Here is a 143,178-nt window from a genome sequence, read left to right as displayed (position 1 = left end):
CCTTGCTAAGGACCTGCCCAGGGACAGCCCCTACAGCTTTAGCATTAGTAATACTTGTGACATCGGTGGTGAGGTTTGTGAGCCTCAGGTGAGCAATCCAGCAAGACACTACCTAGCCCAGATTTCTGTGTGGGTCTGTTCTTCAGTTAATCACCTGTAGGCAGCAGAGTTTTACTGGAAAATGGAAGAGTCTTTAGAGGTTCTTATCAAAAACATCTGCTGACAGATGGGGTACAGATCTGTTATCTGGAAATATTGCAGCTTTCAGTAAATCTGATTTCAAAAAATTGTCATACCAGAAACTTTCTGGAGTAATTATGCATCTTCTTTAGAAGTCGTCATCTGTATGTTGAACTCCTTTGTGGCTCTTTCCGCTATTCTGTACACGGGGAATAGATATTCCGATCTAACGGGCTGCTTTATCAGTTACTTTGGATTTAGTATGTAAGCTTAGTTTGCCTCATCTACACAGCTGAATTCATAACGTAAGCAATTCATTTTACAATATAGCAACATAGGGCGCTCTGGTCCATTCAATGGATGTATAAATATCTCAGCATCTCGTATTAGAGATGATATATGTTTGGATGGCCATACCTGGAACCTGGTCTTGAAGTTACGAGCAAGCCAATTAGCCAAACTTACATAGTGTGGGAGTTCGGGATTTTCAAAAGCCAAATCTGACACCACAAAGGAGTTGAGGATATTGTGTTGTTAACTTCTGAAACACCTTGGAAACAAGCCTTAGACAGCAGCCACTTGGGGTAGGGGTAAAAAACATCCTCCTGCCTGCAACAGCAGACAAACATCCCTGTTTAACCAAAGTGCTTAGGGAAAAGAAAGCAACTCCAGACAAAATATCTTTTAAGAGGCTTTAAAGTCCATTTTATGTATGCTTGCAGTTAGGAGGAATAGTTATGAATGTGAAGTGATTAGCAAACATCCATATCCATTAAGTATTAAGGCAAAAGGCAGACCAAAACAACTGTCAAAACTTTGCTGCCTTTGTTGCTTTATATTATGTTATTTGAGCTAGATAATAATTTGCCAAAACTCAATCTTAGATCTTGAAATTAGCATATGGTAGGGAAACAAGAGTGAAAAGCAAAATGTTTATGCCCAGCTTTATATGCAGAGAAGGCTTTGTCTGATCAGAGCAGAGAGGTTGCAAAATGTAAACATAGTAATTAAGGCACTCATTCTAATTGCAGGCAGTTAATTGTACTGTATACTGCCTAATTGAACCACTCTCTGAACTACAAGCCCTACATTATTATAGCCTCCTGGCAGATCACTGGAGTTTACTTGGGGAGAGGTGTTAATCCCCTCACCTGTTCATTAGTCTGACTGTTAGGGATCCCCTACTTCCACATCACCTTTTTCATTATCATTCAGCTCTAACCGCTATCCTCTTCAGTATGAGAATAACTTAGAGAGTTAAAGAATGGTGTTGATGGGGTTAAGGAGACAGATGTGAAATGGGATTTGCGGAAGCATGTTTTATAGTGTTGAAAGGAATGGTGCTGTATTTTCCTTTTTCTGAGCAGTTTTATACATTACATAGCACTAAAATGAAAAATACTTGAAGAGAAAGGCCCCCAGCTAGTTAAGGTTATAAATTAATTTCTTCCAAAATCAGTTTTGATACTTCCTGAAAGTGGAAACAATTCAAAGGAGTAACATTGCTTTATAACAATAATACATTAGCAAAGGCTTCCCTGCCCAGTAAGTGCTGGCATTCTATCATACATACAGCACACCAGTCCCAGCATTGCAACTGAAACAGAGTAGCGTACCTATAACACGTATTTTGGTACAATGACCAAAAAACACTTTTGAAAAGTTCACAATCCTCTTGCTCCGGTCCCAAGACAGATGGGGTCTGCTGCCCAAGAGATTGTCTTCCCAAAGACAAGGAGGGCGGGTATGGGAGAAAAAAAATAAAAAAATCACCCTGGTTGTGAGAAATGCACTTGTATTCACTATCCTGAAGTCTAAAGACATGGAAATGCCAACCCTGCTCCAGCGCAGCAACCAGCAGCTGCAGCCTTGCTGCTGTCATCTCCCGAGGTCACCGCTTCAGGCACAGTCTGCTCATGGCCTGAGCAGCCTCTGAGGCATCATCGTGCTTGACAGGGGATTCTCCAGCTGGGTCAGGGAAAAAACAGAGCTGCCATAGATTCTGCTTGGGCACAGGCTCAACAAGATGCCTTCCCCAAGCTTTTACCCTTAGGCTGGTACCTGAGGTGTTTTCTGTGTTATTGAATCCTCTGAGTATTAAATAACTACACTTTGCTAAACCATTCCCAAGACTCAGTCCTGACAACTGTGGACCGGGTTTGTAGCTCAAAGACTTTCTTATCTGTTCTGTGTTTTGGCTTTCAAGCTGCAGCTGCATTCACCCTCTAACAAAGATGAATTAGCTGCCAAATTCAGGCCAAGACCAGCTCCACAACACATTTGTTGGTCTTGGGTTTGAGGCAGACCAACAAATACCTGCTTCCTGCTCCGCATAAATTCACATACAGTAGAGAGGTGTCCTTATTCTTCCATTTTCACTTAATCATTTAGATTATTAATTGTGAGAGTCCACATTTATTAACTATTTCACATGCACTAAATACATGGGGACACCATGGCAACATCCACTGTCCAAGCTGCAGCAGAATCCCCGCTGTGTTCATCGATGCTAAAAAGAAGCGAAGCAGCAGCAGGGACACTCAGGCTCTTAAAGTGAGTTTTATCAGCCTAACAGGCACTATTAAACAGCGATATTAAACATTTATTCCCTTATAAAATTGTAATTACCACAATCCCTGTATACAGAGAACTAATTTTGAAGACAGCAGCACCAAGGAAGAGCTACAATACGTAGATTACTGGTTTTATGTCTTTCCTTCACGGTAGTCAACTCCTGAATAGCAAGTATTTGGCTAACCTTTTACTAAAGGCTCGTGTAATATCTTCTAAGTTTAGAGCACCAATAGTTCAGCAGGCTGTCTCTCACTACAGATGATGCTTTTACAGGGGATTACATTCTTGAAAGAATAAGGTCAGAATAAAAGGTAAGGCAATAGCAGAGTGCTGTGGCTACGACAGCGGAACAGGCAAACAGGCCATTCGCTAAAGCCTACCACCAGCATAGCAAGAGCACCGCAGCCAAGTCTTCTGGGCCCAAATGTCGCAAAGCCTTCCCTAGCCTGAAACAACCACCACAGAAGAAAAGAACACTCCTCCCATTTCTATTACAGTTTTGGGTGTCCTAGGATCTCAACATGTAGGACTGGAGCGCTCAAGTCGTATCACACACACACAAACTGGATCCTAAAGCTTTATTGGAAGGTTTCTGCTTCATTTTGGTGTTAAATTGGTAACAGCCATCCACGAAAACTGGGCAGTGAGCAACTGGCAACTCTGTGTGGTTGTAGGCATTTGAGATTGGCAACACTGACAGCTATCCTGTATTTGAGGGCACTGGATCCCTTCCGATGGAACATTCATGCTCTAGCTTGCTAAGCTGTTCCAATAACTGGGCAAAAGAAGTACAGGAACTGTTGATTAGCCACATCTCAACTAACGAGCTCCCATTTCCATCACCCCATCTCACACATCTCTCTGCAGTGGTGCAGTATCAGAGGGACAACACAGAATTCATGTTGCTCAGACCCAAATCTACTCACCTTTTGTTTAGAAAAATCCTGTTTTCCACAGAAAAGCACACTCAGAAAAGATCTTTTCCTTCCAAATGTGCTTATTTTTTTGCAGTTAAAATTTGATGCATTTCACATCACATTTATTGATTTGCTTACACCCCCATTCTCAGTTCTAGCAACTCTTCAGTAACTTATATTCACCGTGTTTAACTGACCTTTAGTCCTGGCGGGGCAGATATTCAAATCACAGGAGAACAGACTCATAAACTAAAAACCATATTCACCTGGGGTATGCTTACACTGTTATCAGCCATACTTTCAGGGCTCTGCCAAAATTTAGAAGCCTTCAAGCCAACAGCGTTATTGAGAATTAGAATTTGTTTTAAAAAATCAACACTGGAGATAATGAAGGTTCCATCAGAGAGTAGTTCAGACATTTGTCTCCCTTTTGGAATTAGATAAAGCACTCTCCCTGCTGAATCTGAAGTGGGAATGTAGATAATTCATGAAATTACACGCTTGGTTCATCTTAATCACTGTTCAGCTCCAAATCTCCTGAAAGAATATTTACCTGTAGAAGCAGATTAGCTCTTGCTGTGTTATCTGAGGGCAGCATATGCTTTGAATTAGATTTTCAAATATTATCTCCCCACTTGTTCGCTTTGTTATATTTTCCAATTGAGAATTTCTCATGAAGTAGAAGATTTTCGACAGGTTGCAAACTAAAATTAAATGCAACGTTAGGCCTTTTTCTTTCTTCGTTCAACATAAAGCCCTCCTCCTATCATTACAACAGATAATAAGATTCTATTTACCACTCTCTTAATCAGAAATAAATTTTCGTACTGAAATTGTATTGCAGAATGAGGAAATAATCTGTAATTAAAAATAAAGCAATGACCATTATTTTATATCTGCGGTGTACGTATTCAGAATTATTCACAATGAAGCCAATTAAAATGTCAAATACTTCTGCTGAACTGATTCTTGATCTGCTATAAAAATGTAATCTGGAGACCGCTACTCAGAAAGACTGGATTCTTTTTGATGTTTAATACTTTGCGTCTTACCACTTCATTGCTGGGAGGTGCCCCAATGTGCAAAGAATCAGCTCTGGAGCGGCCCCCAGCACATTCCAAAGCCAAAGACATGATTCTCTTTTTTAACAGCTTCTGTGCTGGCAAAACTCCATCAGCTGCTTCTACTTTGGCCTTAAGAGAGCAAATGGGCAATGAAATTTTGGCGACAAATTTGTCAGGCTAGCGAGTGCACACTTCATCACAGAGCAGAGGATGGACTGGTTGAATGGACTGGATGGACTGGTTCAGCGTTCATTCTGCAGATGAGCGAGATGACGGGTAATTTTCGAGATGATGCCGCGTACCACAAGGTGTCACTCATATACCACTCACTGTCCCCGGAAGCCACTGCAGAACGAGTCACCTCTTCAGAGCAAGTCCAAATTTTGACAAAGAGCAGTTTTTTAAGGAAGGGTGGTCCAGAACATGACGCATAGGATCGCTGTTTTACTCAGTGGCAACAACAGACACCCCAATGCCTTCTGAACTAACTCTGGCACAAAAACTTTTACTGCTGTCAGAAGTATGCTAAACTTCGTCAAATCCCCACACCAAAACCCTCTCAAAACAATATTGAGAGATTTCAGTGCAGCTGACCACTGTTACTATTGGTTGAAAAGAAGAAAAACCACCTTGTAGAAACATAGAAACCTGAGCTTTGAAAAAAACCTTCTACAAAAGCTTTGCACATCCAACAACCATTACGATGCAAATAAACACAAATACACATACAAGGAAAGTGCTACACTGCATTGCTTCCTTTCAAGTAGCCTCTGCTAAGAAAATTTGATTTGCCTCTCCAAAGCATGCTAGCAGGATATATTAAGACTGTACAGTTTGCACTAATGGATGAAAACTGGTGAAGCTGCCTAGCTGTTCTTCGAGAGGAAAAACCTCTGACAGCTGATCTATGCCAATTACAAGACAGTTCTACATCCCCAGAAGTCTACCAAGGAGATATTTTAAATCAAGATAGTTTGGGCAATCACACAGGCAGGAAGCTCAGGCAAACGGAGAAATTCTCTTACAATTTTAGCACAAACAGGCTTTAAGGCCCCCTGCCTGGTTTTGTCCAGAGCTTCTACCAGCCGGGAGCAGGGGCAGCACTCCTTTATTGCCTTTGGTGCTTCTGTGCAATTGCTTTCTACCACAGCCTCCTCTCTGCCTTAGTGCTCTTACAGCATGCTTTAGAAACACTAGACACCAACTTCATCAGGTAGCAGAGTGCATTAAACTCTGATTAGAGACTGTCTTCTCCTTCCCTTGAAGACAAAGAATCCTCATGTAAGTGGCACTTGCTCTGTTCAGCTGCCTGGGGTTTTCAGCAAGCACTGCCCAGGGGATGTTTAGAGCATGAAGCCTTTGACAAGCCTCTATTTGAGCACGTAGCACAATGCCAGCTTTGTCCGACTGAACAGGCTTGCCTTTCTTCCTGCATATAAATATGACCGCAGGACTCTGCGCCTCCCAGGAAAAGCAGAGGCCTCGAACACTGGGCTGGAGTGGAAAACCAGAAAGAAGCCCTGTTATGTGCTGGCAGAACAATGGGGAAGGGGTGGAGCAACAGCCATGTGAACATCAAATAAAGAGCAACCTCTCCTCTACAATACGCCCCACTTCCTGCTGCACAGACGCAAGACGCACGAGCTCTGGGAGGAAACTCTGCCTAGCTAGTGGAAGTAACACTCTCAAGCCCTCCTAACGCCCACTGAACTCTAAAGGAGGGCAGGACTGAGCCCCGAGGTCCGAGTGCTCAGCGGAGTGCTTTAGCACATAACCCAACGTCTGTGGAACAGACACTGGAAATCAAAGCGGCTGGGGTCTAAGCCAGAGGGCTTACACAGACAAAAATCTCCTGCTCTGTAAAAAATGGAAATTAGCTCTCTTCCACAGCCTCATGAAGGGCACCAGGAGCCTAAGGAAAAAACATGCTGCATGAAGTCCTCAGTACCCGACACCCTACTTGCATGGGTCATCACCTGCCTTCCACAGAAATGCAGGTTCATACTACAATACATATTAGAGACAGAATTGGCTGGTGGTATCAGCCTACAGCTTTTACTTTAAAAGAAAGAGACACCAAAGATCTATACGCAAATAAAAACACTAAGTAGTGCACGCTGCAATCACTGGAATCAGTTTCTTGTACACATTGCAGCTTTTGCGCACTCAGCATCACAGCCCTCCTGTAGTTTTCATGTAACATGAAAATCATGAAAGATCCTTTCCTTTTAGTTACAGTAAACACCATTAGCACTAGAAGCTTATCAGAACCCTTGCTCCTTAGATGGGCATGAACAAACAAACACACATACTCCCTGTGTCTTCCTACCCAACCTTTTAGGCAAATTGTTCTTAGAGCCCAAGAACAGCAGATCTGGCTGGAACGTGATTTCGCCGCAACAGGACAGGTCCTGTTTCCATACTGGTCATAACCAGCTTTTTGTTTACTTGTGTAAGTCAGGGGTTATAAAAAAAGCACTTATCTCTTCAAGCCATCATTGTTAAAGAAAATTCATTCAAGAACTGACGCAGTTACAAAGTGTTTAAAAAGTAAACAAGAGCAAGTATGTCCAGCCATCTCTTCCCTGGAATTTAGCTGTAAAACTTGTTTTCAGACTGATTTAGCTCTTTTAACAAGAAGAGCATTCTTAGAAACAAGTCATGAGTGAGAGCACTTGTGAGCAGGACTAGCATTTGCGTTGCGCTATATCTAGTTAGGTATTATGACAGCGGAGAAAAGTCTTCCCCCCAGAAGAGGTAGAAACTGCCCTTCCAGCAAGCCTTCAGTGAAGTTTTTTCAATTTGCTCCTGCCTGAGGACTCTTGAAACTAGGTTTTGTTTTGAAGAGGCAAAATTCTCACTCACCTCCTCGTCTTTAGAAGGTGCATTTTTAGCAAAGCATACATGTCACATAGAAAGTATGTAAGGCATAAAGGGGAGCTTGTAGCTGGCATGAATCATGATTTTCATAAATGAAACTTAAAACAGTTTGACAATTGCTCCAAGTCAGTTTTGAAGGAAATGGAAGCCTCCAGTATCAAGATTTTAAATAGAATCAAACTTTTGAGACACACAGATCAAGAGACAGCTACTACCAGACACCTGATACTACACTGGATAGAATGCTATAAAAAACAAATTAGGCAGGGGACTTGTTCCCCACTGCTTAACTGCAATAATCAGCAAGAAAAGTCAGTGATTTACTCGTGAAATTCCTTAGGGGAGAGTGAGAGCTTTCCAAAGGTCATGGTCCTGGACTCCGCGTCACCCAGCAATAAAGAGCTGTGTCGTGTGCTGTAAAATGGCACATCGGTAATATATACCTTGTCTCCAAACCATATTTACTGAGATGCTGGTAAAAGCAAGAATAATCAGACAGGCCTCACAGATAGTGCCTGAGGCAGCGGGAACCGCCTTGTACAAGAAAGGGGTAGGGTGGCAATGCACAGCAGACTGAAGAGTCCCTTGTTAGTAGCTAAGCTGAAAAGCCAGCCTCAGTCTCAGTACCCCTGCCCTTTGGCGGGGTGGGGGGGGTGTACCAGCTAGTCGTAAACCTACTACGCAGTGACAGGCTAGAGGTTCTGTGTAACACAGAAAGCTGGGAAGCAGCACAATTTGCCCACGTGCCATTCAGTAAGCCAAAGACAACTGACAGGGTTCTGGTGTAGAAGAACAGGGCTTAAGACTCCCGCATAAAAGGTCCACCTAAGACTACACATTTTTAGAAAGATCCTGCTATCAGTATTATTAGGGCTGCAAGGCCACAGATTCATCACTGAAATGATCTTTCCTCACATGCATTTATTTCAGGAAGATGCATGCAAGACTCCCAGGTTGTAGCTGGACAACAAACATAATCCAATTTCATCATTTTCCATGGTGAGACTGGGTATTCCAGATTCATTATGTGCACTTATGCTACTGGTCTCACAGACTCTTTAATTTTCCTTGCCAAATACTTGGCAGATTAGCAGAGGTACCAAGTTATCAACCAGATACCAATAGCTAGAATCTTTGCCCAGAAAGACAGATATAAAGGACAAGTCCTCTTCTCTTCTTGAGCTTCTCTGACCTCAATAAAATCAATACACTGACAAGGACATTTCTGCTGTTAAAGGACAAATCTTAGTTCAGTTACGTAAATCCAATGGACAGCTAGAAAAATCCTCTCTGTACACGCTGTATTTTAAATACACACCCGTCCTAAGACTGAGTCTGCACCGAATTCCTTACCCTTGTGTCTGAAGTTGGGTCCCATCTGATGAATCTGGAGATGCTGTTTAGCACCCTGGCTGCGTTATAGCAAGCCTTAAAAACCAATTAGCACTTGTTTGCTGTGGTATAAGAGAGAATATTCTAAGTGCTGCTGATCTAGTTGTACTTAACTTATAGTGATTGAAATTTTAAACACCAAGAGCAACAAAACAGCTTTGTTCTGACTTTGAACAACAAGCCAGGTGAATGCAGGCAATGCTTCAAATGCAACATAGTAATCTACAAAGAGCAATAGTATAAAGAAGCTTCAACAATCCTTCTCATTTTGGAAGTCCATAGAGAGTTGAATGCATACAATAACAGAACTAGCACATCAAATCCCTTCTGCTAAGTCACCCAGTCCCTTCATCATAGACCTACTCACGTGAGACCTACTGAGAATTCGGGCTGGAGCATCTCTTAAGCAAGGGGAATGGATTTTTATGCTTTAGACAGAAAGTCAGAGCAATCGCACTGAGTACATGGGAGAGTAAAAATCTGCTTTGTATCTCAGAATAGTTACATGTGAAGTCCTGGTTTAAACCTGCAACCCATGGGTCTTATGAGTCTGATGTATGATAGCATGTTTCCGATCATTCTCCAGATCTCCTGCCCCTTTTTCACATCAGCACCAGAGTCCATTCTCCCAACAGGAATCTCTGTCACAGGGTACAGCAGTCCTCCATAGACTAATAAGCAACTACAACTCCCCAAGAAAAAGCCACCTCCCTCAAGTGTTTGCTTTGCGACCTGGCTCCCTGTGGAGCAATATTTTAACTATCGTTTTTCTCTCCCACTCCCCTGACTTCTATTGTTGGCCTAGCACTGGATTTAGCAAGCTTCAGGATTAAGTTGCTCTTGTTAACAGATCTTCCTGTTCACACTCTTTCTTCACCAGTACTTCAGCATTCCTTTGCAGTTAAAGCAGGACTCAGATATGTCAAGGAGTGCAGGGACACGGGCTCACAGACAGAGCTATTGTGAGATGACGCTCTGAGGCATACATGTCTGAAGCTGTTCCCATTTACTCCTCACTCACAGAGTTTTCAAGTGGTGCTTCAATTCCATATTTGCATTGCTCTTTCTAACACCATATAGCTAGAAAGTCTAGATACCACATCACACACTTATGTAGAGCCAGTGCACTTCTCAGCCCTTAATGTGCTCTCCAGTAAGTCTGAAAATAATGCTGCCTTTTTGTTCTCAAGTAACTTGTTCAAGGTCAATGAGGAAAGCCTAAAGGAAAGACTCTTGCATTGCAGTCACACTGCTCTCCCTCTCCTCACCCTGAATCTGTACAGAAAAGCAATAGGCTCTCATTCATTCTGGATATTGTTCTGAGCATAACACAGTAACTCTAACGCTGAAGCACAATGGAAGGGATAAGAAAGGGGTGAAGCTTGCAGGCTACATTTCCCAACCCTGACCTGAAGGCACAAATTGCAACACAAACAATAGTTTCAAGACAATATTCATATAGCAGGCATGTAAACACTCTTTAAATTAACATGCTCGTGAAAGCTGCTGCAAACTTGCTCTAATGCTATCTATTATGAGTACAGAAAGCCTGATGTAGTTCTCTATTTCCATGTTTCTTGCCCAGCCTAAATCCTTGGCCCATGCTCCAACGGGCTGTTAAAATGATAAAATTTCACTGATACACACACAGACACACAAGAAAAACAGTATTGTTGAGAGCAGATTTAAGCTGACATCTCCCACATTACAAAAGCAGAACTACAATAGTACACTTAGTAGACTGGGTAGTGGTTTTTTGTTTGTTTGTTTGTTTTTAACAGTGCTTCTTTTAGATTGTATTGAAGTTGAAAATTTTTTTTCATTACTAATTATTTTTAAACAAAAAGGAGGGAAAAAAGCTAATGCTCCAAAGGTTTTCAGCAGTGAAATACTCTGTGTGGTTCAGAGCACATCCTGATCTATCATGCAATTAACTTAGTTAGGATCTTTGCCATCCTCCTTGGAAATTGATGAAAAAGTAATTAACAATGGATGCTCACTTACAGCTGCTAAATGCTGCCAGGATGACTGACAGCCTGCAAAGAATGGAAGTGCTTCTGCATACAGAGCAGCAACATGAACAGAGCCTACCGCTTGGCAAGCACAAAAACTTGTGCCTTACAGGTGATAAAAGCCATCCTGCTTGGTAGCCTACCTGATCTCTGACCGTGGCTGAGACCACTAAGGCAGGAGCCAGCAAGTTATTCATAGTTCTCATTTTCGCAGTGTGTGAATCTAGACCCTGCCTGAGATTCGCAGACTCAATACCTGCAGAGGTATCAAACATTAATGCTGCCCTGGCCCAGCCCAGGTTTGGGCTGGTAATCCAAGCCAGCCATTTGCAGGAATGAAAAAGACACTCACTGCTCCTATCTGTACCATATTCACAACTCGTGGCAGGGCAGGCAGAACCGCTAACAGCACCTTCATCACAAACTCCAGAGAAGGAGAAAGGCAAGGTAAAGATTTCAACACTGTCAACTAAGTGCCCAAGTCAAAAGAGCAGGTAACAGAGCCTTCCAGCTACGCTAGGACAGCACTGCCTGGCTACAGCCTAAATCCAGGACACCCAAATCAGGTGTCAGGGATTTTTTTTTTCCCCCTTCTTTTGTAATTAGCATTAAATTAACTACCTTTAACCAACCACCTCCCCTTCACCTAATTTGGAGAGCTAGAATATTGACATCTAAAGGATTGACTGATATAACTCCTGGCGCTAGGGAGTTCAGCTATTCTCTGCCTTACCAAAATGAGATTCGGCAGTGAAAATGAAACGTAAGCTCTCCCGCAGTCATATATTTGCAACAGGATGTACTCCTCCATTAAGTCTTCTTACTCTTTTTTTCACCACTTTTTCACTTCCCGTCTTCAAGATTGAGAATGTTAAATGTAAACAAAGAATTATACCATGACTTTCTGTGAGTCAGACTTAGATTTCTACCAGGAGCATGAAACCAGCATAGGCATTGGGGTGACTGAACTTCCCAGCGAGTTTCTTAAGAAAACATCTCCCTATTTTATTTTGATAAAACCTGTCTTCCTAATTATGTAAAACATAAAGGAAGTCTAACTGCAAAATAGCAACCCTTTCAGATTCAGGATTGCCAAAGTAAATAAATTTGAAGAGGGTATACAGTCAGCAAGACGTGCTTTCCCGGGATTGGAAAAAAGCCCTGAGCCATTTTGCCCAGGAGTAACTGTGCTTCATAAAGTAGGGCCCACACAAAGACACCACCCAGCTGGAGAGAGATTCAAAACCAAAAGGAAGTCCAAACGAAGCAGTGCATTTGGAAGAAGAGTGACATCACCCAGCAGCAATTTGCTTGATGCCACCCAGCAGCAACACATTACAGAAGAGCATTCACCAATTATGCTTTCCCTGCTCTCTCCACACTCCCTCACCCTACAAAACGCGGGTGCAGACACAAGAGATTGTACGGAAAGCACAGCTAAACGCAAGAGAAACGGGCGTTTAAATTCTGCTGCCGTTTCTTTTAGTGGGGAAAAAAAAAAGGGTAGTGCAAGTACTCCAACCCAAAACCATTTTTGTCCGCATGGATTCGAGAGCTGCTTTACAGCTCACTGAAAGCAGCAGGCAGCCTTGCTTCACCTCAGTGGGACAAGCCATTAAAAACAGCCAGCCAGCCACAGAGCGAAGCCACGGAGGAACTGAGGCACGCCACAGACCGGAGCTGCCTGCCACGCCTAGGGCTGTCTAGACTTCGCAGCCACGCTCCGGAGCCGCTTGTGGTTCACCCAAGAGCCGAGGAAGGCTCCAGGCCAGCTCAGGCCGAGGGCAGGCGGGCAGGCTGGATCCACATGGCTAAACCAACCTCACAGATAAAGGGAGCGACACAGAGGTGGTTTCACAGCCCCTGGCAAGTTACCACAATCTCTCCTCGTGCTCTTTGCAGCCTCCCAAGGTATCTCCCGCCACTCCCCAGCCTCGCAGGCGACTCAGCCGCCCTCGGCGGGGATGAGGCCAGGCCGCAGAACAGCCCACCGCCCCTCTCAGACCCCCAACCCGCCCCAGCGACGACGCGGAGGCACGAGCCGAGTGCCCCGAGCAGTTTTACCTGACCCGCTCCACAAACCGGCCTGTGCTGCCTGGGGAGCCCTGGGCTGCCTGGAGCCCTCACAGGGCCCGGCTGCACCTGAGGGCTCTGCCCCCACCCAAAAGGCGCTAACAGGCCCAGCTGGGGTCACACCTGCAGCACCCACAGCACGCCCCTCAAGAACTCGGGCTGCAGGTACCAAAGTGAGCCGCGAGCCCCTTCAGAGTCCCTCACGCTCTCAGGACTGCGGCATTTGTGCGGTTTTTTTGAAGACTGCTCCCAGAGCGCCAATTCCGGTGATTCTCAAGGCCCGCTTTGCTCAGCGGCAGGTTGCAGAGCAGCAGAGCCCTGAGCCGAGCGAGCAGCGCGGGATTTGTGGTCAAGCAATCTTTAATGCCTCTGAGACAAGGAGAAGCCTTGGCATACGGCACTGAACAGCACTTGCAGCCTGCTAAAGCTCTGCTGCGCTGCCTGAAAAAGCCACACATGTCAGACAGGCAGTGGAACATGGAGCACTCAGACTGTGCTTAGGTGAGTATGGGATGTTCAGCATCCCAGATCCTCCTCTGCTTGGCCTTCTGCGGGTAGGAGGGGCTGTTCCACAGCTTGGGAAGCTCCACTTCTGTGCCCGAGCTGTCCCACAGTTTGGGAAGCTCCGCTTCTGTACCCACGTTGTGGAAATCTGCACATAGGACACTCCAAACTCTTCAAGACTCAGATTAGCCTGTGCAAACTCAATAGAAAAGCCAGAGCTATTTTTCTGGTTCATCTTGCTTAGGGATCTAAAAGATGATAACCCAAAATGTAAGGAAAAAAACCAAAAAAAAACTATGCCCCCCACCCAAAAAAGAAAACACCTCCTCAACTACAAAATTCGGAAGAGTCTGATGAAGTTAGTGTCATGGAAACAGTACTTAAAAACACCTACAGGAAGACCAGTACTTGGCTTGTGACACCAGCCACTGGACTTAAGGAACACAAACCATACCAAGAAATCAGGGCATCATCAATGTCAAGTTACGAGGTTTAATCTCATACCAAATTGCAGTGTGCAACACCATATTCCATCTAGATAATTGTCTTTATCACTCCAGCAATAGAAACATAACTATCTGGCCTAAGTAAAATCTCACCCTCCCCTGCTTTAACTGGCTCTTTAGTTAAGATACAGACCATAAACTCTCATCAAATGAGTATCCGGTTCAAGTAATACTTAACCTTCACTGGTGCTCTTTGCGTTTTGTCAGGTATTTGACCACTAGAATTGCAGGTTCAACCTACTCCTGCGAGAATGAAGATATGTTTTACTTCATTCAGTTGATGGCGCATATATACAAATTGATTATCGCAATTTGTATCGATGTTCCATAACTGAAAGCTGTTACTGAGCTTTCGTCTGTTTAGTTTGTCAGCACAAGCAACAGAGAAAGCTAAGTCAGCGTGGCTGCTAAAGGCTTAGTGAGAGAGCGGACTGCCGTAGAGCATGCTTTTTCTCAGCTGCTTGGATTCAAAGCACAACATTAAACTAATCATACCTACTGCCTTTTTGACTTCTACTGAATGTGAAGAAGGTTCTCAATGGTTTATTTTCATAGCTATGTGAAGTATTATGATATGGAGAGTCAGGGCTGTACACATGTAGCTCTCATTAGACAGATATGTAAAACTGTGCATTAGCTCCCGCCAGCTCTCTGAGCCAGCAGGACAGAAGCCAACACTGATTCAGGAATTGTTTACCCACAGAGCTAATAAGAAGCCATGCCTCTCCGATGGATGTGTTAGCATGGGCATACTTCCACACTATCAAGGCAACAGGGGTTTTGGAGGAGGAGTTGTTCAAATCCTGCTAATAGCAGCAAAGCTACTGAAGGACTGCTTGCACCTAACTATGTAAACTTGCCCTTACCAGATAAGGTTGTGCTAAAAATAGTTCTGTGGTGATGGGGTCCCAAGACCTGAAGAATCTTCTGTCTCCTCCGTAATTTCTGCACTGCAAAGACTGATTTGTGGTTTGCTTCTAATTTTAAAGATCATGGTCCAGCCAACACCACTGAAATATGACTGACTGCCAGTTTTGTCTTTTCTAGAACTTTTTTTTCTGTTTTGCCAGCTATGATGTATGCTCAGTTTTTACACAGAAAGGGGTGGTGGTGATGGGGAAAGCAAATCCCACCCTTATTCTTGAATGCAGTAGACATGATGCAGTTCTGCTTGGGAGGGCAGCAGCAATGTCAACCAAATTACCAAATGTCCCAGTTCCGGAGGCCTGGGACATGGTCAGTTATGTGCTAGGAAGTGAATTGCCAAACTCATTTCACAGCAGTCAGACTGCAGAAACTTGCAGTCAGTAATGATTTGGGCTTGCTGTGAATTGGCAGCAGATGATGCTGAAAAGCATTTTTCCCTCATTGTAACGTATCTAATCGCAAGTGCCCTCAGTCAAGTAAGGTCCTGAACCTTACCATTTACGGCTCATTTCTCAATACATTATAAACTAGCAGTCCATGATGTAATAAAGCTGCATGCAAACAAGATGCCTCCCTATAGTTAACTTACTCCTAAATCGTTATCTTCAGCACAATTACTGCTAAAAACATTTCTGTAGCTGTTTTAAGCTGCCAAAAATAGTCTGAGCAGCGTTTAAAATTAACTTCATTTTTTGTGTGTGTGTATATACATATTTAAAATGAACTCTTTTTGCAGGTCTCCTTTTTCCTTACCCCCACTGAAAGTTTCAGAGTTCATAAGTAAGTCTAGGAATTCTTCATATCCCAAGGAGCACATACAAACATTGGTGCCACCGCCTGTCCTTTGTAGGTTGTATCTTGGGGGCCTGCAGTGTGAACACAACGGAGACAACAGAGAGAAAGCAGCGGAATGAGATTTAAGTTTGTGAGAAAAGATCATGCTCTAGGAAAGAACAGTTACACATTGGTATTTAAAGGGGAGTAGTTGCCATCAGAAAATCACTGGAGTTTGACAGGCACTGACATCAAGTTACAGTAATTTGATGAGCTGATGGACTATACTGCAGCATTGTGGAGATTTTTAGGAAGCTGAGTGCTCCACCCCAAATGACTGCATTCCTGTGGGGACTGGGATGGTGAAGCAGAAGAGAACATTACAATTTGATGGATGTAAAGTTGCAACAAAACAGATGACTTATGAACAACACTCATTACAAAATCAGTACGGTACATCTAAAACCTAATCCTTTCTATATGAGTCCTGTTACGGAATACAGCAAACTTAATAGTAAAGACCTAATCATTTAGAGCAAGTACCTCTGAGCAGCATCACATCTTATTGAAACTATCATTTTAAAACACTTTTAACACTTTACTAAGGGACATAAATCACCAGGCTCTGAAACAGGAAGTGCAGTGATCTGAATACTGTTGCTTCCAATCAGTTAGCAAAAAAAATACATAAAGGCTATTAAAATGATAAACATTATATAATTTTTTTTTTCTCACCAGGGAGCATTAAAAATAAATGATGAAAATGCAAAGCAGCCTTTAGACATTTCAGCAAACCTCATCATGTTGGTAGCAAGAGCAACGTAAGCACACTTCAGATATCGACTATATCTTAAGTGCACTCTCTCAAACGACTTAAATGACAACCAAATTAATTCTGAGTGCAAGCAGGTACAACTTTTGTTTGTTTGTTTTTAAAATCAAAGTTACTATCACACCATTGTAGGCACTAGCTTGGCACAGCATAGCTACACTTTCCTGCTAAGCTCAGCCGTTTGTAGCAGACAGCATTTCCGTGCAGTCACGCACAGCTGAATCTCTCCACCCAATTATCTACAAAGCCCAAGTAGATGAGAGAGCCGTAAGTTTTTGTATCAACTTAGGTATTCTTTCCTACTATTCCATTCTTCTATAGTTTAACATCTTTCAGCCTTCAGATATTACTGTCGGGAAGTTACAGACTTGGGCCTGTAATCCCAGGTAGATTTCCAAGCAACGTTCCCAAGCAGCTTTTGATGGAGGCAGGGGAGATACAATGGAGAAAAAAAAATGCAGAGAAAGACCCAAGAGTCAACTTCAGAACACAGTTTCTGTGAACTTTGATTAATGCCTAGGGGAAGGTAGGTTGAACCTAAGTCACTGTATTTGCACAAAGCTTTATCACTTCATGTGGGAAACTTCATGCCATTTCATGCGGCAAAGTACTTTAGAGTGTCTGTATGCAGTATCATTTCTGTTTCATTCTTTATGCATATGACACCAGCCTTCTGGAGGGCCTATAACTGGATAACAGATTTCAGTGCAACAGAAGGTTTTAGACTTACAATTTTAAGAAATGTTTGATACAGTCTTCCATCAACAATGCACTCACCTTCAGATGGTGTCATATGGATAAGGGGGATAGCTATCGGGTGTGCAAAATACAGTCTCAAATTTTTCCTTGTTGTCGTACATCCACTTAGAGCTCTCCCCAGTTCACTTACTGCCAATTTCCCCTACTGAATTCAGTCGGCTGACTAATGGCAAGGACACTTAGCACTTCCTCTTCGGAAAGGCTGTTGTATTTTGGTGTGCATGGTGGTCAGAGTCCATTTAACTGAGAAATCCACTTTTAAGTCTTCCTCTCCCAGGGGGATAATTTTCCAGGTCACTTTCTCTTTGTATGCAACACTGTCACCTTGGCTTTGACAACAAAGTTCATTAGACTTTCTACAGTGCATGCACAGTAGGCATTAAAGCATTTGCCTTATCCTTCCTCATCAGCATACTTCACTAAAAGCAGCACCTTTCTCATACATCAGGCTACTTCAGCTAGTTTTGAGAGGGAGAAGAGCATTGCCGAACTTAAGTATTAGCATTTCAGTACATATGGCTCAGCATCCCCATTTTCTTTGGCTCAGCTCTCCTTATTATGGATTGTTTTGGCAACTGGAGTTAAGAACACAAGATACATTTGTAAGGAAGAAGTCCAACAAGAGTACCAAATTCCCAGGGAGGGAAGGGAAAGGAGAAAAAGAACACACTTCTTTAACTTAATCAGAGATCAGATGGGGGAAGATACCCAAACCCAAGACCATAATCTTCACCTCAGTCTTTAAGAAATTATCCCGATTACCTCAACTTCTGGTACATTTGGCACTGTTTAGCAGCCTCCTCTTTCAGAGTTTTCTTGCTACTCCTGCTGTCTTCTTTGAGTGAGAGTTAAGTAAGCATACACTAATGTAAAAATTCTGTCATTTACTAAAGCTACGTTCTCTGCTAAAGAGATACTTTCACGCCACTACAGGTAAGGCCATTATGGGTGGCTTTTGCTGTATGGTTAGAAGGTGTGAAGACACAGTCTGCAGAACAGCAGCCTGGCTATGCTACTGTAGAACTGGACAGGATCATTCAGACTTTAACTTCAGTTCTGGTGGAGATAACATGCCATATGAGCTGAAATAATGATCTACTTTGGGTGCTAATTTTGCTCCCTTCATTCTGTGCTTGAAGAGGAAACACATGAATGACCTTCACAGTCATTAAAAAAGCTCAAATATGTTTATTTTGGCACAATTTAAAAATATACAAATACATTAAATATTAGGGTTCAGTAAAGCCGATTTTTTAAAATATATATAGGTATGTATTACTATATTGAAGGGAGATGGAAACCAAAACACCACATTATATATTTAATTTGACAGTGCAAACAAATGAGAAAGTGTTTAGACCAGGAGTCCACTGTGTCAGACTGCAATAACAAAAGCTGAACAGTTCCTGAAACACAAAAGAATAGTAAAAATATCTGCTGCATTTAAAAGTGTTTGCTGGGGGGAAGAGTATGGGAAGGGGAAGAGAGATGTTACCATTGAGAAAAACTTGACTGCACAGAAGTTAGAGCATTAGACACTTGACATTAAACTAAGTTACAATACACACTTGAGGATAAGAGGTTCAGACAGAACAATGACATGAATGAGCCTTCAATAATTTATGTGTAGAAAGAATACATTAGCAACCAAGCAATACAAGAACGCACTATCATTGACAGATTCACAAGCAGAAACTCCCTGCTTTCAAAGGTGCAGTTTCTTGGCATTATTTGCATAGTTACTCCTTTTCCTTAATGGTCAGGAAAATACTCAGCAACTAAGTTCAAGAAAAACCTATGACCTCCAGACATAATTTCTACAAGGGGAAAAAAAAAAAAAATCACAGCAGCACAAAGATAAAAAGACATCAAAACAACAGAAACAAAACTGCCACCTCCTATACTTGGAACACAGGAAGTAAAAGCACATTTCATATTTAAAGCTGAAGGGTCTCAAAGTGGCATTGTCTGCTGTCTTTACTTTTGTCCAGTAGAACAAAAATTTTATTTACTGTTGTTATAGAAAGACAATCTTAAGTTTCTCCATACAGCAATTCAGGCGCATTTTGGCACGGGGGGCTCTTCACGATTTGTTCTTTATCCCCAATCTTTGCCCTAGCTTGTTTGGATGCTACAAGAGATCTCATTACCTTGTAATTACTTTTATCTCTCTCCTTACCACTGCACTGAAGCTTACATAAACCCAGGTCTATTCAAGAAGATAAATATATCTCCTCCCATCCCAGTTCTCATCTTTTAGCTTTGAATAAGCTTTTAACCACAAAGAAAAGGGAATCTGGATCACAAGGTTTGGACTCTCCATATGGGTGTCATGTCAGCTCAAGACAGTTCTGCTCACATTTTCCTGAAAAAGAGAACTGACTGTTCCAGTTTATGTTCATGCCAGTGGATGCTGATGAAGAGCTTCCAAGTAATTTATTTTAGGAGCGTAGACCCATAATGGAGTCCCAGCTAAACCAAAACAGGCAATAGCAACACAGGTAGGTGGGAACGCACAAGCTGCATAGCTATAATCTCACATATGGTGACAGTGACACTTCAACCAATTTAGCAACCTCAGGTTTTTCACTTATTTCCCAGTCACCCACTCTTATGCTCATACCACTGTGCCCATTATGCTGATGTATGTGTTCACATGGCAACAGAGTCAACCATGCCAGGAAAAGAAATTGGTGAAGGATAACCTAGCCAAAAAAAAGCTATTTTACAGCTACTTTAATTTCCTGATCAAGTGACTACTCAGCCACACAGCTGGCGTAAGATGGGCAAGAACAAGCATCTGAGAGTGGGGGCTGTTTAGGCTGGCACTTTCAACACGGAAATAACTTGTTGAGCTCTGTCATGAGGTGCTGGCCTGCAAATGCCAGGCATGTTAATGAAGGGCTTGACCAAAGAAACCCCTTATTGCATTGGCAGAAATTCACCTGACATCTCCAGTTCACCTCAATACTCTCTGACATGTCTAACGAATGCATAGCTACCCTGCAGGAATTTTGGTTTCCCTTCAACTGCTGTGTTAAGGGAGGGAAGCTAGTGGAGACAGTCTTTGCAGGACAGACATAGCAGCCTTTCAGTTACAAAGCCATAGCAAACGGCTCTTTATCCAAGGACTGAGCTGAAGCCAATTGGAAAAGCTTCCCAACAAATTCCTGCACTTGGGATTGGACCCATACTGACCACAGCCTTCAAAAGCACCAAGAACAACGGTATCTGGATAGTGGATCTGTATTCACAGTTAAAACCCAGGGTCAGCTAAGTTGTGGGCTGAAGAGGATGCTCCAGGAGGCATCATTTTTTGCTTCAGAAGGATACTGCATGTTAAGTATTGTTATATTGTCCTACAATGTTAAAGCAGTGGCACTTAGTGTTAGCATTTACAAGTGGGTCCTTCAAACAAGTCCACATACTTGAGTAATCGCAGTATTTTGTGTTGGCCTGCAGCACTGAGACATTCAGCTCTGGGGACACAGAACACATCACAACACAGGAAGAAGAACTTGCCAAAACTGAAAGTGTACCAAAGAAAGGCAGAGTCTTTACAGATTTTAAACACAGCATCTGTAGGAGACAAATAAAACCACAGAGCTGGAATAGTGCATTTCAAGATCACCAAAGCAGTTCACCGAACTGGATGTAGCCTGCCATCAGTATCTTTGTGTTAGTTCATTTCTCTGTTCACATTTGGCACAAACCCTTTGACACAGTAATTTGGCTTCCATTTAGGTCAGCTGCTTGCGATGTTTTCCTGGCACTTCAGTGGATTCAGAAAAAGATTCTTCGACACTGTGTACACTTACAAAGTCCTCAGTCAAGAATGAAGGCTAAACATTGCTGACCCTGGTTTCGGAAGAAGAGATCATAGCAGCAGATGCAGACGTCACTAGTGACCGTTCTCGTCTGACATATCGTGGCTTCCGAACTGAAATGGTGGGCACAGAAACATCATTAGCACCTGCTGTATAAGCATGCACACCTTTGTCATTAATTCATAACACCACATGCCATCTAACAATTCCTGAGTGACCAAAGTAATTCTGGACCTTAAAAAAATAAAAAGCAAAGCCAAAACGCAAAATACCCTACATGGAGCAGATACAGCAAAAGTCCATGAATAAACTTTTTAAACAAGCTTCTAATGGCCTACTCTAAATAAGGTGCTCATTACAAACTGGCATTTCCATTATTTGTAAGTGTTTGCAGGACATGTACCTTTCCATTTTCAGCCCTAACAAAAACCCCCACAATTGTACTTTCTTTTTAACCAAACATATAAATTAAGGTAAGGAAACTAATGCTTTTCACAAGCAGCACTGGCTGTCAGTTTAACAGCCAGACCCAGACTAAGTTTGGAACACACGTAAAAAAGATGTTTAAAAGTTAAAGACTGCATTAATAAAAATTAAAATTTAATTATACCATCTTGATTTAAAAGGCCTATGCATACATGATAAGTGAGACCAGAAATTTCACTGAGCTCAGAAGGCCACTATTTCTTAAGTTTTTAGAAGACTTGGTCTGTCTCACTTTTAAGTTAGCATAAGTTCTGTCATTGGCTTGAAAGCACATGGATCAAGCATAGAGACAAGGTATTTGACTGTATTACTGTGGCCAAATAAGTCCACTTTCCTAGCCACTCTAAATTAATTTCATGTATAGATATTAAATTTTCTATCATTTGCAAAATATATCCTTTAACTACCTATTTCTTTCTGAACTTTGTTACACGGTCACAGACACTTAGAAGAATGCCTCGATTTGATTAGATATAATCCATTGCCCTTTTAAATATGAAATATCTAAATACGACTCCCAAAATATATGCTTTATTAGGCTCTCACTGGCTCATTAATAATATAAGAATAGCATGTACTATTTCCTTGAAGTGGCACAAATTTAAAGGCCCATCAAAAAGCAAGTTTTTGCTCTTTGATTACTCAGATCTGGTCTAAAACAGCAGATTAGAGTATAAAATTCTCAGTAATATTTATAGGCTGAAATTATGAAAAATTGGGGAGGAAAATTGAGACAAGCTGATTAGATTAAATCTTCCCTAAGAAATAAATTTCTGCCCGAGTTTCACAGGTATTAAAAACCCACCTTGCCAAAAAGAGCCAACCTACAAGCACACCACATACACACAAAATGGTATATTCCAAACAGTCTGTGTTATTTGTTTCAAGAAGCTGATGAGCTTCAAGTCATCAAGTCTGAAAATGAGCCAACCTGACATTGTCAAGAAGATTCCAATCCTGAAAATAGGTCCCAGACTGAATAATTTATTTTTAAGCACTTACAAAAATATATCACGTCTACTGGTAAGACTTCTCTATTAGGATAGAGAAGTCGAAAATCTATTTTAGGAGCTGTCAAAGATCTATTTTAACATAGAAGTACTCCATCAATACTGTATGCCTACATTAATTAAAGCAATAAATCCTATCAAAAAGGTCTACTAGACAGATTTCATTGGATTTCTGTCCCCTCAACAGATTCCACAGTTCTATACAAGGCTTTACAGGTAATTGTTTTGACTTGCTATGTGTTCTTAGCATATCCACTTTGAGATAGTTTGCCTGCTTTTCAATAACGAGATGCATAAAAGGGAAGCCAACAGGTAAATTATTTGTAGCAGCATGGCCCAGGGAACGGTTCCTCACCTGAAGAAGCTGGGGGAGGTATCATGGATGCCTGCATAACAGAAGAACGATCATGTCAAACAAAGCACTTTTTGTCTTCACAGTCTTTCTTTAAAAAACACAGGAACATTTTAAGGTTCCAGTAACATTTACTGTGTGCATAGCCTTTCTTGGAGAAAGTCAGTCAATAGAATCCGTATGGTCAGTATTCATCTTTCACCTTTTTTCCCAGTTTGGACAAAGAACCCCAAAATCTCTTTTAATTTTATTTCACTCTCTCATACATCAGATTAAGTAACTCCCTAATGAATTGATAAAACTTCAAGTTATTGTTTACTTTATGTTTTATGCTTGCTTGTTCCTATTGGAAGGACAGAATTTACTTACTGTTTCACTAGGCTGGAGAACAGATGCTAAAAGAGAGAAAGAGAGAGACTAACCATCATTAATCTAGAATGCTAGAACTGCTAGTTTTCTAAAAATACATGCGTGCAACAGAATAGTTCTATTGATAAAAAATAGTTTTGTCACAAAGACTACCAAAACAGATCAGAACATTCAGAAATCCCATTGGTAGAATACATTGTCTGTAGGACTCTCTTCAAGATTAAAGGGTTGCAAAGGTCTCCAAGAATGACTTATTTTGCTTTCAAAGAAGGTAGCCACAGCAGTATCTCTTTAATATGAAGAAGCTTCAATAGGAAAAATGGCACTTTGAGACAACTACCAGAAAAAGGCAGTAGAAATAGAAAACAATTGAGCAGTGAAAGATGCAACCCTTTTATACAAGAGGTTGCTGCCTTTATTGGCCACATGATAATCATCATGCAGACAGAACGAAAGCTAACACGATAATGAGCCAGAGAAACGTTTCTAATGCTTCTGCTTCAAGGAGGACATCAGTGCTTTAGCCTGCAGGACCAGACTGAACTATCAGTACAAAATGTGGAAGTCAGACCAGTTTCACTGAAGCCTCAACAGAGGCCTGGTGTCCTACCAGCTTAGAAATGTCATAGCACAACAGCTCCCCTTAAAAACTGAAGGAGAATCTTGTACTAATTAAATCCATTTGAAGACACATGCAAAAGCAACCTAGAGGTTTCAATATGGCCGTTGTGATTAGGCTACTAGCAGGTCCTGTGGCACTGATCAATTTAGACCTTAGGTAGCTACTGTTGTATACTTTTCCAGTCTCTGTGCTATTATTTCATGTAAATGTGATGTTCCATGAAGTTACTATGACTACATACAACATTCTTAGCCAAACAACAGAATTGTATTGCTCTACCCACCCTCTTTTTCTCTTTTTAAGCTTAATTCTATTGACAGTCTAGCTTGAGCTTCATCCTGTTAGACATGAATGAAAATAACAGAAGGTCTATTTGTTTAGCAGACCTAACCAGTAAACAGCTTGCTTTCAACAGAAGGAGCTCTAACACAGCAAATGCTGTGCTAGAGGTTGTCATGGGAATCATTCAAAGTGACTGCATAGAAGGGGCGAGACAGAGTCATAGATCAGCCTCAGTTTCATGCAAAATACTGGGCAAAATGGAGACATCACCTTTCACATTTTGCTCACTGCCTCCCAGAAACTGAAGACCAATAAAAGCTGGACATATAGAACAACTTCACAGAAACTGAAGCATCTGAAAGAGCCAGATGTCTACATAAAGTCTTGGTGCCCTATGGCTAAGTGCATCCCAGGTGTTCTTTCCCTAGCTTTTCTGGAATCACTTTGGCATGAAGTCAGATCACTGCATTTTAGTTACATGGCTTAATTTCTCAGTAACAGGAATGGCAGAAATAAAGAAGAAATTTCATCATAAAAAGAAAAGCTAAGGGGTGTTTGCTTTAAAAAAATAAAAATCAGGCAGTTGGCTCTTCCAAGCCTCAGTAAATCCTGCATTTAGAGGGCAAACACAGTTGAACGAGTAGTGCAATAATGAGGAACCTAAAATTCCATTCCCTTTCTCCTGCTGCTGACACATCCACGGTAAGTACACTGTCCTTTAGCATTGCAGTTTCCTTCTCTCTAAACCAAGAATAAACAACAACTGCTTTTTGTAAGCCTTTATAAATGTCTGGCATTTTATGTAGTGAAATAAACAAGTATTATTAAGTTCTATAAAAACGCCCTCTGTGCAAAAAGCACTGGTTGATTTCTTTTCCATCTTTTTTTCCTTTTTGAAATCAGATACCTCATAGTCAGTGACCACTAATGTCAAGTATTGTACTCTGGCAAATCTTTGAAAGCTACAAAAAACAACAGCTGGGTTAGTGAGAGATACTGTGTAACATGCACCTAAGCACACTTAGGCTGAAAACAAACATCCTCTGCACTGCCATGAAAACATGATACTGTAACCACATAGCAAGGGAAAAATTTTCATTAGTTTGCATTGTTTTGGATGATCAAAAGAGATAGCAGTAGCTACATTAAGTTAGAACACTCACATGAAGAAATTTAAAGGGTTTTTAAATTAAGAAACTGAGCAAAGGCCAAAACTTCAGAGATTAAATACACAGTTAGAGGTATTTTACCTTTGTTTCTTCTGTAGAAAACATTAGGAAGTTTATTGGCACGTTTGAGGTAGAAGAAAGAAGCAACAGACAGAATCAGGAATAAACTGATGAAAAACGTCCCTAAGATGAGAGAGGCTGCCACTTCTGGGCCCCCTGTTCAAAAAAAGAAATTATAAAAAGAGAGAGAGAAAGAGAAAAAGACTTATTCACTAAAAATCTCTTCTAATAGAAGGGTTAAACAAAAGATAAAGACCAACTTCCTGATATTCATAGGAGAAAAAAAGTGGGTTTTTTTAATATACAGACCTCGCTGAAACATTTGCAAAGATCTTTCAATACTCATTTTGTTATATGAACAACTTCCCCAACCCCACCTGCCAAATGTCAGAAAAGCCTCTAGTCTCTATTTTCCTAAGACAGCCACAAATTTTTAATCCATCATTCCATTTCTTTTATGTAACTTTCAAAACCAGTGCTGGGAGGCACTCAACATTAATATTGTTCTTTTACTCCTTAAATGAAGTCTCCTAAAGACAGAACATGTCACCAGACAATATACCACTGGTACAGTACACCCAGTATTATGTTTTCCACAAGTGACTGATATAGAAACCATTCCAAGGAGGCAGACATTAGCAAAAGGTGCCCTCCCTCACCTCTACTCCGCTTTCTCTGCCCCAAAAAATGCCCTGCATATTTATCCTGCTGTTTTATTTAAGATTATGATCCCAAAGAGCAAGTGTTTTAAGAAAAGTTGTTTATGATCTTGTTGCAGACAAACTAGGACAACAGATCTATCTGACAAGCTCTGCTTGAGAAGTCCACATTCTAAAGAGCAAAGATACTTCAAGTCAAGTATACAACACATGACAAGACAAATGTTAGAAAGGGATCAGCTGCACCCAAGTTTGACATGACTGTTTAGCTTTCCTTTTTAAGAGCACTGATGATAAGCACTCACCCTGTAACACTAAATCACTTCATTTGGCATCCTATCTCTTGCTGAAGTGTGCAATGCTGCTATCTAAATATTCTCAGTTTGTATTATTCTTAGCAGCATCAAACAAGTATTTTTAGGAGATTAAACAGAAATGACTGGTCAGCAGTGATCAACCTATAGAAAGGCTAACCAAGATGTAACAGATGTGTAACATGTTGCCTCACCTCTAAAAACCAAAACTCTTGCAGCATAAGGTTCAAAACTCAAGTTATGGGTTTTCATAAATAACCAGCTCAACCTGAGTATACCAGAAAAATCACTTCAAGATCACTAGGACAAGGTGAAAGAACCATTCAGTAAAACAGTGACCTCAAAGTTCGACTCTAAGACTTATAAAAGGTTCTTGTTGAGAACAAGCCAGAAAAAGTAATGGCTACTACATTTAGAATAAAACCTATGCTACAGAAAAACATATTTTACAACTTGTTTCAAATGCCATGTCATGAAGTGGGTGGTATGCAGTGAATAATCACAAAGCCTGCACTCAATAGCAATTTTGATTTACTCACCTATGTTCTGTACAAAAGGAGTTACGGTGCTTATATTCATTTGGAAATTCATTCCTCTGATACCAGCTGTAATCAAAAGGAACTTTTTAAAGTAAAATGTGACAAAAAAATACAGATTTGTTGAAAATCTTAGTAAAAGGCTATTATACTTCTCACTAATTATTTGAAGTTGCATAAGAATCCTGATTTCTCCCATGAAAATTCATTCTTTATATCACTTTTAAGAATTTCAAAAAAAGGAAGCAAACAAGCATCATCATAGTTTGTACAAAAAGAAAATAATTCACTGGTGCATTTACCCGAAACTTAGATCAAGTTTCTTATCTCTTTCATTAAAAAAATTTACAAGGAATTGAATGGTTCTCACCTCTCAAACAAAGCACACGTACAAAATTAATCCAGCCTTCTTAATATAGATTTTTCAAGGAACTCAAGTACAGTCTGAGCTATTTTGTGCTCTGGAGAAGTCCCTAGCAAATGCCGCCTTCTTACAGCAAAGATTAAAGCAGCTGCAAAATTCAGTATTCACTGAATGTTTGATACAGGTCCTACCCTGAAGGTAATAATTTTGACGTTTAGGACTTCTTTTTATTTTAAGAACTTACATTCATCAGAATGATTATTTTTTTCAATGCTGAATGTGGTTTTGCAGATTAGTTACTCTAATACCTAACAAGATTTCAATATTCCCCCCCCCATCCTAGATTCTGGAATGGTTCCACAGCACTCTGCACAGCTTCTGCAGACTAGATTTCAAAGTTTCCATAGGTATTGTTGCATGTTCAAAAGCTCAAAGTTATATTAGGACTTTGGAGAAGGCCGAAGTTTTACAAGGGAGGGAAAAAATCTGCAACATCTGATGCCTTCTTGAACAGTCTTTGCTGGACCATGTACGCAAGAAGAGATCTCAGTACCAAAACACACCCGTCAAAATAAAGGGATGGTAAATGACTCACTATTTCTGCATTCAGTCAGATTGTAAACAGATGAAACAGGAAGGGTCTCATTTTTGCATTTAATGCAGCTGCTACTACCATCCTCATTCCATCGTCTGTAACAACCTGCATAAGAGTAAGATGTACAGAGGTTTGAAAACAACAAAAGCAACAACTGAGGATATTTCCTAGTCTTCAGAAAGAGGCAGAGGCAACAGAAATTCCCTCAGTTTGGTGTACTGGTTACAAATGTCTCCTGCTTCCTATTATATCACACAAGTTAAGAGGTTTCATTTCAAAGTGTTTATTCCGGAAAAGATATAACCTTTCAAGGGCCAAAAAGGAGAAAGACTTACAAGCAAACAACTCCCAGAGGGCAATTTCAACACAGCTCCATTCACTGCTTCACATGTTTTGGTTTTGAGAAAAATAGGAAGTGTCTAACAACCTGTAACTACCCTCAACAATACTAAAAAAGAAGCAGTATTTTACTGTTTATTTTCAGCGGTCATACACTGTTGAAACAAAATTTAATGCCATTTTAATATATAGTATTGAAAATAGAAATAGGCAGGCACAAAGATGCTAAGAACCAGAAAGACTGTACTTGGATGAAAAAAAGATTCTGGTGTCCCTATAGTCAATCACTTGCAGCATGGCAAGCTAAAAATACGAATACTGCCATAATATAGTCTTTTTCCCATGCCTCAGTCCTCTCAAGTATTGTACTATTTGTTTCACTTCAAGAAGAACTCGAGCCTGTTTAAACTATTCTGTGACAGATGGTGAGTGTTTTATATCAGTCATCCTACCATGCAGGCTGGAAACTGATTAAACTTTCATCTTGGCCTATGTCTTCGATGTTCAAATCTCTCAATTTATGTTTAAATGCACATACTGCTGTGTCTTTGTTAGGAAAAAAATTTTAGGGCACATCTTCAATAACATCTTCATTTAATACAATAAAGCTGTGGTGGTTTCACTTGAGGCTTAGACTTGAGACATGAAGATTAGAAGGATATTCCTACTAGATCATATTACAGTCTACACTTAAAGAAAAAAACTTACTGTGCTGGATACAATCCAGTTCTATAGAGCCTTGAGCCAAACTGGTATCAATTATCCCATAAAGCAAACCATTAGTAAGGTGCTGATTTGGAAACAGCTCTGCTGCTACTTTCTCCTTAGAGAGAAGCAGCACGTTTGATGCCCACAGTAATAAATTACATCTGACATTTAATCTAAACACAAACAGACCCAATGTAAGAGCAAAGACTTTCTACAGTAATAGGAAGGAAGCATCAAAGCACTTATCTGACACCAAAGATATTGGTAGATTATAAGTTCACAATAATATTTAAGAGAACGCAATCCCCTAATTTGGAGATAATTGTTTATACCATATCTAAGATCATTTAGAAGCAGAAATGAATGCATTAAATGAAGCAACAGTTCGAGAAGCTAATGAAGCAGTGAAAATAGATAAGCTTAAAATGCTTTAACAACTCTCACAAGGAAATGACTGAACCCAGAAGTGGACCCCAATTTTTAAGTCACTAATTCTCTTGTTACTGTGGGCTCTGAAGCCATTTTCCTGCTTTTACTCTCCGATTTTAAATAAAATGGCATTAAAAAAGACTACCCTTTTGCTACTGCTGGAGAGTGACAAAAGAAGTTTTTAACTCCATTTAGAAGAAAACGACTCTACGTATATGGCACAAGGAAGAATGAGGCATCCTGTGCTAACAAGACAATATTGAAATTATTCTTAATGCTCCCTTAGACACGCATTACAGCATTTTTGCTTTTTATGCTCATTATATGGGCTTTTAGGGCTTTTAAGCATTTACAATAGCTCTTACATAATCCAACTGCACACTAAATAAAAAAAGATAAAGAATAACTTTATTAATAGCTGTCTATTCTCCTTACCATGCAGAACAATATTTATGAGTCATAAGCAGCATTACCTTGTGTATCTAGAGGAAGAAAGACTTCAACATGTACATGCACTAACTATTTTGTTTTCACTCCCCAATTAATCAGGCACTGTGTTTTGGTGTTAACTGCCAAAAACAATCTGGAATTTTATTAAATAATGACACACTATACCTGGACTGCACTGGTTGGTTACTGGACAGGAACTGTTTGAATCCAACATATCCACACAGCATTCTGTTTCTGAAACCTAAGAAAAGAAATTACATTTCACACAGTCCTTAAGTTTACTAAAATGCTTCAACAAAAAAAAAATCTAGAGAGAACATAGAGGAATAAGCACTAACTGCAGTTAAAACTTCCCGTAACTTTTTCTTTTTGCATTTAGCAACCTTACAAGGCCAGAGCGAGCTAGATACACCATCAACCTGATTTTGACCCAGAAGCTGCTACCCAAACTAACACTTTGAGAACAAATGCAAACTCTACTGTTGACATTGGACAAAGCCTCAAAAAACTGCTTTAGAAATATACTTGCTAAATTCTTCAGTGAAGCACAGTTCAGAGGGGAAGTTATCCTTCCCACAGCACCACATAAATGCCCTAACAGATTTGCTCAGAAATATTATTGGCAAAATGACTGGCAAAACCTACTTTTCACTGAATGGCCATATTGCAAGTGATGATAACATCTACATTCAGCAGAGCAACCCAGCAGAACTACAAAAGCTTCTTCCTTCAACATTAATATTAAAGAATAACTTCACATATCCTGAAGGCACATAGTTTATTTTTATTTGCTTATATAAAAGACAGTTTCAAAATTATTTACAAATTACAACAAGCTGTGACATAAGCTTAGGGATAAATAGTTGTTAGAAACTTGGTGGTTCTTTTCATAGGTATTAGTAACATCCCGTATACACTTGGGCATATCCGGTCTCTGAATCTGTACAAGAAAAATAAGTCACAAAAATCCCATGCCTTTTAAAGTTTTGCAGGTACATTCCCCTAAAGAATATAGCAAGTCAAATCAGTCTTAAAAAGGGATGAAGTGCTCTTGGTCAAAAGTAACAAGACCTGATCTATATTTAGCCATAGAAGTAACTTAAATATACCTAACATGTAACAGCCAGTATTCTTCTGCTTATCCGCAAATGCCATCAAATCCAGGGGTAACAAAGCTCAAAGCTATCAGAAGCAACGGTTGGGACTGTCAAAACTGAAATTAGTAGGCTGACTTCACACTGTTAGTGCATCATGGGGAGGTAGGCTACAGTAAAGAACCAGAAGATCTATAGATAACATGCTTAAGACCAGCTTCTTAAACAGTTTTGTTGGTCGAACTCTCCCGCAAGCAGAATTTTCTACTCTGACCTTTTTCTGTGACTTGAAGCAGTGTTTGCTTCAGAGCTTCTCAGTCATTTGAAAAGTTAACTTTTGGGTATCCATGTTTTGGATTGTTTGTTGTTAAACTGCCAAGGAGCTTGAAAAGTGGTTTTTTGATCATCAGGGTGCTTTTTCCACATAGTGTGAGGCATTACCAGTTGCATCCCTGCTAGCCTACAAGCACATGACTAGGAAGAATTCAATGCTTTAATAGGCAATCAGCCATCAGAGCAAATTGACCCACTGCAAAAGTTTCAGTTAATGACTGCTAACAGTATAGGTCATTTCTGTTTAATTAGAAAGCCTTCTATAAACTGCAGTGTGAGAGGAAAATAATCTGATCCTTCTGGTTTTACAGCGCCTAGCATGACAAAAAACATGAAGTACCTACCGAACTTTCAGTAGATTTGCTGGCAACTTCTGCTACAAGTCTAGTTAAGAGAAGGACATATGGCACCTCCATGCCCAGGAAAGACACAGGTCTAAATAAGAACAGGGAAAGAAATTAGAATGTCTTATTAATGTCAGACAAGTTATGCTTTCCCTTTGTTAAGGAATTTTGCCAACACATTCCTTTTATTTGAATGCAAAGGCCTTTAAATTAAATATGCCAGGGGGAATGACTTACCTTGGTTCAAGACACAAATTTGAGACATTCAGAATTTTCCCTCCAGCTGCAGAGGGGCAGGTTTCTGGCTATGGCAGACGGTCGTTGCTAAGAAACAAGAAGCCTTATCAGTCTGCTCCAAACTGGGCCACGCAGAGACTATTCTACACCCAGGATCTAAAAATCAATGTGATTGCAATAGAACTGTTACCGCCTGGCTCCACCACTGATAAGCCTCCCCACAGTTACAGGCTCCTCTGGCTGCAGCATTGAACTGTGATGGATTTGTATCAGGACAGAGAGCACACACCACTTTGAAAAGGCAATACTGCAATTAATTTCTCCCATGACAGCACAGTCATGAAGCATTAATGAAGCCTGTCTGTTAATAAGTAGTATTTCTCAATTGCCTGAGAACAGACCTTCTCAACGTGGAACAGAATATTGCTGACAGTCTGCTACAAGCCTTGCTTTTTTCCCCCCTCTGCTTTTGCCATATAACTCCGCATATAACCTAAAGAAGGTCCACATTTCTTACATTAAATTGTTTGGATAAACTAAAAGGTGCTACGTCATGCTTGATCTGCGTTGTTCAGACACTCCCTATGTCAATGTTATAATACCCGCTTATTCTCTAGTCAATATAATGTTGGAAGCCACATCCAGTTCTCAGAACTACTGTACCTGCAGCCTGGTAGCTTTAGGAAAACATAGTCTTTCATATTATAAACAAAACATGGGGACAGACAAGGCCCTCTAACCAGAGGTTAATAAGAGGAAAGCATCTGAAAGCAAGCTTTCAACTGCAGGGGAAAACTTGACTCATTTCACAAACTGAAATTTGTTACTATTTTTGTTAAATGAAAATCCAATGGATGAGTTTTAAATTACTGCAAAATATGTATCATGACCCTTGGAAAGTTGTTTTTCTGAAGAACAAAATCATTGAGCAGTTCCTATGATTAATTTCTGTTCAGTTTTTTAAATCACTTGCACATAGCCTGTTGCCTCAACTTCAAAATAAGATTAGTTCAGCTTGGTGGGAAAACTTGTTATTATCCCCTGCTATCAGCTGAGAGCTCCAAGATTAAGGACTGAAAATCCTGAAAAAACAAACTGCAGTCTTACCACTACAACTAATTTCTACAGTTAGCAAGGATTGTGGCAGAGCAGGAAAAGCTTGCACTGTCATGATACCTTCCAATTTAAGCATAACAATGGATGTCAGGTCTGTCAGCGTCAAGCTGCAGCATCCACGATTTCATCAGTTCACATTTACATACACGTAAATAAAATGACACCTATACTAAAATGAAAAGCAAACAGTCAATATAAGCGCACTATGCATCCGATGCTAGCTGACAAAGGCCAAGACAGTGCCTGATTAGCCTTGCTGTTGGCAATGTAGATTATAGGAACTGAGGAATGTAAAGAGCAAGGAGCCTTTGTACAGACAGAGATTCTCCAGAATGAGATACTAAGAGCTGGTTAGCTTTGGGAATGGTTATCACCACCACATCCTGGAGTGAAAATAAAGATGGATTATGACAGTTTACAGAACTGCTGGAAAGTGATGGCACTGCCAAAAACAGCAAGGAAAATTTAGCTTTGGGAATTTTACACAAGGATGGAAAGATACATTTCTAATCTACAGCTAAGCTCATAAATTGCTGACTAAAAAGTTTTAATTTTATTTTCCAACAATACTCAAGGTGACAAGATACCTCAAATGCAAACACCTGTTTTAACAAAAAGGTGAAGTCATCTCAGAAGAAAGGAGACAACCTTTCTAGAGTGCAGTACTTACCCCCAAAAGCCAAGAAGACCTAACTTACAGCTTTGATGGTAACAGTTTCTTCTCGAGCACATTTGAGCAGAACAGAAGCTATTTACAACTCAGTAAATGATTGCTGATGTAGGCATTGCACTTAACCTAGTTTGACAGAGAGCTTTCCACTTGTGTATGACAGTGTAAGAATACTTCTATAAGTGCTATGAATAATTCTGTTTTGGATCACATTGGGCATAACTTTAATTTGCACATTTAACCTTTTAAAAACAGGTTTTTTTCCTTTTATACCTTTCTATTGCAGTAAAAGTTGAGTAACACAACTTCAGGATTTTTCAAGGCAGTCCAGCAGAGTCTATGTTAAAACAATCCTCAGAGTGTGCGTATGGATGGGTGTATTTTAAACAAATACATACAGAGAGTTTGCCTTATTAGCTATCAGTTTTCTAGAGCCTGTCTTCAGAAATGAGATTTTTTTTTTTTGGTGGGTTTTTTGATGTTGTGTGTTTTTTTTCTTTTTTTTTTTTTTTTTTCCCCCCCAGGTTGGACTCGATGATCTTACAGGTCTTTTCCAACCGTACTGATTCTGTGATTCTGTGATTCTTGGTTGAGAAAGACTTCCTCTAGGGAAAATAGTTAAGAGTTTGTAAAGACATTTGCTGATAAATTCTTCATCATTTCGGATGCTAGGCACAGATTTTTGTCAACACCTAATTATTATAATAGCTGTAAATACTAAGAAAAGGCAGATGAAAAAGGCATTTGTTTAAACAAGTATATTCTTGTTAGCTAGAAAAATACTGATTTTTCAGGAACAAGTCATACTAAACAAGAACACTTTTGTGAAATTAGCCGCTTCTAAGTGCCCAATCCTGCTCTTTGTGAATGCAAATAGCTATACAGCATAAGCTCAGTATTGGTTGTATTTCCATTCCCGAAATAAATGAAGATACTAAACAACAATACTGTTGCATTTATGGACAGATATTTGTTCACAGCCACTAGTGATTCTAACAAACTAGAACATCTGCCCTGCAGCTGTTCCAGTAGAAATAGAACACGAGATGTATTTGCACTCAAATCATCAGCCAATATTTTTTATTTCTGTGAGACAATATCTAAGCTATATACACACACACATATTTGTTGTTTGGTTGTTTTTTGTTTGAACCAGTTTTAATTGCAGGAGAAGGAAAAGAGAGATGAACAACCTGCTTTAAAACTTCCAAACATATTATGTTATATTTACTCTATTTACTTTCTACTCCAGGTCCCAGAACCACTTCTTTACATCCTGCTGGATTCTCTATCAGCCAGTAAAAATTAGAAGCCTATTAACATAATATATAAATAACCTCTGTCTGAATGAGGCAGAAATTCAAGCCATGAAGGTAACACTAGATATCTGCCTTTTTTTTTTTTTAGGGCAATGCCCATGAAATATACCAGACAGACTTATTCTTTATACATAATAATATGAAAAACTTATATAGTGTTTCTAAAGTCTGGTTGTGCCACACCTCAGCAAGGTTGGAAAGAGCTTGTGACTTGTAAGTCAAAGAATAAATGAAGTGCAGAACTCCCAAACGAGACAGCAACTTCAAGTAGGGACTTGCACTGTTAATTGGTCTCCCTGTACAAAACCACAGAAGTAACACAACTCATTTTACTGCTTCCCAGCCACAAGTCAATCATAACCATTCTATTGCCAACCCGAACAATATTTGACACCATAATTTTAATTTTAGAAAGGAAAAAGCCCTAGAGCCTCCAAGACATTCAGTATACATGAATACTAACCATGCTTCTGAATGAGGTAGCTGAAGTTTTAGTTTTTAAATTAAGTAAATGAATTTTATCGGGATCAGACACCCACAGCAAAACCATTTACAAGCCCATGGAATATGTTTCATCTTTGGCAGAGTTTTCTCTTTGGATTATGGAAAAAAAGATTATGTCATGCACAAACTGGAGCCCAAATTAGAAAGTATTTATGCTTGAGATGCCAACACGGTTTTGAGAACACAGACGTTTTAATTAAGTATTTCACACCAGAGTTCCACATTTGAAACAAATCTTAAATCACTGTCAAGTGGATCTCAAGTGCCACAATACACATAAGCTAAACACATCAAGATTCACTAAGTGAATCCTTCCTCTTGTTGCTTTTAAAAAAGAACGCAAACAATTCATGAACACTAAGCACTAGAAGACTTTTTCCTCCCGCTCCAGGAAGCAAGTGTTCTCTAATTCAACTTTATGTCTACATTTTCCATACATATAGCTGTGTATCGATTATTTCTGTTGTATTATCAGTATCTTTTCTTGCGTGAAGGGTTGCTGGAGCATTGTTTGAGCAAGGTAGTTTTTTCAGGTACATGGAAAAAGACGTCAGTAAAAAGAAACAATGCTTAAATTTCAGGTGGTTTTATAATTCACTCAGCAGATCAGAATTTGAAACTATATCACACTCATTCTGCTGCCAAAGGCTTCTTAATTCTGACGTGGCCTTGAATTAGTCATGATAAAACAGAAGAGTCAAAATGCAGTCTCACAAACAACAGACTTGTGAAGGCCTGAACTCTCACTTACCAGCTCCTTCAGAGGTATGCACTAGAACACTGCATCTTCCTTAGATAACACTGAATGCTTGTGGTATGTGGTTTACTGCTAATTTCTCATTGACGCTGCAACTGTTTCACAATAAACCTGCACAGTAGAAGAACAGATATGGGTTGTGCTTGGAACAATCCTTTATAAATTAAAGCTGAAGGAGGACTTGTTTTTCCAGCTTTCTTAACATGCACCCATGAAAAGAACTACTATCCCTACTCTTACATCAAAATGATTATGTAATAGGCCAGCAACCAACAATTAAAAAAACACGCCTTCAAGACAATGAAGATACCTACTTCAAGTTAGGCTTTGCTTCAAAAGTAGTTACATACCTGGAACGTGCCTAGAGCAAACACTAGATAACACCAACATTTGCTGTTGTTCAGTCAACAAAAATTTGGCAGTAACACATTCTGCTGTTACAACAGTCGCTGCAGCCTTGAAAACTGAGAGCAGAAGTGAACTCTGGTGCAATCTGGTTGCCAATAGCGGAGCTATACCTTACAGGGAAAGATGCTTTGGAAGCGGAACATATGCACGGCCTGTTTAGGGTTTTCCCCCCCGATCAGTGCAACAAAAATCTGTGTTACGGAGGTACACATTTGCTTGAAGTTTATCCAGAAAAAAAACAAAAAACAAAATACCACCAAACACCCACAACCCTAAGAAATCTCAAATTGCCAAAAACTGTAGTAAACTGAGTTAGTGTATTAGGAAAAAAAGTATCCAGAGTTTTACTGGACCACGAGAAAGAGATGATTCGTTTCCAAATGCGTCTCAAGAATACCGCACTTCAACGCAAAGCCTATCAGGAACCAAGAAGCCCTGAAAAAGCTGGGCAAGGAGGAGGAAGGAGTGGCGACTCATCCCCGCCTTTACCCTACATGGCAAACCACCGCCGCTGCTCCCTCCCCGCCCGCGGCCGGCCCCGGCGGGGAGCTCGGGGGCTCTGCCCGCGGGAACGCGCCCGCTCTGTGCTCCCGCCGGCTGCGCCGCTCGGTAAACGCATTTCTGCCGCCGCTGCCGGCCCCCGGGACACCGCTCCGGGGCCGGCCCCAACACCCCTCCCCACGCCGCCGCCTTCACCGGCAGCGGGACACCGCGGGGGGGTGCGGGGGGGGCTCTGGGCCGCGGCTGGCAGACCGCTCCCCGCCCGGCGGCGCTGGCAGGGCCCGCTGCTGCCTGCGGCCGCGCCGAAAGCTGCGGCGGCACCCTCAGCAGCCCGCCTCACCTGCCCGGCGGCGCCTCCCACGCCCCGAACAATGGGGCAACGCCCGGGGGCTCGCCGCCCTCCCTGGGGCTCGCCGCCCTCCTTCCCTCCCGCCGCCACGCAGCCCTCCACCGCCGGAGGGGCCGGGCCGCCCTCCCCCGCCGCCTCCTTACCTGAGGAAGCAACCTCCGGCAGCACCGGCGGCAGGTTCCCTTTCGTACCCCCCGCCCTCAGGCGGCGCCCTGCCCGCTCCTTCCCACGGCGTCCTGGGAGTTGTAGTTCCCCCTCTGCCGGCCGGCACGCAGGTTCCCGGAACGGTCTGTTCGCTCGGAACTACAAGTCCCAGCAGCCTCCACGCCGCGCCCTACCTGCGCCCTCCTCCCCGCAGGTAAATCCCCTCCCTCAGCCCGTTCCCGGACCGTCTTCGCCAGCGCCGCTCTCCTGCGCGCGGTGCCTCCTGGGAAAGGGAGTCCCGCGTCCGGAGACAGGCCGAGCGACAGGCGGGCCCCGGCACTGCGACTCCCAGTGTGCCTCGCGCGGGCGCGGCCATTTTAGGCGTTGCTTGGCGACGCAGACGCCCCGGGAGGGAGGGAGAACGAAGCCGCAGGTAGGCGGGCGGGAGGCGAAGGCCGGTTCACCCCTCCCTCGAGTCTTCTGCCAGGTGGGGGCTATCATGGTGAAAGGCCGCACCTCGAATGCTGTGTTCAGTTTTGGGCCCCTCGCTCCAAGAAGGATATTGAGGTGCTGGAGCGTGTCCAGAGAAGGGCAACGGAGCTGGTGAGGGGTCTGGAGCACAAGTCTGATGAGGAGCAGCTGAGGGAGCTGGGGGTGTTCAGTCTGGAGAAGAGGGGGCTGAGGGGAGACCTCATCGCTCTCTCCAACTGCCTGAAAGGGGGTTGTGGGGAGGGGGGTGTTGGTCTCTTCTCCCAAGGGACAAGCGACAGAATGAGAGGGAATGGCCTCAAGTTGCGCCAGGGGAGGTTCAGGCTGGATATTAGGAAAAATGTCTTTCCTGAGAGAGTGGTGAAGCACTGGAAGAGGCTGCCCAGGGAGGTGGTGGAGTCACCATCCCTGGAGGGGTTCAAGGAATGTGTGGCCGTGGCACTGCGGGACATGGTTTAGTGAGCATGGTGGGGTTGGGTTGGTGGTTGGACTTGATGGTCTTACAGGTCTTTTCCAACCTTAGTGATTCTGTGATTAAATATGTCATTAAAAAAGTGTCAAGATAGGGGACACAAGGAGGCTAAGGCACATCCGAACTCCTCCCAAGCCTTTACACCTTACACAAGTCCTTTGATATCACCTGCTTTGCACCATCCTGACAGCAGCCTCCTGACAAGTGCCGGGATTTCAGAAAAAGAAAGGAAGCCTTGAGAAATGCAGGGTGATGCTCGTGTCCAACAGGGTGACACCCACCGCAGAGCTGCTCACCTGAGCACACTCCGATACCATCACATCTCAGCCCAATTAACAACTGCTGCTGAAATGTGGCAGAAAGGGCAGGATCTCTTGGCAAAACTAAGACTTGAAACGGGAGGCAAGATAAAAGCTGCACTTCTGATTTGAAATCTGCGCTTTTGTGCAACAGAAGTTACCTAGCTCTTGAAGAGGAGAATTAAAATTTGTTCCAAGTTCGAGATGGCAGTACATTTTGTTACAAGTTTAGAATATGAAGTTTATAGACATTGCCAAACATCATTTGGGTAAAGACAGCAATTCTAGAGAATGTGGGTTTTTTTTAATAAAAGATTTTGACATATTTAAAATCTTTGAAAGTTGCTCTCTCCTGGACCACATATAGAAACATTTGTTTTCCAGCAAGGAAGAAACGACCTAGTTGAGTGTAATAAAGAATAAAAATATTTACCAAGAAAATTCCTGTCCAGTTTTACTGAATATTTATATAACTGTGCAGCTGAAAACTAAGTGCAGCTCTTTACAAATTTCCTAATCTGGATACCTCAGAAGAACTGCAATTTACCATCATTTTTTAGGTGCGATGTTTCAGAGCAGAACCTGAAACCTCAGAGAAAGACAAGTGCACTACTTATTCTCAAGACTGAGGAAGTCAGCAGGAAAAAGCTTTCACTGAACGTTTCATACAGCAGCCCTAGAGTTTCTCCCACAAAGTGTGGATATATGGTATAATTCAGTACACTTTGCTAAAGAGAGACGAAAATGGGGAAAGTGGGGGGACAGACTGGTTTGCTTTCTGCTCTTTGTGTGTAGCACCCAATGATGCACAGAATGAAGCTTCTGATAAATATACAGAGTAGCTGAAGTGCTGAAACTGCAAGCAAATTATCACTGGTTTCGTCTGCGGCTGCACAGAACTTTCAGAGATGCATAATTCACACATTAGCAGAACAGTTAAAACTACTCTCAAATACCTTTGGATTCAGTGAGTTACTGGATGCAAAAACACACGTAAAATTATACTATGACAAAGTGTTTTGACTTAAAAGCACTACTTCATCTCAATATCAAATTCGTCCTTATCTCTTCAAAGATTAAGCCTTCTGCCTTTTATTCTGTTCACTAGCTATAAAACTCACAATGACTTCATAGCCAGGAAAAACATTTCTCACCTTCTTTTCTTAGCTGTGCATTGTGGTTTGCATTACTTCGTAAATGTGTCACTTAAATTTGTTCTGCAGCTTCATAAGCTTTTTGTGATCCCTTCCCACCCCAGCCTTCTATCAGCATTTCACAAAATAGGACACCTGGCTGAATACATAGTGCGACAGTGTGATTGGAATTTTTCTTGCCTAACGGATTCAATGCATGTAAGAGGCTGTGATTTAAGTCCTATGAATAGTTTTGTAGTTGGCACCCAAACTTATTACATTTCTCCATAACCAGTTACGCTATAAAACTCGGTGTCTTTCTCTGCAACATGCCTGTGCAGGGCAAGATATGCTACTTTCAAATTTATAGGTGGAGGAAGGAAAGGTAGAAATTCTGAGTTTTGAATTTAGGGTCAACAAACATCTTCATTTACGAGGCAGAAAAAAGTTCTGCACATGGACCAAGCATAGCTAGTTTTTTTTGTTTGGGTTTTTTTTTTAATAATTCAGAGGGCAGCACTGCTGTGAAATAAAATTGCTGGAAAAGAATTGTAAATGCTGGCAAAAAAATGAATACACTAAGTATCTGTCTTTCTGACTGGTCCCATAGTTATTGCCACTGCAGCACTAAAACTAAAGTGCAGACCTTCAAAACTAGGTTGCTGCTTACAAGCACATATTTTACCAGAACAAAAGAGTGAGTAAATGAATGGGACATACGGTTCAAACAGCTTTTTGCAGTGACCTTTCCAATCCGAGGGTGGGGGAAAAGTGGGAGATTATGGAAAGTTTCATTGTGTGAAAGTGCGAGCTACTGTGACGCTTAACTACAACCAGGTAACATGATTAATAAAATCTTTTTCAAATGTGTCTACTATACCTCAATAGTGCTTTTAAAATAATTCTTACTGTATTGAATTATTCCATTCAGCTCTGTTTGTTAAGGTTTTTGCACACAACATGTCCAGGCATCTCTTCAAAGTGATGTTGGCAGCTGTAACTTTGCAGTGGTTTTAACTGTTACATATTGTTTTGAGTGCTTGGCAGAAAAGGTGTCAAAATTAACATTCCTTTACTACACAGAATTACAAATTGCTTCAAAATAAACAAAACAACTATTATTGGATGTTACTTAACGGAAAGATCTAATCTATCAACTCTATTGTCAGGCTGTGAGATAGGAAAACAAAATGTTCTTTTAGATCAAAATATCTATTTTCTCTGCAGGGTATTTCCAGTATATCTGTGCAATATGTAGGCACCTCCAGAAGTTTGTATAGCTGGGAGGAAACCGCACTGTTTCTGCTGTGTTTAGGAGGTACTTCAGCATCCTGCAAGTTTAAGTCTAGCCTTGCTTTTGCAGTGGTTATATTAATTAGATTTCTGTACTCAGAAATCTAACTTCCTGACTTGTCTCTTTCTGCGCACAACTGGCACTAAAGTGTTCTGTCATTTAGACTTCCTGATTTGTGGCTTTTAACAATTGGTTGAGGCAGTTACCAAGATTTCCCTTAAGAGACAAAGCGAAAACACTCTCACTTTGTATGTTACACAGCAGCTCTGAAACAAAGCAGAAAATGCAGTGCACAGTTATTGAGGCAATGATTTTCTTCAGAGAGATTTCTGTTCTATGCCACAGCTGCTGTTATTGAAGGATGTTCTGTAAAGTTGCTAAAGGCACACTAGCAGGTAACCTGATTGCTTTCATCCACGGCAGAGACGATGACCGACTGCTTTCTGATATTGCTGTCTGAAAGGACGCTTTGATAGATGTGGGGAATGAGGATGAGACTACAGGTTATTGTAGAAAGCTGAATGCCTCTGAGCATACTCTATTCCTTATTTCTCTGACCAATGACAGTTTTTTAGTGAATACCATATCCTTAAGGAAAAAGCTTGGAATATTGACTCATGTGGAGCGTAACACCATCTGTACGAATGCTGACAAGTTTTCCCAGATCTGACCTACTATACTTCCAGCAAATTAAAGCATCAGTTCTTACATGTACTCGCTCCTGTTCAAACTGCCCCAAATTAGTCATGGTCTTTAATCTTCTAGTCTGAAATTCTATCTATTAGGCTGTTTGCCCTGACAGTGCCTCTAAATAACATCATCTCAAATATCCAGGGTTTCTCTTCACTAAGCAAGCAATGCTGATTTCATATTGGCAGTTTCAAAGGTCTGCTTTTGATAAAAGCAGGAATAGGAAGGCTTAAGCCTTTTCTCTTTCAAATCAGCTTTAAATGATAGAAGTCTACTGGTAGATTTGCATTAATATTAAGGAAAAGCTCAAAAGCTTTCTGTTTTTAAGAAGACTATACAAGTTATTTGTAAAATTTGTAATAGGGCTCAAACAATGCATACCAGATGGTAAATGATACTCCCTTTCACCAGCACATTTGCTCATCCTGTACGTTTCCTGGAAGATTACCTGGGTGGCACACAGCTAGGCAGTCAAGCAGAAAGTTACGGCTCTTGAGCAGATATGACCTACGTAACGGAAGTAAAAACATTAGTTGCCTTGTCAAGAGAATCACTGCTAGGATTGACATAATTTTACGGTCTGACGATCCACTGGCAATATTTCTGTTAACTGGGGAAACGTCTTGATATATTCCTGACGCATATAGCAACCCTTCAGAACTGTATTACCAGTGTAATTGGATAGATTGAGGCAGTTTAACAGTCACCATTCTGAGATTACTTAACTGTTAATTGAGAAATATGAAGAGGATTCCGTGACTTCTCACTGTATGTTTTATAGGAATTAAAGACCTCCTTGAGAAACACCTTTCAGTCAAGCCAAAGGATATTTCAAATGTTAGCCATTTGAACTAAAATATATGGGTCAGTCTACTGCCATGTGTGATGCTCCTGTCAAGCAGAAGCCCTTTGCTTAAGATTTTCTGCTCCCAATACACCCTTTACTTCTTTCTTTTGCTAACTTTTGGGGGGAAGGAGAAGGTGGGGAGGGCGCAATTCCAGACCAAATTTCATGGACAGTTTGAAACTAATATAGTACCATCAAAGTAACTTGCTCTACTATTATTGTTAAGCTGGGATTTTTAATACTACCAAGATGAACATGCACATCACTTGACTTACCAGCTATATTTTATTTACAAGTTTCCTTCAAACATTTTTTTCCCTTAAGACAGTGCTGTAGAAAGGAAAATGAAATCACAACTGTTTTTTATGGTAAATCCTGGAAGTTTAGAAGTAGAAGATGAATGAAAAGCAATCACAGACTTGATGCATGCAGGAGATGTTTCCAGAGTTCGAAAGAAAACAACAGATGGGCATAATAGTTGTCTGGGTTACAGTAGGGTATGAGATAAGCAATTCACAGGCTACATGTAGTCTGATAATGAACAAAAGGCATTCAAAACTGACAAGAATTTATTCTTACGTCCAAGATTGCTATAATGTATGGCAGAAGAATTCAAGTCCTTTTCTTCCCCACGCTAGAAGCAGCCTATATTACCTTTCTGCCTGTTAATTTCACAGTGCAAACTTAGAAGTACCTTTCCATTTAAAATATTTTGTGTGTCTGTGTTTAAGATACACCAGCTGAAATTCACGTTTTATCCTGAAAAATACATCTAGAAAGAACCGAAGATAAAAGCACACGAGAACAAAAAGCAGTTCAAGAAAATTTGATCAAGTATTAATAAGAATATTGCATCAAAACTGAAATTGCTCCGGTTATTTAAAAAAAAACGAACCCCCCCCCCCCCCCCCCCCCCCCCCCAAACAGTAAGGTCAGAAGCATACCATATTGTCCTTGTTGATGGTAAACCTTCTTTCTGTTCAAAATATGGAAACCAATGCTTTATAACTACCTTTACTGTAAAAAGTATTGCCACACTCTCACAGGCAGTCTACCGTTGTGCTTGTGGTTTTATTGACACCAGCGGAAAGCTAGGAGTTATTGTAAGCGTACCGCTTATCAGATAGCTAAATGGCTTTGCCTATGTAATTACCCTGCTCTTATTGTAATATACAAGTGAAGAAGAGAAGCTTGAAAACTTCTGTTTTGTACAATGCTTTTCATCCATTTCCGATTCTCTATTTTTTTCTCTAATGGAGGTGTAGAGTCCTTTATGAAGAATTTCTGCACAGGAGAAAATACCTTTGTTTTTCTTAGCTAAATACTGATATGTAAATCCCTTAGAAATAATTGACACATTCTCAGGTATCTGCAAACCACAGATAAGGTAGCAGAGGCACAGCCAGTTTATTCTGCAAGGGGCTGTCAATATTATGGCTTGCTTTTTCGTGGGGTTTATTGTTTTTCCCTTTTAATCTGTTGCTATTTTGCATGTATATGAAGACTAGCAACCTCCCCAATTCTAGAGCTATCCTACCACTTTGGAGCACAGTATATATTTAAATTTGTCATTTCAAAGTCAACTACTCATTTACATCAGATGTTTTGCCATTAGGCAACAGTTGCAGGTTGACAACAGAGTTGTGGTATGCAAATTAAAAACGTTTTACCCTTCATCTGGAAGTTAGACATGCTGGGAATTGCTCATCACCTTTATCTTGCCTTTGCCCTATACCTGCAGCATGCTAGTAAGATCCAAGAGCTGCTGTCTCGCCCAGATGCATTTGTGACTGCTCTTCCATACTTTGTACCCCGTTCTGAGGACAGCTGCCGTGCTGTGAAGTACTGCCCAGCGTATAGCCTCGGCCACCAGAACCAGGCTGGGAGGAACCTGAATGTCATTACATCATGACTGGGACCATTCATTCCTGAAACAATGTTATTTCTTAGCTTTTCTAGGCTTATGATAGAACCTTAGATGTTAGCATACATTTCTAGTAATTTTATAAAAAGCTTTCTCCCATGTTGCGATACAATGATCCTATGTACTTTTTGACCTGACAAATGCTGATAGACAATTTGGAAATTTGGACACTGTATAACTGACAACTGTAAAATGCAGCTTTTAAATGCATTAAAAACACCTAATCGTTGAAGGTCCATACATGTCACGTAATCACTTTTGTATTTTCTTTGGTAAGGAACTGTAATTTCAGCTTAGAAATTTAATACCATAAATATTATGTAGTTTAATCAGTCTAAACACCTATGTGTAACCAAAGGACTAGAACCTCCGAAGCAGATTGTCCCATCCTAAATATTAAAGATAATGTTTCCCTGGAAAAAAGTATTGAAAAGAATTATTCAGGTACAGAAATAGTCTATAGAGCTAGCAATTTGTATAGATGAATGTAATACGGATTGAAAATTCTGTAGATTCCACTGTATTTTTTTTCCCCCAACTATCTGCTGATTTGTAACATGAGGAGAATCTAGCTGTCCACTTAAACTATTTCTATGTGGACATGGAAGAGATTCCTGGTGATTTATCATGTCTCTGTTAGCTAAACTTTTCTAGTACTAGAGGTTGTACTCTGTGAATTGTACAAGTGGTATTAGAGATTTGTTTTTTTCTCTCCTTACGTGTTCATTCTTTGTTATAAAACAGAACAGTGTCTTCATATGCAAATATTTGTAAAGCATGCAAAGGTAGGAGGTGGGAAAACATAAATATTCATCATTCTTAATGAAACATTTATTTCTGCATGTTTAGTTGAAGGTAAATTTATCAAATATGGTAATTATATGAATTACAACTAATAAGGTTTAAATCTTGTTCAATTTCCATGGCTTTGCAAACATTATCTATACATTTCACACAGGGAGAATGGGAGGGAGGGAGAAAAGGGGGATAGGGAATCACACTTGAGGCTCTTGCTGCAAGTACAAAGATTAAATATAAGCTAAATAAATATACGTGAACATGTGTTAAAGTTTTAATGCTTCCAGTAATGTATGGCTTTAATTACTATCACATTGAAAAGAAATTTTCAGTGATATATTGACTTCCATTTAAGTTTTATTAAAAAGTAAATTGCATTCTGCTTTGGTAGGATTTTTCATTTGGCTTGATAAGCACAAAAATCAATGTCAGTGAAAGTATATCTTAGCAGTCTGAAGAGATGAGTGTATTGCATAGGTGTCCCAGAACATAATACGTGCTGGCATGCACCATGTGCTATAAAATTAACGAGAATGTGTTTGTGAATGAATGAGCAGTACCTGGGCAAGGTGAACGGCAGCGGGTCTTGCTAAGTTGAGTGCAGGAGCAAGAGCATAATATTCTTGAGGCATCAGAAGAATTGCTACTGCATTTTAAAAATATAGCGTCATAATTTCTGCAGCCCCTGGAGTTTTTTGGGTTTGTTGTTTTTTGGTTTTTGGGTTTTTTTTTACCTTGGTGACTGATTAATTTAATGGAAAACTGCTTTATGGAGTAGTACTTTTTTTTTAAAAGATAAACTGCAGTCTTAAGATGGAAGACCTGTGTTTACAATTTCACTAGCCATTATCAATGCAGGATTACGGATGAGCCTTTGGAGCAGAGGCTGTAGCAAGCTAGGGAGGTTACTCTTGTTTCATGGTCGTTCCTAAAGGCCTAACTGGAGTTAGAAGCTGAGACATGCAAGAAAGTTCCCACAAGAAAGGTAGCTCTGCAGCTCTAAGGGCCTCTTTTTTACTAGTTTGAGTTCATTAGAGGAACGATGCATTTATTTCTCTCTCTCCCCATGTGGTCCAGCCATCTTATCCACGTAACAGGATAAACTGGGTATCTGCTAGTATTTTACAAACTCCGTAGCTCCATGACATTCTACAATGCATTCAGAACATGGCAACACTTGCATTTGAATCTAAAGCATCCAGAAGGACTGTTAAATACCACCAGCGCACACAGTGTACCACCAAAGCCACTGCTCTTCAGGGAGTTTCAGCTATGAGGCCATTTGTGCTATTGGAGAATACAACTGTTAAACAAGGTGGACCTACATCTGCCACACGCGTATTTTTATCTCCCCAGCAGTTACTTAGAGCAACGATTCAGCAGATATTTTTTATATATATTTATATATACATAAAATATACATATATTTTGGTTTTTATATATCTTTACATATGCGTGTATATGTGTGTGTATATGTAAAAATATAAAATATCAGTCTTTTCAATATGTGAAGTATATGGTCATGTATACAGAAACAACCCATCATCCTTTTTGCATCAAGAAAGGAGTCTCAGGCGTCCCAGGCACATCGGAGCAATTATCAGAGCAGCACAACTTCAAAAGCTGTGAGGGACATCTGCTCTACTCCCCTGAAGAACTTCTGTATCTGGACTGATGCAAACTCCTGTGTTTTCTCCCTGCCTTTTGCATTGTCACAATTCAGTGCATTCCTCCTTTATCAGCCCCTCTTTCACGTCTGTGCTCTGCTCACAGCTGACAATTGCTGAGTCACAGAAAAATCAGCTCAAAATCCAATACTTACAAATTTTCCAGGGTGAGCAGAAAGAGCACTAGAGCGCCTTGGAGAGACCAAGCTTGGCTGTAGGGTTTCTCAAAAAGACCTAAAAGAAAAGTCAAGCAAAGAATAAATCAAGACACAGCAAAAACTCAGTTCCCTCCATCCTTCACAGCATTCAAGAGATGGATTGTTTCTGAAAAAAATTACAGCACAGGAAGCAACGAGGAAACAGACTTGCGCAACAGGATTTCCTGCCAGGAGGCTTCTGTCGCCCGCTGAAACCCAGTAATTGGGGGGCTCTCCTCCTTACCGGAGAATGAGGTTTCTGCCATTTATTAAGCTGTCCCTGGGGGCTTACGTTTTCCGTTCCTGAGCAAGCAGTTGATGCTTTGTAAATATCTTTCTCATATCCAGGAAATTCACAACATACTTCAAAAGGCATGCATGTAGCTGCAGAAAGAGGAAGGAGTTTGGCATCTTTTTTTATTGCTTTTATGAAAGAAGTAATTCCCGTAGTTTTTGAGAACAGCAGCACGTGACACCCAGCCTCAGATCCATATCTCTGCATCTCTCCATGAAAGCTGAGGGCATTTTTCTCATTGCTGTTCTCACAGCTGAAAGATTGACAGAATTTGTCTAGAAAAAAAGCTATTACCTCTTCCTACAAAACCTCACTTTCGCATTCCCAGACTCTCCCACAAATGCAGCTTTAAGCTGTTGTCTTGAATAACAGGAGAAATCTATTGCTAGCTTTCAAACTTGTATTTTGGTTTAAATTAGTTCAGCTTATGGCAAGAGAAGCTTATAGAAAACAACCCATTCACTAGGTTTAGCTACCCAATGCACATACTAGAAAGGAAATTCTCTTTGAGGAGTCAGTCATGACAACCTTGCACTACCTTCCATAAAACTTTGCTGAGTGACAGAATTCACCACCAGCTTCCATCCTGCAGTTCACAGCTGTCAGGTAAGACATTAACGAACATCAACATTATAATTACAACTCACTTTCTTCAAGCTAATCTTCCAGCACTTGATTAGCACTATCCTGTCTTCACTTCATGAAAGAAAAAGACAAAGAAGAAAAAAATCCTTCCCACCATTGGGCTTTCCTATTTATACTCCTGTCCTCCCAAATTAACGCCTACTCAATGGGCACACCTGCAGGAGCTTGCTAATCAGATCTCTGATCTGGAAAGTTTTTAACCCTGTGCTTGCCTTATAGTAAGCAAAAGATACAATGATTTCTCTCTTTTTTCCCCCTTCTCTTTCATTTAACAGCTATTAAATCTCTCATTCCATACCTCCAGTTTTCTGGGTCCAGAAGCAATGTCATCTCCGCATGCATCAGTGCTTAAATACTACTTTGTTCACAGTAAATACAAATAAATAAGTAAGATAAATGAAAAAGATGTTCTATGAGTATCTGAATGTTGATAAAGATTCTACAAGGAAAAGTAAATAACTAGACCCAGGGAAAAGCATAAACAGGAATATGGCCAATCAGTATAACGCAATAAAAGAATGAAGGGATTTGTCTGCCAGTTTATGAAAACATGTGTTTAACCCTTCAAAGAATGAAACCGAATGCTCATCCTAGTGTCATTTTTAGCATTTTGTCCCAAGAACTGAGGATGGGGTGAGTGATGGGGAAGGTATGTTCTAATCATGGCTCTGACGAGCTCTTCTGTGCCCAAGGCCACAGCCCCACAGGGGCTCCGCGGGGGTCTGGCGGGCATTGGTACCTTGTGGAGCTTCTGCCAGCTGCTTCTTCCCATCCTACACGGTGCACCAATACAGCTGTCATGAGTGCTGGGAACCCAGATCCCTAAACCAGTCTGCTCCTCCTTCCCTACCATGGTATTCCTTCCCCATCACCTGGGGGCAGGGGAGAAATGGGGCAGTGCACGTTTAACCAGGGCTGGAAAGCCAGCACCTAAGGTGCATCCTTGCAGACACGGGAAGTGAGCAGAGGAACCAGCAATTTTCCAGACACCCACTCATGGCTGTAAAATCCAGGCTGTACAATACTAGAATATGGCATTTGTGATTTCCCGCTTGCTGGAGGCTACCACGCTCAGAATGACATCTTTAGGGCAGTAGTCCTTTAAACTGCCTCAGCACACAGTTGACAGTGTAGGTTTAAAGAGCTCTCTTGCAACCGGCCGCATCTTGTTATAAACAAAAAAGCAGAATGAAGTGAGTTGTGTTTTTGTTTCCTGGGGGTGAGTGCTTTAAGGAGGTGAGCATGGGATCAAAATCTCTGAATCGAAGTGTTCCGTGCAAAGAGGAATTTCCTAAACAAGAGGTGCTTGGAGCCTGTTGAGCTCTCAGCTTATGCATTGAACAGCTTTTCTTTTCCTTTCTCTTTCACCGTAAATACTACAGGGACGAGCCACAGCTTTCTGTGGATCTTATAGCTCAGCACCTGTGAGCACCAAAGTTACAAAAATAAAAGCTACTGCACTCACTCTCTGTTACTAATAATAAGACTAAGTAGGATGTTCCATAGGTTAAAGAAAGACCGTGGAGATGACCTGCCTCTTCTGTAAATGCTTCATCTATCTTTTCTAAAATGACTCAGTGTGTAAGGGGTGCAGTACCATCTATCCCACCGATCAGGCAACAAGATCTTATTTTTATGACATCGCAGTCTGTTTCCGGGACTGTAATTCTCCCATCGACTCAGCAGTGTGATTGCACTACATTTGAAACATGGAAGGAGTAGGTATTGTTGGGTGAGGAAGGCACCTGTATGTCATTTGAACTATCTCAAGGACATCTAAAATAAAGATGAATGATGCACGAAATAAAAAGTATATAGCAAAAAATTGTTACAATATATTTTGCTGTAGAATTCTCGATTATAGAAAATAGCAAAAAAGCAAGAAATGGAAAGACAAATCTTCCTTATGTTTGAGAAACTGAAGCCCCAAGATTCCCACCTCCCTTCAGAGATGCCAGACCTGTCAGTATTTAACTTTCCTTCTGTGAAGAGAGTGCAATGAAGTTAGCAGGAATAGTCATTGATGTATCAGTTTGCATTTGGGTATTAACTTGAAATATTAGGTTTAATCTAAATTGCAACTCAAAAAGTTGCCGTTGAATATTATCCCAGTAATTTTCAGGTCACAGAAGAAAAAGAACAGCAACTGGTTCTAGAGCTTTTTAAATTTTTGTGTCTCCTTCTCTATGTGAAGAAGTACATGATGGACTGGACAGTGCTAATAAAGTGGTCATTTAGCCTGGCCAGTATGTCCACTGCTGGACCAGTACTGGAGCCATGAACCAACCCCTCTAGCACTGGAGCCACGCTTTCAAGAACTGTTTTACACATGGCATGGAGGACTGAGACACATTTATTATGCCACAGAGCTGAAGAAACACAAAACTGATGAATTTATAGTGCATCTCACAAATCTGCAAAGCAGGAGATGTGCTTTATCTGTTTTCTTCTCCATTTTTTGTCACCATTGTCACAGTTCACTGAGACCTTCCGAGGTTTTTTCCCTCATCTCTGTCTCCCTGATGTCTGTTTTGATCAAAGGCCCTTTTATAACTCAGAGACCTGTCCCCTCCTGACACCTGCATCATAGCCAGTATTTATTTCCCTAGTGAAAACTGTGCTAAGCCTAACTTAGGCTCTTCACAGGTCAGCAATCACAAGATGTGGAAAAGAAAGGCACTCGGGAGACCCAGGGAAGCTTGACGCTCTTCAAAAAACTCATTTTATATCATAAATATTGATCATTAGCAAGAATGGCGAGAAAGATTAGAGAAACTTAATTATTTATTCCATGTTGATTGTACAAACATTTAAGGTTGCACTTAGGAAAAGCAAATTGGTACACAATTAGTTTAGCTGTTGATATCGTATCCATTGTTAAAACACTCACTGTCTGCATTAGGTACATTAAAAATCCATCAAAGTCCCTCCAGAGGAGCTCTTCTCTCACTTCATGCTCTGATCAGTGACAATCATCTACTTGAGGACTAACTAAATCCAGGTGTTGACCTTCCAGGGGGATGTTACCTGGGGAATTCTATTCCTGGGAGAAGGTCCAGACAAAGGGGTGGGAAGCCTGCAACACAAACTGATTGTGGGGAGGCTGGAGGCCAGTCCTTCCCTGGTATAAGGTCAGTCGGAGTATCTGCTCTGATATTCCCCGTTCACAAAAGGTCCACAGCTAAGCAAGACAGCTTAAATATCTTCACTGATGTATTCACAGAGATGGAGTAGTGGTAGGAGGAATCTCTAAGGCATGCAGCTTATGTAGTATCTCGAGGTATGTACATCCATATGACATCCTTGAAAATTAAATTCAGAATCAGGTCTCTGGGCTTTTGCTACCTCAGATCCACAATCTAGAACTTAATCTTTCATCCTGCTAACTAGATGGAGGATTTCTGTGGAGAATACACAGCAATTATATTTCAACTTTAAAAGATTTCATTCTTCTGTTGGAGTGTAGTTTTTTACTCAGAATCAGTGGCAGGGCACGATGCTGAATTTCTGAGAGCCAAAGGTCTCTTCCCAGAAGCTGCTGAGCATCCTCATCTTCCACTGAACTCAGTGTAAGTAGTTGTTGTTTAGCACAGGATTAGGCTTGAAGGAAGTGAGTGTAAACCCACAAACATTTGCATTTTGTATGTAAACTAGGGTTAGTATCTGTATTAACAGATGGGAAATGGTTTGCACTGTGAATACAAATATTGTAATGTTCCTCTCTGGTTTATCATAAGCATAAGGGATTCTGCCTTTCCATTATTTGCAGAGGGCCAAATGCCACAACCCTCTTCCAAATTCCTACTTCCGCTATGCTGGGACAGACAGCCCATGTCTGGACAGAGTTCCTGTCCAGTAATTACACTGGAATATTGTTGTTATGCTGGAACTGAAAGGCGCCAGTGCTCTGTGCTGTGCGAAGTGCTGAGGAAAGGGTACGGGGCGTATAATTTCGAGCATGCGGTGTACAAAGACCATGGCAGGATGATGTAAACAGAATGAGAGCGGCATTTATCTGTGCAACTGTGTGCGTGCGTGCATATGCGCGCTGAAGGCAAGAGACCCGCCCCAGGAGTCACCAGGGCTGCTCAAGTGCCAGTCTGCTTATTCCTCTGAACCCTGGATCCTCAGCGACTGTGAGCAGACTGGGGCACTCCAGCGTGGCCCAGTGTAAAACCTACTTCTATCTGCTGAGGATCTGGCGAGTTATCCCCTGGTTTTGCTCTCTCTAGTCACGCACTTACGAAACACCAGCTTTTGTGACTTAGAGTGAACACCAAGTGACTTGGAGCCCGAGGCGAGAGCTGCAAAGGGCTCTAGTGTCCTACTTTGCTAAAACAGCATAATAAATATGTATATGGAAAATAGTAGAACTATATTAAAAGGACATCACTCATGACTGCTCTTTCCCTTTGAATCATTAACTGAAATGATGTCTCTTGCTGGAACACCGAGCATGAGAGTGTCTCTCCCGCTCAGATCCATATGTCAGAAAGTGTTTGGGGACAGAACCAGACCCAGGGATGAAGCTATAAATTAAACTTTTATGAAGGCACAAAGAACATCCTTATGTTCTTTTTATATCTCCATATAAGGGTAACGGTGATAAATTATCTGAAGCACTAGAAGGACGTTTTACCCTTGTGCCAACACTGACTGCTTTTCACTTTGCCTTATCTTACTGGAACTTGGTTTACATCTCTGCATCTGCTAATGTATTTACAAATTCATATGAGGATATGTTTTGCATTCTTGTCCCACCACATTCTTTAGGATGGAAACATAAATTGCTCTCTTCAGCATGGACAACTCACTAAGATTTTTTTTTACTGTACTTCTAGCCAGTCTCACATCTGGGATATTATCCTATACTCCTTAAGTGGTGGAATGATTAACTGTATACGTTAGTAACACAAATGGATATCCAACTGCAGATACAATAACAAGAACTAAACCTATTATGCACCGGCCGTAACTGAAGTGTCACACTTGAAAACGCATTCAACCACTGTCTGGAGAAGATCAACTCTAGCAATACTTCAGAAACCCAAGGAATACAAAGCAAATATAGATACCATATATAAAATAGGGATATAAAATGATCAGAGTTTAAAAGGGACAGCTACGATGGCATGGCCTAAGTTTATTCATCACATCCATCATTTGTATGTTTTGGGAGGTAGAGGGCAAAGAAGGAACAATTTCTCTCTGGGGCTTTAGAGAAAGAAAAAGAAAAAAAAAAAAGAAAAAGATAAGAAGCATTTGCCCGTGGCAAAGTTTTAGGACTATGGTATGGCTCAGGGATAATTAAGCTTCTGGGATGGGAAAGGGAAGGATACAGCAGGTAGAGTCCTGCACTTGCTCAGTGCAGGAGAAATAAAGTGCCACTGAGGCGGAGGCGCGAAGGTGTCCTTCCCGCAGCTGGGAGTCACAGAGGTTCCCACGTCCACCATTCTGCTTGCTTTGCTGAGCTGTATGGAAAAGTGTCTTTACTGATTTCGCAGGTCATGCAGAGGGACTGTGGGATTGCATCTGTGGGGACAAGAGGAGGAAGACGCCTGGTTCATCGGTGGGGGGGAACATGACAGAGAAAGAGAGAGCTTAGGGTCAGGCTTGTCCTTGGAGGTTGCTGAGAAGGTGTGTCAATCATCCGATCCTTCTCAAGTTGGTGGATTCTGGCAGGGTGAAGAAAGCAAAAGGGAGCAACTCAGAACATGCTATTTGTAACCTGAAAAGATCAGTATTAGCAGAGAGCTCTCAGGGTGCCAGCACTTCCCACAGACACCACAGAGAAACCTGTCCCTTGTCACCACCACCATCAGATCCTTCTTGTAGTGATCTGATGGGGAGCCACACGCTGGAATTCGCGTCTGGTGTACTGGAAAATGTCCCTGGTCAGATGCACTAGCATCCCAACACCCCCTTCCTGCCGGGATGTGCTCCGATGAGTGGAAACAAGCCCCACTGCGGGGCGAGGCATCTATGCCGCTGTATGGATGCTGTATGAAGTGGAGCTGAGCACAGTTCGGTGTGGAAGAGGAGAATGTAGCCAGCAGAGGGCAGGTGGCTTGTTCCATAAGGAAAAGTCTCCGGAGAAGAGAAGCAAGATGTCCCTGCAGCCGTTCACTCCTCAGCTCTGACATCACAGGCCATTTCCCAAGTTCATCATGTCACCACAGCAGGCCGGGAAGTGAGTAACACTGCCGGAACATGAGCTCTGTGGGACAATCATGAGAGCAATTAACGATGTGTTGGTGAGAGCTTGCTACCATTGCCCTTCACCTCGCTCCTCTTGCCATCTCCTCCAGCCCTGCTGATAGTCTCCCTCATCAGCAACACGCTATGACTGCAGCCGCCTCTGGATAACTTCTTCTAGGGCTGGCAACAACAGCAGCTACCTTACTGGTCCATGGGAAAAGCATCCCATTTGTGTTTCAGGAGAGTAATGACGTTGGTTCCCGTGCACTTCACATGCACTACGTCTCAACTCCAGCTGCGCTTGAGCCACTTACAGCATCGAAAGGAGCTGCTGCTGCAGCTCTTGGGAACATCTAACTACCCTTCAGCTGGGCCCGCTCCTTTGACAGGCCACATCGTGGGTATCATCTTAACTGAAAGAACTGCCACACTCACTGAATACCTCCAAGGACCTTAATTCTGGTGTGATTTACGCTTCCTTTGAGCCACTGTTTATGATTGTTGATATCAAACGTTCCTTGCAAGCCACTGTAGAAGCAGCATAGACATTTGGAAAGCCAACAGTCTCCTAGGCCTGGTATCATGGATCACCAGTGATTTACAGACGACAGTTTAGCCATTGGTCCAAGTCACTTACTCCTTCAGAAATAATGGGCTAGAAAAAAGGACCTGACCTTATGTCCAGGGAATGGATGCTATTCTTGCCATTTGAGAATCTAGCCGCGAGTGGCTGAATCATACGGCCTCAAGCCGCTGAAGAGTAATAGTCACATGAGTTATAGAGTATCAGGAAAATTGCTATGTTGCATCTGTACCTTGTAACGATTATCTAATCACGGTGCTTTCCTGGTGACTACAGGAAATGAAGAACAGTGCAAAGTTAGGTGCCAGGCAGATCCAGTGTGTGAATGAAATTAAACTACAGAGGCACATGGTTCCCGAACTTGGGCTTGGCCTGGTCAGTAAAGATGGGCATCACTCAGAGGCCGGGAGTCACCCCAGGGGCACAGTCTGTGGCTCTAGCTGTCAGGAGCAGTTTTTCTCTAAATCTGTGTCAAGCCAGTGGACGTTTGTCGTAATGCACAACTCGGATGGTGTTTCCCACTCACTGCCTAAGTCTTCTCCCTCTGCTCTAGCAAGTCACTCTGCCATGCTAAGGGGCACAACTTGTCCGGGCATTGCTGCTTGCACACAGGTCACAGCAGCATTTCGCAATGTTGTCTGGGCTTCCCGTGCGCCACAAAACTTCCCCAGCTGTAAAATGAGATAATGATGTCCTTGATAAACATAGTTATTGGAAGGCTCAGTTCACTCTGTCTGTGAAGTGTCTTGAGATTGTCTGATAGAAACAGTTAGAGAAGGATAAAATCTAATTATATTAAAAGTATCCCACAGTGAGTTCCCATCTAGCTTATCTGATGACTCACCAAGGCTCTTTCCTGACAGTACATAACATATACTTTGGAATTTAAATAGCCCAGTCTAGCCGTAGGTGCAAACTACTGCAACAATGATAAGACTTCACAGCCAACACCTGGTTAGGCAGCTAGCTGCACGTGAAGCCAGACGAATAAAAGAGCTCCATGACTTAGCATGGGAAACATCACTTAATGGTGCTGTTTACCACCCTGGAGCATTAACTGCATAGAGCATCAGGCCCTCTGACTCTGAGGAACACTGTAGGATCAAAAAGCGATGCTAGCTTGAGGCCAAAGAATTGTTTGCCAGGAAAAGTCAGGCAGTGCTGGGTCTCACCACTTCTTCTGCATCTGACTGACAGATGAGAACAGTGTAAGGTGGAGAGCTCAGCTACTGAACTGGACCTGTGCCAAAAGTCACAAAAGCTGGGGGATATGTGTGTGTGTGTGTCTATTTTCACTGGCTTTCAGTAGCTTGGGAGCAGGCACGTGAATGTGTGAGCTAATAGAAAACACAGTCTAGGTAGCATCCTCCCACTGTAAGCACTTAACCCTGCAGAGACTTCTATTCCATGTTGTGCAAGGGTGTTTGATTTAGATGGGTTTGTTCTCACCCAGTTAAAACCAGCACATCTGGCCTAAGCCATACCCTCATTTTTTCCCTTGAAAGTAAGGTGCAGCTCCATGAACCTGGTAGACATGTCTTTTGTAGGCAGGAATAACACTACGTTGGAGCTTCATCCTGCAAAGGCTGAGTCCACAGCAGTTTGGCTCTTGACGCTTCTGTGCTTCTGTAGCAACTGCTCCCTGGGGCTCCTCCCAGTGCGAAAGGCCTTCTAAAGCCCCTCCAGGCTTTATACGTGGCCTTAGGATGTAGCCCAACAAATCAGAGCTGTAAACAATACCCAAGTCATGAACAAAAAATGTAATACCCCAGATGCGCTAAGTGGTACATAATAATGAGAAACTAGCTAGCCTTGGATGAAGGGAGAGAGAGATCAGAGGAAGCTTGTTGCTCATAGCTTGGTGGGGTTTTGTTTTCATTTTTTTCCACCCATCTTTATTTGGTGGCTTTAGTTTATCTACTGAGATGAACTACACAGAGAATGAAGAGAGTTATGTACTTGGGCAGTGGTGGAAGTAAAGGCAAGCCAAGGAAACAGCCTAAAGCTATAATCATCAGTCTGTTTTTATTACTCTGCAGTATACTTTGCTTCTCTTCACACTAAGGAGCCTGGCTTGCGAGTTTTTAGCCTGACTTGCGAGTTTTTAAATGGTCATGTCCTGAACCAGGTGGTTGTTGCTGTTAGAAATAGTCTTTTTCATTACAAACCTTCCTAAATCCCCCTGAAAAGAATACATACCCTTTAGAAGATCTCATCGCTTCTCCCACAGACCTGGATGAGATGGCAGTGGTTACTGATGCTGGTAAAAGGAGATGGTGGGAAGGGTCCGACAAGTGAAAGCTTCAGTGTTTCAGTCACAGTTTTTGGCTGCAGGTGGGATCCTACATTAGGTCTCTGGCTGGAGCCCCTCTGACCAACCCTATGTACTAGCAACACCCATCCCTCCCAGGTTCCCATCTAAATACACAATCCAGACAAAGACTATGACCAAAAAGGAAGGCTTATAATTCTGTTTCTTAATTTTATTTCATTTATCTAATTATTTATTTTTTAGGAAATGAGCCACAGAAGTCCATGGAAATTAAGTGTTTTGCTCAAGGTCACGGTGCTTGTACCAGAGATATGTATCTCCTACATCTCATCCAAGTGTTCCAGTCACATCATCTTCATTCCTGCATGGCTTAGCAAAAATCAATTCAGAACAAGTATTTTCAGACTGCTGTTTGCATACCCCCACTCCTGTACACAGAGAGTACCTTTGAGAAGCACCTGAGGTGTGCATGTGTAACGCAAGTTCGAGGAGATAACAGCATTAATAAAGTAACTGCTTCTACTTAGTACCACCGCTCCTTTAAGCGCAAACATGAAAGTACGTGCTCCCACAACTGATTGCTCCCAATCCTCTGGGATCCACCCAAGACCAGCTGCAGCTCCTGACATGCTCAGTCTATTCCTCCAAGCAGAAGATAAAAATAACAGCAAGCCTCCCACTCACTTTTGGAAGCCAAGACCTGATCGTCATCCCGGTACGGTGCTAGGTCTCGGCACGCTCAGTGCCTTGCATACCCAGCGTATCCTTGCAGAGGGAGGAGCGTGCGGGCGTGTGTGGGGCGGCCCAGTTTGCCCCAGGCTCTCCGCTTCTGGGCTGGACTCAACCCATTCCACGCAGCAGCCACGGCGATGGGAAACCAGCCTCAGAAACAGGGAAACGGCAGTGCTCCGCTCACACTGAAGTTCAGCAATCCTGGTCTTGTCGGTGGATAAAGGCCTTAAAATGAGCCTCTGTCTTTCTCTAGAGCATGATCAAAAAGTGAACCAGTGTTGCTCCACTGACTACCAGGGAAGAGGGTCTCAGCTAGACCCAAAACAAGGACTGCTGTTCCTCAGTGTGTTACCGAACGCAACATACCCCGGTATGTTACTGAAACGTCGTTCATTTTCAGCCCAGTTTACCAAAGTGCTTATGCAAGTGACTAAGCAAGCAAGACTTTTAAAAATCTGATTTACATCCATTCATCAAACATCCTGCTTTGTCAGCCGTAGACAGCGTTTGCTCCCAGCCTCACTCATCCCTGAACAGCAACATAAATAGATGGGGGAGTACACCGTGCTGGCATTGCGTGCTCAGCCTAGTGTATGGATTGTTATTCCTATGGTATATGCGCTGAGGGAGCTATACCATTGAGCTAGAGATCTGGGAAAGTTTAGTCTTAACCTGCATTCTCCATAGAGGTGTTTGTCTTCTAGAGTCACCCATGGAGCTCATCGTGGAGGGACGATGCTCCAGACCAGATCCTTCTAGCTGTGGAAGGATCAGGTAACCTTAGTTTTAATCCTAAAACTGATTTAAAACTTCGGTAATCTCAACATGCTTCTCTTAGTCTTAAAAGCCTCCTTTTGGATTTCAGCTCGCTAGAACCGAACAGTGTGACCTGAAGCAGAGGAATGTGGAAGCCAAAGCGAGTTGTGTCTGACTGCCACTAAAGTCTACGGGATTTAGACACTCCTCTGTTCCGAGAGATGAATGCAGTTCCATACATGTTTAGAGTGAAGTTTCTCAGCCATTTTTTTAAGAAAGGACTTCCTGATACCGTCCTGAAAAAATCCACAGACCATCTTGTGTTGGTTTTTTTTTGAGAAACCGAATAAAGAAAAATAGTATTCGCAACAAATAAGAACTAGACTAAATTTTGAATGTTTGCCTGTTACTTCCCCCCCCGCCCCGTTTCCTTATCTGCACGTGAATGTAAATCTGTTGGTTCTTTTTTTCCGGATCATGGACTGATGTCCTTTGAACCACAAAAGGTCTGCAGGTCGAATAATATTTCTCTATGTCAATTACTACCAAAAGCTGCAAAAAATTAAATTCCTTCTCTGTGACAATCCATACAGCATTATTTTGAACAATTGCACAGGAGCTTGAAGCAGACATATGATTGTAGAGAGTGGTTCAATTAATTTATAAACAGCTTTCAGGCTTTCAAACTTATACTGGATTTTTCTATTGCAACAATTCTTTTCTCAACCAATCACAAGAAATTTGACTGTCAGAATCTTGTTTCTGCCGTTAATCTAAGGCACTTTCCAATTATTTGAAGAAATAAGAGAATAATAACTGCCGGTTTTAGGTGTCCTGACATTTTCTTTCAGCAGATTTTCTGCCCTGTGAAAGCATGGCCAGTACATCTGCCCAAACTGGACCAGATTATGAAAAGTGAATAAAAAAACCCCTCAAAGCTAGCCAAAGAACTGCGAGAATTCACCAGAAAGCAGGCGGCCTTCCCCGCTCCGGCGAAGATGAAGAAATAAACATTTCTCACATCGCTCCCCCGGGGCAGCCACAGGCGGGTGTCCTCGGCAGCGCTGGCCCTTATCAGGAGCATTCCTGCCTGCCCTGTTTGTCACAGAAACCGGCCGGAGCGGGAGCGCGCTCGCAGCCGAGGGAGTGATTCAGTGCTGATGGGGAAAGGCAGGTGGAGCAGGTAAGTCACCTCTAGACAGGAAGGTATAAAAGATACTTGAATTACAGCGGCAGGGCCACTTGTACGCAGGGAGCTGTTAGAGGTTACGTGTCTTGCCAGACCTACCGTGCTTGGAAAGAACTCGGGAAACTACTGGGGAGCTCGAGTACCCGAAGGCGGCTTATAAATACAAAAGACCCTGAGCCTAAGACTGTCCTCTGGAGAGAAGACTCTTCAGGGGTAGGAATCAAGAGCCCAGAACATGCTTTCCTCCTCCTAACCGGCACTCTGAACAGGTATTTATAGACTTTAATCTGCTGTACACCTCTTAACTTGCTGCGTATTCAGTTGCTCTGAGTTAGCGATACCGTTAGGGAATCATTATTCCAGAACAGTGTTGGCCGCTACCTCACCTGCGTGTTCGCTTTTGTCTGGTTTTATGGTGCAGAAAGCGGCTTTCTAGAACTTGCTGGGAAGTCAAAAGTACTTAACTACTTAGTTTTAAATCCGAGTTTCTGCGTCTCTCCTGAATGCTTTAGTTATTTGCTCACGTTCCCAAAGTTTCTGGAAAGCCCAGGTTGTCAGCGAGGTGAATAGCTGCAGGGTCCGAGGAAATGCGGTGTGACCACGGAGGTCTGAACAATTGAAGATATTGTTTTGTATTAAAAAAAATAAATCATGTGATCGTGTAATGCAAAAAAAAAAAAACCCCGACAGAAAAGAAGAGAAACAAAAACCCCAAACCCTAACTAATTCTTACTGAGATTCCACGCTGCATGTCTTCATTGGGACTTTCCAGCTTTAACGACTGGATCTCATTTAGCAGTACAGCAGTGGTGCCCAGGAGAAGCCTCGGTCCCTGGGTTAGCTGCTGCCCAAACCCAATTTAACTTTCTGAGCATCAGCACTATGGCAACACACCAAAAGGCACAAGAAGCAGGCAGAGGCTGACCCGTCCAGCCTGGCAGAGTATAAATGAACAGTCTCCTTCCCACACCTCGGCTCGGCACCCTACTCTTTGTTATCTTCCCAGTTTCAGTCAACTACCTGTGTCATGTCTGATCAAGGTGCCACGTAACACCAAGATGTTGATAAAAATAAGTAGAGTCTAAAACTAACAAGCATCTATAATGTCTTGATCATTTTAAGCAAAGGGAAAATGTGGGCAAAAGCTTGTATCTTCACTTAAAAGCAACTGTTGTGAGTAAACTTCCGCAAGTTTACTATCAAAATACTGCTGTTGCTATAGCTGTCATGTTACAAACTAGTAAAAACCCCAGCAGAACAGCTTTTTCACATAGGTTGTGAAAAGACAGTTTGCATAAGCAAAGGCTCTCTTTCTGAGGTTACCTTCTGCCACTGCTTTTGCTGTTCATAATTTCTGACAAACACCCCAAGCTGGGGGACTGCAAGGAACTGGGCATAGGGGATCGAGTTCTGCAAACCAGAAGATGTAGTAAAAAACAAACCAGGGGTTTCCCTCATCTCTATGCCAATCCGGGCTTGGATTTATAATTCATCAGCATCCGCCAGATTGTGCTAAAAGCATGCATGGTGATCTGTAGCCAGAAAAAAATACATTAAAAAAACATTACAACTTGCTGAAAAGTGCAGAGAGTCTATGATCATGACTGAAAATTTAAGTCGAGGAGAGGCTTCACAGAAATGTCTTCATTTAGAATAAGAGAAGAAAAAGAAGGAAGGTTCTTAAAGTTGGTTGGTTTCAGCTCTGGCAATGCTGCTGTGATGGGAGAGAGAGGAATACTTCGTTCTTAAATAATGGAGACTTTTTTGTGCAGTGTGAGGAATATGCAGTCTTTCTGATACCTTAAATTAGCCTTTTACACTGAGCCTTTTACGTGGAGTCTCGAGCCTATGCTGGTGAGCCATTGCTGGATTGACTGGAGACCTATAATTACAGCAGCAATCTGAACATTTCTGGCTTGTCATCGGTAAATCTCCCAACACAAGGAATCAAGCCTAGCTAGTTCAGTGACACATCCTAAAAAAATGTTCCCCAGGCATACAGCATCAGGGCCATCGCTGGGAATTTCCTCCAGCTAAACACTTGCTTTCAGGTAAGAGTGCTCGATAGCTGAAAAGTCCTATATCTGAGTATCAGAATGTATGGGAAGCTGCATGTCTAGCCTAGAAGAACTGGAATTCAGGTAATACTTAGGTTGCTGAAAAGGCTGGAGTAAGTTGTAAACCAATTTGCTAGAACCGGCGTATTAGCCATTCAATTCCAGGCTCCTGCTTGCCCACCACAACAAAGCAGAAAGCACATGGCAGCACACAGCAAGGCTTGGGCCATGCTGGCACTCCTCCAGGGACAAGGACAGGGAAGAACTGTGTTTCCCTAGGGAAACCAGAGCAACAAGGAAACAGTAAAGAATTCCCCTTGCTCTGGCACCAAGGCCATTTCCTCCAACGTGGCTTTTCTTGCTGTGTCACGGTGACAAGACAGAGATGCTTCTTGTGCTGCTTGGGGTCGAGGATGGAACAAACTCCGCAAGATAACAGTGTTTCCTCACCCCCCCTTGGCTTCTCCTGTGACAGGAGGGCGTTCAGGTGCCACTATGGATAGACAAAGCCAGGCAGCATCGTTGGGTGGTGCCTGACTTGCCTGCTAGGCAGCATGCAGAACCACGACTCAAGGCACAAAGCTCTGTCTGAGCACACCAAAGAAGAGATTCACCCCCCTGCTACCTCCACAACTGAATAGTGTTATCTGTCTCTTAGGCCTTGCTCATGCTGCCACCATAATATCTGAGTGCCTCCCAGACTAATAGACTGCCATAGCGAGGTCCCTACTTGACCTCATGGAGTCTTCTGCTCTCCTCCCTGCTCAGGTGTCGGGGAGCACCAGCTGGGGTAGGTTTGTGTTGTGTTTTTTCTGCCCAGAGGGAGGCATGTACGGGGAAAGACTGCACCCATCTATAATGCCACGGCGGTTCTGGTGAAAAGGCTTTGGCTGGATGGTGGATCTCTGCTGGTTGCTTGCTTCTTTGCAGGATGTTTAACCACCTTTGGTACGCAGCTTCGAACAGGCTACCTGTGGCGTTCTCACCTCTAGCAGGGCTCTATTCCAGGCTCAGGATGCAGTGGAAGCCATGAACTTGCTCTTTGTTCCTTTTAAGGGGTTAAACATAGGTCTGGTGATGGGTGTCTTCATATTGTTTAAAATGAAGGCTGTGTTTTTCTTCTCTTCTAGAGTCTCCCAGGGCTCTATTTATTTCCCCGGGCTCCGTCATGTCGTGTTTCACGCAACTGTGGCACTCCAACACGCCAGACTCTCCCACCAGCCCAGTCCCTGCATCTCCAAGCGAAATCCCCATCCCCATCAGCCCCATTGTTGTCACCTCCCCAGGAGATGGCAAGAGGAAGGCGAGGTCCCCAACCGACAAGCCGGGCTCTCCAAACCCAACGTCTCCGAAGCCAACCTCCCCTGTCGAGTGTTCCATTTGCTTCAACACCTATGACAACACCTTCAAGACGCCCAAGCTGCTCCAGTGCTCCCACGTTTTCTGCCTGGAGTGTGTGGCCCGCCTGAGCGCAGGGCTGCCCCCAAACCAACCAGAGGACCAGCTCCCCTGCCCCTTCTGCAGGCAGCTGACCAGCATCCCTCTGGAAGGTGCCCCGGCACTGGAGACCAGCAAGGAGCTCCTCGCCACACTGCCCCCCGAACTCCAGCAGGAGAAGGTGCTCTGGATGGAAGGGACCAAGCTCTGCTGCCGTCAGCCATCCGATGACCCTGAGAATCCAGACTCGTGCATCTCTATTGATGTCGCCATGAGCAAGCCAGAAAGTCCGGAGGCCCCCCCGGCGGGGTTAGCTGGGAGGCTGTCCCGCTGTGACATGTGCGATGACTGGAAACGCATAGTCCTGCTCTCTGCATTGATCATCATCCTGTTCTGCATCATCCTGTGGCCAGTCCAGTGCGCCCTGAAGACGGGGAACCTCCGCTGCTTCACAAGGACTGTTGCGATGAGCAGGCCAGAGTATCTTCCCCCTAAACACACCACGGCGGCAGCACCCGTGACACAACTCCCTTTCCAGTAGCAGGGTGGCAGCCCCTTGTTCCCGGCTGTCGGCTCCCTCCCCACGGCATGTCGGGGAGGCAGGACCAGGGCCTACTGCCCTGGCGGCATTCCTTGGTTTGCTGGCAGACCCCGGGGCCCACTCCCCACACTCCTGTGCCTGCACTCGAACACGCGCATCCACCTCCAGGAGCTCTGCCGAAATACTTGCCTGCCAACCTGTCTCCAGCCCAGGAAGGCTCCAAGGAGCTGCCTCAGCATCCTGCTGCCAAACTCTCCATGGAAACCAGAGCCTTGGAAGCAACAGACAGGTTTCTAGGACTGTTTTCCTCGAGTGGCACGTGGCCGTGTGCTGTCTTGGCCGGACACCAGACGACAGTGGGTGCAGTTCCTCTCCCTCCCTTTGGGAATAAAGGGTTATTTTTGCAAACTGAAGGATCTACATGATTATTCCTAAAAGGAGCTGGGACTGGGAGGGTAAAGACATGTCAGAATCGTATAAGCCGATGAAAACGATCCTTATCCCACACGCTTGCAACATTGCCGTTGCGTTATTCCATGCTGGGGGGTAAATGCTGCCTCCTGCTGACCAAACGTGGCTCTGCCACTGCTACCCCCCACCTGAGCTGTGTTTCCATCCTGATGAGCTGTTGAACAGAACAGAGTAGCCATTCTACTCGTTTTTCCTAAGATGATGCTTAGAAATCCCTCATCCCTACCTGGAAAGGGATTCTGAACGCGGGGGTGAGCTCTGTTAGGCAACCCAGACACAGCAGTACAACCCTGCCCCTCCAGCTACCTCACCAGGCAACTTCATTCCTACTTCTCACAGGCAAGCTGTTGCCAAAACGACAGAAGTTCCATCTTTTGACAGCTTTACCCTCCTAATCTTAAAATGTGTCAGTATTAAGACACAGGCCAGTTGCTTACACTATATTTTTATTTAATGCAGTGATCTTCTGACAGTGATTAACAAGTCTTCATGATGAAGGCGGCTTACAATTAAATGTTTTCTATTCAAACACATGGATGTAAGACAGTATTGTATGCAAGTACCATACGTGTATATATTAAATTATGTTTTATACAATGCAAGGTGTCAATTTGTAGCAATTACTCCACATTTCCCTTCTTACTTGCAGTTGGAGGTGTTCACTTAGCAGCCCCGAGTCCAGCTGCATTCCCAGATCATGGTAGCTACACAGCCAGTGGCATGTCTGTGCTCTGGCCTGTGCATCAGCTGTCCCGGTGTTGTACAATCCTGCACACGTGGACAGCTTTATCCTGTAAATTCCTACTTACTACCATCTAAGTGGTGTTGTCCCAGGTGTGACTTCCCTCTGTGTTTACCTGATTTGACCTGAAAAATGAGAAGCTGCAAAGACTACTCCTCTTTTGCTTCTTCCCAGCTGGATGAGAGGTGCTTCCAGTCTCCCTTTCCGGAAAATCTAATTTGAAATAGAAAAGGCTGAAGCAACCACAGAAATAAGTCACGTCTGTTGCTGTGCAAAACTGTGGAAAGCTGCTGCGTGTGCTGTATCTGCAACACCTTTGTTGTTCAGCTGCAGGCTGGTATTATCTGTGCCAGCCACATGTCTGCAGAAGCTACTCCAGGCACTGGAACAACTTCTGCCAAAGTCACTGGGCTTGACAGGGATTCTCACTTCTATCATCCTGTCCGTTCCCCGTGCTTGCCACTGAAAGGATACCTTCACAGCACCAATTTAACTGTGTTCTTGGAAAAAGTGACTCACCAAGACTTAAGGCAGGGAAGGCACTTCCATTTTACCCCAGGTGTATTTGGGACTAAGCCCAGCAAATAGACACTAGCAGAGATTAAGTGCTTTGTCATTACATCTTTGTTACCATTCAGCTCCCACTGATGAGACCTAAGGGCAGGGGAGAGGGAAACCACATCTTCAGCCTCCTGAAATCTATTGTTATGGTGGCAAACGGGCCCCAGAGATGTTCTCACAGTTCCAATTGCTCCTAGTAGCCTGTCACAGCACCCTTGTGGGTCCCTTTGCCCTTTCCTGTCTCACCACGTACTTGGAAACAAAGGCTGAGGGTTTAGCTAACATGCAGCTGAACCCCTCACTCATGCATAGTCAAAAGGAAGAGTCGAAATAACTGAAAACAGGGCCCTGAACAGTACTGTTTGGTGATGAGAGACATTCAGGATGCCCCATTGTCCACACCAACTGTCAGTCACTTTCCCCAAAAGCAAACTACTTAAAAAGAAAGGGGAAGGAAAAAAAAAAAAAAGCGCCTTGAGAATATTCAACATTTATTAAAAGTGCAATAAAAATAAACAGTTCTCCTGTCCCTGTGACAAGGGACCAGAAAGACCAGCCAGGAAATACAGCCAAGGTATGTCATTGTGCTTTTGTTCAACCCCTTCTGCTCAACGCTTGGAGCCAGCACTCCAGGCACTAGTACCCCAACCGCGCAGCGAGCCCACCCAGTTCTAGAGACCTCGGGGGACTTCAACATCCGCACCACGCACGCCCCGGAGGTTCAGGGCACTCGGAGCCAAGGCTCCCCACGGAGCGCACCTTCAGACACTGATGAATCCTGCAGGAAGGGGTTCTTTGGCAGGACTATTTGCAGGCCTTAGGCTGGAACAGCAGGAAGCACTGGCAGTCACAAGTCAAGCCTTATCCACAGAGCTGGAATACTCCACTCAGTGACACACTCATCTTCATGGCACTGGTCAAGTCGCAAACACTCCTACAACACCCCTACTCAGCAGACACAACACTTGCCTTGTCATATAGTTGCAGGGGGAAAAAGAAAAAGAAGTCATGCAGCAAGGTAATGGCAGAGCTGCATCAAGCTTAGAGGGGGCCCAGCTCAAAAAGTTCAGCTCAGATTAGTATCCCAGGCTGTTACTCGCTAGGGGTGGCTAAAAGCACAGCGCACAAAGCTGCTTTCCTCCTCTTCAGCACCCATCGGCTAGGTGGGATTTCACTTAGCTCAAGTCAGCCCCCCACAGTCAAAGATGGAGACGCTCACCTCCGTCTCTCAATTCTGCTGTGAAACCCACAGGCAGAGCAGCTAGCAGACTCCCAGGCACACACACACACGCATCTGCTGCACTACAGCAGCAGGGATCGCTCGGTGTGCTTTGGCAGGGTTGCATAGAAATCTAGAACTGGTGCAGCCAAAAGGAAGGGTGAGAAGAATCAACAGAGGTGCAAATACCTGGGTCCGGGCAGCACTCTCTATTTCTCACCCTCACAGGCAGCCAAGTTACTCCAGGATTTAGTCTAAAAACACTTCCAGCTTAGAAATGATTGACCTAATGGAAACATTAAAGCGTACTAACGTTTTACTAACGCCCTAAGTGGGCAACCCTGGGAAAGCTCCTAAGCAAATAGTCATTTCTGTTCCTTTTAACAATTTGTGTGTAAAAAACAAGAATCTTAAATTAAAAAAGAAAAATTAAAACTGAGCCTTGATGCCCTAATGAATGTCCAGAGGCACTTCCACATAAATATCAACCTACTAACTTAGGGGGGAATGGGAGAAGATCCTTCTCAAGAATAAGTTAGGTCAAGGCATGTTCTAGGCGCAGGCTCTGCTTGCTTCTTACAGTCAGCTTCTTAATTCCTCGCTGAATCCAAGGTGCTTGGGGAAGGCAAGACGGGCAAAAAAAAATTGTCCGCGATTGCAGAACTTGGAAAGGGTGGACGTAAACACTGTAAATCCTGCATTCCAAAACAAGAAGGAAGAAGGGTGGCATGGTTTATAACTGGGAGAAAAGTGCATTGATAAGGTTACGGAGCTGAGACGCTCCCAGCGTGTGATAACTCTCCTACTTGTTTGCATACATCGCACGGTCTTGTTCTCAGAGTCCGAGAGCTTCCCGATGTTAACAGTCCAAAAAGCAGATCTCCCCCCCTCACTGTAACGCTGTAAACGTGTTTCCCCACTGAAAGCTCGTGACCCCATTTCCCCCTGTTCTCCCATCCGTAGCTGGCCACAGCCACATCTTTAGGCTCCGTCAAATCCCATCAAAACGTAGCTGCCTCCCCTGACGCAGGCAGAGCCACAGAGCCCTGCACAAGCTGAGCTGAAGAGGAGCTGTGTCAAATGCAACGTAAACAGACCGTGGCGACACTCTCAGTTAATCAAGGGAAGCATTCCTACCTGTACAGCCTCCATACAGCTCACCTCCGGCTCCTTTACCGTCCTGTATTACTCATCCCTGAAACCTTTGGGCTTTTGATGTTAAGGTTCTCATAGACGGAAGCTGACTCATCATCAACCCTGTCAAGAAACAAAACCTTGTTATTAACAGCCTCACTGCTCTGGATCTTTTCCCCGAGGCAGGTGGCCAGTGGGAAGCAGGTAATGGCCCAGCCAAGCTCCCTTTTCCCCTCCCCTTGTAGACAGGACCACATCGGGTTACCCGCTGTTCTCAATCCCTGTTTTCTCTGCCTCTGGCTGGGCCACCCCTCCTAGATTTAAATACAGCTTGGGGATGGAGCCTTGAACCTTCCTCCACACGTCAGCCTTTCATGGATGCAAAGCTTCTGCAGGATCAGCGGAGACAGTTCCTGGTATTTCCTACTCTTACTTTCTCTAAATATCCAATTTCTCTGGATTTTTCAAAATCTAATGGAAGGAGAGGGCTGCTCCAAAGGCCAGATCCAAGTAAGTCTACAGAAGGTTTGGCCCCCAAAGCTGAGCTCACGGGAGCTCTCTGGAGCCGACAGTACCAGCCACGTAGAGCTCGCCTTGCTCGGCTCAGTCCCACGCAGTCCTCCCCACCCTCATTTATTTAGCACAGCAGTTTCAAAGTTGGGCGTTTTAAACAGGACACGAACGTTTCTAGCGTCCAGTGGGGAAGATCCCAACTGGCCAGATCCAGCAGGAGTTGGAAGGTTCATAATGCCAGCAAAGAATCCAGATTTCCACATAGCACTGCATGAAAGCAAGGTCACTAGTGTGCCGCAGGACCAGAGCGGCTCCGCCTGCACCTGCCCATTGGGTGCCACGGGAGTAGCACCCTTCCCTGCCTCCTCCTGCCCTCTCCCGGCTCCCAGGGTGGAAGCTGCCTGAGCCCTGGCCCGGAGCGCCCCGGCTGCGGCTCTTCCTGCAGAGGCAGCTCTGGGCACGGCGTGCTGCCGGGCACAGCGGGCAGGAGCCACCAGCACTCCGGCAGTGGCCAAACGGCCAGAGAAGAACGTGTGACATCTCCTTTTGCCCTCTTCAGTTGGATTTTTCATTCTGCGTGAGCCCGGCAACAGCATTTCTGCCTCCACTTTAACACCCACTCCTCTGCTCCTGCTGAGCCATCTCTTCTTTCAAAACCGATCCTGCAATTCAAGGTGCCCAAAAAGCTTTGATATTATATAACTGACATATGTCCCTACCCACTCACCTTCAACTTATAACCCCCTCTCCATCATTCACTGATATCCCATTACTCGGGGCAAGAAGGGAAAAACATAATTTGGGGTATTTTATCTCTGCTTATATAAGGACCTCATGCTACTTAGCACATGCTCCTTCTCCACATGGGTGCAAATCCACCTCCCTCTGCTCTCTTCTTGTCTTCCTTCAGATTTTGCTGTAAAAGTGCCTCAGTGGCAGTAGCACAGTTTCACTCTCTAGCTGATTCTCCAGAGACATTCTCCAGAGCCAAGGATATCACAGAATCACTAAGGTTGGAAAAGACCTGTAAGACCATCAAGTCCAACCACCAACCCAACCCCACCATGCCCACTAAACCATGTCCCGCAGTGCCACGGCCACACGTTCCTTGAACCCCTCCAGTGATGGTGACTCCACCACCTCCCTGGGCAGCCTCTTCCAGTGCTTCACCACTCTCTCAGGAAAGACATTTTTCCTAATATCCAGCCTGAACCTCCCCTGGCGCAACTTGAGGCCATTTCCTCTTGTCCTGTCGCTTGTCACTTGGGAGAAGAGACCAACACCCACCTTCCCACAACCCCCTTTCAGGCAGTTGTAGAGAGCAATGAGGTCTCCCCTCAGCCCCCTCTTCTCCAGACTGAACACCCCCAGCTCCCTCAGCCGCTCCTCATCAGACTTGTGCTCCAGACCCCTCACCAGCTCCGTCGCCCTTCTCTGGACACGCCCCAGCACCTCAATGTCCTTCTTGTCGTGAGGGGTCCAAAACGGCCCTCCTGGCTAAAGGCTAGGATCTATTTCCTCCTCTTCTTCCCAAAAGCATAGCACACAAGCAAGGTGGGCTGCTCCCACCACTGCTGACAGTGTGGTGGGATCCCCTGTTTGTTTTTAGCCATTCCCACACGACAGCAAGCAACCGGTCAGGTATCAGGTGTGGGAGAGGCAGGCTGGCAACGGAGAAATACTGTGGCCTTTGCTCAAGCTGTTCTCTCTACTGCTGCCGAAGTTCTTAGCCCTGGCCGAGAGACAGTCAGCTTACACAGACTGGGTCCGCGGTGAAGGGGGCTGCCCTTTGGCTCTGCCTTTTTCCATAGGAGCGTAGCCAATATTCAAGTAGTCTCGCTCTTTCCTTTTATTCCTCTGAAAGAGAAAGCAAAGACAATAAAATCCCACTCAAAGCAGATACAGAAGAAAGGCTTGCAAAATCCTGTATGCCAGCAGAGGAGCAGTGGGTGTGGGTTTATTTCCATGTGTTCAGGACAGTATTTGAGTTCCAGGGAGAAGGTGGGAGTGGAAGCGGTGTTTGGTGCGGGCCAAGTTCTGCCCTTGCTTTTCCAACCAAGCCGAACGGGACTCACCTGTTCTTCTTCCAACCTCTTCTGCTCAGCCTCAATGTACTGCTGAACAGCCATGTAAACAAACTTGTACTGTGCCTCTGTCTGCACCATGCCCGAACGCTGCCTGCGTACCATCTGGATAGTTTTGGGGATGTCAATATCACAGTCCAAACCTGCCCAAGAGCGAGAAGGTGAGGTTTAGGGAGTGGCAATTAGGTTGAAAAATTATTTTCTTAAGACAGCTTTGAAAGCGTTCAGTATCTCACAGCGAAGCTGCAGAATATTGTGAAAGGATTTGGTGCATCTCTGTGCATAGGAGATTTTACTTATTTATTCTTTTTTATCCCTGACAGAGCACCTTGGACTGAGAACGGCTGAGGCAGGGCTGACTTGCTTGGAGCAAGGGGAGGGGAATTAGGTCTGTTCTGCGGCAACTTCCTACAGATCCAGACTTACAACCCTTGCATGGTTTATGAAATAGAAACAACCGTTGCTGAAGAGGGTCCACCTGCCTCAGGGCTCCCGGAGCAGACCCAGAGATACCACAGAGAGTTCCATAACAGCTCTAGAATTTCAGGTAACGGTGACAGCCCTTCTACACAGAAGAGTTTGGGGGTCTGATTTCCAAAAGGGCTACTGGAGTTACACCCTTACTGAACCTGCTTCCCCCCGCCCTCGGTAAAAGAGGGTTGTCCAGGAGACCTGGAAATCCTGGCCCCACTGATGCCTACGAGAAGACTCTCCCACGCTGTGCTGCTGAAAGCATCTCCCTTACTGGAGGGCTCTCCATGTACACACCCCTTTGGAGGGGGTTCACATTTCATTACGATAGAGCTCCATTTCTTGGCCCACAGAGAAGTGGGGAACTGGGCATAGTACAAAAGCCCTTCTCACCCTGCATTCAGGCTACGCCTATGTCCACTGTTTCCCAGACAAGTCCCACTTGCTTGGAGATCATGTACCCACCGCTTGCACAAGAACAGGGTTATCCCATAACTGGTCAGAGCAAGGCAAATGGTGAAAGCCACGAGACAGACAAGGAGACATACCTTGCCTATGAATAATATCCACCAGAATATCTATCACTATGATGGTGCCTGTGCGTCCTATTCCAGCACTGGAAAGAGAAAAGAAAAAAAAAAAATCATTGCAGGAGGAAACATTCCCCAGAGTTAGTCAGCTCAGCTCCCACACTCATCTGCATGCCTGGTCCACCCTGGGCAGATTTGGATCAGCTGCTATAAGATAAGATAAGATAAGCCCAGCCAAATGCTGACCCTTAGGAGATCAGAGTCTAGCAGGCTGTATCAGAGCTACCAGCTCCAGATCAGGTATGCTCTTCCCTGCGCCATCACCAGGGAGGCTCTGGAGGAGGGCTGTATTTTCTCACGAGTATACTTATATCCCAGTTGCCCACCACCAGCTCATGTGATGGCCCAGCTGCAGGTGTAACGAAAAAGAAGAGACACACATTTTTATTACCCACCCCTACTGCAGTGCCCCACCGACAGCCCACTGGTTCATACCTGCAGTGCACTATGATCGGCCCCGTGTCTGGAATGCTTCGCTGTGCCCGATTCACTTGGTCCAGAAAGCTCAGAACCCCTCCTGGTTCATTGGGCACCCCGTGGTCCGGCCAGCTAAAATACTGATAGTGCTTCACCAGTCTCGGGCGCTCATCCTGCGGGGAGCGGACACCCACCACCTAGTCAGAAAACCCCTCCTAGTAGGAAGCTTCTCCTTCCTTTCTTTTCATCAAAGCCGGGGAAAAGTGGCCCAGAACTTAAGCAGCAGGACCATTAAGTAAAAAAACCAAACAGAGAAGCCACAGCTCCCTCCCCGGGGGCTGCAGCACCAGCCCGTCCCCAGCACAGTGGGCAGACAGCAGCAGAGGACTCACCCTGTCTGTCCGCAAGATCTCCAGCTCCCGAAGGTAGTAGCCCTGGGCCTCACGCTCGCTCACGTTTCGCACGCAGATGGACCCGTATTCCTTGGTGCAACTCTTGTCTGGCCAGTAACGGAAGCATTTGTTCTGCAGCAACATCGGATAGCTGCTCATTAGTCGAGACTGGGGAGCTGGAGGGTGAACTCCTGAACACCTTGCTCAGGGATGCTGGCACATTCAAAGGGTGTGCAGCCCCAGTGTCGAGGTTTAAAAGAGAGCCATACCCACAGAGCATCTCCTTTGAACGGTGGATGTACCAGAAAGGGCCATTTCCATAGGAAGGATGTGATCCCTAGGGGAATCTCCCTCCTCAGCTAGCCCCAGCCTCAGGTAGGCATTGCTTCGCCATAGGCATAGTCTTGACACACAGCACCTGAGCTGTTGGTCTGGTCCGTGCCTAACTGCTGAGCCGAATCTCCATCCCAAGGGGCTACATAGTCTGCCTACACCCCTCCTGTCCTCCAACCCACCCCTCTATGCTGTAGCGACTTTGCCAATACAAAAGACGACTTGCCAGTGGAGCTACCTTTATCTCGTCTCTGCACTGGGCTGCTGCAAGCACAGCCTCCCCCTCATCCCTAAGCAAAACCACTAGCGCCCATCGTAATTAGCTCCTCTCTTTCCTAGGAAAGGCTGTTCCAGTAAACGGCTCTGCAGGGTATTTCACTGTGTTCCTTGGCTCCTACCAACCCACTGTTAGTGAAATGCATACAGGTGGTACACAGACAGGTTGGATAACTACTTTTGTCCCTGAAATAACTTTTGTCCCCCTGCAACACCCCCTGGCCTCCCCCGATTTCCAGCTTGCCTGTAACAAGCATGATGCTTTCTCTCTCTCTGCCACCTGCAATTCCCTAAAGCCTTCAAGCAAGTCATATGAGGGACACCCCATTAATATTTATGGGGCTGGGGAGATTGGCTGTGCAGAGCAAAGTGGTATGTTTCTTTCATGAAGAAGAGCTAAAGCAACTTTACGAGACAGAGGAGAAATGAAATGAAAGCTAGCCAGAGATAACTTAACTAAACACTACTAGGACGAGCAGTTCCTAGGGGTTATGCTTTGTCACGGTCAGAGCAAAGTCAGGCTCTCTAAATCTATGGAAAAATCTCTCAAGCATCCCAGTCCTATCCAAGCCACTCCTGTGTGGAAGACAACACAGATTTTCTGAAATGAGAGTTTTTCCCTCGGGTCCCTGCCACGATGGACAAGGACCTGCAATTGTCCAGGCAGGATAACATAGTTAGGTTGACTGCTCAGTATTAATTCGTTACTGATTCTGCTTCGCATTTTAATACAAGTCCCTAACAACTACCCAGCTTGATGCACATAGCAGTTGCTGCATCAGCCTCTCAGCTTTGAAGGCTTCGCTTTAGAACTAGGTCTTGCATCCAACCGAAGAGGCTGGAACAAGAAGCAGGTAACATTCAGGCTTGGGGACAGCGCCCTACAAGTGCTTACCCTGCCCCGCTCCACCTCCTTGGTTGTCATGACAATGACGTGACTGTTCTCTTGATACACCATGGCCCAGAAGTCATTCACTGTTGTCTGCAGGCAGCCCTGGGTGGCTATGTAGATCTTGCAGTGCTCTGAGTTCCTTTCATCTTCAGGGATGCTCTGAGGAACAAAGGAAGGGGAGGGGGGAAAGCCAACGATGCTGGAGTGAGGAACTGAGAATTGCTTTAGCGCACGTTTAGCAGCAAAGTCAGCGCACCTTGCCACGCGGGATTTCTGAGCTAGCTGATCTTCCCCTGTTCATCAGACCTGTGGACACGAACCGCTCTCATCACGAGCGTCAACAGAATGGCCAGCAAAATGGTCTGCCTGCCTCCAGGGACCTTTATACTGCCGTAACACACATTACTGCGCAACAGACGCTTGCCGGCAGGCAGCTGCAGAAGTTGCAGGTGGACGTGGCTGGAATGAAGCCACCTTGAAGGTTTCTCAAAGGCTGGTGCTTAAGCGGCAGAGCAGCATTGCTGGAAATACAGCTTCAAGCAGCTCTTAGCTTACAGATGACAATTATAATTTGACCTCAGAGATAATGGTCAATGACAGAGAGTCTGAGTCAGTCCCCTAGGACCTCCTGAACAGGTAAGGAAAGGAGGGGATTGAGATAAACTCTTAGATAGGGGCAAACAGGACATGGTAGAATGATAAGATCCCTCTGGATACAGTAGAAAAATCCAGTGTTTGGCCTGGACCCAGTGAGATATACCGATCCTGACAGGCCATTCCCTCGAGACTTACACCATTACTGCACTTACCCACCAGAAACATAGCACTGGGCTGAAGACAGCCCTCACATGGTGCCTTCCCTTTCCCAAGTACCTTGATATAGTTGGCATTGATGTAGTCTGACCCAGGCGTACTCTCATCTACGTCTCGGAGTGCCACCCGTGTGGTATCAACTGAAGGAGAAGAGAGTCCAGAATGAACACAGGAGTGCGTCACACACACAGCACGGGTGGGCTTTGCTCCATGGCAGAGCAGGGTAGTCGCGGTGGCTGCAAGCAAGGGCTCCCACAAGGCTCTTGCTATGAAGTCACATGGGTAACTACTGCAAAAAGGGTGTAAAATGCTCTAACGACAGCCGTAGTCCAACACTACCTGTCCCACAGCTATGTTGCCAACCTAGTAACTTGGATGGATATCAGTGATACGGAGCGTTGCAGGCTGACCTGAGCTCAACTTTTCCAGTATTCCCTTTGGAGGCCCTAGCTCTGGCTCCATATGACTTTTGAACTACACTTGAGATTTGAAGCATATTTGGACTCACAGTACAAAGAGAGGAGAGCAATTTACCGGTTGTTTCCCGTGCAAAAGGGAAGGACCAGGTTAGAAGGGGGATGGAGAAGGCCATGAACTGGACCACTCCACTAGGACAGTGCACACCTCTTTCCAACTCAGCTATGATCAGAGAGCTCTGCAGGGTTAACTAGCCCAGAGGAGGCTGCAGAAATTGTGGGGAAAAAACCCAAACCAGATTCAGTGTCTCCTTACAGGGAAGGATGTTCTTGTAGCGATTCTTAGCCTTATTCTCTGGTCGCTGTCCCTCCTTCCTGGGATAGAGGAGCTTGCACTCTTGCTGCTGCAGCATCTATGGAGCAGAGTACACAAGAACAAACTGTTCTGGGCAGATAAGGAGAGTCAGAGGCAAAGGAAGGGCTCTTTTGACAAGCTGCTTGGCTTCCTAATGCTGAGAAGAGCAGAGGGAGTGCTGGCAGGAAGGGAAAGGGAGCCAAGAAGCAGCTTGATGAGAGAGTTAATGGGGGAGAAGGCACAAATCCCTGCAGGGAACAAAAGGTACACAGTTCTAGGTTGAGGAAAGAGAAACTGCCTCAGACATGAGAAAAAGCAATGAAAAAAAGGACCGGGAAGTAACTCTGTTGAGCACGGAAAACAAGGAAAGGAGCAACAGTGTTGAGAAGAGGTCCTCAGTGCTGGAAAACCATGACACTCCCATGCAAATATGATATTCTTCATGCATAGGCACAAGTGGGACAGAGCACAGGAGCATCCTATACCTCAAACTCTTCCCAGAACCCTTGCTTGGCCTTCTCACTGTGATCTGCCATTTTGTTCAGCTCCTTCACTCTGTTTTCAATGTTAGCTGCATTGATGCGCGTGGCGTTGAATGGCTGAAAGACAGAAGAAGACAGAAGAGAAATCACTTTCAATAACAGGAAGACAGAGAACTTTCCCCTTGAAAAAACAGTTCCCGAATCCCTGGGGGTATTGGCAGGAGATGGGTCTATTCCCGAGGACTTCTGTGCAGGGCCAGGGATCTCTCTGGCAAGTGGGAGCCTGGACAAGCATGACCAGCGGGATATTCTGGGAGCAGGGAACTCCCAAAGAGCAGGGGAAGGTCTATGCACTCCCCCAGGAGTTTGGGCAGGCCCAGAACCAACAAATATGTGCTAGAGCAGCTATTACCTGCTTCAGATGAACCACAGCTCCAGATTTCTCCACCATGGGGTTTTTCTTATAGTGCTCCACCAGGTCTGTGAGTGTGTCAAACCTCTCTCCTCCCCCCACGTCGTACTTCCCGTCGGGCTGCGGGCGAGAACGGCAAAACCACAGTGAGACTCGAACGCAGAGCTCCCGGCCGGGTCACCCACCCAGCGCCTATCGCAGGGCGAGCAGGGACGGCACGTTTCCCACCTGGTAGTGGATCATCACGTGGGTCACGTGTGGTTTCCGGTCCCCACTCTCCATCTTATCCTCGTTTGTCAGCACCGACAATACAAAGTCTCCTGGTTTGCTCTGGCTCTCCCGCACCAGAAAGCTACCTGGTTTCCCCTTCTCTGTCAGAAGCTTCTCTGCCTCCCTGCCAGTGAGGTGCCCATGGTACCACCTAGGGAGCAGCAATGGAGAGGAAGGTCAGCTCAGAAACGTCTAAGGGCAATGCTCTGTGCAAGAGCTACACTCACTGCTGGGGATGGTGTTCATGGGAAACCCATCTCTAGGCTCCCAATCTGCTCTCCCCACTGGCACGACACCGGCTTGAGTTATTTTAGCAACAGTCCCTGGTGACTTTCCTCCAACACTTTGCAATGTCACATCAATACCTTAGCCTGAGGCTGGAAGTGTCAGGACTTTGCTCAATCCTCCAGCCAAATGTGAAATCGCATCAGTATATTAAACTGCCACGTGATGTATGACAAGCACTGTCATCTACGGATAGGGCTCTGACGAAGCTATAAGAAACACGATTTTGGCAGTTCTTACTTGAAGGTGGCTACGTTTTCCTTTATTTTTTAAGGTGGAAGAAAAAGAACGCTTGGAGTCAGCAGGCTGTAGTCAGACAGTATCAGACACGAGCATGGACAACACTGCCGAGGAACAAGATGCTTTGACACAGTTTGGGAAGGATTTTCAGGAGGGTCCTCCTAGCCGTAGTCACTGCTGCTCCCCTCCCAGGTCACTAACCTCAGCTCAGGGAGAACAGAAGCGCCCTGCACGCCTGCCTGGAGTGGCAAAACCGGGTTCCCCACTGTGCCCGGGAGGCTTCTCCCCCTCCACCCCTGCCCGCGGCCGCATCTCTGGCCAGCAGCGATTACAACGTGCAGGGGTTTGTGCTCAGCTCTTCCCAAGCCTCGCTGTGTGGGCATGAGTTGCTCCACCTCTCCGTCTGCGTACATCTTGCATGCACGTGCCCCTGTTTCTCCATCTAATCTCTCATAATCCTTTCTCTTGGTCTGCTGACATACTTCCACTGCAGTCCCAGTGAAACGCAGGCTATCTTTGAACCGGCTCGGTCGGAAGCCTGTAGCAGCCTTGCCACAACACCTTGCGGTTAAGCACACAATAATCTGCCCATTCCTGGGCATGGCCTTTGCAGCTCAAACGGCAGCACTATCGTGCTAGCTCCGCGCCCTGGCTAGGCAGCTCACCTACCCGCACAGCAGCTACCGGGGCAGGCATGCCTCACGGGCTAGCACTCTGCTACAGCCTTCCATAGACACAAAGAACAGTTTGGAGTGAAGCAAGAGTTTCCTTTTGCCTCCAAGCCTTCGATCCCCATGCCCCATCAACACTCAACCATGGCTCTGGGCAGATACCACAGGTCCCACTTTGAAGCCGCTGGCTCCTGGCCTGCCAGCCAAGCTGCCAGGAATTCAGAGAGGCTCAAAATAACCTTCCAGGGGCGATGCAATGGCATCACGTCACATCTCGGCAACTTTGTCCCGGAGGACAAAGTTTATAGAACAGCAGCCAGCGATGCTGCCCAGGCCTTTTGAGCCCCGACTCAGCATGCTGCGAAGGCAGCCATTTCAAGCCTGGCTGGGAAGACCTGTAAGGAGCAAGACTTCTTCCCGCAGGCTTGAGAAGGCATTAGGATCCCGGGGCTGCACGAGTCGTACTGCTGCAGGGGGCAGAATGCCCACCGCTGGTGAAGTGCCTCGGCGCCTGCTTACAGCACTGCTGCTTTTCAGGCCCCGGTCTTGGAAACTCTGCGACCCTGATGCATCCCGCTCTGTTCTGACACCGTTGTTGTTTCGCATGTTTAGAGGACTTGGACCCTTTTCCTCTCCCTTCTCCCTGATGCCACCAGTTGTGTGGTCTGGAACAGAAATCTTTATGGAGCTTCCTTGCCAAGCCAGACGTTCCTTGGCGGGAGAAGAGGGGGAAACCCAGCTGAAGGGGGTTTCCACTTTTCCAGAGCTTCTGCTAATGTGAGCGGCTGCCCGGCTGCTTTTCACACTGCGATCTGGAAGGAGCAGAGAAACCTCCCTGGCAACAAGGGAGCACATGAGCTGGAGGGACTTCCCAGCGCCTCGGCCCAGCCGGCTCGCATGACGGCGCGGCGGGGAGCGCCTCTGCTCCGTTTCAGGAACCGAGAGTAGTCACAGCTTCGCCTTACCGCGGCTGCTAAAGTTAGAGCGATCAGGGGCCTGCTTTGGCATCGCCAGCCGCCTGACGAGGCGTTCCCCTTTCCAACCCACCGTGTCAGCCGCTGCATGTGACACTGGGGAAACTGAGGGGGAGGAAAAGGAAAAAAGGGGTCACTGGAGTGTCACAGACCAAGGGGAGGAAAGAAGGTCACTAACCGACTGGTGGAAACACCCTCAAGTAGCCCGAGAGAAGCTGCTTCTCACAGCGAGTCAGCCATCCCCATCCCTGCAAGACAGCAGCCTGTTGCTACTGGGATGAACAGGGTTACAGACCGAGATGGGACGGGGGAGGACTTTTTTCAGGGCATTTCTACCCAGCGTTCTGCAGGCAGTCACAAGTCACTCACATGTGTTTTGTGTCTTAAAACCAAAGCCACGTGCCTCCTAGGATACACCTGCAGGACCCTTTGCAGATGGGCTCATACTGCTCATGTTCCCAGCTGCCTAAAAGCTAGAGAAAGCTTTTCAGCACACGCTGACACTGAGCAAGTTATCAGCTTCTGGGCCTTGCTAATGTTATCTAGCCAGCTCCTGCACGCAGAGCAGCTAGGGAACCATATCCCAGAGATGTGCAGCTTCTGGGACACGAACGCTAAATCACTCCCAAACACACTCTGTTTCGGGCTCCCTTCCAAACCCAGGCCAGGTGCAACTGTAGGGTCTGAGCCAGTTGGGTAGACAGCATCGCCGCCAACCCAAGAGGCTGCTCGAGACCGTGGCTTACCTCTCCGAGGTGGGGTCCTGGCAGTTGAGAGGGTACTTCAGCTCGATGACATTGCTGTTCTTCTCCCGCAGCAGCCCCTGCTGCTCAGTGTAGTACTGGACCAGCTCTGCAAGGGTGGCAAACTTCTCACCTCCGTAGAGGTCATAGTAGTCCCCTGTGTTCTGGATCTTAATGTGCGTCACCTCATCGTTCCTTCTGAGGAAGGAAGGCAAACAAGACTGTAAGTGTGAGAGAATGGAAGCCCAGCACTGGCCTTCGGAGTCCAGCTGCCTCCTGAACAAGACCTACTTCTTAAAGCTGCACCACGCACCCTCCGTTCACTCAGGTGCCGCTTGTGCTGGCCACGCTTCTACAGCAGGGGAAGGGATGGGTGCTCCTTGGCCAAGGCTACCCAGCCAAGCACTGACTCTGTGCCTCACAAGCTCCCAGCCCGCTCTGCTTCCCGGACAACCTCACACAAAGGAGGTGAATAATTCCTCCTCTGCCGTCCCTTCCACTTCCTACGCTACTGACCCTCTCAGCTGGATGAGGCTCTGACCTCAACTCTGGTTTACAGCGAATGGTTTTCTATGCACAGGTGTACTCACAGTCATCTAATTAGTTTTAAAAAAAACAGGAAAAAACCCCACCCAAACCAATATGTTGCCTGGTATCTGCAAACCCTATAAACTGTACCGAAAGGGTTAATGTTTTCCCCTCGCCAGTGGTGCCCCCCAGGCTCAAGGGAATATGTCTGGGTGCCTTTATCAGCCTGTTCCAAGACCCCCTCACCCCAGCAAAGCCCAGCCTCCTTCCTCAGAAGCCACACTAACCTCTGCGAGGCAGGTTAATTGCATTTTAAATGCACTTAGCAGCAGCCCCCCTGAGCTGGGGAGACATGGCTGGAAGCCTGTTGCTTGATGGACGAGCTGGGTCAGAGAGAGATTCGTAAATCTGGGCAAATTTCTCCTTCTTTACCGTGCTGTGCTGAGCGGCTCCCAGCCTCTCTCAATTTGTTGCCAAAGCAACCGTGACAGTGAGATGCAGGAGACTCAAGGTGGTATAAGCAGCGTACCAGGTCAGACAGAAAAGCCATTTCACAGAGTGGGGAATTAGAAAAGCTACAGTGGTCGGTGCACGAGGTTAAATGGAAGGAAGAGCTGGATCCATGGCAGGGGCGCTGGGGCTCTCAGTAGTGGTACCATCCCCATTCCTGCTATCTTTCTGCAGCCGGGTACAGCCCCCGTAGCAATGCAGTGAAGGACCAGATATCTGGATGGTATTGGATATCTCGCCCCAGCTTCACAAAACAATCTCCTGTTTCGTTTTCTTGGGCCGTAGGTACTGTCTACCTCAGAGTCTGGACCCTACCTCTCAATTTCAGAGAGAGGTTGAGATCTGGTCCTCAAATGCAAGCGGTGGCAAAAGGCTGTGTCTGCCTTGGGGGGTTCTGGCGCAGCTGCAGAAACACAGCCCGGCTGCGTCAGCTGGATGTGCGCACCAGGGTGGGTGCTAGCCTCATTTTACCGCGCTTGTCACTCGCTAAGGTTCCCCGTACCGTGCTAAGTCTGCACAGGGTTTACAGTGGTGCCATTTTATTTAGATACCTTTGCGCAAATTCCTCTGGACTAGGCAAGCGCTTGGAGCAGCGTCAAGGGGGACGAGTTCTCCTCTGGCAGAGGGGATCCAGCTGCTTTTCCATCCCGCCTCGCACATGCCAGACGGACCCCTGGCTCCTCGGGTAAGGTGAGAAACGACCTCCTCCCTGGTTCCTCCTCCTGAATACAACATTGAACTACGCACTGCAAGGTCTAATGAAAGTCCAGCTGGGAGGACTCTGCTGACTTTGCAATAACTCGCTCTCCCAAAAGGCCTGGCAGCAGAGGATGTCAAATTCCGTGAGCCTGGGGCTGTGTATCTGCAGGACTGTGGGGTGACTGGTGAAGGGCACACAGAGCACTGTGAGAAGTACACCAGCCTCTCACAGTGACGGGATGGTCACTACCATCCCTGGGACGCACTCATGTTGCCCGGAGGCATGGCTGCCTTTATGTAACTACTGCCCTGGATTTTGCTATTCCCATGTATTTTGGGGATTTTTAACAGCCACGACTTCTGGCATGTGAGGGGCTTGTCACGTGCACAAGCAGATTAAATGCTGGCTGTCCAACGAGCTGTACTAGAGTACACGGCAGCAGCAGGTCGGCAACAAGACGAGACCAAGCTGGAACACAGCAATGAGATCTCTGCGTGCTAAACCTCGAAGAGCCTGTGCAAACATTAACAGCAGTGTGCTAGCACAGCCACTGAGTGCCCCTTCTCCAGACCTGCCTTTATCAGAGGCATGACTTATGATTAGACGGCAACACTCTCAGCCACATTCAAGCCACAGTCACCACATGTTCTCCCTAAAACACTGCCCTGACAGATGGCTGTATTCACATTTACTCCATCCCAGAATCACTAAGGTTGGAAAAGACCTGTAAGATCATCAAGTCCAACCGTCAACTAACACCACCATGCCCACTAAACCATGTCCCGCAGTGCCACGGCCACACGTTCCTTGAACCCCTCCAGTGATGGTGACTCCACCACCTCCCTGGGCAGCCTCTTCCAGTGCTTCACCGCTCTCTCAGCAAATAAATTTTTCCTAATATCCAGCCTGAACCTCCCCTGGCACAACTTGAGTTGCAATCCCAGTTGCTAAAGAGGACTTTGTCAATGTAGAATCAGCAATTCCAGTTTGTGCTCACACAGCCCTTCTTGGATGCTCTGTCCGGCATTGAGGTGATTTCCAGTTAGTGCCAATTCAGTGGCAACAACCAACTGAGTGTGAACGGACAGAGGCAGCATCCACAGTATGACCATCATCCCATATCAACAGCAGAACAAAACCAGCGAAAGACTGACAAACAGGCCTGAGGTGTGAAAATCTGCTTCTGGATCCTGAACAGTCACACTACACCTTGACAACAAGGTCTTGGAGATGGAACCCAACCATCTGTAACATAGGAAACTGATGAATGGCATTCCTGGGTATTTAGAGATACACGGTTAACTCCTCCTGGTACATCTGGTGAGTATAGCTCTGACCTGGCCTGCCACATCAACTCCAGCTGTCCTACGGACAGAGACTTCAAAGTTTGGCAATCTAGGGTATGAGCAGAACTCACTAGATGGAAATGAAAACTGGCTGTGAAATTCAAATCCCAGCCAGCGCTCCAACGACAATGCCTCTTCTCCAAGAGGAGCTGGCACACGAAGTGCTTCAGCCATTCACGCCAGCAGCTGGACACGAAGAGCCTTTGTGCAGCAGAGAAGGCAGCAGACGAAACTGTGTTTTTGCCACTTGGCCTGAGGCTCAAAAGCTCCCTTCTTTCCACAGCTCCCTCCCCACATCCCAACCCCATTACAGACGTACAAAGGCTCAGTTCACAGACCCCCACCCCCAAGGCCTTTGAGCGCTTCAGGGATAAAAAGCAGAGAGATAATCGGGGTCCTTTATCCCATGAGCCCTCAAGGTCAAGTGAAACACAAAGGGCATTGATCGATCCCCATTTCCTTCCCATTTTCTTCTCTTACAGCTTGTGTCACCTCTGCAGCTCCAAAGCCTGGACTGTACAGTAGCAGCATCCATCAAACTGTGCCTTCCACATGCTGACTGGTGAAATAAAGCACAAAGGAGATGCCCAAAGTACTCAGCTGCCCTGCGCCGGAGGGCATGGCTACTTCTGACTAACAGACACGCAGCTCTCATACAGGGATGCAGCCCTGTTTAATAGGAGATGCCAGCTTTTTGGGCAGCTTCGGAGTCAGCAGTCAGATAAGTGAGAGTTGCCTCCATTCCAAGCCAAGCTTCTTTACGCTATCGGCATAACTCCTTAGCTAGATATCCAGGAGGGTTTCTTGATCCAAAATATTCCAGCTTGTGAATCTGTGCCCATACTGCAGTGACCACCAGTGTAGATGCAGTCTGCTCGTCTTCACAATAGAGCACAGTCAATAAGAAGAGGGCTCGCAAAACACCCAAACAGACCCTTTTTTGCCACTGAAGGCAGAAGAGCCACTTTAAACGTCAGAAATATGTTCTCCTGTTGTATCCCCAAAAGTCTTTTTTGGTAATGTGTTTTTCCTGCCTGCATCAGACAGGGAAAGCCTAGAACTTCATAGCATGCATATATGACCCCTCTGACAAGCTGCAAAAAGCAACCCAAAAAACCCCAAAGTCTCTCCATGGAAAAACAAGAAGAATCTCCCACACAGGGTTTAGAAATTCCGTTGAATGTTCGCTTTCAATTAAATGGTAGTTTGGGCTCTCAGAGAAAACTCAGTATCCACTAATACAACACCACAGAACCAACTGACATTGCATGCAATTTCAAACACACAACCAAGTGAATTCTCGAGATTAGGTCTGGGTTTCAAATTCTCATACCCGATTCCTAGAGAGAAGCAATTCAGCTGACTGCCTGAGCCCTACTGCTCACCTAAGGTGTGAGGAGCTCTAGAAGGTGCATGGAGGAGACCAAGGACATCCAAGTACTCAGTGAACTCACACATTGGCACCGTTTCCCTATGGGGCATTTATGCTTTTTGCACTCCTGAAGGTGCTTCCTGCTCCAAAAAGACCCAGCCTTTTGCCCTGGGAAGGGATGTGAAGCACAGACCATTTGCCAACTGGCTGCCATCAAAAGCAGGCTTTCAACACACTCCTCTGCCTTGCCAAACTTGTAAATAGCAGCAAACATGAGCACAAGTAAGCCAAAGGTATCCATCCATTAGTACTACATCTCTAACTGAATGATGTGCTTCCAAATAACTCAAGCCACTCCAGGACAAAAGACAGACGTTGTTGTCAGAGGAGAACATGCTTTCTTAAGGGAAGAAGGGTCTTGTGATAAAAGCACTTAGCCAAGATTTGATCATCTGATGTTCAGTACCTTCTCAGAGGCTCTCAAGGTGACTCTGGGCCCATCATTTGTTTCCTGGTTGTAACATGAAGACAGGGCTTCCCTTAGTTGGCTGGCCTACCTTGGAAGAAGCAGAATCAGGCATACTTCTCACTGAATATTTGTGTAGACCTGGATTACAGGGCCTTAACAGGTAGGTGCTATTACGACGAGACACAAAGGCAACTGTTTTAGAAAAGAGCCTCTTTCAAGCCTCCATCCATTCTTCTCCAGACCCAACTTTCTTCCTGTGCTGCATCTGAATTTTCTGCAGGCAGCAACTCAACCAACGTAACGCACCTGTAGTATCGATTTACTCCTTTTCGAGGAGTACGTATTCTATAGGACATAAAATCCTCCTTGATTGCATGTCTTAACCTGTACCCAGACTGTATTTGCACACACCTTTTGGAGAAAAAAAAAGGTCTAGTTAAATATAGGAATGCTCAATGGAAGTGTTAATAGGGATACCACTCTAGGAGACTGTAGCTCTAACAAGATTTTTGTTACCCAGAAGCACTTTGTACCGTATCCCATGAAGGAGGGCAAGATCCATTCCCATAAAGCGTGAAGCAGTTACTAAGTTAAGAACCATCCGTTAGAGACCCTGTTAACTGTCTTGGCATTTGCGTTATTGTCGTGGCCACAGGCCAAGCACCACTCAGGCAAACTTTCAACATGCCTTTTCCTTTTGTTCAAGCTATTTACCCAGACCGGGCCAAATCTGTAAGAAGCTGTTCACTCTCTTCAGAAGCGATTCTAAATACTTGGTCTTCTGAAAACATGCTCTGGCAGATCCAGGCAAGCACAGAAGGCTGGAAACTTGGGGCATTTCCTGCATGACCTCCCATATTTCTCCCCCAACAGCCCTCGCTTTCAAAAGGAGGTCTCTTTTCTTAAGAATCACGATTAAAATTCAGAAGACTCAATACCAAAAGCAAACCCAGTACCAGGTCCTTCTAGGAAATGAGATGTGACGAGCGTACAAGAAAGGCAAGGAAGCTTTTGGAACAGCCACTCATCAGAGCTGCAACATGCAAATAAACTCTACTTGCATCCTCCAAAAATCCCCTAACTAGCAGGCTCTGCTCCCACCAGCCGGAACAGCTTCCACAGCAATCCTGCAAGCCCAGCTCCAGTTTACAGCCCCTTCCAGGCTCAGAAGCTGAGGCATTCCTCCAAACAGTCCTATTCGGTGCAGGTTTTGTGAGACACTCTAAAGAAAGCATGAAGTGTTGGAGTGCTGTCATTACCTTCGGCGAATGCTAGCGCTCCTGCAGGATACAATTCCTGCATTGAGGAATATCGCCCACATTAAGGGACCCACTGATACAGAGCTGTCTTGTTGTCTGGGTTGAGGCAACACTGAAATACCTGCAGAGAGCAGTGCTGCAGCGACTGCATGGAGCAAAACAAGACAGCTCACATATAGACACGGTGGGTATTACTACAGCCTTACTCAAAATGACTCTCCATCATCATGACACTTCAGCTGAAGTTGCCAGACCACTTTCCTCCCTGTTGATGTGCTCCACATATTTGCTGAAGTGCCCAAAGAATAAGATGAGCCAATAAATCCAAATTCAGTATCTAGTACTGACGTACCACCAGCACACTGAACAAAGACTTCTCAGAAACACAGCCCTCTTGGCACGGGACTACGGCAGGTGTGTCTGATCCTCGGGGTGGAACAAGCTCTTGAATTTATCTGCAGAGACATCCCAAGAAGGAGTATGTTTCAGAAAAGGAAGGGCTGATGAAAGGAGCCAGGTTTGGCCGGCTACAAGCTGCCAGTAGTTTGGACTCAGAGCTGAGGATTCTTTTGAAGAGGTTTTTTTTCTGTTATTTTAAGACCAGGACAAACATCATCCATTCATTAACCATATCATGTCCTCTCCATGTGGCTTGCCTCTTTCTCTTAAGAGCTGAAAAAACAAAGCCCTGTGAAGACTTGTTGCTGTAATGGTAAAGGCTCAAAGGGTGCACAGAGGTAAAGAAAGAAAGGGAAAGCAGCCACAGAGTTTCATGGAAACCTTCTCATAACTTCTGCAATATTATTTCCTAGCCTCTCTTCAGGGACACATATCTGGATATACACCAGCACACGGTCACTTGGTGTGTGGTCTGGTCAGCCAAAACTCCATCGCCTGCTTTCTTTTCAGCCCACATCCTCTCTGTAATTAAAAGGAGCTGCCTTTCCCCTCACTGGCTTTCAAAAACCCTTGAGGAAGCTGAAGGGGGGTCAAAAGAAAGAGGAAGATGTTTTGATTGTTTTCTTAAAGGTGCTTTCTCCCACTGACACCTCTATTTTAGGTACTTTTTCCAAAGATATCTGTACTGTTTCCTTTGAAAAATCTTTTACTTCTCAGAAAGGAAAAAATATATGTCCAGTTCAGAGACAAAAAAAAAAAGGGCTCTGTCAGGATACAATTCTAGGTGAGAATAACAAGACATTGTTCCATCTGTGTGTGTGTAATGTAACAGGGAAAGGGGAAAAACACAGAGGGAAGACAGAAGACAGCTGCCCAAGTTGTCAGCTTTCACAGCACAAAGCTACTCATTCTATATTCTATTCAGTGTTGCAGCTCTGATTTCCAAGAACATTTATGCACATGTTTTGCGGCCATCATCAGTGGGAAAAGAGCGTATCATTCCGATGAATTATAAGCAAAACTGGTCTACCTAACCAGTGACCATGTCCAAGCAAATTTTCCATACCTGAGACTCTTGCCTCAAGTCATGGAAGACTCTTTCCATACCCTTGCCTCAAGTCATGGAATAGAGATGGGATGAGCCAGGAAGGAGCAAGGACTTGCAGGTAGAAGTAGTCAATGAAAGAATTCTTTCTTTCCTTCCATTCAATTTCGTGATGGCTCAAAGCTCAACACATTGCCTCTAAGCTTGTGTGTCATGTTTAATGTGCTTTCCTGGAAACATGGTATGTGTCACAGCTTTGGTTTACTCAGAACTGCGAGAGTTGGTCAGACTTTCCACTGAGTTACCATCTGCCCGTGGGTTGTGGCGGTATTGTTCAATACTATGATATTAAGGCATGCCGTATTGCTGTGCTCTTAACTTGCATCTCATTACTGCAGGGCACCGTGCATGCATTAAGGGCATAAATTGGCTCGATCTTCTGGCCAAGACAATACTGTTATTAAGCATTCACTGCAACGTAAAGGTCTCCCTGCAGTAGGAAGTGGTCCAAACCCCCTCTGATAATCTGACACTCCCTTCCTCCCCCCTCTCTGCTTTCTGCCACAGAGAAAGCAGAAAGGACTAAAGAACTAAGACCAATAATAAAACTGCTGTGGGACTCCATAGCCAGCCGTACCTGTTCCACGGGAGGCCAAGCTTTTATCCACTCAGTCGCAACACGTGCCACAGCTGGAAGAGGGGAGGCAGTGGACCAGCACAGCTGGAAGGTAACAAACCGCAGCGGCGGAAACACACGTGGCCTTTGGCTGAGGCACAGGGACCGAGCTAAGGGAAGAAAACTGTGCAGACTCGTGGACTGACTCCACAGCACAAGGCACGAGTGCAGTAATGCAGGTGTGGGAACTGGCTTTCCCGGCAAAGCGATTTACCCTGCTATTTCAGGGTAATTATGCAGCTAGCTGGGTATCTTTCCACATCAGCACACTGTTGCACAGCCATAACCTGCATCTGCTTGCACACTGCCTGGCTAAGCAGGTGCTGTCAGTACCTCACTTCACGATCAGACAACACCCTAACTCACAAAATTACTTGAAAAGAGACACTAAGCTCACATGAAGATAACCCCCCATTTTACACGTATTCCCTTGCTGTCATAGCTTGCTCAAGGCAGCTCTCTCTGACTGAGTTTATTTTCCATTCTAATTAGAAGCATTTCCTGCCTCTCTCATTAACTCACAGCCACTTCTGATGGCAAGATTACTGGGGAGCTAGCGAAGTCAGATCCAAACTCTCCCCACCCAGCCAATGCGCAGGAAAAGTTGGACTTTTTCCCCTTCCGCTGCGTTGCTCCGTAACGTGAGGAGCCGTGGTCAGTCCGAGCCATCTGAGAGGCAACGGCTCGGACTGCTGGGTTGTATTCCCCAACACAAAAGGAAACATTTAAAAAAATAAGGCGGCTGCAAACCCTCCCTCTTGCCAAGCTAAGAAACGACTGCACTTGGCAGAGAGGAGTGCAGGTTCAAGTCCAGTGACAACTGCAAGGGGGGGGAAGAAATACGGCCAAGAAGGGTTTCATCTGAGCAGTTGGAGAGGGTGAAGTCTCGCTGGAGGCAGTCGGCATTGCCACACTGCTCTGACCCGCCAGCAGCTCCGGCAGCACCCGGCTGCGGGGGGAGAGGTGTGCGGGGAGGGACTGAGCGTCAAAAAACCACGCTGGTGTTGCTCACGCCCTGTTCGATGTCAGCGCCCAGCCAGGTGGAAACACTCTGTCCGTGCTGTCGTTTGCACAAAGTTTCTCTAAACACAGTGTTGGTCAAAGGATTTATAAACTCACTGGAGTTTCCTAAACAAAATGAGGGTTGTTTAAATTTAAACAGAAGCCACCACAAAAAAAAAAAGAGGTCTGTGTTACAAGTGCCTGGAGGAACCTTTGCTGAGCTACTTCCCTGCAAGGCACCAGCTGGATGGCGCTCATGGAAGGTTCATGCCTTGAACCCACAACACGCTCCTTTCATCTCAGGGACTCATTGGGTCAATGCTACTCTTTGCCTCTTCCCTTTAATTCACCTTCAGAGAGTTCTACCCAGTGCGTCCGCTCCACCGCATCGCAAGGGGCTACATTTAACAGTTGGACTTGATGATCTTACCCGTCTTTTCCAACCTTAGTGATTCTGTGATTCACAAAGACCATCAGCAAAACTGCAGCTTTCCTTTCTGCGATTGCCTTGGTCCCAAAGAGCACTTTAAAGGTGATGCACGTGATACTGCCTGGGAACACAGCCACCATGAGGCTGGTCAGCAAGCTCCCTTGTTGGGATCCCTTACCAACACAGAAAACAAGTCTCTCCCAAAGGCAGCTACATTAAGTTCCTTTGAAATTGGAGCGAGATGATTCATCCCTGCTGGGACTGAACATGCCCTCCCCAGAAACAAGTGGGCTCGTTATCTTCCCTCCTCTGGCAACGACGGCTCTGGAAACACATGCCACAAGCACAGAGCCAGCCCTGGCAAGACAGGGGCACGTGCAACCCACGGGGTTGAACAAACTTGGGGGGGAAATAGCGTGGGGCTTTCAGCACAGCCTCTGCAGCGATGGGGAGAGTTCAGCGACCCCTTAACTTCAAGTGGTACCACAGAAAGGTCATCTCTGCAGTGCCTCTCCCCTTGCACATAGGTTAATGAGAGCAGGGTGTGCTGGAGAGTTTGAGACAGCCCCTTCCTCCAGCCCTTGTCCGCTGCTGTCCGCTTACCTGACAGAGAGAGTGAAATCTCCCGGGTTGCTCTTACTGGGTCGAGCCAGAAAGCTGCCATGGACACCCCTGGTCAGGAGCAGCTTCTCTGCCTCAATTCCGCTGATGTTGGGATGAAACCACCTGCAAAGTGCAAATGTGACATGTGAAACGGTAATTAGCTCTGAGCCTGCGAGGCAGGCACAGAGCCCCAGCCCTGTCTAGCAGCTCGCCCGCCTTCCACCCCACCACGTCGCAGTAACAGCTTTCACTCAGAAAAGCCCTCCGTTCAGATGTTACCGTGGAGAAAGGCTTCTCAGACATCCATCAGGAGAGGTCTCTTTCCCAAAGGACTTTGTCCTCCTCTCCCTCAGCTCAGGCAAAAGCAAGAGCCCTGCAAGCTTTCTGCAGGACAGACGGGAGATTCCCTCTCTGGAGGAAACCACTGGCTGAGAAAAGAGTTTTGACTTTTCTCACTCCAGGTCCGATCCTGGCCGGCTGCTGCCCACCCAGCACCTACCAGGCTCGTACCCTCTGAGCTGTTGTGTTGCTGGCAAATGAACTGGGCCCAAGAAAAGACCTACAACCCTGAGGGCACATAAGGCATTTTTTTAAGGGCTTCCTGGCATGCTTCATGACAGAAAAAAAAAGAAAAACCAAACAGAAAAACTCCAATATCAAGGGTATAAACCTCTTGTTCTCCCCAGCAAGAACACAAGCCTCTCCCATTTAAAGTCTGTTACGAAGAAGGGATGCTCAGAGCTGGCGAGAAGAAAGGCTTTCCTTTGAGACTCCAAGGAAAGGCACGCTCTGGTCTGCAACACACTGTGGCAGCGATGAGCCCTTACACTACAAGAGGATTTCTTAAGCGTTGGTGCAAACACAAACGGCACGTGCATGTTCCAGGATCTCCCTCTTTGCCCAGTCCACAGAAAGAAGCCTGCTCCAGCCCGAGCTAAGGCAGCTTTGACTCTTCAACTTCAGGCGAAGCAGCTGCTTTTTAACACTAATCAGTCATAGCTCAAGCTGTGGTGCCGCAGCCACCAAGAGCACAGAGGAAAATGACCCCAACCACACAACTGCTGTCTCAAAAGCAAAGTTCTCCGCGCAGGACCAGTGCATAGCCAGGGAAGCGGCGGCAAAGGAAACGCTGCTTTGCACGCTGCTGGAAAGCACCAGCGCAGCTGGTGTACATACCTAATAGGACATACTAGAAAAGGAAAAGAGAGACAGCTCACCCTAAGGGGGAAAATGTTTTATCGTATTGTGTGCTACTTCAATGCAATCTTTGTATTTTACGTGTCAAACCATCTACTGACCTCATTCCTGATGCTATCAGTCTCGATCACATTTTCTTGATGGAATCGCAAGAACTGGTGTTTCCCCAGGCTTTAATGTGTACTAAATAGTCATACTAGACCAACAATTTCCCATGTGGCACCAGTTTTATGGCTCGATTTTTCAGATGCCACTGAAAATGCACTTTCTAAATGCCAGGGTCTTTTGAGTAATCACACAAGTCACACAAAGAGCACCCAAACTGCGAGTCACTCAGTTCTGAAAGTATTGCTCAGGTTTAGATCACGCTCCAGCAGACATTTCTGCATGGGACTGCTGTAATATTTTTCATGAGCAAAGAGGAGAAGGTGAGCCACAACTAATGCTGTACGATAACAAAGCTAGCTTAGTGAGTGTTTCTGGGCAGCACCAACCGCAAGAGAACAGGCTGCACACCCAAAACTCCCCTCGGAGCAAAGGACGATGCTGTAAGAGTTCCTGCATAGGCGGAGAGGTCTGCGGCACCACTCTGAACCAAACGACTCAAAACTGCAACACTTCACTTTTCCAAGCAAAGCGAAATGCGGGTTCTCAAGAGGAGCGTATCTGGAAACATTTAGTAAGCTAGTTTCTTGTATACAGCTGTCTGTGGGTCAGACTAGCTAACACACTGTCCCCCCAAAGGGTTTGCAAGTTTATCTCGATCGTTGCAGAGAAATGCGTAAGCTAGCATCTCGCTGAGTGCCTGTGTTAGGAAATACACCCCAAGACTAAACCTACCAACATAAGCACATGCACACTCATTCGAGTGTGTTTGTCTCCGAGATACACACAGAAAAGGTCAAGAAATGTCACCGTCTCCTCCACAATTTGGGATTTCCTTCCTCCCACCACAAGCCAAACAGTTTTGATTAAAGATCCTTGAATTCTGGAGGAGGAGAGGTCTATTAGGGAAGGGCCATGGAAACAGATGGTAAACAGGAATCCCAGCATTTCCAAGCCTTGTATTGCTGACATCACAAGAGTGACACCCTTTCATAAACCCACCGTCTGCAGGGCCGGCATTTAACTGTGCCGCAAAACTGCTACTAGCATAGGAATGAATGCTTCTAATGGAGCTTAATGGAGCTCCGGGACAACGCGAAGCTGCCAGAGGCCACACATAATGTTTCCACTGAATGCCTAATGGCAATAAAACTGGCCCAATATTGCTAGCCAGAACATAGCAGGAAAAACCTAAGGAAGCATCTCTAGTAAAACAGTGGGATGAGAGCTCTCGTAGGCACGTACCCATAGCCGCACGCACACACCACTTCCGAGAATATCCCAGTCAGTGTGACAGCAGTGTCCTCCCAGGGGTGTACACTCCTCAAAGGCTGCCATGAGAACAGGAACCACACACCCCCACGCATCCCCTCGTCCCCTCTCACTCAAGGCTCTCATGTAAATACTTGTTATCCTGGGATGCAGTACCTCAGCCGGAGCCAGACCTGTGTGATGCTGAGAACGGATAACTTTGCGTAGGTTGCCAGTGTCAGGAAGAGAGCGGAGGTGCCGGGGCTGTAAATCTCCCAGCATCCGAGGCACTGGGCTTCCTCCCACCAGGAAGAAGGCAACAGGAACAGAGGGACCTTATGTCCAGCATCCCCTCCAAGTGGAAGGACGGGTGCTTGGGAAGGGAGGACCATAACCCTCTTCCTTTTCCACCCCAGCAGCTGTGGACCACAGTTACAAAATTAATTCGCATCAGTCCCTTTTCAGCATCTTTTTCTCAGTGAACTACTGAGAGGGAATAGCAGGGGCCACTTACAAACTCTCTGCAAACACTCAAGAGTGGGACAGCACTGCGTAACAAGAGACAGGGAAGGCGTATATTGGGGGCAAATTTGGGGCTCTGTCAACTTTGATGTTGTCTCTGTGTCACTAAACAGAAACGTAAATGCTAAACACCCTTTCCCTTAATGACTCCCGCTGCTTGGACAGGAACCAATTCCCACACGCATACACAGACTGCTTGTTACTTAGCTTGCAAGAAGCATAAACAATGAGCCGAGGAGAAAACCTTTGCAGCCCTCACAAACAGAAGAGGGAGGAAAGGCAATTTCCAAATTCAGCAGCAAAAAAAAAAAAGAATGAAGAAAAAAGGGAAGAAGCCCTCTGCAAGCATAGGCACCTCTCCCATGGATTTCCAGAACAAAGAAAACCTCCCTGCACAGCTCATCTTCGGAGGGCTGTGTATGGAGGGGAATGTACTGCTTGGCACTGACTTGCACAGGCTGCCTTCTTGAGCCAGGGAAGACGCTACAAGCCTGTGGCATGAACGGGGTATTTTCAAATTCAAGGTCATCTCCATTTGGGAATGCCAGTCCTGAAGTTGAGAACTTGCTCCCCGGAGGCTTTTCTGCCTGGACTACCTGGGAATAATTTGCAAAAACCATGAGGTTTGTTGAACCCCCTCATGCAGCTCAGCGAGCTACAAATGACCCAAAACCCGGCTCTCCCACTCACGGGATATTCTGGCACACCTATTTCCAGGTCCCAGCTCACTCCCTGTTCCTGTAAACAGCAGAATAAAAAACAACAAGCAGCAAAACCAGCCAAAACTGAACTCACAGCTCTTTGGCTCGTGAAGGTTGCCCCATCCTACTCAGCGTACACCAAGAGCCTGCCTGCTCTAAAGCTCTCGGCCGCTTCATCCCGTGGGTGAAGGCACAACTGCCATGGACACTACATTGCCCGAGGTGCTTTTATCGATACAGCTTGTTTTTCTCCTGACCTGGAGTAAGCTGTACTTGCAGAAAGCATCTTTAGAGCTGTTTTTCATTATGGTTTTTACTGGAGTACATTTGTTAGTAAGCAAAACCAACCCACAACAGAGCCGACAAGAAGAAAGCACCAGCCCACGCATGTCTCACTAAATGGCAATACCAAAACCTACAAACAGCCTTAGATGGTCCCACAGACTGCAAGCTCTAGCCATGCATTGGGGGAGCAAGCACCACGCACTTGCAGGTCAACCCTGGGCTTCAAGTCAGACCTTTTGGACTCATAGATTGTTTATAGGAAGGTCTGCAATATTTTGAGAAGGAAAACAAATACAGAGGATCCAAACTAGATCCCCAGCACAGGGAGAAAAAAAAAAAAAAGCATTATTAATATCAAACCGTCGTTTCGATGTCAGCAAGTGACGAGCATTTTTGTGCAGTCGCTCATTCAGGCAACCGCTCAATTGTTAGCGCTTTTTGCGGAACTGAGTCACCCCTAAAGAATTGCTTTAAATAAGAGCGGGGATCTAACAACTTTTCATGTCTACCGCTACAAGTAAATATACAATATACTTCAGGCAATACTGCTTTCCCGCAGAGAAATGCATTTCCCTTCCATCGTTCAACCCACCTAAAATCAAACTTATATTAAAAAGCCATCTGCAAGTGCCTTTCAGGAACCAAAGACAACAACCAAAGCTACACGAAGAAATTTCTTAAAATGAACAGAGAGAAAAAGGAGAGACTTGCAGGCAGCGTTCAGTCCCCGACACAGACTAACAGGGAGATATTGCCTGGGCTGCGGGAGGGAAAGGGGGTACGGGTCGGTCAGAAGGGGAACCGACCCTGCATGGGGGGAGAGGGCTCTGTGTAGGGTTCGGGCCGGGCTGACCAGCGCACCGGGGCACGGCACGTTCAGAAGCAGAAAGGTCCAATAGCCACGAGAACACCAGAAAGCCCGTTGTGAGAAACCCGGCATGACGGAGGGTGCCGCAGGGGTGGTAGTCGCTCATTCAGTGCCCTCAACACCACCTTCCTTGCGGGGAGCCCCTCAGAACACCAGCTCCGGCTCTTGACTCCTCACGCTGCATCAGCTCTTCGCCAGCTCTCGCTCCCCTCAGCTGGCCCTTGTCGAACGGCATCCCCCCCATGAAAGCCTTGCGCATGCATGGCCCCGTTTGGCTCAGCAGCCAGCACGAGCAAATCTGGGCACGGGTCAGACAAAGTCGGATCGGTTTCTCCGGCTGGGATTGACCTGCTTAACACAAAAGGGCAAACCTCAGGTAGATGCCAGCCGACCCCCACCCATGCACCACCGTCAACGCTGACTGAAGCGATGGCTACAGACCCTTCACGACCTTTTGGGCACCAAGATAAGCAATGGTGGTGGCACAGCTCCCCAGGCCCAGGCAAATCAGATACAGGGACCTCCGGCTTCAAAACCGGCCCTTGAGTGGGAGCAACATTCCAGCAGAAGCTCTGGAAAAGGAAACCTTTCTCAGTGTTAAAGATTATCAAATAATTTCTCTTTATAATTACTAAAGAGTTGTCTCTTCCATACAGTGTTACTCATTTCCTCCCTAACATGAGCAGGAATGCTTTTCTCTGCTAGAATGCATCCTTGTGCCCCTGTCTTGGGATAAACCAGAACAAATAGTTGAGCAACCCCGTTACACGCTCAGAAACCTATAAAACAAGGCATTTTTTAAAGCCTAGCTGGGAATCCCGGTATTCTAAACAGCTCCAGCAAACATCCCACAGATAAAAAGCACCACATCTGAAATGATACTTCTGAAATGATTCAGAGGCCACCGAATGTGGCATTGGGGAAGCAGGGTGCCGGCATCCCAACGCACCAGCAGATGAACGCTTGAAAACGACTGTCTGAGGTATCACAGAGGGATACAGCTCCCAGCTAACACAGAGCTGCTGGGGCCTAAGGGCCTTTAACCTATAGGTAAACAACAAAGTTCCTAAGTGAAGTCCCAAAGGAGATGGAAGCAAGTTATCCCAGATCATCACCTTTTCTTTTTCCCTTCTCTCACCCAGCTCAAAGAAGGTACAACGTGCATCTTGCGCAAGGAGGAGGCCGCCAAGGGAACACGCTGGCTGCTGAGACTCACAGACCCGCACCCCTCCGAGCAGACACGGGATCTCAGCCCCAGAACACTGCACACATGAAAGCCAGAGCCACCACTGAAGACTTGAAAGCAATTGCCACAGGGCTTGGGAAGAGCGTGTGCCCAGGGTTTCACTGCCCTTGTTTTGGGGCATCCCCAGAGCAGCCAGCAGCGGGTGCACATCTATCGCAGCCCCCCTCGGGCTTGGGTTTGAAGGCCAATTGAGCCCGACGTCAGCAAGAGACTTTGGAGCATTTGTAATGGTAAAACTTCTTTTTGTTAGGCTTGGAGAGGATCAAAGCAAATGTGGCTCAAGAGACAACGCCTACGCGCTCCGTGTGTGGTTAGCACTCTTCGGCTCAACACAAACTCCAACCCAGCAAGCTGCGGTGGTTCAAGACACTGGAAAAGGGGGAGGAGGGGACCAACCGCCACCAGCCTTCCCTTCTGCTATGCTACAGCCTCTCGATGCTAGCCAGGAGCAAGGGTCAGTGTTCACAGCAGATGCTGTCGATACAGGGCAGACGGACGCCCCGCTTCCACAGCGGAGACAGCCCGTCTCCCACCGCAGCCAAGGAAGGGCAGGACGCGGACCCTGCCCTTGGAGGCAGCCAAGCAAACAAACAACTGAAGCGTCTTCCAGCAGAGAAAGGAGGAGGCTGACTCGTGAGAGCAGGCAACGCAGTGCTTTGCAAGACTAAGTTTCTTATTCAGCAAATAGGGAGAAATCTTCAGAGCTGCTTAAAGGATCCAGACGCCTATCCATTTAAAAGGAATATAAAGACCCATCAGTTTGCATTTGCACACAACAGAGACACTCCTTTCAGTGCTGGACGACAAAGGGTACATACCTCTTGAGCTCTCACACCATAGCTGAAGCAGAAGTGAAGCTGGGACAGCCACAGAAGCAATTCACTCTCTCTAAGGTTATTAATCCTTAGAATGGGACTAGTAGGTGCAAACTTCTGGGCTGAGTGAATGCTGCTGTCCTGTTCCTGTGAGCAACCTCTGGTATGGAGGAGGAACACCCATGAATCAGGATCCTGGCTTGGAGAATAGAGAAGCAGCTCTTTTTTTGAGGGAGATTTCCTTCGACTGGGACTCAGACCCTGCTGCCTCTGGGAACAGCAAGGCTCCACACACATGGTTTGCTCTTTACAGCGTGCCTGGGGTTGGGCAATATCACGCCCGCGCACTCAGCAAGGCTGCTTTGGCCTCTCAGCTGCCTGGCAACTTGGCCAAGGTACCAGGTTACAGTAGGAGACCCAGAGCTAACGAATATTTAGATGCCTTTGTCAGAGGAATGCTGCCTGCTGAAGAGACCAGTATCTGGCACAGTCACTGGTTTCCAAGAGGAATGAAAAAGGCATTCCTCACTCCCCTGTTTAGGGTGTTTTGCAGATACGATTCAGGGTAGGGAGCAGCTACAGCATCACAGCTCTCCAAAGAGCCGTAGAAACTTGCTTGTGTGAGCAGGTTGTTCCTCACAGACCAGCCGGGGTCAAGCTGAACAGGGAAGCCTGGACTGGGAGAAATGGCCAGCGGACCACATGCTGCCAGCAGCTCTTCCGCTTATAAACACCCCAGGCTGTGAAAGGAAGAGCAGACCTGCTAGAAACCGCTCAGGACCCCATGCAAAACAGAAAGCATCCCGAGTGTCAGTAGTGCTAACTTCAAGCATTGAAAAAAGTGGTTAGATGTGGAGTTGATGTATAAAACAGACAGTAAAAGCAAGGCTGCATTCTCCTCATTCAAAGACACTCAGGGTCACCTTGTCCAAGCTTTTCTCTGGGTCTGGGTTGAAAGTTTCCTCTGCCCAAAAGACAGATGTTCTGATGCTTGCTTGATAGGAGTAGAGACTCCAAGAAAGGTACTCCATTTTGCAGCAACAGTGCACCACACGGTGATGCTGACACAAGCCCGTCTGCGGGACAGCACTCAGCAAGATGCTAAAACATTGGCCATCGGCAAAAATCCACAGCAAGGTGCCTGCATAGCATGGCATGGCATTTCCCACACCTTCTGGGGAAAAGGGAAAAAAAAAAAGAATAAAAAGGACACACTTTCCTAAAAAGATGGAAATAAGCAATTCCATGTTAATTGAGGAGAGGTCATACTTGTCCTGCGACATAAGGCTTAATTTAGCAAACTGTGCATTTACTGTACAGGAAGGCTGCTGTTGGTTTCAAGGTGTTTCCATACTGAATTATTAGTGTTCACGTCTTCATTGAAAGCTGTCCTACACAGGCATGGCAGCACATAAAGCATTTCTCAAACCTGACAGAGCCGCAACAGCCTCCTTTGTTGGTTCCAGTCTGGTTCAATTCAAATCCCATCAGAAGACTCATTATACCAAGCACAGCCTCAAGGGAGTGTATTAAATAAATATACCCTGCAAATCTATTCAATTCTACATACAGGTAAATATTTTCGTTTCCCTAAAGCAATTAGCATCATGACAGCTAACCGTGCCAGTGCACACCATCTAATGTCCTCCAAGACTTCTGTAAACAACTTTAAAACAAACAAACAAAATTTCTTACTACATTTCTAACTCAGTATATCCATTTCCACAGCAGGCACAGAAGTCTGCATTGCATTCTCTGGGGTGCAACAGTCGCTTCTACAGAAACCAGTTTGCTTCCTTCCCTATATATTTTACAGAGCATTTTCCTAATGGATCTTGCGCTCCAGTGAGAATGGTTAACTACTTCCTCTGAGAAGGTACACAACTTATTGTCACCAAATTCCAGTAGAATCCAGATGTCTAACATCCTTTGGCTCATTTAAAGAGTCCAACTTTTGCACAAGCCAAGTTCTTGGCACTAGCACGAACAGCCAACTCCAAGCAAACAAGGTGTTTATGCAGAAAGTCGGCCCTGTTTCCACAAGCAGTGCTGTTTACTCCAACACTTAAAGACAAGGAACAGCACAAGCAATAGCAAAGAGCAGACAGACTGGTTGCTGAGGCCCTGACCCTGAACAGAGGTTGGAGGGATTGCTCCCAACAGGCAGATTCAGTTTTCACCCACTTCTCAAATTGTCTCAGAGAGAAGGATGGTGCCTCCAGCCTTCCCGCAGCCTCCCCGACCGCTCGCACGGGCAGGGCAGAGTGCCTTCGAGCTGCCCCATGCCCCTTTGCCAACAGGTTTTGACACCCCAAGAAAGACGCCAGTGATAAATCTGGGACAGAGAGACACAAAAGCCTGGGTCATGTAGCACAACCCGTACTTCACGTGATATCATGGAGGTCCCCCGGTTCTTGACAAACCCTGCAATGAAAATAACACAGGATCTCAGAGTAACCGTACCAGAGCAGCTAAGTAGGATAAAACCCTGCCACACTTTTGACATGAGTAACCAGCTTCCTCCACCCCTACCCATAGCTGACAATGGTTGAACGGTTGAAAAGAGAGCAATATTAAACAGCAAGGATGAAAAGGCGCGCTGGGTTGGAAGAGGTCAGAAACCCTTTTCTGCTGCAAAGCAGAGGTCGAGCTCTCATTTCTGCAGGGGCAGATTGGTAGTTTTTGCAGGCCATCTCTGTAGCTATTCACAGGGGTTTGTAGCCTTCTCTTAACCAGCTCATGTCCCCCACTGGATTTAGATACCACAAGAGAGCTGATGCTAGCAACCCCCTTTTGTGTGCAACAGCCAGCCTAGGCTGAGGACGCACGCACATTTCCAGCCACCAGCCCCACCTCCTTGAGCAAGACCAGGTTTCCACTGACACCCTGTGAAAAGAGCTGGGGTTTTGCTCAGTGGTTTTTTTTTACCCGTGCAATTTCAAGGCATATGGTTAGTAAATGTCTGTGCACAGGGCGACTTCCCCAGAACAATGCAGAGCACTATGTCGGAGAGAAGAGACGAGGCGAAGTAGCCCAGCAGAGGCTCAGTGACGTGACAGCAGTGGGCACAGACAGCTTTGGGGTGCTGACTAGCCTAAGCGCGCGCATTACGCGTGGCGGGGTCCTGCAGAACTCTTCTGCCAGGCTCAGGTCAGAGAGGGTCTCACCCAGGGCCAGCAAAGCAGTAGGAGAGCCAGAGACACAAAACCCAGAGCCCTGGTCTTGCACACCAGCATCCAGGCTGCCAGCCCACCAGCAAGCCCCAGTGAAGCCCCTGGTGCTGTTTTCAACAGCTACCAACACTGCCATGAAGGATGACCAGCACTGCTCAGTCTTCATGCCTTGCTGTACCGCTGGAACTGTGCCGTAGGAACTGCTCACACCCCCTCAGCAGTTTAGATACCAAGCCCTAAGCCCCAGGGAAAGCCCTCCCTCCCTGTCTCTGGAAAGCCACATTCCCTTCTGAGTACCTGCTGCCTTCCCAACAGCTTTTCAAGGCAGCTAACATGTCAGAGCTCAGTATCAAGGCAAGGGCAACTTTTCCATTTCATTCTGCACCCTCTGGGCCAGTCCTTTGTGAGACCATCCCCAGCCCGCTGCCCTTCTGCAGGATAAGCCACTGATGCTTGCACAGAGTGGGTGTGAAACAGCGTTGGCTGCAGCAATGGAAACCTCAACCTACATCTCTGCTCATTAGATGACGACCTTCATGAAAGGCAAAGCAGAGCTGCTTTGAGCTGCAGAGCAGCAGCGTACCCAACGCTCCTCTAACGTCACGTTCAAAGAGGGGTTTTAATTCACCACCCACGTTTTGGTTTGAAACTCAAATACTACAGTCAGAAATGGTTTCATATACAGCTCTTCGGAAGAGCTTTTCCATAGATGTCACTTGCAAGGCAGTGCACGGGGCAGAGCGGTTTCGGTCAAAGAAACTGGTTTTAGCTAGGGATTAGCACTGGCCTCTGACTGCACGGGTGAGATCAGTTTTATGACCTTGTCATTTCATCCCAGTTTCAGTCCTGCCCCTGGAGGAAGGTGGCTGGACAGACCCACAGTGCCATCCTGGAGGAGGGGGTGGCTTTTGCTGGCACAGGAAGAGGAGAGGACACAGACAAACCCCAGAGACAGCAGTAAAAGCACTCCAGGAGCTCTTTCCTGCAGGCCTTACAAAAATAGGAGCAGGCAACACCCTCCTGGCAGGGAGCTGGTACAGGCAGTTTCCATTTACTGGCTCTGGAGCCTCAGCTGGCATTAATTGTTAATTAATATAAATTCACATCTGTCCTATCTCCCTGACACATGCAAGATTCTGCACTCATCTACTCCCTCTGATTCAGTCCCTTTATCTAAATTATTCTAGTCCCTGCTTGCCATTGGCACATCTTCCTCTTTTCACGCGGTGTCCCATTCATTCACCTTCTGAGCCATCCACCCCATCTCTCCCACCTCCTATAAGCAGCAACACATTCATGATCCGTCGCAGTCTCTTAGCAAAGGGTTTCAGGTTGGTTAGGTGTCTAAAGCAATGATTTTGCTTAAGAAACTAGATAGCTTATTAAATCTGGCTGACATCAGAACAGAGAGAAATCACTCCAAGGACAAATACCACGAAAAACTCCTGTCACATAAATAGCAGCCAGTTAAGGTTACGCATCAGTTCCTCTGCCTGGGATGGATGCGCAGGCAAACACATCACCCAGAGGACCTGGCATCCCTCCGTGGTCCCAGACTCTGCTTTGCAAAGTCTGCAAGGGTTCACTCTGCTGCTCTGCTTTAATGTGAAACTGTTAAAATTAGCATTTGGACTGATGCTCTTTCCACTTCAGAAATAGACCCCGCTCTTTTCTCGTATCTCACTAGTACAAACCAAAGCACACAGCTACGGTACGCCCTCCTTCATCTCTGGAGCCCATGACTGGCCACTTAACCCCGCAGATGTAGCAGCTACACTCTCCCAAGACAGCATTGCCCCAGCTGTGTGCAGGAAAAACGTTCCCCTTCCCTAACTTGACTACCGTGTAGCCAAGACACAGTCCGGACTGATAAAAGTGTAGCCAAATCCTTCTCTCAGCTGCCTTCAGGTTCAAAGCCTGCAGCGACAAGTGCAGGCACAGAAGCTCTTCATTCAAGCACGTTAAGGCACGTCTTTTCTACCTCTTAACTCCCTTTATAGCACAGTCACGACCGGGAGCAAAGCCCCACCGTGACAGATACCGCAGAAAGCTCTCAACGGGAGACACCAGAAGTAGTGTGTCTTGCTGAAGTCTGCCCAGTGAGACCAGGACTAGGACTGCTGCTTCACGCTCCTATTAAATGCAGCCTCCAAGCTGGGCCTAATTTCCACTGAGGCTGACCAGCTTGGAAGGACAATACACGGTTCAAAGAACCTGAAAAGGACTCAGAGCTTGCAGGCTGACTTAGTGACTGCCAACGGCGTCTAGTGGTGACCTTGCTGCTCCGCCGTGGCTGCCTCAGCCCCATCTCCATTGCCGACTGCGCGCTCTGTGAAAGCAGCTCTGCTCTACGCAGGCCAGAGCACGAGTACTGGGGGAAAAGAAGAGTCTGGGAGCACCAGTTCACTTCTCTAAAAAGGCTATGATCTAAGGTGCGAAGAGTCAAAATGCAATCACATGGTCACCCGTTATCTCTCTGGGGAAACCCAAGACTATTAATCAGAGCATCAGCTCAAAAATAGCAATTTCCAGAATTAAAACCAGAAGAACGTACAGAAATTACAAATGTAGCCCTTCCCTTTGTGGAGAATACTTCTATTCACAGTGCACCGCACATGGTTTTCACTCTCTGTGTTAAGGAAGGCTGGGTGAACGTCACAGAGAAAAGGTCATGTTCTTACCCTTCTCACTAGATACCCAGCAAGACAGCCTTGCTACGGGGCGGGGGGAAGAGGTAAAAGATGGCCAGATTCATATTCTTCCTTTTCAGCCAAACAAGCACTTGCCAGGCGGGAGGCTGGGACACAACGCACCTCAGCTGAGTGCCCTCCCTACGGACTCTCGCAGCTCCGCGGAGACCCTTTGTCCCAGCCAGCACACAACAGCCGTGGACACAGCCACCGGCAGCTCGGCCGCTGCCGGGAGAACAGCCCGTCAGCACATCTTCTCATATCCAAGCTGAAGTGGCTGCAGAGAGCCTGATCTCCCCCCAGTCTGCACAAACGTTAAGCCAGAGCGTTTGAAGGCTCTGCCTATCGTAGGGACTTCCTCACAGCCCATCCCGCACTGCTGATAGGGAAAACTTCTTTCACCATCATGTCTTGCACTCCGCAGATAAAGGCCCTGCAGTGACAAGGAAAGGAAGCCATGGATAAAGTTAAGATCCAGGACACAAAAATACATCATCTACAGACTGAAAGGACAGCGTGCTCCGCAGGACTAGAGCAAAGAGTAAGGCACCGGAGCATGAGCGTGTGACCTGGCCTTCAACTGCAGCGCGAAGCTGAGTTGCGTTACACGCTCGCATGGGTGCACATAAAGGATGTGAGAGAGACTGGCACCTGCCTGCTGCACCGCTGTCTCCTCCTCACCTTACAAGCAGAGAGCAGCTGCTGTCATTTCAGCCCCGCCGAGGCCAGCGCCTGCAGCCCCTCGGGAGGCTGCAGTAGACGAGGGGCTGTGCACCCTTGTGCACACCTACAAGAAAGGAGAGGGATGATGCCTGTGTCATTTCAAAGGTCTACCATCACTGACGGTCCAACGTTTTGCAAACATTTGGTCTAGCAGCTCCAGTCCTTAGAGCAACGGCTTGAAAAAACTTGAGCACGTATATTGCTCAAGCTCTCCCCTGCTAAAATGACTTCCTGCAACACCATCCCAATACCCAGTGTGCTGCCCTTTCATTCAGGCTGGCTGCAGAAGGAGCAGCTCTGGGTCTCTCTTTCACTCTCCTGGCTGCACGAGTTGGTCAATCCAAAGGGTGCAGAGTGAGCATTAGGGCACAGTGATGGTTCAGGGGACATTTACCACACATCAGAGAAAAGTCTAACTGATCATTCCACTCTCTTGTGGAGACAGATAGTGGATCAATGCAAAATGGGGTGTGCCTGTTCGCCTTTACGCTTGGCTATTCTTGCACCCACGTTGCCTTGTGGCTACCATATGCAGCATGCCTAACTATTGCCACGGAAGGACACTGCCAAATGTGGGGCTCCAGCTGGTCCTCTCTAGCCACAGAAAGAGATGCTTCAAACTAAGAACTGAAGGCAGGAAGGAAGGAAGAGTTGTTAGAGAGCTTGGCCTCCCACCACAAGTGCAAACTTACATTTTCACTTCCAAAATAAGATACTACATGCTCTTGCTTGGACAGAAGAGTTCCTTCTTTAGAGCATCACACGGTTATCTATCCCACAAGGGCCTATCCCCACCAATTTACACGTGTTATCAACAGACCCATTGCAGAGCACTCTGAGGACGGAGTCACATCAGGAAGACGACTGTAGAAACGTTGGCATATGAGCCATAACAGGCGAAGAAAATCAGCCATTTACAGACCAACTCCTGTCAAACCTCAAAGATACTGCTGTAGACTCAGCTAGTTCTAGGCAACAGCCAAGAGAAGAGCACACCTTGTGAAAAGGTTTCCCCCACGCTCAGTTTCTCTGGGCATAGCGGAGCCCCCCTAGCACGGGCCACCAACACCGCAAGGCAGCGTTTTTTTCAGAAAGTGAAGTCCGAGCATGCTCTGCGAGATGTGGATTTTCAGTCCTCACTTCTGCATCTCAATAGTTTGTGTTTGGAGGTGGAGGATGTAGGGTCTTGTCAACTTTTCCTCTTGGCCTGAGCAGCACGGTCTCTCCAGTTGCACCTGAAGCCAGATATTGGAAAGCAGCATGGGGAGTATCCCACGGAGGTTTGACTCAAGAGGGAGCAGGAGAAAACAAGCCCCTATTCTCCCTCAGGGTGTTAGGTCAGAAGGGACTGCCCTACCACCACACTGCAGTATGGCATTAAACCATGTCCCCTGTGCTTCCCCAAAAGGGCTATGCAAAATTCAAAACCAAGCTAGAGCAAAGTATTTCAGCATCTTGGGATACAGCAGAGCTGGCATGTTAACACTTACCTCTACATGTAAATCTGTCAATGAAGTTTCCCGTTCTTGAGCACTGAAATCAGACATGGTATTTCCACTCGTTGTACATTTGATTTAAACACATGGGCACCTCAAAAGCCGGTTTGGCTGCTCAGGAAATGAACTACGCACACAAATACAGCCCCCCTTTACTGCCAAGAACGCGTGTCAGTTACGGGATACCCCCGTGATTTGGGCACAGGGATGTGATGTAAACTTTAACTCAAATTCTATGACTAGTGTAGGAAAGGCTTGGGGCAGAGACTGCAGGGTAAGCCATCTGTCCACCTTTCCTCAGAGGATGGTCTTTGATAAAGGACAAATCCTAAACCTGCCTCCTCTCCCTTTGAATCCTTCATACCAGCAAAGGATTTGGCTCTTAGCCTATGGCTAAAACTTATAGCTGGTAAAATCCAGGTGTGAAGTAGCTGGGGAGGGAAGATCACAGATTAGCACCTCTCTTTGTCATCTGCAGAGAAGAACCCATGGGACTTGAAGAAAAGACCACAGGAGGCTGGAAGAGGCATCAGCTGCTACCCTGGGAAATGGTCCATATTCCCAAGGGCAGCAGAGGACTTCGGTGCCTTTACAGACGTTTCCAGCCAGGAACTAAGGCCACCGGGCAGGTCAGCAGAAGGCTGCTCCAGGAGGGCAGCGGGGCGCAGGCGAGGCTCGGTAACGCTACCCGAGTGATTTACCCACAGCTATCCCAACCTCCACGCTGCCTGCGCAGATCTAGGAGCAACCGCAAGTCCAACGGGCGCTTTCAGGAGCAAAACCTATTCCTGCCCAGTACCCGGCTGCTGCCAGTACAATCCCCACCCATCTTGCTGTGAGCTTAGGGCCTAACGCCCCAAGGGCAGGGGCTCTTGCTGGCACAGTTTGGGTTTGTTTCCAAAGCAAGCGTAAAAATCCTTTCCAGGATACGCACCGTGTTAATTTCCCCATTCAGATTCCAAATATTTGCTCCCACCAGAAATAACATTAACATTCAGCATGATGGCTCCGCAACAGCGCGCTCCGCTTCCCGGCATGCCCTCGCCGGCGGTCCTTGGCTCCTTCCCCTGCCCTGGGCTCTGTAAGCCAGCAGTCTGCAGGGCAGGCAGCCCAGCGGGCGGACCGCAGCCCCCGGGCTCCGGGAACGCCGCTCTCCGGGAACGCCGCTCCGGCGAGCGCAGCGAGAGCTCGGTTAGCACGCTGGCGGGCAAGAAGGCAGCGGCTAGCGTAGCGCCTGGGTTTAGCACATGCTACGCTGAGCCCGAGGATGGGACGCACAGCACAAGACCAGAAACGCTGGGAAAAAGACAAGAAATTTTGCCTGACAATTCTCCGTTTCCACAGAATGGGAGAGGCAGACCCAGTCGGATCAGGCCAAGGTGCATTTCAACACCCAGCTAGACTCACCCGCACCAGCGGGAAACTGGCAGCTGGGGCTCTTCCAAGTTGCCCAGAGGATTTACACCCATGTTCTCTTAATTAAAAAAGGCGCAGCTAAGTCCCTCAAGCTGTTTTGAAGGCATCGGCCCCAAAGGTGTGCGAGGTTATTGTTTTCACCTGCAGTTTTCAAATTTTCTGAATTAATTCTCAGAATCGAACTTATATTTGAATCAGACTTTTCTACTCAAAGGGTATTCCACCGTTAGGACCACCGTAAACACTGAGCTACACTTTAACCTCAGCCAGAGAAGGCCTCACCTACTAGTCTCAAAAGATCTAATAGTAGGAGAAATCTCTTTTGAACTCCCTCCATTCGTGGAAGTTTACTGGCCTGTATATTACGGATGGTTTTGCTCTCATAAAGCAAGTTAAAATTAAATTGCAGGCCCACCTGCCAGACAGTTGGGGCATTAAAAATATATATCACCAGCCAGCACCGAAACTAGCCCAGCTGTTGTCTGACTGACAGGCTTCCTCCTGGAGCAGAAAAGTATTTGTTTAGCTGCTTTGCTGTGATCCAATGAAGCAGAACACACCCGGAGACCAGAAACTGAGAAACCAGTCACTTCTGCAACATGTGAGAGAACAGCATTGAAGTGGGGTTAGCGCAAAAGCCTTGGGATGCTCTTGAGATACAAGGGAATGTAAACTACCAACAGGCTGCAGCAACTTTCATCATCCGAATCCCTGCAGAGTGCTGCAGACCAGCCCACGCCCTCTGCACGCCCATGGAAGGAAGGAAGGAAAACCCAAGGCATGCTCCACATTACACTCCATGGCAAAGAGCCACAGCCGCTTGCACAACGATCCCATTGCATTTAACAACCTCAAACACGGCTTCAGACACAGCCCAGTTCCTGCCCTGGATCCGTTCCCTGCGTTTCCAGCAGACAGGATTGCTTTCTTCACACGTGCACTTGCCTGCTGTGCCTCCCGGCTTGGCAAAGGCATCGCTTCACACTCCCTCCCCTTCTCCATCAGACCTCTCTCATACAGCTGCTTTTATAGTTCATGCCCCGGATAAGCCTCACTACTTTACAAACTGCCCTTCTGACTAAATATTGTCATTTCAGGCAGTTTGTAAGTACCTACAAAATTCAGCCAGAGGTGTCCAGCACCTTGAAATAACAATGCCCCAGCACAGGCAAGCTAGTTACCAGCGCAGGAAAGCGTGCTCAGCTAGAGACACGGCAAGGCAAATGAAGAGATAAGCGAGTAACTATTACCGTAGCGTTGCTAACAAGGTAATACAAGATAAAAATCTAATAACATCACAAAATAACATCCTGCTCACAGCAGGGATAACCTCTCACAGGCTGCAGTCAGCACCAAAAGCCTCTTCAGCCATCACACTAATAATAATCATATAAACGAAACTGCTAACACACCGTTTCCCAGTGCTGAAGCCAGCACAAGGACAAAGTTACCATCACCCATGTGCTGCAGAGGCATCTGAAAGGTAGTTTCCACTGGAGAATCTTGCACTTCTGCAGAGAATTTGCTAGGCTGTGGCTAACAAGTACTGTTAATCACTATTCCCACCCTAATAGCGCCTACACCTCCGTAGGTGCTCTCTGACTGTTATTAGCTCACATCCTCCTATAGCACAAGTGGAACCTTCCGTGCAATCGAAACCGCACAGATGCTCTCCATGCCTTCTCCCCTTTGCTTTGTTCCCACTCAGAAATATCAGCTTTCTTAAAAATAGAAGCTAGACATACACAGAACAGATATCCTACCTCACCATAACTGGTCAAGGCTCCTGACCCGGCAGAGTATGCAGAGAGATTCGTTAGTCCACAGAAACCACAGGAGAGCTCGAAAGGCAGTGAGATTCGTAGGATATGGGAGGTGGGGAGAGCTTGCTCTAGGATGCGGAAGGCAGCTTGCTGCCCGATAGGAACATTCCAGCCTCCAGCATCCTTCAGGAGGGTTGGCCAAGGTGGTGGAGCCTGGAAAGTTTCAAGCGAAGAAGTGACAGCTAGTTATTTACCAAAAAACAGCCCAGCTTATTCTGGAAGGGAGTGGGGGTGGAGAGAAGAAAAGGAAGTCATCTCGTTCTCTTATCGGTACAAAGCTGGCAGCTGTGAATTGAGTGTTTAGAAGGGGACTGGGGAGGGTAACCACCACACGCACATGGTACGTGACGACATCTGTCAGTCTACGGGCAGCCAAAGCTAAAGAAAGAGAAAGAAAAAAGAATGGCTGATGGGCAAAGTCCGGTTCCATGGAGCTGCTGTATCTGAATTCTTCCTTCTCCACGCAAAGCAGCGAGAGAGATTTCTGCTCCTCCAGGCCTTCAGTGCTGAGCGACTCTGCTCAGACATCAGTCAGCGCCTTCAGCGTGGCTGGGAGGGGAGAGCACCAGCTCCCGGATCCGGGCTCTCTCCTGTCGGGAACAGGACTGCCTCGCTCCTTCGGGAGGAACCTTCAAGATACTCAGAAACATCTTTGCACCCCTGCTTGCTTGTTGGGTTTCCTAACGTCAGCTTAAAAAGCAGTCCCTTCATTTGGCTCTGACCCGGCTCCTCTGCCCTCCAAAGCGGGGTTCGTAACCCGTCACTCGCGCACCTCACCTCTCCGCCCTGCGAGCTCTTCGGGGGGACAGTCTGCCCTGCTCGCCACGCTGAACAGCACGTACTGCTGGGCCCCAAAGACAACTGTACCTCAGGCAGAAGCGTTCCTACACAGCCCCTCTGAGCTAGCTTCTGCTGGACAGTTGGGAGAAGCACGTAGACCACATAGCTGTAAGGCACCCGAGTTAGAGTCCAGTCCCCTTATTCAGGCATGGGGAGAAACAGTCACTTCCTGAGGGCGATGCAGAATAGAACCCAACTCTCTCCCCTGACTAGACAGGGACACTCATCTCCGCTGCTCAACACAGGTGCCTAAAGTTAGACAGCCCAAGCATCTCAATATTTCCAAGTCTGGGGTTTAACATGGAGAGGTAGCAAGGTTTACAGGGAGAGGTAACATCTTTTATTATATCAGATGGTATATCTGGAAAATACAGACAAGCTTTCAGGCACACAGACCTTTCCTCAGGCCACCCCTGGGCAGAAAGAACTTGTGTTCTCAGTCCTGCAAGAAGCCAAAGGCTGCAGCAAGAGAGGACAACTCCACCCTTCCAAACAGAGCCTAAAGCCACCACTGATCTCCCTCTCTTGGCTCAGCAAACTAGGAAGGAAGACCACAACACCCAGTCCCAGCAAACTTGGGATCATTACAGCCCTGCAACCGCATGACTGGCCAAATAGCTCATTCCTGCCTAGTTCTTTAACATCCTCGCGTCACCAGCTTCATAGAGCAGGAGAAACAAGAGCTCTGAAGGCTGTCCTCCTGTGGGCTAGCGAACGACTAAATATACATCAATCAAGGTATTAAATAGCTGGGAATGCGGCTGCCTCTGCAATCCTGAGCATTTAGTCCATTATCCCACAGACACTTAGCACAATTATGGTTGCTTTGCGGCTAGCCTTTAATGTGCCAACAGAGCAGCTGAGGCACAGAGGAGATTAGAGATCAGCAACAGTCTCAACCGCGGAGCAAAGCCGAGCACTCTGGAAGCCCCGTCTCGCTGCAGTGAGCTCGGAAATGCTGGGCAGGGCTGGGGAACCGACCCCACAGCGCCCGGCCGGTCCTGAAGATGGGGAGCGGGAGGTGCACAGCGCAGAGCTTGGTCCGCTTTCACGGTTCGTCCCCACCCAAGCGGCTCACAGAGCAAGAGCTGGGCTGCTCATCCTGCTACAGGAGGAAGACTAGCGCTGATGCTCAAGAAGGATGCTCACTTCCAAGGCAGCAGAAAAGGCTGACAACCCCAGAGGGAGACTCAGAGCGACTCAGAGACATAATTCCTGCTAATGAAGAAGATCCAGGCAGCCCTCGGGTAGTGCCAAGCTTCCCCATTTGCTCCCCGAGCGCCTGATGCAGCTGGTGGGAACAGCCCTCAGAATAACGCTTGCTGCGGGGGCCTCAGACCACTGCAGCTGGGGCAGCGAGGTGCTAAGGATGAAATGTTTTGCCCCAGGACATGCAAGGGGTCAGTGGCAGGGTGACAGCGGCACTCCATCTTCCCCTCACGGGGCTCAGTTCGGTACCGCCTCTGCGCAGTCTGCCCTTCCTGTGGTACCTGTTTTGATGGTCACAGTGGAGGTGTCCAGACAGGAGGCAGAGCTTCGGTGTTTTCTAGGTTAACTGCCACAAGACATCTGTTGAGCCAGAACCTGTCATCCTTACTTTCTCATGCCAGCATTGTAGCACCCATGACAATGCCACCATCCTGAATATATGCCATCCTGTACAGCAGCCGTCAAACGGCACCCCAAATGAGCGATGTTCCTGCCACAGTTTTCAGCAGATTTGGTGATTCCAGCATTCAGAAACAACCAACTTTTGCTCCATCTTGGAGTGAACACAGGCAGCACACACTGCAGAGATGTCAGAGCATAAGAAATATCAAAAGCCATCTCCAGCAGGTACGCTGATCTCCCAGCTTTACCCAGCTGAAGCCTGTAAGGAAAAGTGCTACAGAAGTGCTACTATCCACAGGGAAAGTGCTACAGAGGAGCATTGGAGATGCTCACTGAGCCATGAAGCGTACAGGCATCAGAAACCAACCTGTTTCCACTGACAACTTCCCGGCTTTCTCCCTTGCCCGCACACAAACCCAAACAGTTTTCAACACGAGAGACAGCCCACGGGGCTGATTCTGCACAAGGGCGATTCCTTGCTTTTCCCTGGACAAGACGCTCGGTCTGCACCGAGCACGCGCTTGTGTGGTTCTGCTTAGTCAAAGCAGGATCAGCTGAATCACACAAGGGACCTCGGCGCAGCAAGAGCCGCCACTCCACGGGCACTACCGACTGCTCTTGAAATCCACGCTCCGCCTCATCGCACATCGCTGCTCCCGGCGGCAAGCGCTCAGACGGGGGGACAGCTGCTCCCGTGCACACTGCCTGCCCTCCGTTCCTACGCTAGCGAAGGCTTTTAAGCTCCTGTGGACCCTACGGGGCCTTAAAGTACCAGAGAGGCTTAGTGTGGCCTTTCTGCACAAGGCTGCGCTGGCTCTGAGCTCCTGGCACTGCTTTTTCATCCTTTCACCATTTCTCCGTGTCAGTCCCTAAGCCCAGCAACGTTGCTTTTAGTAATACGCAAGTCCTGGAAAAGCAATCCTAAACCGTGGCTCAGGGCCAATACCGCACAGTACTTATAGATCCAGGAGGGCTCAGCGGTCTCTTTTTCAAGGATATTTCTGCATCTTTTGTCATAGAAACTAGTACTGCGCTAGCAGGAAAAGAAGGGCTCTACACAGCAATGAATCACAGAATCACTAAGGTTGGAAAAGACTTGTAAGACCATCAAGTCCAACCACCAACCCAACCCCACCATGCCCACTAAACCATGTCCCGCAGTGCCACGGCCACACGTTCCTTGAACCCCTCCAGGGATGGTGACTCCACCACCTCCCTGGGCAGCCTCTGCCAGTGCTTCACCGCTCTCTCAGGAAAGACATTTTTCCTAATATCCAGCCTGAACCTCCCCGGGTGCAACTTGAGGCCATTTTTGAAGCCTCAAAAAACTTCTTTTCTGTCTCTGGGAAGGGCATTGCTTAGAACTGGCACCTGAGCTCTCTTCTTATCCCGAGATTACAAACAGAAGACAGATTTTCTAGTGAGATTACCCTAACAGCCAACAGCCAAACGCTTCCGAAGACACTCAACAAAATACCCAAGGAATAAAACCACATCCTATCTCTCACTCTGTCATCATTCCAAGGCTGAAAGCAACACTGAAAAACAAGCCACGTTCTGCCAAGGAAGAGCTCAACTGGTGTCTAACAACCAAGGGCATCAGCGATTTCACAACTAGAACAGGACTTTGTTTACTGCCAGCACTTCCGTGCAACCTGCGCTTTAAAATATACACCAGTTTCCTACTTGACACTCGTACACTTTTCCTCTGCTCGCGTCGGCAGACAGCACTACCCGCCAATGGTCAGACATCAGAGATGCCGGAGATAACAGCTGCAGTGGTACAGCAAAAAGGGGAAAAAAAAGTGAGTTACACTGTGCCAGCCCTCTGCGGAGCTGTGTCGTCGCTCTCCGCAACACGTACGTCCTAATGTGCTTAGATATACCGCCCACAGGGCTCTTTGGTCAGTATGGCCTTGGAGCTCAGCACTAGAAGCAAACTAACGTGGGACTAAAACTTCTGTCTCGTGAAATCCATCTATGCCCAAACCATGCAGGTCCCATATAGAGAGACCAGGCTTTTATTCCCTTCCTCTCTGAGCGGCGTACACGATAACAAGCCTACGTGTGGAAGACATGCATCTTCCATGCCTATGGGGAGCTACTGCCGCGAACTGCTGCGCAGCCCCCGCTCCCTGCAGCTTCCACGTTGTGCTCTATCGCTCCCGGGCTGAAGGAGCCAACCTGCCACCAGCGTGCGGGAAGCGAGCACGCAAGATATCCATCGCAGGGCTTGCGGGGCCGGGAGGAGAACGCTGAACAAGGAGACACCTCTGCTTTCTTCAGCATCACCCAGACTCACTGACGTCAAAAGTCTCCTGTTTACTCAGAACTGGAGAAAAATCTCTAATTGGGCCTTCAAGATGCTGTGCTTAAATATAACCCCCAGGACACGTATCGTTGCAAACCAGATTGCTAGAGCTAGGGCCAGCTGTTTGCATGAGATCCCATGCTGTTTTCCTCAAGCTTTTTCCTCTATACTTCATTTATGTACTTCATCGCTGCAGTAAGGATTCTTCACAGAGTTCAAACTACATCTCAGCTTTCTCATGTAGTCACTACCTGACAGCATTGTGCTTTCCACTGCTTTTTAGCCATCCCTTCATGCAGAAACCCGTTCAGTGTTCCCTTCTCCTCCAACACGCTTGCCAGAACCCTCTGCCGTGAGCCAAGTAAACCTGCAGCAACTGAGGCAAGAGACTTCTTCTGTGATAAATATTTGTATAAGCCAAAGAGGAGAGAAGAAATGACTGTCTGCCTTTACATTAGACAGAGTCGCTGCCCAAACACCGGTGCGTGAAGTACAAGCGGCAAGAGGTGGGAAGACTGCCCTGGCTGATGTTGCAGCGCCTGCTGCGGGAGCTGATCGTTTGTAGGACGGCTCATCACCCAAGAGGGACCATATGCAAGCAGCCTGCACTACTGTCTGTCCCAAGATCACCAGCTGCCTGCTTTGAGGCACTTACCTAAAAACCAGCCATGGGAAATTCCTGCCCATTCTCGCTTGCGCTAGTCTGAAGACCCTTAATTCTGTGGCTTATGCTCAGCTCTGCTAAACACCGAACTAGAGGTTTAAGGTTTGGAGAAGCCTGTTCAAATCCCAGAGATCCATTGCATCCCTTTTCTTCCAGAGGTCAGGAAGGACACCAAAACCTGCTGGTTTCAGCCCAGCCAAACACTCCAAAACTATGCCTTCCTCGCTAAATTGCGCTTCTCAAAGTACGCCAGTTCCTCTTAGCTTTGACCATCGAGACGACGACATTTAAAGTTTCCACTGCTTTAAAGCTACAGCAGCAACAAGTACTGACACCCCCGCCCCTCAGCCCTCCCCGGCGCAGGACCGAAACTCTGGTCTGAGACACACACCGCAGGTGGTGGGTTGGTTCAACTCAAGAGAGCAAACGGGCATTGCTATTGCAGCACCTCGTTCCCTTGCACAGGTTGGAATAAGCCCCGACTAAAGATGTGCCAGGGAGCGGGAGCTGCAGTCTGTACGGCAGGTTACGACCAAAGGGCGAGGAACAGGCTTGCGATGCGTGTGCAGCTGCACCTACCTGCCGTCTTGCCAAGACAGCGCCCAGGACGACCCTGAGCCCTGCTTTCTAAGGAAAGGCTGGAGAGAAGGAAGTCAACACAAAGCCTGGCAAGGCGCAGGTCCAGCAGCTGCCCACCGGGCAGCGGTTCCACCACAGCACCCAAGGCAGCCCTTGGCCAAAGCGTCAGCCATGGGTGTTTGAAGTTCCTTTGCTCCATCTGGTGGTTAGAAAGATTTTAAAGCTGGGTAGACAACACATGGGCTGCTCATCTTCTGGGCTGTCCGTCCGGAGAGGTTGAAGAGAAGCTTGGGGTGAGCCACTTCGGTAAGTGCAGGGAAGCACTTTGAAAGAGCAGAAGGCTGCCGAACGCTCGTGCGAGGGCATCGCTCCCACATCGGATCCCCAGGGTCATCGTGAGTATGAGAACCTGAAGAGTCAGTCAGGCTCCCAGGTGCAAACCACAAGGATGGCCACTTTCTACAGCAGCAGTCCTCGGGCAGGCACTCCAGAGAAATGTTTTGAAAGCAAATAAAGCAGCAATGGGAGGGCCAGAGGCGCTCCACAGTCCAGCACCTGACAGCATCAAAGAGAGGGAATCATTTGGCTCCCACCTTTCATGTTGGATGATGGGAGTAGGATAATGCCGAAGCATTCAGACCTGGGCTACGGGAAAACAAACGTGCTCCACTCAGCCAGGAATAAAACAACTTATTGTTAGGATGATGCCAAGGGCAGAAAAACCCTGACCCATTCTCCCAGGAGCAGAGGAAAACCAAAACCAGCCCCCAACGCAACACAGAGAGCCAAGGAGCTTTCACCATTAACCAGCCCTTCCTCATTCAACAGGTTCTTCTCAAAGTACTGCAACGAAATAAATAAATAAAGCAATAAGGAAGCAAGGCAAGAGCAGAGCCTAGGAGGAGAGGGACCAGACGCGTGGCCTTATGCTACAGCATCTTGGCTTCCCCAGGCTCCCTCCCACTTGGCACCAGAGCCCGCAGGAGGAGAGGAGATTCCTGCCGTGTCGCCCCTACCCTGCCACGGTCCGCCTGAGCCCACAGCATCACGTGCGTTCTTGCTGAGCCCCAAAATCCTCAGCTTTCAGGATTATATAACCCAACGAGCTAATTAAAAATGAGGAGGTTTATTTCGGACCTGGGCAGGGTGACAAGACAAAAATATAGCCCATAGCAGGCCCATATCCCCTTTGAAGAGTTGCCAAGGCTATTTTTTACCTAGATACATCATGAAGAGTTGGAGAGAAAAAAAAATACCATGGCTATATTTAGAATTTAATCAGTGGCAGGGCTTGTTACACTTCTTAGAGAGGAGACTGATGGAAATATTTCAGGAGGGTGGGAGGAAGGGGGGAACAAATAAACAAACTACCCCAAAAAACAAACCAAGGACAAATATAGCCCTGGCAGCTACCTGACATGGTGGGGATGCTGCTCGAGGGTGTGAAGGGGGATTTTTTTGTTGTTTTGAAATTAAATCCTTGTCACCTTCCCACCCTCTTGAAACCCCCAAGGCCAAACAACATGTCCTGAGGGACGGGCTCCCCTCTGCCTATGTCAAGTATTCATAGTTACCCCAGCTCCCGAGGCTGTTGACGCTGGCCGTTTCCCTCTGTCGCGGGCCGCGGAGGGGAATGGCAAGCCGCAGGGAAGCGTGGCTGGAGGAGCTGAGGAAGTCCTAGCCCGTGAGTAACCTCACGGTTACCTTGGAGGTAGCATCTAGCAGCGAGCCCCAGCACAACGGCTGGTGATGCTGCTAACTGCTTACTCTCCTGCCACTGCGAGCAGGTCCTCCCGCCGTCTCTCCGACTGGAATCACTCCATTGTTAAAAATACTTCAAAAGCTCGTTGGAGCAGGGGGAAGTTGCACGTTCCAATCTCTTGCCTGCGTCTATTCATATTTTTAAGGCAGGTCTTTTACCATTGTTTTGTCAACCCAACCACTGCCTTTTACACCCTCTTGGCACCCACAGCACCCATCTCAGTGTGAAGCCGGACAGAGAGCCCCAACTGCTCAACCCTGCTGCCCTTACTAGCTCATGCTCTGACAGAGGCGAGCTGCACCCCAGAAGGAGAGGAAGAAGAACTGGGATTTTCAAAGCGGGGTGGGAAGGGGGAACGGAAGACCCTGGCTGGCGTGGCTGTGCCACCCTGGAGGGAGCGCGGGGCAACGGGAGGGAAAGGGAACCATCTCCTTGGTGGTGCTGTGCAGGCTGCCCGCCGTCAGCTCCTCTCGCCCTCGGGTGGGTTAAAATAGCCGGGGAGAGACAGTTCCCTTGAAAGCTAACTGGTACATTCAGCCTGACCAAAAAGGGAACTTTCAAAACACATCATTTTGGAGGGGGGGCAGGAAGCCACATTCACGGAGGCACCACTGATGTGAACTGCTGTTTGCAGCCTTACTCTCAGTTCTGACACCCCAAGGACAGAAGTAGGGAGCAGCCCAGCGTAGAAGCTGCAGCCCAGTGGGACGGGGGAGCACGGCCAGGTCGAGAGGGCTCTCTGGCCCAGCTGACTCCGCTCAACAGATGGAGAACAGCCTCTCTCCTCCTGCCGACTCCGGACAGCTGGTTCTCCACTCGCACACAGCTCTCCTCCACCCCACTACAGAGTGGCAGATTTCTTGTTTAGCATCTGCTCACAAGGAGAAGCTTCTTCCTATCTCGCTGTTCTGGTGTGGGCTATTGCAAGCCTGAAATTTATTTAAGTGAAAAAAAATCTCTTTTGTAGCACTCACAGGAGATTAGCAGACAGCTAAACAGAGTTATGGCACCGTCCAGATAAATCTAATGTACCTTGGGAATGGGAGGAATTTCCAGACCTTATTATCCCAAGGTCACAGGCAGGTTCTGGCTCAGCTGGCTAGGAAAAAGGAAAGGATGGGGCTGCACAAAAGGCCCTTGTGCATCAACAGCACAGACATCTTCTCCCCCAGATAATACAAAAGGCGATGCCAAGGCATGAAGATTGCCTGGACTGGAGGAGGAAACCGAGAATTCAGCCTGCCTCAGCATGGCAGTGGAGGCTACTGCCAGAGATGCTGGAAACCCGCGCAGCAACCCCGTCTCCGTGCACGGGAGGGACCCTGTGGAGGTGCACACTGAGACTGCCCGCATTTGGCACGTGCCGTCGGTGCCTTTTCTCCCAGGTCAGCAAGCAGTCCCACATCTGTGCTTGCGTTTCCCTTGGGAAGATCAAGAGACATCAGCCACAGCAAGTACGGGCTGGGAACCACCCCCACCAGCTTTCTGCACAGGAAACCTCGAGTAGATACTTGCTACGAGACAGGCTCTTCACCTGATAACGTAATCAGGACAGTCGCAGGGAACACCAGCCCAACTAGAAAACTCAGCTCACCCTCTCCTCCCCCAGTGCTTCTTTCGACACCAAGAAGCTGCAACAAGCAAGATAAACTTAATCGCTCCTTGCTGCGAGAGGCTTCCCCAGCCCTAAGCCCTCCTGAGTGGGGCTGTAGGGAACACTGCCGTGATTCGCCCTGGGCACGCACGCTTCTGCCAGCAGCCACGGCACGGGTGCCAGCAGCCACGGCACGGGTGCCAGCAGCCACGGCACGGGTGCCAGGTGACCTCCTCCAGGCACTTATTAGGGTGCCTGCTCACTGCCCCTGGTGATGGGGGCAGAACAGAGCTCATCTGTCTCCCAGATAGGGGTCCATGGAGTCCCCACAGCCCATTCTCCAGGACAGATCGAGGGGACAGACAGACAGAGCAGAAAGGCGGGGGCTGCCGTATGGAGACACTGAGACCATCCCAGTGTGAACAACCACGAGGGCATTTCAAAGAAGATGCAGCAGAGGATGAGGCTCATCTCTTTCTCTTGTCCGCCTGGAAATGTCTGGGACTTGATGCAGAAAATCTCCTCCAGCACAGAGCCAAGGGGGGCTGCAAGGCAGAGCCCCCTGGTCCTCCCGATCGATGCCCGAAAGCCTGATGCTCACAGTCACGCACTCCCAGACCACCTGACAGATGCTTTCACTGCAGCTGGATCACAGCAACATCCTTTCCACATGGGACCTGCCTGGGACAGCCACAGCATCTGCTACAGGAGAGCAGCAGCTCCGAAAGCCCAGGAGGAGATGCTGAAGTGTACATCTCCTCCCAGTATGTCCCTCAGCCACTGCAAGCAGGCAGAGGCTTTTGGAGAGCACCATTGATACAAGCAGCGGCATGAGCTATTTGCAGAAAAAAAAAATGCATATACAGGAAGCACACAGTTCCTGATTTCCAGCTTGGTTTAATGGCAAGAATTTCCTTCTTCCCTTCAGACTCAGGCAGGAAGCCTGCAAACAGACCAACCCCATAATCTGATTAGGCCCCATCCTACGCACATTTCCTGGAACATGCAATTGGGCTGCAGGAGCCACTTTCCATCCCTCCCCACCACTCATCTCATAAGGTAGCAAGTGCAGCCCTGCCCAAGCCACTGCTTTTGGTCCAGGCAGTGAAAGAGCAACAGAATAAACCCGTTCCTACTGCAGAAAAAGGATTAATCAACGTTTAAACAACTGCACCCTTAGGACTGCTTCTCCTCCCCGACACCCCAGAGGGGGTGAGCCTGTTTTTAGCTTGGAAATAGCTCTGTTCGTCCCTCTGGGCAGGGATGGAAACCCAAATGTCAGCATTTGGGAAATAAGTTTTTAGTGAGCCATTTGGGAATCAAACAGCATCTACACTGCAAGGGTGGGAGGGTGAACACCACAAAGACACTATGGAGATAGGGACTAAATCAGTGACCCAGCTGGGAACAGAAAAAGCTCTCAGCTCCAGGTTGCCCATCCACAGGACCCTCCTTAACAGGGACCAGGCTGCTGGTTTGCTCATGGAGTGACTGGCACCAGGGATAAAGGAGCTCTTTGGCTATGCCAGTCCTTTTCAAATTGAGGAATATGTCAAAGCCCCCATTAAAGAACACAAACCTTCCCTCCAACTGCCTTAAACGGAGTCAGCGAGAGATCCAGCACGTAGTGGTCAACACAAAAAGCCAGCCTCTGGGAAAAGCTCCGTGAGAGCAGGGTTTACCTTGCTGAGCAGAGGGAAGGGACAATGCCCACCTTTTTGCACACCGAGAAGCATCTCCAGCTGGGCTTTGGGGCTGACACATGAGCCAGGTTTTCTGCGGCGGTGCTAGAGGCACTGAGCTCTGTTCCCCTTTCCGAGGAGCCCCCAGCCGCAGAGCCACAGGCACGCTTCTGCTGGGCCCCCACCGCGCGCCTTGGCCAGCTGAGCCATCCCTGCAGGGGAGGCTCTCGCTGGAGGGGGGCAGCTCAGGTGCTGGGGGCACTGGGAGCAGCCTTCCCCGCGCCTGCTGGCTCGCTCGCAGTGGTCACGCAGCTCCGTGCCGAACGAGACCCACACCCGGACACCTGGGAGAGTCCAGCTGGCTACCGCTGCTCCGCTGGCAGAGCTCCGCTGCTTCGCTGGAGCACAAAGCTCCGATTCATTCATTCATTCATTCAGGTGCCGCTGAGGTTCCTGAGAAGAACCATCTCCTAGAAACCCGATGAATTTAAACCCTGCTAGAAACAGCAGCGAGCAGCTCTGGTACCACCCAGCCACAACGGCAACTTGCCCTCGATACAGCTTTGGCAGCACGAGCTCGAACACTGGTTTCCTCTTCGGTGCGCTTTGCCTAACCCTGCCGCTGCAGACGGCGAGGAATTCTCCTTGGCAGCCCGCAAAAGAGATACAGCTGCATCCGAGAAATGTGTTCCAGGGCCGAGAGCGCTTCGTTTGTCTTGGGACCATAATGAGAGCGGCTCACTCTGCCTTGGGGGAAACCGTAGGATGCTGGAAAATCAGCGAGGGCCTGATCCAAAAACCTCTCCTAGGCAAGGCTAGTTCTCTTTCTTTGAGCGAGGCCATTAACCATTCTTATTCCCTCACTGGAAAAAGGGAGAGAACAGTGTATTTATGCATTTCATGACCTGCAGTAAGGAACTTGCCCTATCTGGAAATAAAACAGTAGGCTGGGGGCTTGGAATTGAAATGTAATTTAAGTTGCTGCCAATGTTCTCGTCCTCATTTACCATAGTAAAGCCTGGTGAAAAAGCATGTCTGCTCCTTTCACTGCATTTCCCACCTCTCGCCTCCCCACCAGTCCAGGCAGTGTGTGTACAGACAGTCTTGCACAAAAGCCCGTGAGCTTTGATTCTCCCGTGCTGCTGCTGACAGAGCCTGTGTCCAAAGACATCATCACACAGCCTGGCCAGAGAGAGAAAACCAGGGAAAATCTGAGCCGAGATTCAGGTGCAGCAACGGCAGAGGAGGGAAGCGACAGGCACCAGTCTCCTTGCTGGAAGGTGTCGTGAAGCCTGCTTATGTGAGCAAACCACTGCAAAGGATGCCAGGGCGTGAATTCAAGCTGCTGCTGTGACCTGTCTCCAGCTGCCCAGGCTGACTGACCCTCTTCGTGCTGGGGCTGAGCACAAGTCAGCTCCAGAGCCAAGTGCTGAAGTACTGCCTGAAGAGATGGAAACGAACAGCTCGCAGAAAACTGCCAGAGGACGTTTCTGAGCTCACCGCTCGGGGCCCGCACTTCAGAGACGCAGCAGCCATGGGCTTCAGCACGCTCCCGCCAGCGAGAGATGTAATCATCCTGGTTCCAGCCACCGCTGCCCTAAGCTTTGCCCACGACATGTCGTTGATGAATATCCAAGATGCCAAAACACTGACCTGGTTTTGCTTCCTGGACCAGAAATTACCACATCCCCACCACCACCCAAGTTGCCAAAGTAAGCAGCTATTGAAAAATACTTAAGGTTAATATTTACATTTGGATTCTACGCAGGAAGCGTGTGTTTTCTCACTGGTAAAGGGAGTGGGAAAGCTGGGACCACAGGCTGCTCGGCTGGTCAGGGAACTGGCATTATATTTCCTGTCACTGCAGCAGATGCTCAAGGTTGGACAGCAAGCAAGGTTTCAGGATCCAGCTGGATGCATTCAATGCCTCAGATGTGCAGCAACGTGGCCTGCACAAGCACGGTAAACCATCTTGGAGAAAGCACATGCAGGACTTTGGCCAGCCCCGACTTACCAGCCATGCTGGAGCAGCCACTGCTTCCCACCCCCGTGGCTGCAGCAGCCCTGCTTACGCTAGTAATTACAAGTGATCCAAGACTTCAAAGGGAACCACCCACAACGTGCCATAAAATCGTTGCGGATAAAGTAATTCATCTAAAAGTTCATCTGAATGCAGGGAAAGAGTTGTCAAATGTACTCAGCTCTGGATATGGGATACCACTCAGCAGCTCTTTGTCAAGTCTGCTACAGAAACGGAAGCATTTCACCAGAGCACCAATGCCCCCAACATGATTAACCGGCTCATTCATTGCCCTGAAAACTGGAAGCTTGGTCCCTTCAGTCTCCGTGTTCCCTTCCAGGGGCAGCTTCACGCTCACGGTGCTGTAAGCTGCCCGCCACGCTGCACGTTTAACGCTCCGGGACAGGACAGCAGCACCCCTCCCGCCCGCTTTACGTGCAAGGAGGTCAGTAGCCAAAGGGGCTTTTGCACAATCACCACGGCTGGCTAACACACACAGACCCGTTACGGCCCTGGAGCCGACAGCACTGTTTCACCGCTACCACGGCCGTGGAGCCAAGAAGGAAGGCGTCTCTCCTACGTGCACAGGCAGGGAAGAAGAATAACTGTCTACTCCGCACTGGGACCAGCTTCACCAGTGGTAGCAATACTCACAGCACCAGAACCACAGTACAGAGAGCAACGCCTGCTTTGGAGACAGTCAGGCTCCAGAAGCTGGCATTTGCTCATTTCCTCCAGAATTTCCCTTCCTCCCAGCCACAGCATCCCAGGAAACCTGGCTGTAAAGAAAAAGCCTGCCCTGCAGACGAGGGCAACGCACGAGCCAGCTGCCACCTACCAAGTGCTCCAGACACTGTGCAATTCTTTTCTAGGAAAAGAAACAGGGCATTTGGGATCTGCAAGCCACTCATCAGCAACGGGGATGTGAGGTTTATCCACCAAGATCTCTACATCACAGCAAAAGGCCTCTAATCTCACCCGAGCGGACCTAAGCACCAAAGCAGAGGAGGGGCAGCAGTTACTCTTAAGATTCCCGGGCTCTCGCCATTCCAGAAGAACCGTGATTTCTCTGTCCTTGCTGGGGGGTGCTACATCCCCGACCTCCAAAGCTTTCCCACGGTTGAGAGGTCCCATGCCGGTAAAGCTGGGAGAGGGAAAGAAACGGTCATTCTTTCAACAAGCTGTTTTTAAGAAATAACACAATAAGGCAGCAGCTTGGAGCTCAGTATTTGCGACAGCTTTGTGGTTTCGGCTGATGGCAACAGATTTGTTTTATTTCTACAACAGGGCTTGATTCTCCCCCATGTCACACGCGTGCGCACACTGACACACGGCCACTGCTCTCCAGGCTGGGCCCCTGCGCTCACTAGTGTGGCCTGTCAGAAGACCATCAGCATGGTGACCAGCGTCCGCCAGTCCTCGGCACCTCTCCCCACAACGTGGCATTGCCACTAGGAGAGCTTACCAACCAAGTCAGACACCCAGAAAGAGGTTTATTTCCCCTTCCACGTGCCTTCCCTGAAAAGAACTAGCACGCACGAGTATCCCAGGTGTCCTAGGGTAAAGCTGTTCCTCTCAGCTAGGGAGTCACGCCATCTCCTCCCAGTCCCTCCACAGATACGCTCCCGTGCAGGGAGGAGGAGAAGCATTAAGCGGTGCCCAACACTCAGCATCAGCGTTCCAGTCGCAGCGCTCGTATAAGCCTGTGCTTCCCACGAGCCTCTCTTAGAGAGCATCAGCTGTTAAAAGACACGTGCTTATCCAAACAGCTCTCACACTGGTAGTCACACAGCGCGGGAAGAGAAGTGAGGGCGAAAAATAACCCTTGGGTGATTAGATATGTCACTCTTTCACTACAGACTTGTAGCCCACCACGCATGCTCCTGAAGCCATTCCCTCAATTCAGACATCCATATTACCGTGCCCCTGTGCCAGGGCAGAAAGGAATGCAGCGTCCTTCAGTCCCAGCAGATCCTCCTCAAAGCTCGATTGAATCCACCAGAGTATCCTACCTTGCAGCCACGGGACAGTGCTGTGGCAGGGGGACAGTCACCGCAGGTCACGCGCACTCCAAACCTGAGCAACAGTCCACAATCACACTTGTATCCACCCCAGCTCCCAGGATTTTCAACTGGTGACAGCCTCGCTGCAGCCCACTGACTGGGCAAAGCGAACACACAGCCACAGCAGTGGTCCCTGAAGAGAGGAACCAGCACCTCGGTTGGGATGGAGCTACTGAGAAATCACGTCCTCACAGATCCTCCTGCTTCTTAGTACTCTCTTTCAGCACAACAGGCCAACCGTACGCTTGGCTTTCAGCAGCTCCGCACCCCCAGCCTTTGCAAGTCAGCCCCTAAGCCTATTAATACCAAAGTGCCCTTAACTCCAAGGGCTACCATGCAAGCCTGAACGATCTGCAAGAAAGGACGCAGCTACGATGCTGACAGTACGCAAAGGATCCGCTATTTAGTACTTCAGTCAGGCCTTGCAGTGACCATCCCTCCTGAGGGACCACTTGAGCCTCTCAACACTCCACCAGCACAGGGGATGATCTCAGTAGATCCACCTGGGCAGAATCGGGCCACGCTTTGAGCCAGAGGGAGAACAGCATCAGCCAGGGTTCAGGCAGAAGAGAAAGATGCCATACAAATCTGGTAGGCACCCTTACACATTGCTAGGCAAGAGAAGAAAGGCTGGGGCCAAGCCAGCCTTGCCACAACGTGGGGAAAAAAGGACCTGAGCAGTGTTACAGAACCAGGAGCAGCAAATCCAGCGCTCCAGTGCACAGGTGGAAAGGGTGGGGGCAACAGATGCCGGGAGCAATCAACCCCCCATACAAAAGCCAATCCACAGAGCTCTGACCCCTCCTCAGCAGCAGCACTGCCAGCGAGCCGCGTTTCTCGGGACTCCTGCAAGGGCTGAGCTGGCAGCAGCATTACAACCGTTTTGCTGTCTCAAGCAGTCTGCTGCCCTAGGTAACTGCCCGACAGGGTGGAGCTAGCAAGGTAGAGGCAGTGTAGCCAAATATTGACTTGCCTGTGGGCACAGAGAGCATTGCCAGGGCCGAGAATGAAATCCAGGGGCCCCAAGTCCCAGCCCTCTGCTTTATACTCCATCACCCATCAGCAAGCGCGTTTCGTAACTTAACGTGGCACCGCCCAGATGAACGCTGCCTCTTCCTAAACTTCTTCTGCACGCTTTGAATCAGACACTCACAAAACACGGCTCAGTGCTTGTACAGGAGAGACAGCCAGTGCTGGACGGCAAAAAGAGACCCGAAAAAACCATAAACCAACCAAGCCCCTGAATCCTGGCATCGCGGGAATGTGCGTGAGCACAACCTGGAGTTATTACGTGGAGATGGTTGCGGAAACCCCACTCGTGACCTCCCTATGTTCGCTCCTGCACCAACACCAAACAAGCACTCCCTGTCCTGTAACCGATCCCGTTTCTCAGCTTGAAGTGACCGTCAGCTGTACGGCTACTCCCCAGCCACCACCCTCCTCGGGGTTTTTCAAAACACACTTGACTTCTGATAGCAACAAACGCTTTTTCAGGCCACCTTAAGGCTGTCTCCGTGAAAGGACAGGCAAGAACGAAGAACCCCCAAGCCAGCTATTAAGAAACCCCTCTGCGCTGCAGCACGCGGGAGCTGTGCGTGCGAGCCGGTGCTCGGAGCTGGCAAACAGGCGCGGAAAGAGACCATCCACTGGACGGCCATTTGCCCCTTTTGAAGCCATAGCAGAGAAGGAGGAACCGAGAAGGGACGATGTCCCCAGGTCACACGGGCTCCTGCGCCACTGAGAAAAGAGACTGAAGCTTTGAAACAGCTTCTTTGGAAGAAGCCGGGGGAGGCACCAACACCGCACCAGATGCACCGAAGTATCTTTGTCTCAGCTCGCAGCCCACAAAGATATTTCCAGCAAGTTTTAAGGCTTGCTCCCGTTTTGGCCTCCCCCCTGCAGCACCTCTAGCGTAGGTTACAGAGCCTGCGAGGACAAGGTGCTTCGAGGCAGCCGGCTTCTTCCGCAGGCAGAGGGGGCACGGGGCGACCCGGAACGGGCGGCGGGGCGGGGGCCGCGGGCGGGGCCGGGCTGGCCGCAGGTGCCGGAGCCCGGGGGGCCGCGCTGCCGCCGGCGCACCCACCCCCGGGCACGGGCGGGCCAGCGCAGCCGCGCCGGCCCCGCCGCGGGGGACGGGGGCAGGTCCGAGCCGGAGCCGGAGCCGGTGCCGGAGGAGGCGGCGTCCGGTAACGGCGGGTGCTCCGCGGGTGGCCGCCGACCAGCGGGGAACCGCTCGCCTCGGCGCTCGGCACTTACCTGCGGGAGGTCATGGCTCCGCGGAGCTCCACGCAGCGCAGCGGCCCCGGCCCCGACCCCGCGCCGACTGCCCGCACCGCCGCGCCCCGGCGGGGCGCCTGGGCCACGGGCCGGCGGGGAAACCCCTCCCTGTGACGCGGGGGAATCCCCGCCCTCCGCCCCGCCCGCCCGAGCGGCCGTGCCGGGGGGGCAGCGCCCCGCCGCCCCCGGCCCGGGGCCCGTCCGCCCCCCCCCCGCCCGCCCGGGCAGCGCCCCTGCCCCCGGCGGCCCCAGCGCGCTGCCGCCGCTCGCCCCGGGCTCCACCGCAGGTCGCAGGGCCCCTGCCCCGGCAGCTCCGAGGCCAGACGCGCGGCACATGGCTGACAGGCGCAGCACCGGCCCCGAGCGAGCAACAGGCAGCCTCCCCTCTCGCCTCCGCCCTGGAGCCGTTCCCCTCCCGGTGCCCGCGCCCCTTCACCCTCCGGGCTGGCCGGCACGCTCTCCCTGCGTGACGCATCCATGCTCCTCGCTAGGCAGCTCCGCGGTACCCGAGTCTTGCGGGGTGTGAGATTTCACACCAGCAGCGCTTTCGGATGGCACTCAGTGCCCAAACACTGTTGAAGGTCTAGATTTTGGTGTTGAGTTCACAAAGACTTGAGAGTCGTGCTGCCGAGAGAACGAAGCGAGCCACCAGACACGGAGCATCGGAGCCTGGCAAGGCTCAGCCACGTTTGCCGTTATCCCTAAACGCCCCCAGCTCAGGGGCCGTGTTGGAGCTGGGGGGCACAATGTCCCCAGGGTGGGTTCCCCGCTCTCATCCCAGCGTCTGTGGTGGGACAGGGATGGCGACACCCAAATCTTCCGCTGGGGTAAGCTGGGGTCAGGTGTGCTGTAGGCATGCTATACGCTTTATAGAAAGAGAGCACATTTTGCCATCTGAAGTGTAAATTCAGAGGCCTTTAACAAACTCATGTCAAATAAATGTTGCTTCACATAAAAGACAGAAATTAACCCAAAGAAATGCCCTGAATCTGGCACCTTTCATGAATGCTGGGTGAGAAAACAAAGCCAGCTGTCCAAGAGAGAGAAAAAGCCAGGATACAGCCAGCAAGGCCCCCCCCCCCAGTCTGCCCGTAGTGGCAAAAATAGCAGTTTTATAACTATAATAAGACTCAGCGAATTCCATGTCTATTCGGGGAATACCCAGAGAGCTGGCAGCAGGAGCCAGCTCATTTCTCAGCGAGGAGGACTGGTGGGTTGCATATCTTTTCTGCGTGCCACTGGATTGCTCACAGGGCAACAAGGACCACAGAGGCCAAATAGCAACCCTGATAACAATGACCCCTGTCCTCTCCTTCCTCATTTCCCCTGCCATCGAGGCTCCTAGTTACTGGGACCTTCTTTCATAGCACTGAGACTTCATTGTGAGAGACCAAACTGTGACTTCTGTGTGTGCCTATCTCATATGGCTGGGGACAAGACACTTTCTCAGGGCAATGCACGTGGTCAGGGAGGGACCGCTGTTCAGCTTGTTGCTTAAGAACGGATCAAAAGGAAACCCCTGGAACAGATCTCCCCCTTCTTGTAAGGTACTGGTTTCTAGACTATGCTACTGGGACACAGATAACTGGTGAAAAAGGTCCCCTCCTGCTAGATCTTCGCTCTCCTGCCTCCCATCCATTGGAATGCTTTGATCCCATGGAAATACCCAGCAGAGAAATCCAGACTCTGGCCTGGGAGCTCTCCGCAGCCAGAACATCCCGGTGGGTCGGTGTTGGCGTGGTGCCAGTCCCTCAGGGGACCGGCTGCGATAGAAACCCACCGTGACCACAGCGGAATTGCTAGATGTCTGTGTGACCCCATCTGCTCTCTAACCTGCTCAGTCTCAGCTGGTGGCCGGCTGGGAGAGGCTTTATCCGTGGCCGGGCTCTACCCTGCCTCACTTTCCCCAGCAAGGACAGATTTTTCTGGCTGCCAGGTGATCGCTGGAGGCACCTCCTCTGCTGTGTGCCCCGGGAATGCTCCTACACATGGGTCACAACAACCCCATGCAATGATATCGGCTTGGGGACGAGTGGCTGGAAAGCTGCCCGGCGGAAAAGGACCTGGGGGTGCTGGTTGACAGCCGGCTGAATGTGAGCCAGCAGTGTGCCCAGGTGGCCAAGAAGGCCAACGCCATCCTGGCCTGTATCAGAAATGGTGTGGGCAGCAGGAGTAGGGAGGGGATCGTGCCCCTGTACTCGGCGCTGGTGAGGCCGCACCTCGAATCCTGTGTTCAGTTTTGGGCCCCTCCCTACAAGAAGGACATTGAGGTGCTGGAGCGTGTCCAGAGAAGGGCGACGGAGCTGGTGAGGGGTCTGGAGCACAAGTCTGATGAGGAGCGGCTGAGGGAGCTGGGGGTGTTCAGTCTGGAGAAGAGGGGGCTGAGGGGAGACCTCATCGCTCTCTCCAACTGCCTGAAAGGGGGTTGTGGGGAGGGGGGTGTCGGTCTCTTCTCCCAAGTGACAAGCGACAGGACAAGAGGGAATGGCCTCAAGTTGCGCCAGGGGAGGTTCAGGCTGTATATTAGGAAAAATATGATGATCTTAAAGGTCTTTTCCAACCTAAATGATTCTATGATTCTAATGGGGGAGCAGCCAGGCTCCTGTGTGCCCGGCATAGCTGGCCTAGAACGCAGAAGAAAGTGGGTTTCGGCACCCTGCTCAGCAGCTCTGGAGCCTGGTGTTCCTGCCCCAGCCCTGAGGCATCTCCTGCTGCAGGCAGAGGAGAGCGTATTTTTAGCTCTAATCTATATGTTCTCCCGGGAATATCTACAGGGGTGGGAGAGTGGCTGGAAATGCCACATGCTAATGGCCAGGCCAATACTGGCAGCATGTCTAGGAGCGAAGAAAAGTGAGAACACTCCTGGGGAGGCATAATGTTTGTCTTGCAATTACAGGGCATGCGCCTGGGCTGGAGAATTCCCAGGGGACAGGGCAGAAAGTCCCCAGTGAGAACAGGGTTGATGTGCCACCAAAATGTGGCCACTGCTGGAGGGGGAAGCAGTCACACGGGACAGGAGACTCAGGAGAAAGCTCATCAGGAGCCTTCGTGTCCAGGCTGATCTCTGGGTCAAGACACCAGACTCTGCTGGGAGTGTCTCTGAAGATGTTAAGTTCTGGGAACAACGCTCCCAGGTGCTTTTGATGTTTGCAGTGGGGACAGCTGTAAGGATCTCATTTCAGCTGCGTCAGTCAACCAGAGGAGCACCCAGTGCTACTCAAAGGCACTTACCATTTCCTCCTGAACTGTTCATTAATATAAGCACAGATTCACACGCTTGCTCTTCCATTTGCAGGCTGGAAAGGGATAGCTGGGTACCAGGACACAGCCACATCATGTAGCTCTCCAACAGCTGGTGCTGGGAATGCAGAGGAAGCGACCAGGATTCCAGTCTGGTGGAAGGGAATTCCCCCAGGTGCACTTTGGGCAGACGTTGTGAACTAGTCCCATTCCCTCAGGTCCGCACGGGGCCAGGACCCTCATGTTACGTCCACCTGAGAGATGGCAGCTCAGGCAGCCCAGCACCACTGCGTGTGCTCAGCTCTGGGAAGATGTTTGCACTCCCAGCCACAGCCTCAAGAGCTCCATAAACCCTTAAATTCAGGGCATCTACATAGCTCTGAACTGTAGACCCTGTAACAGGCTCCTTTGATGAAGAGCCAGAAAGTTGTCATGGGCCAAGTTGTCTACTTACAAACATTGCAGCCCCTTTTCTCTCTGAATAATCACGTTTTCCCAGCCAGAGACACAGAGGTACATTACAGAGCAGGGTAATGGATCGTTACGCTGCTTTGGCAGGTGAGGAGAGCGCAGCGCAGGGAGTGGAAGAGGCACAGGCTGCATTGGCAGCAGAGCAGGGAAAGAAATCCACGGCTCCTGCCCCCCACCACACATGCTGCAAAATGAGGCCAAGCAGCCATGGAGCCGAGGAGTCCAGATCTATTAGCAGCCACTACCCCAGGCTACAGGGGAAAGGGATGTGGGCCACAAATAGCACCCAGCAGAGATTTAGGTCTGGTCCGCCATGTTGCAGAAGGACTAGCCCCCACCAGCCTGGCTAGCAGCAGCACTCTCAGGAACAAGCAAGCTCATCGGTCGCTCACTTCACACTAACCGGCTAAGCACTGAGGAAGTGGGCAACTGTAAAAGGTGATACACCAGATTAAAATCCCATGGGACAGCTCTGTGAGACCGTTCACACCATTGCCGAAACAACACACCCTCTACCCTTCGCTTCCCCCGGGTGACCCCACCGGCTTCCCCGCCATCCTGCTGAAGCCTCAGCTCAGTGGCTTACGAAGAATGGAGTAAGCTGCTTTTAGTCCCGGACTGAAGCTCCTGGGCACGGGAGAGGCTCACAACTGGCTGTCAGGGTTAGCCGTTCCCAGAGGCTAGGAGGGCCAGAGCAAGCTGAGGATGGGTAAGACCATCCAACCCCAACTGTCCTCTCCCTCATGACGATATCGCCTGATTGCCTTTGCTCCCAGCGAGAGCAGACGGGGCAGTCAGACTCGATGTGCACATGGTGTGTTCTGAGAGCAGTGAGCAGGCTGCTCTCAGAACGAGGGCTGCCAGAAAACCTTTCAGCCAGGCCATTCCCCTGAGTCATGCTTGCTGCCTGCCCAAGCGTGCCCCCAGAGTGGCTCCTGTCCTTCTTTCCTTCCTCTTTCCCCTCACAGAGGATTTTTCCAGCCTGTAGTAAAAAAACCCCATCCAGCTGCCAGAGCTCAGCTTTTCCTTCTGGCCAAGACGATAGCTTGTTCTCCTACTGCTTTGCAGCGAGCTGGCGAAACGCCTGTGAAAGAGGTACTGACTTTGCAAGTCCGTGCCTGTTGTGGCATAATAAGGTCATTGTCAAGAAGACGCTGCACCAGGAGGCTGATCTTGAGCAAAACGTGGCCCCAGTCGTGAGTTGTGCAACCCCTGTGGCTGTTCAAACACTGGCCTCATTGTTCCCCATTGTGAGTCTTCGGCGTCTCATTGTCCATTGAAAAGCCGGTTCCTACTGAGCTGGTGCAGACACCAACCAAATGTGCATCATTGCTGGATATCAAAATGACTCTGTTTGCTACATTAGCTGCCTCCCAAATGGCAGGAAACCCATGTTCTTTTCTCACTTCACGCCACTTGGATGAACGTGAGCTCTTGATGAAGAAAATTCTCCACCTTCTTTTCTTGCAGAAAAATGAAGCTGCAGAGATCAGAGAGCTAGGGCTCTGGCCAGGTGGAAAGGCCAGTTCCATTTGGAAGACCTCTTTAGTGCAGGAATGTAGATGCTGGTACATCTCAAACCACATCCTGCTTGCATGCTTGTGACTTGACTTTCCATGGCTCCTCAGCTTACAGAGGGTGACACCCAGGGAAAACTGCTGCCATCAGTGAGAAGCAGACCACAGAAGCATCACTTCAGTCTTGTTGACATGGCGTGATGTCAATGGGATGCAAAGCCTCTTTTGAAAATGCTACCGAAGAAGAGGTGATAAAAGCATGCATGGCAAAGAAGGAAAAGCTAGCGGATACTCGAATAGGTGAAACCATTCAGAGCACGATCAGGCGGCCACAGAGGAGGGGAAGTAAAGACACACAGGAGTCTTCCTCCTGCAAATATTGGGTGTCTAAGATTGAGGTTGGCATTTGTAAAGAGGCTGCATTTAGAAGATACAGCAGGTACGTGCATGAGCCACTCTGGTTCTAAGGGAGATACTGGTTTGACTTCACACAGTATCTGCCCAGGAGACAGACATACACCAGCGAGCGTGAGGCACACAGAACAAAAAGAATAAAAAAGCAACAGGCCCCTTAAAAACATATTTAATAGTTTTCAAACTTTATTTCATGGTGATTGACGAAAGACACAAGTTAGTAATGGTTATATCATGCTGCTCCTCTACTGTGCATTGCCCTTCAGAATTCATACAGCAGTTCACAATGGTCATTAATTTACCCTATAAATGAAGCCACATGGATATCCTTTTTTTTTAAAAAAAAAAAGCAAAAAAAAAAAACCCAGAAAAAAACCCAAACCTCAATGTCTTTTTTTTGTACATACATGTTATAAACGCTATTAAAAATAAAGCCGAAGTTAAGTGCACAGCCCCTAGGGAGCACTGCTGAATCTGACCTTGGTTCAAGATGCTTGACAACGAGGACGCAAGGTCCTGTTTTAAGGCATTTCCAAGCCCCAGCAAAAGCAGACAGAGTTTTTGTTTAGTTGGGTTTTTTTTGCAGTGACCCTGGCTTCATTTCAGTGGCATTCTAGAAAATTAGCAGCTTCCTCTGCGCATGCCCCTCTCCCTCTGGAGTTGGCACATTCAGCCCTCAGGCTCAGCCAACGCGGTTGCGTTGCCCAGCTAGAACTCACGTTCTCAAAACACAGATCGAGGGTCTCGCACCTCCCTGCCATCCCACCCCATCCTGCAGTCCTGCAGCCCCGGTCTACCTACACCTGGTGATCAAAATAGGGCAGTCCATCCCCTTTACAACACAGCCACAGGACTCCCCACCAGCAACAATTTATATACAGCAGCCACTTAAAATGTGGTATTGCCACACATACACACAGCCACACACACGCCGGAGGCTCCATCCCACAGAGGGTGCAGCCCCCCCGTGAAATATTTAATCACTGGATTTTTAGAGGAATGTCAATAGATTAGGCATAGATTGGGGGGGGGCATAGATTTCTTTTAATTAAGAAAAAAAGAAGAAAAAAGAAACCCAAGTGGTTTTACACTACCATCTTCCCCTTTGTTACATCTGTGTTCAGGGCTCACCCTGAGAGAAGTAATTTGACTTTTCACCACTCAAAATTTAGTGCCAAGAAACAACATTTTTGAAGGGTGCACTACTTTGTAAAGGTACGCTACAAGGTGTGCTAAAACTTTATGGTAAAACTGCAAAATGATGGCACCCTGGATATTAATTAACACTTGATACCTTGTGGGATCCTTCAGGTTAATTCTGTCCGCTCCATGAAGCAGGTTTTACACAGAGCAAGGCCAGCTGCCATCTCAGGGTGGGAAAGGGACACAGTTGTGTCCCAGTGGTAGAAAGGGACGTAGATGCTTCACAGCATCAGTAAATTCTTCCCATGGAGAAGGAACCTGAATGGAGCGGGTCATTTCTTTCATAGCTGCAACCTGTTTGTTCTTCTCCTGCTTACAGGAGATTCAGTGTTTGCATGCAAATGTGTGGTGGTTGACAGACACTCGCAAACACACATACATTCATTCAGAAACACACATACTGGCTTTGTAACTGGCACCACCATATTTGCTTTCAAGATTTGCATGGAGGAAGAAAATACTTAAAAAACCTCCTCCCTCACACTACTGCCTCGACAGCTGACTCGTGCCCCATTCCCATTTCCATTGAAGCTATCGCTGCTGGGCTGGCAGTATCCAGAGGAGCTTTGATCATGGAGTGGAAGACCCTGCAATGCACTGGGCGTTGCAAAAACTTGAAGTGAAAGGTAAAACTCCAATTACTCTTCATGGGAGAGGCTCTAATACCAGCTCTACAGAGATGCACATGCTGGCCAGCTGCAAGCATCCTCACGGTAGACAGAGGGCAAGTCATGCCCAAAGGCTGGAAAACGGACATGGGTCATGGAAGGACACATCCAACAGATTTTTTTTAAAGTGAAAAGGGACCCAGTCCCCGTGCCCTCGCAGCCCCTTTGACAGCGCTGGAAGAGGGAGAGCACCTCCAGCTCTTGAAGACGTGCTGCAAGTTCTCTATGGCGCACGGGAGGGCAACACTTGGTACACAGAAGCTCTTGGGAAGAGCAGCCAGGGCAAGCAGGTGGTTAGGACATGTCTGGATAAACACAAAGCGTGGAAACGAGGTTTCACAGCTGCTTCTGCATGTGTCCAAGAGGAGGAGGAGGAGAGCCAACAGAGAAAGCAACATTTCCCCCCCAGCACCTCTCAGTCCAGCAAACAGTCATAAGACAACCAAAGAGCAATGCTTTTCTGCCTGCTCAGAGCAGACCTTGGTCTCTCTTCCAGTGCATGGCATCCCTGATTTTAACAGAGCATAAAGGAGAAAAGCAGTTGAGATTCTTACACACATAAATTATAGTGAGAGGAAGGGAGGGAGGAGGGAGATAGGGTGAACACAGGGCCAGGAGAAGGCTTGGCAGAGCCGGGCCCCAGAGCAGGGTGGCAATTCCCGCTTCTCTGACGGCTACTTCCCCGCTCAGCCAGCACCGCCGAGGGGGCTTTGGGGCCAGGCCTGAGACGGGAAGGCAGTGAATCCACGAAGACCACGCGTCTCGCCAGCGCCAGCATCCTTTCCCCCGCGGGCGTGAACAACAACCCAAGAACACAAGTAAGGAGGGGGAAAAATAACCCAAAAAGAAGTTTCAAGTATGAATAAGATTTACAATGCAGGTGCAATGGGGAAGTTCTTCTGTCACTTCTTGGAGACTTGGTTCAAGGTTTGTTCTTTGTTGCTGCTGTTTGATTAGAGTCTGACTGACCTGGATAGACTGCAACCGAACAAATAACCCAAAAGAAAAGGTTGTTTCCTCCCCTCCCTTTCCCCCCTCCCCCCAAAATATAAAAAGCAATAAGTTTACAAAAATAGAAAATAATTACAGCAATAGGCAGGAGGGAGGGAAGGAGAAGGAAGGGTCCCTGGGGGTCTATTTGGCTGAGCAGTGTAATATCGTGGGGTTGTTTAAAGCGTCCTCCACCAGATGCAGTTCTTGGCGGTCGACAATCACGTCCCTTATGCAGCCAATAAAGCCAGTGCTGTAGGCCTTGGGCAGCTTGTGAGCCACGCTCAGCTTCTCCAGTCCCCCTGCAAGAGAGAGCGCAGAAGGTCGGGTGGGAGGACGAAGGACACGCTGCTGTGCCGGCCGGCAGCCCGCCCCAGGCAGCGTCGCACACTCACGCGCGCACACACACACAGTGTGGGAATGCCCTCCTCAACAGCGGGGAAAAACTTCTTTCCTGGCCAGTATTTATTTTCACTTAAATCAGAGAAATGCCAGTTCCAACCCATACATACAGGTTTCCTGAAGACATTTAAAACAGTAGCTTGCATTCTAAAATACTGATTCAACTTAAAATACTTCATTTCCTTGGAGATTGTCCCAAATTCAAACTGAATTTTATTTGAGTTACTGAAATGTCAACTATGGCTCATTCCAGGCCCTGAAATTATGAAAGGCTGATTGCAAACAAAACCTTTAGAGGAGCCAGTGGGGAAGTCAAGCAAAAATTTCTCATGGAAAAATTCTGCTTTCCACGTAACTTCTAGGTTGAGTTCAGAACGAGAAATGACGTCTGGGATACTGTCTTTTCAGAAGTAAGGCTACGTTTTTGAATATGAACTCTTTGTAAGTCAGGTTAGACCTGAAACTACAGGCTTAGACGGGGAAGATAAGAACAGATGCTTCCGAAAAGCATGAAGAGAATCTAATTCACTGTTTCTTCATTACAGAGGATCAAAACCCCCAGCTGAACATTTCTGCCCATTGATTTCTGTGGCCCTTGTGCCCCCTTGCAACCCTGAATGCTAGAACTGCTACAGCACCTGCCTGAGGAGAATCCCAGTCCTTAACTTACAGATGGAGAGTTGAGTCATGCAAGCTCCTCAAGAGACAAACGAAGCCCAGGACCTGCAGCATTCCCTATCACTGAGCATCCTTCTTTCATCCCTCCAGGCTCCAAAAAGGACTTCGCTATCCTCTTAGAACAGTACTGGTTGTAGTTAAGCACAATTATCCTACCGTTGTGGGTGGATTTCTTGCCTATTTGAGCTGCTACAGGACAAATCTAGCCTCCGTCTGGGCTGACGGATCTGCCACAGGCAGCGTGAGAGAGATGCGATGGGCCAAACTGTTTGCAGGACTGGAATACTTATGTCAACACAAATGGAACTGACTCTGCTGCACACACGGGCATGTTCTGGCGTGTCTGCTTATACTGTTACGCAAGTAAAGCAACATTTAAAATCTGGGTATTTACTTACTTCCAGACAGAAGTACCCTTCTGTCAAATCAGCCATTTCACCCTTGGGAACCAGAGTTACCCAAGCAAGTACTTGGTAGGCTTGTGAATTAAGGGAGGCTTCTACACGTGAGGGAATTTGGCAGGTGGGAGCGCTCCCGGTTTGAAGAGCGGGTGGGTGCTCCATGCCATTGGCAGCAGGGGATCCAGAGCCGCAGGCCAGCTAACAGCTCTCTTCAGGGGACATGGTGACATGGAAAGGACTGGCATTTGGTAAAGCTAACCCTTCATCCCTCAGCTGCCACCGGCATCCTGCCCCAGCAGGCAGAGAACGAGTGGGGGACTTTTTAGGTCAAACCTGTCAAAGCCATCTGGGAGGCAAAGGCGTCCCATTGAAAGAAGTGAGGGAGCATCAATGTCCCAGCTCCAGGACCCTCAGCAAGGGGCGCAGAGGAGGTTCACCCCTTCCACACCGACTTACCCAGCCACAGGGCCCCGTCTGTATCTAGCTGTGTTGCACCAAGCGGAGAAGAGCCAGCAATGGGGGCTTCGTTGCCGACTTGAAGGGAACCTTCTCTCTGTACCCTGCTCCCAGAGGGAGGCAAGAAGAAACAGATGATTAGCAGCCTTAGAGGAAAAACCCAGAGCTGCCCTCTACTTTATGCTAAATCCAGACACTGGGGCACCGCCAGCCCTTCTCCACCTGGAGAGGAGCGGGGAGCAGAGCTCTCCCTGAGGCCACGAAGCACAGAGCGGTCCTCGGTGCAACACCTCCCTGGGGAGCACCACGCAGCCGGCGCCCAGCTCTGCCCTCCAGCATCCCCTGGGCATCCCGCAGCCCTGCCGCCGGCCCTGCCAGCGGCCACAGCTTCCTCCTGCGCCCTCCAGACCCATCAGCAGAAATCCCTGGCATGCCAGCCGCATGATCCGCTTGCCACTCCCACCACCAATAAAAATAAAAGGGACGGCTCGGGCTCAACACGAACAGAATGTCAAACCCTCGGCCAGCTAAAATAAAAAGCGTGAACCTTTCGTACCTCCTTGAGCCTGTCCCTTTGACATTTCCAGGCGTGTCACAACACGCACCCCTCCAACGCAGCACTGCCCACATGCCTCTCCTCTATTATTATCCAAAAAGAGCAGTGACCCTTGGGGATCACAGGGCATGGAGCCACGGCCATGACTCAGGGTACCTAGTTCACAGCTTGCCCACCCCAAAGCAATCCTCTGCAGTTCTGCTCTCCACTCCCATTAGCCTTCACACCTGTATGCTTTGATATGAATCCACTGGTTGGTGTTGACTGGGACCGTGGATCGTAGGACGACTGGCTTGGAGCCCAGGTCGTAAGTCATTTGTACGAAGCCATCCACTATGGCGAGGGCGATGTAGTCTGATCGCTCCAGCCCCTTCCCACTCCACAGGATCAGCCCCTGAGTGGCTTCTGTTTTGATGCTTAGTTCAAAGTGGTTCGATTGCAAAGCCTTCTCGCTGCACGGGGAGATGGGAGCAGGGGAGAAGACAGAGCAGAGTTAAAAACATGGCTACAAAAGCAACAGGCAGCTAGTCAGCTCCTTGGAGCAGCCTCCTCTGTTCCCAGCAAACTAGCTCACCAGCTGAGGATAACCGTCAACCGACCTTTGGCATCAGGCTACGCGTGGGCTCTCAGTCCCTACCTGCTGCACTTGACGGGTCGCAGCCTTTGCAATATCCCAGGCCTGCTCAGAAGGGCTGGTGCACGGGGGGAGCAGATGGAAAGCTCTGAACCAGGCCACGGGATCAAAGAACTGGCTCTCTGGAGGTCCCTAACCCAGCTGCCACTCAGAGCAGGATCATTGCCAGCGCTCGATGAGGGCAGCTGTGGCTCTACCCATCTGAGCTTGGGAACACCAAGAATGGAGCTTCTCCACCTTCCTGCTGACCTGAGCGGGGGCTGCACAGTTCTCCTGGGGATGAACTGTTTTCCCCAACATCCAGCCTGAACCTCCAAAGACACAGTCTGGGGCTACCGCCCCTTGCTTTTGCCCTCCATGGAGCAGAAGATTCAGACACATCAACCCCTGCAAGCTGTGACACATGTGTCTTGGTTTTGCCTCCTCATATGCAGGCGCTGAAGGAAGAGGTCTGTTACATGGGCTGGTGAACAGGACCGGGCTGGCCCCGATCTGGCCAGCAGAAGGGTTTTCCCCACAGAGATGCCTTTGATTTGGGAAAGGTCAGAACAAAGAGGGCTCTGTTGGCCAGATCGGGAGGGCTGCGGGCAGCAGCTGAGCTGGGGTCAACACCATATCACCATCCTGCTGGCAGGCGTCCGAGGTGCAAGCAGAGCTGGGGTGCCTGGGGACCACCGCTCCCCATGCCATCACCACACAGCCATCGGCCTTGGAGGCATTTTTTCTACACCGCTGCCTCTGCTCGACCAAAGCCCAACGGGAACCTGAGGCTGGGGACTGTGAAACGATGAGCACCCCACAGTTTGAAGGAGATGGAGACTGTCCACAGAGGCAGCAAAGCCGCCTTTCTCCTAGATGCAGTGTCTTTTCCCAAGGGAGGAATGAAGGAAGGACAGGATTTCCCCCACATTGGCATCCCCATCTTTGCTCAGTCCCTTTTGGAACATGCAAAAGGCTCTTGACAACAGGCGAGGCTGCCATATGGAGTCGCCATCCACTCTCCTGGGATGCTCTGAGACACACTGCTGACACATGTGCACACATAGACCAGACATGGGCAACACAGACAGCTTTTTATTCCCAAGGGACACTGCGTCCAAAGGGCTGGACGAGGGCTGGACTGGCAGGGTAACTCAGCCTCTCCCCTCACCCGTGGCTGTTTGCTGTCTAGGTCCCCCAGGAGTGAGGGCCAGAGCTGGAGCTGCATAGGAGCTGCTGCTCCTATGCTGGAAGGACAAGGCTTCCTTCGTGTTTACTCTCATCATCTGCAGAGCTGTATCCCTTATAAATAAAAAGCCAAAGGTATGGACACACAGAACACGCACAGAGACAGAGACATGCTGAGGCAGCAACAGCAGAGCACGAGACACAAGGGCTGAAAGCCTGGCACAGACTCACCTGGGCTCCGCAGGATAGTCCAGCGCTTCGGGACTAAGATGCAGGAAGAAAGGGGAGCATGCGATAAGCGCAGGACAGCGGAGGAGACCCTTCCCTCCCACCCCGCTCACAGACAGGGAACAGCCCTGCTCAACAGCGACAGCTCTTCACCCTACACAATGCCCAAGCTGAGAAAACCGCCCAGCACGAGCCGGAAGCCTCAGCCACTGTCCTTAGGGCTGAGCTTCCTCAAGCCAGCGAGACAAGTTTGCAAGTTGTTGCTTAGCCAGGGCGAGCGTAATAATGCCAACGAGTGAATACAGCCCTGTCCTGGCAGTGCAAGGACTCCGCAATGCTCTCCTGGGTCAGGACTATCAGTGTTCCTGCTAATCACCCATGCTGCCCTGCTGGGATGTGTATCCCAGGACAGGACAGAGGAAGGGAGCTTTTGGACCACGGCCCTGCGTGAAGACCCTTTCCTGGGCAGAAGTGCAGGCAGGTTCTCAGGCTGGTTCTTTGGGATGCCGCAGAACGGGCTCCCACCTAGCCAGATAGCTGAATTGTCACGTAAGGTCTCTGAGTCAGCCTCGGGGCACTTGGGCGTGCGTGGAGAAGGGGAAACCCAGGACTACAGCTGTCCCGCTGGCACTGCCTGCAAGCGTTAGGGGCTACAGGCCCGGCATTACAATCAGCTCTAACTAGATGTATATATAAAAATGTACATTGAAAAAAAAAAAAAAGTACGGGCATGTCATGGCGAGCAGAGCCCAGAGAAGCAATTGGAGTGCTAGTCCTGCCCAAGGCACACCCCGGTCTCTGCCTGGAGGCTGAAGAAACTACTTTTTATGGGCAGCCCAAGGGTCCTTCAGCCCTGGCGGGGCTAGTGAGTGCCGCTGCCAAATCCCAGCAGAGGTATCTGGGGAGAAGTGCTAAGCTCCCTTGCAGGATGGGGCATGCACAGCCAAAATAAGCTGGCTCAGGCGGGGAGAAGGCTGGGAATGGTGACCTTCCCTTTGCAGAGCACTGGGAGAGGCAGGACACAAAGGTAGCAGCTTTCTGCTCATCTGCAGGGATGTGGCTCGTGTCTGCGCGGAGGGGCAGCTGGGCACTCTGCCACGCAGCAGAGTTGTCTTGCAGGCCACTATGTGCCTCTTGTTGCTGTAGGGCACTGTCTAGCTTAGGAGGATGCTTGGCTCCTCAAAAGTCCTTTCCAAAACACCAGAACACCTCCCAAACTGTTGTGAACATGCAGGTGACAGGCTCCGTGGCTCCCCAGTGTTGACATGCATGCATGCATGCAACTCAGCCTCCCAAACCTCTGTCTGACCCCAGCTTGTAGAAAATGAGGTGAAATGGGGATGTGACAGGCAGGTATCACTCAAACTCTCCCCCACACAGTAGGGAATACAGCTGCATGAACCGGTGCTTCTCTTCCACTCCTGCCGCTCAGCAAGACAGACAGACAGCAAATCAACGGCCGTCATACCCGCACTAGGGAGGAAACCCTTCTCCCCATCTGCCTGCCCAGGCCCTTCTTCTGCCCCCCTGGCCACACTGCCCGCTGTGAGGGGTTGCCCAGGCCACGCACCCCTGGCTGGGGAACATTCTCCGAGGGCTCAGCCTGGCCTCCTCACCACGGCAGCAACGCCACATTCGTGCTGGAAAAAATCAGGGCAGGATTAGCACCCCTTATTTCCATCGCCAATGCCTTTGCCGCTGATGGAAGAGGTAAGTCACAAGAACTTTCTTCCCCTATGCTCATCTGCTTAAACTAAGGCTAAGTTGCAGCATGCTGCTGGGACAACGTCTGACTGCAGCAGGGCCAGGCAGCGTAGCTCCTGCTGCATCTTGGCTGCGTTTGGGCTCCTGTACAGCCACTGGAGCTGCGGTCAGTACCTGTGTCCTCCTCACCCTGACATGGGAATGTCTGCCCATGGCAGACCCCTGAGAGAGTGCCCGTATTCCACCTCCCGCACCTGCCCTACGCTCCCCCGAGGGTGGGCTGATGGTCAGGGTGGCAATGGGAGACGTGGTGGAGGGCAGATGGCTGCAGGGAGGAGCTGGGCAGCAGGGAGAACTGTACTTACGCGGGGATCTCATTGGTCAGGTGGCTTGAAAACAAAGAAACAAGGACATTGAGAAGGGACAGACAGACAGAGACGGACAAAGAACAGCTCAACACAGATGCCCTCCCCAGGTAGGGTGTCAGGGCAGAAGAGAACCTGAGGGTGTAAGAGGCAGACGGACAGAGCCTTATCCAATACCCCGCCCCAGTGCCGTGGAGCGGGGAATTAACCATGGGAGCTGCAGGAGCACAGGGCTGAGGAAGGGTACCGAGCCAGACGGCAGTGGACTGAGTCTCCTGTAGGAGCAATATCCAGCCCAGAGGCTGAAGAGGACCTCGGTCAGCAGCTGTGTACCGGGCTCTGCCGATCTTGAGAGAGAAGCCCCAGGGACCAGCACAGCCACAGAGACCACAGCGTCCGAACGCGTACCCCTAAGCCCACGGGGTCAGGGTCACGCAGATGCTGGAGAAGGCTAGCCAAGTCCCACAGCAGCGACGGCCTGTCCCTGCTGCAGAACCAACCCTTGCTGCACGAACAGCAAGGGAGAAAAAGGAGCTGGCAAACAGGTGTGAATTAAGCCACAGGCAGAGCTTACCTCTCCCCTCAGCACAGCTCACCCAGCCCACAACCCATTCCTGAGCACGTGGGCAAAGAAAGGCACGGACCAGGAGCAGGGCACAGGCCACATTAACCATCTTCATGGGGTGCACTCGGCCAGCTTCATCCCACTCCCAAACCAGACTAACCCAGAAGGTGGCCCACACGCTGCAGAATGAGCGCGTCCAGACGTGAAGTTGGCCAGGCACTGCCGTTGCAGGGAAAGCCCTCTGCCAACAAGGCAACTTTAGAGGTAAGGGCTGGAAGCAAGTGCTCACGGCCCCAGATTGGCTTGCCCCTCTTTGAGCACTGCACTTGGATTTCTTTGACCCTAGCTCTTTCTCCTGCTAACTGCCCTAACTCCTTGTTTTGATCTTGGTTCAGCTCAGCAGCCAAGTTACCTCTTTGTCACGGCATTGTGGTACTCCATATATGTCCTACCATCAAAAGCAATGGCCTCTGCATCTCCAGCAGCCTTCTCAATGATCACTGGAGGTGGGAAAAAGAAGAGCTGTCAGGCAACGTAGCATGGCCTGTCTGTCCTTGGAGACTAGGAAAATCCCCCTTTACACTGAGCATTCATAACAGGACGAAGGCATGCGCAAACCTGCCATCCCTTGGGGCATGTCAGCACTGTGGCACTCTAAGCAAGCCCCTGGGAAGTTTTGCTGTGGCTTTAAAGCCCGTGAGTTTGGACCATCTCCCTGTTTTGCAGCCAACTGTCATGAAACCTGCAGCCTTGTTGGCTTCCTGGCTGAAGCTGGGAAGGAACCGGGACTCGGTGACGGCCCAAGTGCTAATCTCAAGGAGGTAGCAGGAAAGAAACCCCGATCTGCTAGGGCACCAAACCACGTTTCCCAGACCCAGGCTGCTTCAAGTGAGCGTAGCAACACAAGACAGGGCCAGAGTGCACTGACAGGAGGAGGTGGCAGGGCTGGGTGATCTACCCGTGGGCAGCAGCATTTGCCCTGCCGCATGCAGTGTATTGCCTGCATTTCTGAGAAATGGCATTGCCTCCACTTCACAGCTGCACAACAGTGCCAGCCTGAAAATGCCACAGCTCGTTTCCCCTGGATCCCTCCCCGCTGCCACAACAAGGGCAAGACCTCAGGCTTGGTACGCTGTCCTGCCGCCACCAGCTAATCATCGGAGCAGTTTCATTGCCGCCTCTGGCTAGCGGGTGGGAGTCCATGTCCAGCGCTACCCCGGCAGTCTCACCTTTCTCACAGTGAGCCCCGGAGAAGCCCCTCTGGCAGGCACACTCGTAGCTCTCTAGCCGGGGGCTGCAAGTGCCTCCGTTCTGGCAGGGATTGGGTTTCCGGGTACAGGGGTGGCCTCGGAAGGGCGAGATCTCAATGGCGCTGCGGATGTTCTGCTCCTTCAGCACAGGCACCCCCTTGACGGAGATCTGGCAGATGCAAGCAAGAAGCACAAGAGTCAGCC

At 47.5% G+C, this 143,178-nt stretch overlaps 4 protein-coding genes across 4 annotated transcripts in view; 1 reads left to right on the top strand and 3 right to left on the bottom strand.

Moving 5' to 3' along the window:
* Nucleotides 1-21,197: 21,197 nt before the first annotated feature.
* On the bottom strand, nucleotides 21,198-31,808 carry C27H1orf159 (chromosome 27 C1orf159 homolog). The gene is made up of 8 exons (XM_009818553.2): nucleotides 31,737-31,808; nucleotides 30,131-30,206; nucleotides 28,040-28,144; nucleotides 27,084-27,149; nucleotides 25,593-25,727; nucleotides 23,439-23,464; nucleotides 23,073-23,103; nucleotides 21,198-21,334 (listed from the first exon to the last, which is right to left on the bottom strand). Exons 1-8 carry the CDS (start codon nucleotides 31,806-31,808, stop codon nucleotides 21,237-21,239), a joined length of 609 nt encoding a protein of 202 aa, XP_009816855.1. The 3' UTR covers nucleotides 21,198-21,236.
* A 31,208-nt stretch (nucleotides 31,809-63,016) lies between these two features.
* On the top strand, nucleotides 63,017-64,256 carry RNF223 (ring finger protein 223). The gene is made up of 2 exons (XM_059830097.1): nucleotides 63,017-63,068; nucleotides 63,409-64,256. Exons 1-2 carry the CDS (start codon nucleotides 63,017-63,019, stop codon nucleotides 64,254-64,256), a joined length of 900 nt encoding a protein of 299 aa, XP_059686080.1.
* Nucleotides 64,257-66,504: 2,248 nt separating this feature from the next.
* LOC104261814 (tyrosine-protein phosphatase non-receptor type 11) lies at nucleotides 66,505-126,101 on the bottom strand. Its single transcript, XM_059829925.1, has 16 exons — nucleotides 126,045-126,101; nucleotides 90,352-90,474; nucleotides 80,016-80,210; nucleotides 77,058-77,250; nucleotides 76,830-76,949; nucleotides 76,421-76,534; nucleotides 75,897-75,993; nucleotides 75,225-75,304; nucleotides 74,355-74,510; nucleotides 72,851-72,982; nucleotides 72,477-72,631; nucleotides 72,000-72,067; nucleotides 70,972-71,123; nucleotides 70,653-70,753; nucleotides 68,387-68,506; nucleotides 66,505-67,944 (listed from the first exon to the last, which is right to left on the bottom strand). The coding sequence occupies exons 1-15, from the start codon at nucleotides 126,056-126,058 to the stop codon at nucleotides 68,422-68,424; spliced, it is 1,785 nt and encodes a 594-aa protein (XP_059685908.1). The 5' UTR covers nucleotides 126,059-126,101; the 3' UTR covers nucleotides 66,505-67,944; nucleotides 68,387-68,421.
* A 7,709-nt stretch (nucleotides 126,102-133,810) lies between these two features.
* The window catches only part of AGRN (agrin), a 128,014-nt gene continuing 118,646 nt past the window's right edge, over nucleotides 133,811-143,178 (bottom strand). The window contains exons 34-40 of the mRNA XM_059829912.1: nucleotides 142,954-143,143; nucleotides 142,137-142,224; nucleotides 141,160-141,183; nucleotides 139,094-139,126; nucleotides 137,289-137,513; nucleotides 136,506-136,609; nucleotides 133,811-134,870 (exon numbers count right to left, since the gene is read on the bottom strand). Of these exons, the coding sequence (XP_059685895.1) occupies nucleotides 134,713-134,870; nucleotides 136,506-136,609; nucleotides 137,289-137,513; nucleotides 139,094-139,126; nucleotides 141,160-141,183; nucleotides 142,137-142,224; nucleotides 142,954-143,143 (822 nt within the window). The 3' untranslated portion in view covers nucleotides 133,811-134,712. The remainder of the gene's footprint in view (nucleotides 134,871-136,505; nucleotides 136,610-137,288; nucleotides 137,514-139,093; nucleotides 139,127-141,159; nucleotides 141,184-142,136; nucleotides 142,225-142,953; nucleotides 143,144-143,178) is intronic.

The sequence above is a fragment of the Gavia stellata genome, chromosome 27 (assembly GCF_030936135.1).
Source record: "Gavia stellata isolate bGavSte3 chromosome 27, bGavSte3.hap2, whole genome shotgun sequence".
NCBI lineage: Eukaryota > Metazoa > Chordata > Aves > Gaviiformes > Gaviidae > Gavia > Gavia stellata.
Note: the sequence above shows the minus strand (reverse complement) of the source record. Positions and strands in the feature narration are given on the sequence as shown.

What these genes read in the sequence shown, in the direction of transcription:
- C27H1orf159 (XM_009818553.2), bottom strand. Translation starts at nt 31,808, where the DNA reads ATGGAGGTGCCATATGTCCTTCTCTTAACTAGACTTGTAGCAGAAGTT. An exon ending in GCAAATCTACTGAAAGTTCG is followed by an intron (nt 30,207 to 31,736) that starts GTAGGTACTTCA and finishes TTCTTTTCTTAG; the next exon opens with GTTTCAGAAACAGAATGCTG. An exon ending in ACCTCCCCCAGCTTCTTCAG is followed by an intron (nt 21,335 to 23,072) that starts GTGAGGAACCGT and finishes CCACCATTTCAG; the next exon opens with TTCGGAAGCCACGATATGTC.
- RNF223 (XM_059830097.1), top strand. Translation starts at nt 63,017, where the DNA reads ATGGAGTCTTCTGCTCTCCTCCCTGCTCAGGTGTCGGGGAGCACCAGC. An exon ending in GTCGGGGAGCACCAGCTGGG is followed by an intron (nt 63,069 to 63,408) that starts GTAGGTTTGTGT and finishes CTTCTCTTCTAG; the next exon opens with AGTCTCCCAGGGCTCTATTT.
- LOC104261814 (XM_059829925.1), bottom strand. An exon ending in GGTTCTGGGAAGAGTTTGAG is followed by an intron (nt 75,994 to 76,420) that starts GTATAGGATGCT and finishes TCTGCTCCATAG; the next exon opens with ATGCTGCAGCAGCAAGAGTG. An exon ending in AGGAGGTGGAGCGGGGCAGG is followed by an intron (nt 72,983 to 74,354) that starts GTAAGCACTTGT and finishes ATGTTGCTGCAG; the next exon opens with AACAAATGCTTCCGTTACTG.